The 144,179-nt window shown below is 47.2% G+C and overlaps 6 protein-coding genes and 1 long non-coding RNA gene across 11 annotated transcripts; 5 read left to right on the top strand and 2 right to left on the bottom strand.

The window, feature by feature from the left end:
• The first annotated feature begins 42,820 nt into the window (after positions 1 to 42,820).
• LOC125955451 (uncharacterized) lies at positions 42,821 to 45,512 on the top strand. Its single transcript, XM_049686586.1, has 3 exons — positions 42,821 to 45,084; positions 45,172 to 45,304; positions 45,381 to 45,512. Exons 1-3 carry the CDS (start codon positions 42,821 to 42,823, stop codon positions 45,510 to 45,512), a joined length of 2,529 nt encoding a protein of 842 aa, XP_049542543.1.
• Positions 45,513 to 45,670: 158 nt separating this feature from the next.
• LOC125956186 (uncharacterized) lies at positions 45,671 to 47,368 on the top strand. The gene is made up of 2 exons (XM_049687805.1): positions 45,671 to 45,822; positions 46,949 to 47,368. Exons 1-2 carry the CDS (start codon positions 45,688 to 45,690, stop codon positions 47,231 to 47,233), a joined length of 420 nt encoding a protein of 139 aa, XP_049543762.1. The 5' UTR covers positions 45,671 to 45,687; the 3' UTR covers positions 47,234 to 47,368.
• A 5,754-nt stretch (positions 47,369 to 53,122) lies between these two features.
• Positions 53,123 to 53,971, top strand: LOC125955453 (uncharacterized). Its single transcript, XM_049686587.1, has one exon. It carries the CDS (start codon positions 53,123 to 53,125, stop codon positions 53,897 to 53,899), a length of 777 nt encoding a protein of 258 aa, XP_049542544.1. The 3' UTR covers positions 53,900 to 53,971.
• Positions 53,972 to 58,959: 4,988 nt separating this feature from the next.
• Positions 58,960 to 119,368, bottom strand: LOC125956176 (uncharacterized). Of its 3 annotated transcripts, none has more exons than XM_049687792.1 (5): positions 118,760 to 119,368; positions 118,545 to 118,690; positions 118,417 to 118,467; positions 118,272 to 118,352; positions 58,960 to 59,904 (listed from the first exon to the last, which is right to left on the bottom strand). In XM_049687792.1, the coding sequence occupies exon 5, from the start codon at positions 59,679 to 59,681 to the stop codon at positions 58,974 to 58,976; it is 708 nt and encodes a 235-aa protein (XP_049543749.1). In that variant the 5' UTR covers positions 59,682 to 59,904; positions 118,272 to 118,352; positions 118,417 to 118,467; positions 118,545 to 118,690; positions 118,760 to 119,368; the 3' UTR covers positions 58,960 to 58,973. The 3 variants fall into 3 exon arrangements, with proteins under 3 accessions (XP_049543749.1, XP_049543751.1, XP_049543750.1); XM_049687794.1 differs by having other exon boundaries at positions 118,545 to 118,693; XM_049687793.1 differs by having other exon boundaries at positions 118,545 to 118,708.
• Positions 106,881 to 110,666, top strand: LOC125955454 (uncharacterized). Its single transcript, XM_049686588.1, has 4 exons — positions 106,881 to 107,291; positions 108,344 to 108,809; positions 109,942 to 110,285; positions 110,356 to 110,666. Exons 1-4 carry the CDS (start codon positions 106,881 to 106,883, stop codon positions 110,365 to 110,367), a joined length of 1,233 nt encoding a protein of 410 aa, XP_049542545.1. The 3' UTR covers positions 110,368 to 110,666.
• Positions 119,369 to 131,454: 12,086 nt separating the features above from the next.
• LOC125956192 (uncharacterized) lies at positions 131,455 to 132,636 on the top strand. Of its 3 annotated transcripts, none has more exons than XR_007469147.1 (4): positions 131,455 to 132,071; positions 132,123 to 132,286; positions 132,364 to 132,414; positions 132,482 to 132,636. It is a non-coding gene; the product is annotated as an uncharacterized LOC125956192 (long non-coding RNA). The 3 variants fall into 3 exon arrangements; XR_007469148.1 differs by having other exon boundaries at positions 132,138 to 132,286; XR_007469146.1 differs by having other exon boundaries at positions 132,141 to 132,286.
• A 5,810-nt stretch (positions 132,637 to 138,446) lies between these two features.
• On the bottom strand, positions 138,447 to 143,941 carry LOC125955455 (uncharacterized). Its single transcript, XM_049686590.1, has 2 exons — positions 143,134 to 143,941; positions 138,447 to 139,615 (listed from the first exon to the last, which is right to left on the bottom strand). Exons 1-2 carry the CDS (start codon positions 143,939 to 143,941, stop codon positions 138,447 to 138,449), a joined length of 1,977 nt encoding a protein of 658 aa, XP_049542547.1.
• Positions 143,942 to 144,179: the final 238 nt, after the last annotated feature.

The raw sequence follows: 144,179 nt of genomic DNA on the forward strand, positions 1-144,179 counted from the left end.
AATTCATCTTCCTGTACGAGACGCCACCAGTACCACTACCAAATGCTGTGAGTGAATTTCGACGTTTAATCGACATCGTTGACGAAACTGTGGCCAATTGGGGTCCATTGCATGACGATATCAATTATATTGAGATCATCTGTACATAAGTGCAGTGTAGCTCTTGAAAGCGATCGCTAAATTGAAGGCATAAGTTACAATTATTTGTGCGTGTGTATGTTAGCGTCGTCTTGGCATTTAATGTAACATTGAACTGTCATGAAATGTAACAAATAAAAAAAAACCAAGATACCTTCTGGCGGAACATCGCTGGCATGCTCTCCCTTTTCACCGCCAACCCGGGGGTCCACCAGTACACAGGTGCTATCGGGACATACTCTTTACTGCTTCGCCAGGGGCCACAGCGAATGCAGAGCCCCGAGCCCCTGAGCAATCCTCTCCTTTACAGGATACCCTACCCATTTATGGACCTCTTATTGAAGGACTGGATGATCTGAAGCCCCAACTCGGGAGTAAGTAAATCGAGGGAGAAAAAGAAGTGTGTCAGAAATGACAAAAGCGTAGGAGTAGCGTTACGCGAGTGAACGTTACGAGAGCGGTAGCGTTACGAATAGGGATATAAAAAGCCGCGCGATGCGCCTAGCACCAGTCAGCCAAGAACCAAGAACGAGGACTAAATTTGAAGCCTAACCCTTCCTAACCATTCCTAACTCTCGCTCATAACACACTGTGCTTGTTATCTAAAATAGAGAATATAGTGAAGAAGCTATCGAATTGCCCTTTCTCTTTCTTTTTTGGTGACTCCTCGTTGCGAATGCAACAAAGTGATCTGTGTTCAAAGTGCGAAGTGCCCCGTTACCGTTAAGTAATGTTTGTTTACTTGTTATTTCGGCAATGTGCCGAGAATGTTCAATTAACGGCGTTAAGTTACACCTAGGTTCAGATCACCAGGAGGGTCCGGTCGAGATTTGGAAATTCATCTTCCTGTACGAGACGCCACCAGTACCACTACCAAATGCTGTGAGTGAATTTCGACGTTTAATCGGCATCGTTGACGAAACTGTGGCCAATTGGGGTCCATTGCATGACGATATCAATTATATTGAGATCATCTGTACATAAGTGCAGTGTAGCTCTTGAAAGCGATCGCTAAATTGAAGGCGTAAGTTACAATTATTTGTGCGTGTGTATGTTAGCGCCGTCTTGGAATTTAATGTAACATTGAACTGTCATGAAATGTAAGAAATTAAAAAAAACCAAGATACTTTCTGGCGGAACATCGCTGGCATGCTCTCCCTTTTCACCGCCAACCCGGGGGTCCACCAGTACACAGGTGCTATCGGGACATACTCTTTACTGCTTCGCCAGGGGCCACAGCGAATGCAGAGCCCCGAGCCCCTGAGGAATCCTCTCCTTTACAGGATACCCTACCCATTTATGGACCTCTTATTGAAGGACTGGATGATCTGAAGCCCCAACTCGGAAGTAAGTAAATCGAGGGAGAAAAAGAAGTGTGTCAGAAATGACAAAAGCGTAGGAGTAGCGTTACGCGAGTGAACGTTACGAGAGCGGTAGCGTTACGAATAGGGATATAAAAAGGCGCGCGATGCGCCTAGCACCAGTCAGCCAAGAACCAAGAACGAGGACTAAATTTGAAGCCTAACCCTTCCCAACCATTCCTAACTCTCGCTCATAACACACTGTGCTTGTTATCTAAAATAGAGAATATAGTGAAGAAGCTATCGAATTGCCCTTTCTCTTTCTTTTTTGGTGACTCCTCGTTGCGAATGCAACAAAGTGATCTGTGTTCAAAGTGCGAAGTGCCCCGTTACCGTTAAGTAATGTTTGTTTACTTGTTATTTCAGCAATGTGCCGAGAATGTTCAATTAACGGCGTTAAGTTACACCTAGGTTCAGATCACCAGGAGGGTCCGGTCGAGATTTGGAAATTCATCTTCCTGTACGAGACGCCACCAGTACCACTACCAAATGCTGTGAGTGAATTTCGACGTTTAATCGGCATCGTTGACGAAACTGTGGCCAATTGGGGTCCATTGCATGACGATATCAATTATATTGAGATCATCTGTACATAAGTGCAGTGTAGCTCTTGAAAGCGATCGCCAAATTGAAGGCGTAAGTTACAATTATTTGTGCGTGTGTATGTTAGCGTCGTCTTGGCATTTAATGAAACATTGAACTGTCATGAAATGTAACAAATAAAAAAAACCAAGATACTTTCTGGCGGAACATCGCTGGCATGCTCTCCCTTTTCACCGCCAACCCGGGGGTCCACCAGTACACAGGTGCTATCGGGACATACTCTTTACTGCTTCGCCAGGGGCCACAGCGAATGCAGAGCCCCGAGCCCCTGAGGAATCCTCTCCTTTACAGGATACCCTACCCATTTATGGACCTCTTATTGAAGGACTGGATGATCTGAAGCCCCAACTCGGAAGTAAGTAAATCGAGGGAGAAAAAGAAGTGTGTCAGAAATGACAAAAGCGTAGGAGTAGCGTTACGCGAGTGAACGTTACGAGAGCGGTAGCGTTACGAATAGGGATATAAAAAGGCGCGCGATGCGCCTAGCACCAGTCAGCCAAGAACCAAGAACGAGGACTAAATTTGAAGCCTAACCCTTCCTAACCATTCCTAACTCTCGCTCATAACAAACTGTGCTTGTTATCTAAAATAGAGAATATAGTGAAGAAGCTATCGAATTGCCCTTTCTCTTTCTTTTTTGGTGACTCCTCGTTGCGAATGCAACAAAGTGATCTGTGTTCAAAGTGCGAAGTGCCCCATTACCGTTAAGTAATGTTTGTTTACTTGTTATTTCGGCAATGTGCCGAGAATGTTCAATTAACGGCGTTAAGTTACACCTAGGTTCAGATCACCAGGAGGGTCCGGTCGAGATTTGGAAATTCATCTTCCTGTACGAGACGCCACCAGTACCACTACCAAATGCTGTGAGTGAATTTCGACGTTTAATCGGCATCGTTGACGAAACTGTGGCCAATTGGGGTCCATTGCATGACGATATCAATTATATTGAGATCATCTGTACATAAGTGCAGTGTAGCTCTTGAAAGCGATCGCTAAATTGAAGGCGTAAGTTACAATTATTTGTGCGTGTGTATGTTAGCGTCGTCTTGGCATTTAATGTAACATTGAACTGTCATGAAATGTAACAAATAAAAAAAAAACCAAGATACCTTCTGGCGGAACATCGCTGGCATGCTCTCCCTTTTCACCGCCAACCCGGGGGTCCACCAGTACACAGGTGCTATCGGGACATACTCTTTACTGCTTCGCCAGGGGCCACGCGTTACGCGAGTGAACGTTACGAGAGCGGTAGCGTTACGAATAGGGATATAAAAAGGCGCGCGATGCGCCTAGCACCAGTCAGCCAAGAACCAAGAACGAGGACTAAATTTGAAGCCTAACCCTTCCTAACCATTCCAAACTCTCGCTCATAACACACTGTGCTTGTTATCTAAAATAGAGAATATAGTGAAGAAGCTATCGAATTGCCCTTTCTCTTTCTTTTTTGGTGACTCCTCGTTGCGAATGCAACAAAGTGATCTGTGTTCAAAGTGCGAAGTGCCCCGTTACCGTTAAGTAATGTTTGTTTACTTGTTATTTCAGCAATGTGCCGAGAATGTTCAATTAACGGCGTTAAGTTACACCTAGGTTCAGATCACCAGGAGGGTCCGGTCGAGATTTGGAAATTCATCTTCCTGTACGAGACGCCACCAGTACCACTACCAAATGCTGTGAGTGAATTTCGACGTTTAATCGACATCGTTGACGAAACTGTGGCCAATTGGGGTCCATTGCATGACGATATCAATTATATTGAGATCATCTGTACATAAGTGCAGTGTAGCTCTTGAAAGCGATCGCTAAATTGAAGGCGTAAGTTACAATTATTTGTGCGTGTGTATGTTAGCGTCGTCTTGGCATTTAATGAAACATTGAACTGTCATGAAATGTAACAAATAAAAAAAAACCAAGATACTTTCTGGCGGAACATCGCTGGCATGCTCTCCCTTTTCACCGCCAACCCGGGGGTCCACCAGTACACAGGTGCTATCGGGACATACTCTTTACTGCTTCGCCAGGGGCCACAGCGAATGCAGAGCCCCGAGCCCCTGAGGAATCCTCTCCTTTACAGGATACCCTACCCATTTATGGACCTCTTATTGAAGGACTGGATGATCTGAAGCCCCAACTCGGAAGTAAGTAAATCGAGGGAGAATAAGAAGTGTGTCAGAAATGACAAAAGCGTAGGAGTAGCGTTACGCGAGTGAACGTTACGAGAGCGGTAGCGTTACGAATAGGGATATAAAAAGGCGCGCGATGCGCCTAGCACCAGTCAGCCAAGAACCAAGAACGAGGACTAAATTTGAAGCCTAACCCTTCCCAACCATTCCTAACTCTCGCTCATAACACACTGTGCTTGTTATCTAAAATAGAGAATATAGTGAAGAAGCTATCGAATTGCCCTTTCTCTTTCTTTTTTGGTGACTCCTCGTTGCGAATGCAACAAAGTGATCTGTGTTCAAAGTGCGAAGTGCCCCGTTACCGTTAAGTAATGTTTGTTTACTTGTTATTTCAGCAATGTGCCGAGAATGTTCAATTAACGGCGTTAAGTTACACCTAGGTTCAGATCACCAGGAGGGTCCGGTCGAGATTTGGAAATTCATCTTCCTGTACGAGACGCCACCAGTACCACTACCAAATGCTGTGAGTGAATTTCGACGTTTAATCGACATCGTTGACGAAACTGTGGCCAATTGGGGTCCATTGCATGACGATATCAATTATATTGAGATCATCTGTACATAAGTGCAGTGTAGCTCTTGAAAGCGATCGCTAAATTGAAGGCGTAAGTTACAATTATTTGTGCGTGTGTATGTTAGCGTCGTCTTGGCATTTAATGTAACATTGAACTGTCATGAAATGTAACAAATAAAAAAAAAAACCAAGATACCTTCTGGCGGAACATCGCTGGCATGCTCTCCCTTTTCACCGCCAACCCGGGGGTCCACCAGTACACAGGTGCTATCGGGACATACTCTTTACTGCTTCGCCAGGGGCCACGCGTTACGCGAGTGAACGTTACGAGAGCGGTAGCGTTACGAATAGGGATATAAAAAGGCGCGCGATGCGCCTAGCACCAGTCAGCCAAGAACCAAGAACGAGGACTAAATTTGAAGCCTAACCCTTCCTAACCATTCCAAACTCTCGCTCATAACACACTGTGCTTGTTATCTAAAATAGAGAATATAGTGAAGAAGCTATCGAATTGCCCTTTCTCTTTCTTTTTTGGTGACTCCTCGTTGCGAATGCAACAAAGTGATCTGTGTTCAAAGTGCGAAGTGCCCCGTTACCGTTAAGTAATGTTTGTTTACTTGTTATTTCAGCAATGTGCCGAGAATGTTCAATTAACGGCGTTAAGTTACACCTAGGTTCAGATCACCAGGAGGGTCCGGTCGAGATTTGGAAATTCATCTTCCTGTACGAGACGCCACCAGTACCACTACCAAATGCTGTGAGTGAATTTCGACGTTTAATCGGCATCGTTGACGAAACTGTGGCCAATTGGGGTCCATTGCATGACGATATCAATTATATTGAGATCATCTGTACATAATTGCAGTGTAGCTCTTGAAAGCGATCGCCAAATTGAAGGCGTAAGTTACAATTATTTGTGCGTGTGTATGTTAGCGTCGTCTTGGCATGTAATGTAACATTGAACTGTCATGAAATGTAACAAATAAAAAAAAAACCAAGATACCTTCTGGCGGAACATCGCTGGCATGCTCTCCCTTTTCACCGCCAACCCGGGGGTCCACCAGTACACAGGTGCTATCGGGACATACTCTTTACTGCTTCGCCAGGGGCCACAGCGAATGCAGAGCCCCGAGCCCCTGAGGAATCCTCTCCTTTACAGGATACCCTACCCATTTATGGACCTCTTATTGAAGGACTGGATGATCTGAAGCCCCAACTCGGAAGTAAGTAAATCGAGGGAGAATAAGAAGTGTGTCAGAAATGACAAAAGCGTAGGAGTAGCGTTACGCGAGTGAACGTTACGAGAGCGGTAGCGTTACGAATAGGGATATAAAAAGGCGCGCGATGCGCCTAGCACCAGTCAGCCAAGAACCAAGAACGAGGACTAAATTTGAAGCCTAACCCTTCCCAACCATTCCTAACTCTCGCTCATAACACACTGTGCTTGTTATCTAAAATAGAGAATATAGTGAAGAAGCTATCGAATTGCCCTTTCTCTTTCTTTTTTGGTGACTCCTCGTTGCGAATGCAACAAAGTGATCTGTGTTCAAAGTGCGAAGTGCCCCGTTACCGTTAAGTAATGTTTGTTTACTTGTTATTTCAGCAATGTGCCGAGAATGTTCAATTAACGGCGTTAAGTTACACCTAGGTTCAGATCACCAGGAGGGTCCGGTCGAGATTTGGAAATTCATCTTCCTGTACGAGACGCCACCAGTACCACTACCAAATGCTGTGAGTGAATTTCGACGTTTAATCGACATCGTTGACGAAACTGTGGCCAATTGGGGTCCATTGCATGACGATATCAATTATATTGAGATCATCTGTACATAAGTGCAGTGTAGCTCTTGAAAGCGATCGCTAAATTGAAGGCGTAAGTTACAATTATTTGTGCGTGTGTATGTTAGCGTCGTCTTGGCATTTAATGTAACATTGAACTGTCATGAAATGTAACAAATAAAAAAAAAAACCAAGATACCTTCTGGCGGAACATCGCTGGCATGCTCTCCCTTTTCACCGCCAACCCGGGGGTCCACCAGTACACAGGTGCTATCGGGACATACTCTTTACTGCTTCGCCAGGGGCCACGCGTTACGCGAGTGAACGTTACGAGAGCGGTAGCGTTACGAATAGGGATATAAAAAGGCGCGCGATGCGCCTAGCACCAGTCAGCCAAGAACCAAGAACGAGGACTAAATTTGAAGCCTAACCCTTCCTAACCATTCCAAACTCTCGCTCATAACACACTGTGCTTGTTATCTAAAATAGAGAATATAGTGAAGAAGCTATCGAATTGCCCTTTCTCTTTCTTTTTTGGTGACTCCTCGTTGCGAATGCAACAAAGTGATCTGTGTTCAAAGTGCGAAGTGCCCCGTTACCGTTAAGTAATGTTTGTTTACTTGTTATTTCAGCAATGTGCCGAGAATGTTCAATTAACGGCGTTAAGTTACACCTAGGTTCAGATCACCAGGAGGGTCCGGTCGAGATTTGGAAATTCATCTTCCTGTACGAGACGCCACCAGTACCACTACCAAATGCTGTGAGTGAATTTCGACGTTTAATCGGCATCGTTGACGAAACTGTGGCCAATTGGGGTCCATTGCATGACGATATCAATTATATTGAGATCATCTGTACATAAGTGCAGTGTAGCTCTTGAAAGCGATCGCTAAATTGAAGGCGTAAGTTACAATTATTTGTGCGTGTGTATGTTAGCGCCGTCTTGGAATTTAATGTAACATTGAACTGTCATGAAATGTAAGAAATTAAAAAAAACCAAGATACTTTCTGGCGGAACATCGCTGGCATGCTCTCCCTTTTCACCGCCAACCCGGGGGTCCACCAGTACACAAGTGCTATCGGGACATACTCTTTACTGCTTCGCCAGGGGCCACAGCGAATGCAGAGCCCCGAGCCCCTGAGGAATCCTCTCCTTTACAGGATACCCTACCCATTTATGGACCTCTTATTGAAGGACTGGATGATCTGAAGCCCCAACTCGGAAGTAAGTAAATCGAGGGAGAAAAAGAAGTGTGTCAGAAATGACAAAAGCGTAGGAGTAGCGTTACGCGAGTGAACGTTACGAGAGCGGTAGCGTTACGAATAGGGATATAAAAAGGCGCGCGATGCGCCTAGCACCAGTCAGCCAAGAACCAAGAACGAGGACTAAATTTGAAGCCTAACCCTTCCCAACCATTCCTAACTCTCGCTCATAACACACTGTGCTTGTTATCTAAAATAGAGAATATAGTGAAGAAGCTATCGAATTGCCCTTTCTCTTTCTTTTTTGGTGACTCCTCGTTGCGAATGCAACAAAGTGATCTGTGTTCAAAGTGCGAAGTGCCCCGTTACCGTTAAGTAATGTTTGTTTACTTGTTATTTCAGCAATGTGCCGAGAATGTTCAATTAACGGCGTTAAGTTACACCTAGGTTCAGATCACCAGGAGGGTCCGGTCGAGATTTGGAAATTCATCTTCCTGTACGAGACGCCACCAGTACCACTACCAAATGCTGTGAGTGAATTTCGACGTTTAATCGACATCGTTGACGAAACTGTGGCCAATTGGGGTCCATTGCATGACGATATCAATTATATTGAGATCATCTGTACATAAGTGCAGTGTAGCTCTTGAAAGCGATCGCTAAATTGAAGGCGTAAGTTACAATTATTTGTGCGTGTGTATGTTAGCGTCGTCTTGGCATTTAATGTAACATTGAACTGTCATGAAATGTAACAAATAAAAAAAAAAAACCAAGATACCTTCTGGCGGAACATCGCTGGCATGCTCTCCCTTTTCACCGCCAACCCGGGGGTCCACCAGTACACAGGTGCTATCGGGACATACTCTTTACTGCTTCGCCAGGGGCCACGCGTTACGCGAGTGAACGTTACGAGAGCGGTAGCGTTACGAATAGGGATATAAAAAGGCGCGCGATGCGCCTAGCACCAGTCAGCCAAGAACCAAGAACGAGGACTAAATTTGAAGCCTAACCCTTCCTAACCATTCCAAACTCTCGCTCATAACACACTGTGCTTGTTATCTAAAATAGAGAATATAGTGAAGAAGCTATCGAATTGCCCTTTCTCTTTCTTTTTTGGTGACTCCTCGTTGCGAATGCAACAAAGTGATCTGTGTTCAAAGTGCGAAGTGCCCCGTTACCGTTAAGTAATGTTTGTTTACTTGTTATTTCAGCAATGTGCCGAGAATGTTCAATTAACGGCGTTAAGTTACACCTAGGTTCAGATCACCAGGAGGGTCCGGTCGAGATTTGGAAATTCATCTTCCTGTACGAGACGCCACCAGTACCACTACCAAATGCTGTGAGTGAATTTCGACGTTTAATCGACATCGTTGACGAAACTGTGGCCAATTGGGGTCCATTGCATGACGATATCAATTATATTGAGATCATCTGTACATAAGTGCAGTGTAGCTCTTGAAAGCGATCGCTAAATTGAAGGCGTAAGTTACAATTATTTGTGCGTGTGTATGTTAGCGTCGTCTTGGCATGTAATGTAACATTGAACTGTCATGAAATGTAACAAATAAAAAAAAAACCAAGATACCTTCTGGCGGAACATCGCTGGCATGCTCTCCCTTTTCACCGCCAACCCGGGGGTCCACCAGTACACAGGTGCTATCGGGACATACTCTTTACTGCTTCGCCAGGGGCCACAGCGAATGCAGAGCCCCGAGCCCCTGAGCAATCCTCTCCTTTACAGGATACCCTACCCATTTATGGACCTCTTATTGAAGGACTGGATGATCTGAAGCCCCAACTCGGAAGTAAGTAAATCGAGGGAGAATAAGAAGTGTGTCAGAAATGACAAAAGCGTAGGAGTAGCGTTACGCGAGTGAACGTTACGAGAGCGGTAGCGTTACGAATAGGGATATAAAAAGGCGCGCGATGCGCCTAGCACCAGTCAGCCAAGAACCAAGAACGAGGACTAAATTTGAAGCCTAACCCTTCCCAACCATTCCTAACTCTCGCTCATAACACACTGTGCTTGTTATCTAAAATAGAGAATATAGTGAAGAAGCTATCGAATTGCCCTTTCTCTTTCTTTTTTGGTGACTCCTCGTTGCGAATGCAACAAAGTGATCTGTGTTCAAAGTGCGAAGTGCCCCGTTACCGTTAAGTAATGTTTGTTTACTTGTTATTTCAGCAATGTGCCGAGAATGTTCAATTAACGGCGTTAAGTTACACCTAGGTTCAGATCACCAGGAGGGTCCGGTCGAGATTTGGAAATTCATCTTCCTGTACGAGACGCCACCAGTACCACTACCAAATGCTGTGAGTGAATTTCGACGTTTAATCGGCATCGTTGACGAAACTGTGGCCAATTGGGGTCCATTGCATGACGATATCAATTATATTGAGATCATCTGTACATAATTGCAGTGTAGCTCTTGAAAGCGATCGCCAAATTGAAGGCGTAAGTTACAATTATTTGTGCGTGTGTATGTTAGCGTCGTCTTGGCATTTAATGTAACATTGAACTGTCATGAAATGTAACAAATAAAAAAAACCAAGATACTTTCTGGCGGAACATCGCTGGCATGCTCTCCCTTTTCACCGCCAACCCGGGGGTCCACCAGTACACAGGTGCTATCGGGACATACTCTTTACTGCTTCGCCAGGGGCCACAGCGAATGCAGAGCCCCGAGCCCCTGAGGAATCCTCTCCTTTACAGGATACCCTACCCATTTATGGACCTCTTATTGAAGGACTGGATGATCTGAAGCCCCAACTCGGAAGTAAGTAAATCGAGGGAGAAAAAGAAGTGTGTCAGAAATGACAAAAGCGTAGGAGTAGCGTTACGCGAGTGAACGTTACGAGAGCGGTAGCGTTACGAATAGGGATATAAAAAGGCGCGCGATGCGCCTAGCACCAGTCAGCCAAGAACCAAGAACGAGGACTAAATTTGAAGCCTAACCCTTCCCAACCATTCCTAACTCTCGCTCATAACACACTGTGCTTGTTATCTAAAATAGAGAATATAGTGAAGAAGCTATCGAATTGCCCTTTCTCTTTCTTTTTTGGTGACTCCTCGTTGCGAATGCAACAAAGTGATCTGTGTTCAAAGTGCGAAGTGCCCCGTTACCGTTAAGTAATGTTTGTTTACTTGTTATTTCAGCAATGTGCCGAGAATGTTCAATTAACGGCATTGAGTTACACCTAGGTTCAGATCACCAGGAGGGTCCGGTCGAGATTTGGAAATTCATCTTCCTGTACGAGACGCCACCAGTACCACTACCAAATGCTGTGAGTGAATTTCGACGTTTAATCGGCATCGTTGACGAAACTGTGGCCAATTGGGGTCCATTGCATGACGATATCAATTATATTGAGATCATCTGTACATAAGTGCAGTGTAGCTCTTGAAAGCGATCGCTAAATTGAAGGCGTAAGTTACAATTATTTGTGCGTGTGTATGTTAGCGTCGTCTTGGCATTTAATGTAACATTGAACTGTCATGAAATGTAACAAATAAAAAAAAAACCAAGATACCTTCTGGCGGAACATCGCTGGCATGCTCTCCCTTTTCACCGCCAACCCGGGGGTCCACCAGTACACAGGTGCTATCGGGACATACTCTTTACTGCTTCGCCAGGGGCCACAGCGAATGCAGAGCCCCGAGCCCCTGAGCAATCCTCTCCTTTACAGGATACCCTACCCATTTATGGACCTCTTATTGAAGGACTGGATGATCTGAAGCCCCAACTCGGAAGTAAGTAAATCGAGGGAGAAAAAGAAGTGTGTCAGAAATGACAAAAGCGTAGGAGTAGCGTTACGCGAGTGAACGTTACGAGAGCGGTAGCGTTACGAATAGGGATATAAAAAGGCGCGCGATGCGCCTAGCACCAGTCAGCCAAGAACCAAGAACGAGGACTAAATTTGAAGCCTAACCCTTCCTAACCATTCCTAACTCTCGCTCATAACACACTGTGCTTGTTATCTAAAATAGAGAATATAGTGAAGAAGCTATCGAATTGCCCTTTCTCTTTCTTTTTTGGTGACTCCTCGTTGCGAATGCAACAAAGTGATCTGTGTTCAAAGTGCGAAGTGACCCGTTACCGTTAAGTAATGTTTGTTTACTTGTTATTTCAGCAATGTGCCGAGAATGTTCAATTAACGGCATTGAGTTACACCTAGGTTCAGATCACCAGGAGGGTCCGGTCGAGATTTGGAAATTCATCTTCCTGTACGAGACGCCACCAGTACCACTACCAAATGCTGTGAGTGAATTTCGACGTTTAATCGGCATCGTTGACGAAACTGTGGCCAATTGGGGTCCATTGCATGACGATATCAATTATATTGAGATCATCTGTACATAAGTGCAGTGTAGCTCTTGAAAGCGATCGCTAAATTGAAGGCGTAAGTTACAATTATTTGTGCGTGTGTATGTTAGCGTCGTCTTGGCATTTAATGTAACATTGAACTGTCATGAAATGTAACAAATAAAAAAAAAACCAAGATACCTTCTGGCGGAACATCGCTGGCATGCTCTCCCTTTTCACCGCCAACCCGGGGGTCCACCAGTACACAGGTGCTATCGGGACATACTCTTTACTGCTTCGCCAGGGGCCACAGCGAATGCAGAGCCCCGAGCCCCTGAGCAATCCTCTCCTTTACAGGATACCCTACCCATTTATGGACCTCTTATTGAAGGACTGGATGATCTGAAGCCCCAACTCGGAAGTAAGTAAATCGAGGGAGAAAAAGAAGTGTGTCAGAAATGACAAAAGCGTAGGAGTAGCGTTACGCGAGTGAACGTTACGAGAGCGGTAGCGTTACGAATAGGGATATAAAAAGGCGCGCGATGCGCCTAGCACCAGTCAGCCAAGAACCAAGAACGAGGACTAAATTTGAAGCCTAACCCTTCCTAACCATTCCTAACTCTCGCTCATAACACACTGTGCTTGTTATCTAAAATAGAGAATATAGTGAAGAAGCTATCGAATTGCCCTTTCTCTTTCTTTTTTTGTGACTCCTCGTTGCGAATGCAACAAAGTGATCTGTGTTCAAAGTGCGAAGTGACCCGTTACCGTTAAGTAATGTTTGTTTACTTGTTATTTCAGCAATGTGCCGAGAATGTTCAATTAACGGCATTGAGTTACACCTAGGTTCTGATCACCAGGAGGGTCCGGTCGAGATTTGGAAATTCATCTTCCTGTACGAGACGCCACCAGTACCACTACCAAATGCTGTGAGTGAATTTCGACGTTTAATCGGCATCGTTGACGAAACTGTGGCCAATTGGGGTCCATTGCATGACGATATCAATTATATTGAGATCATCTGTACATAATTGCAGTGTAGCTCTTGAAAGCGATCGCTAAATTGAAGGCGTAAGTTACAATTATTTGTGCGTGTGTATGTTAGCGCCGTCTTGGCATTTAATGTAACATTGAACTGTGATGAAATGTAACAAATAAAAAAAGACCAAGATACTTTCTGGCGGAACATCGCTGGCATGCTCTCCCTTTTCACCGCCAACCCGGGGGTCCACCAGTACACAGGTGCTATCGGGACATACTCTTTACTGCTTCGCCAGGGGCCACAGCGAATGCAGAGCCCCGAGCCCCTGAGCAATCCTCTCCTTTACAGGATACCCTACCCATTTATGGACCTCTTATTGAAGGACTGGATGATCTGAAGCCCCAACTCGGAAGTAAGTAAATCGAGGGAGAAAAAGAAGTGTGTCAGAAATGACAAAAGCGTAGGAGTAGCGTTACGCGAGTGAACGTTACGAGAGCGGTAGCGTTACGAATAGGGATATAAAAAGGCGCGCGATGCGCCTAGCACCAGTCAGCCAAGAACCAAGAACGAGGACTAAATTTGAAGCCTAACCCTTCCTAACCATTCCTAACTCTCGCTCATAACACACTGTGCTTGTTATCTAAAATAGAGAATATAGTGAAGAAGCTATCGAATTGCCCTTTCTCTTTCTTTTTTGGTGACTCCTCGTTGCGAATGCAACAAAGTGATCTGTGTTCAAAGTGCGAAGTGACCCGTTACCGTTAAGTAATGTTTGTTTACTTGTTATTTCAGCAATGTGCCGAGAATGTTCAATTAACGGCATTGAGTTACACCTAGGTTCTGATCACCAGGAGGGTCCGGTCGAGATTTGGAAATTCATCTTCCTGTACGAGACGCCACCAGTACCACTACCAAATGCTGTGAGTGAATTTCGACGTTTAATCGACATCGTTGACGAAACTGTGGCCAATTGGGGTCCATTGCATGACGATATCAATTATATTGAGATCATCTGTACATAAGTGCAGTGTAGCTCTTGAAAGCGATCGCTAAATTGAAGGCGTAAGTTACAATTATTTGTGCGTGTGTATGTTAGCGTCGTCTTGGCATTTAATGTAACATTGAACTGTCATGAAATGTAACAAATAAAAAAAAACCAAGATACCTTCTGGCGGAACATCGCTGGCATGCTCTCCCTTTTCACCGCCAACCCGGGGGTCCACCAGTACACAGGTGCTATCGGGACATACTCTTTACTGCTTCGCCAGGGGCCACAGCGAATGCAGAGCCCCGAGCCCCTGAGCAATCCTCTCCTTTACAGGATACCCTACCCATTTATGGACCTCTTATTGAAGGACTGGATGATCTGAAGCCCCAACTCGGAAGTAAGTAAATCGAGGGAGAAAAAGAAGTGTGTCAGAAATGACAAAAGCGTAGGAGTAGCGTTACGCGAGTGAACGTTACGAGAGCGGTAGCGTTACGAATAGGGATATAAAAAGGCGCGCGATGCGCCTAGCACCAGTCAGCCAAGAACCAAGAACGAGGACTAAATTTGAAGCCTAACCCTTCCTAACCATTCCTAACTCTCGCTCATAACACACTGTGCTTGTTATCTAAAATAGAGAATATAGTGAAGAAGCTATCGAATTGCCCTTTCTCTTTCTTTTTTGGTGACTCCTCGTTGCGAATGCAACAAAGTGATCTGTGTTCAAAGTGCGAAGTGACCCGTTACCGTTAAGTAATGTTTGTTTACTTGTTATTTCAGCAATGTGCCGAGAATGTTCAATTAACGGCATTGAGTTACACCTAGGTTCTGATCACCAGGAGGGTCCGGTCGAGATTTGGAAATTCATCTTCCTGTACGAGACGCCACCAGTACCACTACCAAATGCTGTGAGTGAATTTCGACGTTTAATCGGCATCGTTGACGAAACTGTGGCCAATTGGGGTCCATTGCATGACGATATCAATTATATTGAGATCATCTGTACATAATTGCAGTGTAGCTCTTGAAAGCGATCGCTAAATTGAAGGCGTAAGTTACAATTATTTGTGCGTGTGTATGTTAGCGCCGTCTTGGCATTTAATGTAACATTGAACTGTGATGAAATGTAACAAATAAAAAAAGACCAAGATACTTTCTGGCGGAACATCGCTGGCATGCTCTCCCTTTTCACCGCCAACCCGGGGGTCCACCAGTACACAGGTGCTATCGGGACATACTCTTTACTGCTTCGCCAGGGGCCACAGCGAATGCAGAGCCCCGAGCCCCTGAGCAATCCTCTCCTTTACAGGATACCCTACCCATTTATGGACCTCTTATTGAAGGACTGGATGATCTGAAGCCCCAACTCGGAAGTAAGTAAATCGAGGGAGAAAAAGAAGTGTGTCAGAAATGACAAAAGCGTAGGAGTAGCGTTACGCGAGTGAACGTTACGAGAGCGGTAGCGTTACGAATAGGGATATAAAAAGGCGCGCGATGCGCCTAGCACCAGTCAGCCAAGAACCAAGAACGAGGACTAAATTTGAAGCCTAACCCTTCCTAACCATTCCTAACTCTCGCTCATAACACACTGTGCTTGTTATCTAAAATAGAGAATATAGTGAAGAAGCTATCGAATTGCCCTTTCTCTTTCTTTTTTGGTGACTCCTCGTTGCGAATGCAACAAAGTGATCTGTGTTCAAAGTGCGAAGTGACCCGTTACCGTTAAGTAATGTTTGTTTACTTGTTATTTCAGCAATGTGCCGAGAATGTTCAATTAACGGCATTGAGTTACACCTAGGTTCTGATCACCAGGAGGGTCCGGTCGAGATTTGGAAATTCATCTTCCTGTACGAGACGCCACCAGTACCACTACCAAATGCTGTGAGTGAATTTCGACGTTTAATCGACATCGTTGACGAAACTGTGGCCAATTGGGGTCCATTGCATGACGATATCAATTATATTGAGATCATCTGTACATAAGTGCAGTGTAGCTCTTGAAAGCGATCGCTAAATTGAAGGCGTAAGTTACAATTATTTGTGCGTGTGTATGTTAGCGTCGTCTTGGCATTTAATGTAACATTGAACTGTCATGAAATGTAACAAATAAAAAAAAACCAAGATACCTTCTGGCGGAACATCGCTGGCATGCTCTCCCTTTTCACCGCCAACCCGGGGGTCCACCAGTACACAGGTGCTATCGGGACATACTCTTTACTGCTTCGCCAGGGGCCACGCGTTACGCGAGTGAACGTTACGAGAGCGGTAGCGTTACGAATAGGGATATAAAAAGGCGCGCGATGCGCCTAGCACCAGTCAGCCAAGAACCAAGAACGAGGACTAAATTTGAAGCCTAACCCTTCCTAACCATTCCAAACTCTCGCTCATAACACACTGTGCTTGTTATCTAAAATAGAGAATATAGTGAAGAAGCTATCGAATTGCCCTTTCTCTTTCTTTTTTGGTGACTCCTCGTTGCGAATGCAACGAAGTGATCTGTGTTCAAAGTGCGAAGTGCCCCGTTACCGTTAAGTAATGTTTGTTTACTTGTTATTTCAGCAATGTGCCGAGAATGTTCAATTAACGGCGTTAAGTTACACCTAGGTTCAGATCACCAGGAGGGTCCGGTCGAGATTTGGAAATTCATCTTCCTGTACGAGACGCCACCAGTACCACTACCAAATGCTGTGAGTGAATTTCGACGTTTAATCGGCATCGTTGACGAAACTGTGGCCAATTGGGGTCCATTGCATGACGATATCAATTATATTGAGATCATCTGTACATAATTGCAGTGTAGCTCTTGAAAGCGATCGCCAAATTGAAGGCGTAAGTTACAATTATTTGTGCGTGTGTATGTTAGCGTCGTCTTGGCATTTAATGTAACATTGAACTGTCATGAAATGTAACAAATAAAAAAAACCAAGATACTTTCTGGCGGAACATCGCTGGCATGCTCTCCCTTTTCACCGCCAACCCGGGGGTCCACCAGTACACAGGTGCTATCGGGACATACTCTTTACTGCTTCGCCAGGGGCCACAGCGAATGCAGAGCCCCGAGCCCCTGAGGAATCCTCTCCTTTACAGGATACCCTACCCATTTATGGACCTCTTATTGAAGGACTGGATGATCTGAAGCCCCAACTCGGAAGTAAGTAAATCGAGGGAGAAAAAGAAGTGTGTCAGAAATGACAAAAGCGTAGGAGTAGCGTTACGCGAGTGAACGTTACGAGAGCGGTAGCGTTACGAATAGGGATATAAAAAGGCGCGCGATGCGCCTAGCACCAGTCAGCCAAGAACCAAGAACGAGGACTAAATTTGAAGCCTAACCCTTCCCAACCATTCCTAACTCTCGCTCATAACACACTGTGCTTGTTATCTAAAATAGAGAATATAGTGAAGAAGCTATCGAATTGCCCTTTCTCTTTCTTTTTTGGTGACTCCTCGTTGCGAATGCAACAAAGTGATCTGTGTTCAAAGTGCGAAGTGCCCCGTTACCGTTAAGTAATGTTTGTTTACTTGTTATTTCAGCAATGTGCCGAGAATGTTCAATTAACGGCATTGAGTTACACCTAGGTTCAGATCACCAGGAGGGTCCGGTCGAGATTTGGAAATTCATCTTCCTGTACGAGACGCCACCAGTACCACTACCAAATGCTGTGAGTGAATTTCGACGTTTAATCGGCATCGTTGACGAAACTGTGGCCAATTGGGGTCCATTGCATGACGATATCAATTATATTGAGATCATCTGTACATAAGTGCAGTGTAGCTCTTGAAAGCGATCGCTAAATTGAAGGCGTAAGTTACAATTATTTGTGCGTGTGTATGTTAGCGTCGTCTTGGCATTTAATGTAACATTGAACTGTCATGAAATGTAACAAATAAAAAAAAAACCAAGATACCTTCTGGCGGAACATCGCTGGCATGCTCTCCCTTTTCACCGCCAACCCGGGGGTCCACCAGTACACAGGTGCTATCGGGACATACTCTTTACTGCTTCGCCAGGGGCCACAGCGAATGCAGAGCCCCGAGCCCCTGAGCAATCCTCTCCTTTACAGGATACCCTACCCATTTATGGACCTCTTATTGAAGGACTGGATGATCTGAAGCCCCAACTCGGAAGTAAGTAAATCGAGGGAGAAAAAGAAGTGTGTCAGAAATGACAAAAGCGTAGGAGTAGCGTTACGCGAGTGAACGTTACGAGAGCGGTAGCGTTACGAATAGGGATATAAAAAGGCGCGCGATGCGCCTAGCACCAGTCAGCCAAGAACCAAGAACGAGGACTAAATTTGAAGCCTAACCCTTCCTAACCATTCCTAACTCTCGCTCATAACACACTGTGCTTGTTATCTAAAATAGAGAATATAGTGAAGAAGCTATCGAATTGCCCTTTCTCTTTCTTTTTTGGTGACTCCTCGTTGCGAATGCAACAAAGTGATCTGTGTTCAAAGTGCGAAGTGACCCGTTACCGTTAAGTAATGTTTGTTTACTTGTTATTTCAGCAATGTGCCGAGAATGTTCAATTAACGGCATTGAGTTACACCTAGGTTCTGATCACCAGGAGGGTCCGGTCGAGATTTGGAAATTCATCTTCCTGTACGAGACGCCACCAGTACCACTACCAAATGCTGTGAGTGAATTTCGACGTTTAATCGACATCGTTGACGAAACTGTGGCCAATTGGGGTCCATTGCATGACGATATCAATTATATTGAGATCATCTGTACATAAGTGCAGTGTAGCTCTTGAAAGCGATCGCTAAATTGAAGGCGTAAGTTACAATTATTTGTGCGTGTGTATGTTAGCGTCGTCTTGGCATTTAATGTAACATTGAACTGTCATGAAATGTAACAAATAAAAAAAAAACCAAGATACCTTCTGGCGGAACATCGCTGGCATGCTCTCCCTTTTCACCGCCAACCCGGGGGTCCACCAGTACACAGGTGCTATCGGGACATACTCTTTACTGCTTCGCCAGGGGCCACGCGTTACGCGAGTGAACGTTACGAGAGCGGTAGCGTTACGAATAGGGATATAAAAAGGCGCGCGATGCGCCTAGCACCAGTCAGCCAAGAACCAAGAACGAGGACTAAATTTGAAGCCTAACCCTTCCTAACCATTCCAAACTCTCGCTCATAACACACTGTGCTTGTTATCTAAAATAGAGAATATAGTGAAGAAGCTATCGAATTGCCCTTTCTCTTTCTTTTTTGGTGACTCCTCGTTGCGAATGCAACGAAGTGATCTGTGTTCAAAGTGCGAAGTGCCCCGTTACCGTTAAGTAATGTTTGTTTACTTGTTATTTCAGCAATGTGCCGAGAATGTTCAATTAACGGCGTTAAGTTACACCTAGGTTCAGATCACCAGGAGGGTCCGGTCGAGATTTGGAAATTCATCTTCCTGTACGAGACGCCACCAGTACCACTACCAAATGCTGTGAGTGAATTTCGACGTTTAATCGGCATCGTTGACGAAACTGTGGCCAATTGGGGTCCATTGCATGACGATATCAATTATATTGAGATCATCTGTACATAATTGCAGTGTAGCTCTTGAAAGCGATCGCCAAATTGAAGGCGTAAGTTACAATTATTTGTGCGTGTGTATGTTAGCGTCGTCTTGGCATTTAATGTAACATTGAACTGTCATGAAATGTAACAAATAAAAAAAACCAAGATACTTTCTGGCGGAACATCGCTGGCATGCTCTCCCTTTTCACCGCCAACCCGGGGGTCCACCAGTACACAGGTGCTATCGGGACATACTCTTTACTGCTTCGCCAGGGGCCACAGCGAATGCAGAGCCCCGAGCCCCTGAGGAATCCTCTCCTTTACAGGATACCCTACCCATTTATGGACCTCTTATTGAAGGACTGGATGATCTGAAGCCCCAACTCGGAAGTAAGTAAATCGAGGGAGAAAAAGAAGTGTGTCAGAAATGACAAAAGCGTAGGAGTAGCGTTACGCGAGTGAACGTTACGAGAGCGGTAGCGTTACGAATAGGGATATAAAAAGGCGCGCGATGCGCCTAGCACCAGTCAGCCAAGAACCAAGAACGAGGACTAAATTTGAAGCCTAACCCTTCCCAACCATTCCTAACTCTCGCTCATAACACACTGTGCTTGTTATCTAAAATAGAGAATATAGTGAAGAAGCTATCGAATTGCCCTTTCTCTTTCTTTTTTGGTGACTCCTCGTTGCGAATGCAACAAAGTGATCTGTGTTCAAAGTGCGAAGTGCCCCGTTACCGTTAAGTAATGTTTGTTTACTTGTTATTTCAGCAATGTGCCGAGAATGTTCAATTAACGGCATTGAGTTACACCTAGGTTCAGATCACCAGGAGGGTCCGGTCGAGATTTGGAAATTCATCTTCCTGTACGAAACGCCACCAGTACCACTACCAAATGCTGTGAGTGAATTTCGACGTTTAATCGGCATCGTTGACGAAACTGTGGCCAATTGGGGTCCATTGCATGACGATATCAATTATATTGAGATCATCTGTACATAAGTGCAGTGTAGCTCTTGAAAGCGATCGCTAAATTGAAGGCGTAAGTTACAATTATTTGTGCGTGTGTATGTTAGCGTCGTCTTGGCATTTAATGTAACATTGAACTGTCATGAAATGTAACAAATAAAAAAAAAACCAAGATACCTTCTGGCGGAACATCGCTGGCATGCTCTCCCTTTTCACCGCCAACCCGGGGGTCCACCAGTACACAGGTGCTATCGGGACATACTCTTTACTGCTTCGCCAGGGGCCACAGCGAATGCAGAGCCCCGAGCCCCTGAGCAATCCTCTCCTTTACAGGATACCCTACCCATTTATGGACCTCTTATTGAAGGACTGGATGATCTGAAGCCCCAACTCGGAAGTAAGTAAATCGAGGGAGAAAAAGAAGTGTGTCAGAAATGACAAAAGCGTAGGAGTAGCGTTACGCGAGTGAACGTTACGAGAGCGGTAGCGTTACGAATAGGGATATAAAAAGGCGCGCGATGCGCCTAGCACCAGTCAGCCAAGAACCAAGAACGAGGACTAAATTTGAAGCCTAACCCTTCCTAACCATTCCTAACTCTCGCTCATAACACACTGTGCTTGTTATCTAAAATAGAGAATATAGTGAAGAAGCTATCGAATTGCCCTTTCTCTTTCTTTTTTGGTGACTCCTCGTTGCGAATGCAACAAAGTGATCTGTGTTCAAAGTGCGAAGTGACCCGTTACCGTTAAGTAATGTTTGTTTACTTGTTATTTCAGCAATGTGCCGAGAATGTTCAATTAACGGCATTGAGTTACACCTAGGTTCTGATCACCAGGAGGGTCCGGTCGAGATTTGGAAATTCATCTTCCTGTACGAGACGCCACCAGTACCACTACCAAATGCTGTGAGTGAATTTCGACGTTTAATCGGCATCGTTGACGAAACTGTGGCCAATTGGGGTCCATTGCATGACGATATCAATTATATTGAGATCATCTGTACATAATTGCAGTGTAGCTCTTGAAAGCGATCGCTAAATTGAAGGCGTAAGTTACAATTATTTGTGCGTGTGTATGTTAGCGCCGTCTTGGCATTTAATGTAACATTGAACTGTGATGAAATGTAGCAAATAAAAAAAGACCAAGATACTTTCTGGCGGAACATCGCTGGCATGCTCTCCCTTTTCACCGCCAACCCGGGGGTCCACCAGTACACAGGTGCTATCGGGACATACTCTTTACTGCTTCGCCAGGGGCCACAGCGAATGCAGAGCCCCGAGCCCCTGAGCAATCCTCTCCTTTACAGGATACCCTACCCATTTATGGACCTCTTATTGAAGGACTGGATGATCTGAAGCCCCAACTCGGAAGTAAGTAAATCGAGGGAGAAAAAGAAGTGTGTCAGAAATGACAAAAGCGTAGGAGTAGCGTTACGCGAGTGAACGTTACGAGAGCGGTAGCGTTACGAATAGGGATATAAAAAGGCGCGCGATGCGCCTAGCACCAGTCAGCCAAGAACCAAGAACGAGGACTAAATTTGAAGCCTAACCCTTCCTAACCATTCCTAACTCTCGCTCATAACACACTGTGCTTGTTATCTAAAATAGAGAATATAGTGAAGAAGCTATCGAATTGCCCTTTCTCTTTCTTTTTTGGTGACTCCTCGTTGCGAATGCAACAAAGTGATCTGTGTTCAAAGTGCGAAGTGACCCGTTACCGTTAAGTAATGTTTGTTTACTTGTTATTTCAGCAATGTGCCGAGAATGTTCAATTAACGGCATTGAGTTACACCTAGGTTCTGATCACCAGGAGGGTCCGGTCGAGATTTGGAAATTCATCTTCCTGTACGAGACGCCACCAGTACCACTACCAAATGCTGTGAGTGAATTTCGACGTTTAATCGGCATCGTTGACGAAACTGTGGCCAATTGGGGTCCATTGCATGACGATATCAATTATATTGAGATCATCTGTACATAATTGCAGTGTAGCTCTTGAAAGCGATCGCTAAATTGAAGGCGTAAGTTACAATTATTTGTGCGTGTGTATGTTAGCGCCGTCTTGGCATTTAATGTAACATTGAACTGTGATGAAATGTAACAAATAAAAAAAGACCAAGATACTTTCTGGCGGAACATCGCTGGCATGCTCTCCCTTTTCACCGCCAACCCGGGGGTCCACCAGTACACAGGTGCTATCGGGACATACTCTTTACTGCTTCGCCAGGGGCCACAGCGAATGCAGAGCCCCGAGCCCCTGAGCAATCCTCTCCTTTACAGGATACCCTACCCATTTATGGACCTCTTATTGAAGGACTGGATGATCTGAAGCCCCAACTCGGAAGTAAGTAAATCGAGGGAGAAAAAGAAGTGTGTCAGAAATGACAAAAGCGTAGGAGTAGCGTTACGCGAGTGAACGTTACGAGAGCGGTAGCGTTACGAATAGGGATATAAAAAGGCGCGCGATGCGCCTAGCACCAGTCAGCCAAAAACCAAGAACGAGGACTAAATTTGAAGCCTAACCCTTCCTAACCATTCCTAACTCTCGCTCATAACACACTGTGCTTGTTATCTAAAATAGAGAATATAGTGAAGAAGCTATCGAATTGCCCTTTCTCTTTCTTTTTTGGTGACTCCTCGTTGCGAATGCAACATTCTTCAAATTTAGTCAGCGGACTCACCGTCCGCAACATTCTTCAAATTTAGTTCGCGGACTCATCGTCCGCAACATTCTTCAAATTTAGTTCAGTACAGTGCCTGTAGTCGCACAAGACTTTATTTCGAACTTATTTAGTGCCTGTAGTCGCACAAAGTTCACAAAGTTTTACTGGAACTAAGTTAGTGCCTGTAGCTGCACAAAAGTTAACAGTGCCTGTAGTGCACAAACCCCAGAAATCGCGATCGTTTAACGTCGGCGCGTACAGCCGCGAAGTGTCCGTTTCCTCCCCGAAAGTGTTCGTTTGTCGCGTTATCGCGAGTGCCATCGATCCTCCACCAAGGTGACGCTAAGAGATCGAGCCACGCTGCAGCCGCGACACGATAGAGGACGAAGGAAGAGGATCAGCGGGAGAGCAACAGCCGTCGACGAGCGCATCAACATAATCCAGCACGGACACAGCGTCCGAAATGCACGACTTCAGCCGTGCGTTAGTGAACCCCCCGAATCGGCCCGTCGGAGCGTACTATACCGGCCAAGCCCAGGATTCGTTAGAAGGGGAGTGGTTCGCGATCGAGAGGGCCAAACTCGACCTCGAACGTCGAGATTTGGCACTCCGCTTCAAGGAGTTCGAGTTTTGAACGAGGGAAGGACGGAAGGTGTCCTTCACGGAGCACGTTGACCCGACGACGGGGCCAACGCTCCCGCGCTCCAGCGCAAACCGCCATGATGACGCGGCGAGGGAATCAGAATGGCGGGCAACGATGGCACCAAGGGGGAACGCCCCGGTAACTGAACCGAGGCATCCATCTTCTACGACCACCTTGGTTAACCATAACCTGGCCGGAGTAAGCCAGGTTAACCAACAACCGCCATCGAAGAAGACATGGGTCACCACCCATACGAGCAGCGTTAAGAACGCAGCCAGTTGCGCAGCATGCAACGAAGGTTGCGCAAAATTGACAGAATGTCAATGTTTCTGCGGAATGAGCGCAGCAGGACGGCACGATATTGTAAAGAAGGCTGAACTGTGCGAAAATTACCTCTGCCTGCACAGAGGTTTTTGTCATCTCAAAGGGTGTGAGATGGCAAGCTGCACCGGGGGGCATCACCCACTGCTGCATGAGTTCTACACCATACATCACGGGTGCACGGGCTCACCGGCGGAGCAACGCGAAGATAACGGAACCACCTTCACAGCACAACACAAGAACACGCACACGGACACCGACACTGGACGCACTGACCAAGAGGCAAGGGTTTCGTTGCCACAAGGACACTGCTATACGCACTCCACTACAACGGCTGACGGCGCGTTACTGCGGTATGCACCAGTAACTCTGTTCGGCAAACACCACTCCGTACAGACCGTTGCCCTGCTGGACGAAGGATCGACATCCACATTCATCGATAACGACCTGGTTGACGAGTTGGGATTGAAGGGAACGCCACGCCCGATTTGCTTGAACTGGACGGGTGACACCACACGAGAAGAGGCGGATTCAGTAGAGTTTAATTGTGTGTTGGTTGGAGCGGCTGATTCGTCCGACTCGCATAGGCTCAGCAACGTTCATACGGTGAGCAAACTGTCGTTACCAGCACAAACGATGAGTATAGCAGAGATGGGTCGGCGCTTTCAACACCAACGTGGCATTCCGACGATATCATACCGCGACGCCCATCCTCGGTTGTTGATCGGCGATGATCATTGCCACCTATTTAAGCCTCTAAAATACAAAGAAGGGAAAATAGGTGAACCAGTTGCAGTAAAGTCCCGGTTAGGTTGGACAGTATAGGGGTCACTCGGAGGACTGCCTCCGTCCGCAAGTAGCCACGTCTACGGCATAAGCGTGTCCTCAGCCGGCGACGATGAGATGAACCGGAATTTACAAGGCTACTTTAGCCTCGAATCGTTGGGAAGAATAAGCACCGTGCAGCCGTTGCTGTCAAAGAAAGTAAAGAGAGCGACCGAACTTCAGAATAGCAACGCCGATCGCTGGGCTGAGCAATTTCCGAAAGCAGCGCAGTGTATCAAACACGAGCATTACGTAGACGACATGCTCGCCAGCGTAGAAACAGAAGATGAAGCCGTCATGTTAGCAGAGGATGTGCGTCACGTCCACGCTCAAGCAGGGTTCGAAATCCGAAATTGGCTTTCAAATTCGGACTATGTTTTGGAGAAGTTAACGGCTAGCCAAGAGAAGGAAAATAGTGCGATTAACTTGTGTTCCGACATGACAACAGAAAAGGTACCAACTAAGCGTGAAGTGTTACGCACGCTTATGAAGATGTACGACCCGCTGGGACTGATTGGCCACTTCCTGATGGGCCTGAAAATAGTACTGCAGAATGCGTGGCTGCCCGGATGACAATGGGACGATGCTCTAGACAGCGATGTGGTAAAAAGATGGTACGAGTGGGTAAATGCCTCGCCCTCACCAAAAGAAGTGAGCATACCAAGATGCTACCAGCGCATCTGACCGCCGAATAGTGCTGTTCAACTCCACGTCTTTCGTGATGCGGGCGCAGGTGGAATGGCAGCAGAGGCATACTTCAGGATCGAGAGCAAGGATACCATCGAGTGTGCGTTAATCGGGCCCAAAACCAAGGTCGCGCCGTTGAAACCAACAGCAGTGCCACGACTCGAACTACAAGCAGCGTTGATTGGTGCTCGATTTGCGCAGCATATTGCCGACACCCACCGCATGAAAGCCGCGCAGCGAGTGCTTTGGACGTTAAGCAGGATGGAGCTGCCACGGGTGCCGAAGAAAGAAGTGCTATCAACTCAAGGCCGTTCACCTACCTGCCGCTGGATGATGAAGACAGCGTTCCCATAACCCCGAACCATATTCTCCCAAGAAAACACCACGCGACTGATCTACTGATAAAATCGCAAAGATCGAAGTAGGGCCACGCGGTATTACCGCGTATTACTGGTATTACCGATAGTGATTGCACAAAGACAAGTAGATGACCGCGTAATAGAAAGCGCAGGATAGGCAGGCAACACCGCGTGAGCACGCGGGTTGCGTTGACAGGTAGTAAACAAACCAGAAAACGCGTAACTACGGTAGCTCCTACGCAAGTAGATCGTGAGTAGCTCACTGGGAGGTGGAGTGTCAGAAATGACAAAAGCGTAGGAGTAGCGTTACGCGAGTGAACGTTACGAGAGCGGTAGCGTTACTAATAGGGATATAAAAAGGCGCGCGATGCGCCTAGCACCAGTCAGCCAAGAACCAAGAACGAGGACTAAATTTGAAGCCTAACCCTTCCTAACCATTCCTAACTCTCGCTCATAACACACTGTGCTTGTTATCTAAAATAGAGAATATAGTGAAGAAGCTATCGAATTGCCCTTTCCTCTTTCTTTTTTGGTGACTCCTCGTTGCGAATGCAACAAAGTGATCTGTGTTCAAAGTGCGAAGTGCCCCGTTACCGTTAAGTAATGTTTGTTTACTTGTTATTTCAGCAATGTGCCGAGAATGTTCAATTAACGGCGTTAAGTTACACCTAGGTTCAGATCACCAGGAGGGTCCGGTCGAGATTTGGAAATTCATCTTTCTGTACGAGACGCCACCAGTACCACTACCAAATGCTCTGAGTGAATTTCGACGTTTAATCGGCATCCTTGACGAAACTGTGGCCAATTGGGGTCCATTGCATGACGATATCAATTATATTGAGATCATCTGTACATAAGTGCAGTGTAGCTCTTGAAAGCGATCGCTAAATTGAAGGCGTAAGTTACAATTATTTGTGCGTGTGTATGTTAGCGTCGTCTTGGCATTTAATGTAACATTGAACTGTGATGAAATGTAACAAATAAAAAAAGACCAAGATACTTTCTGGCGGAACATCGCTGGCATGCTCTCCCTTTTCACCGCCAACCCGGGGGTCCACCAGTACACAGGTGCTATCGGGACATACTCTTTACTGCTTCGCCAGGGGCCACAGCGAATTGATATTGATAACAGTGCTGACAACCTACAAAAAATACAAAATTAAAGATATCCATTTACGCGGGCAATTTGGACACCGTGTCACCTTACTTTTTGGACACAGTAGTATTTCTAATTTTTAACACAACGTCCTATCGCTACAGTTTCAATTCGATTCGCCTAATCGCTTTGCCAAAACTTTTGCCAGCCGCACGGACGGCTTGTTGGAAATTTGTTCAAATCGTTTTTTTTAAACGTATTAAAACCATATGCTTCGTAGGAACCAGCTTCCCTAGCATGTAACCCCCTTACTTAGAAATCGAGTGGATTTAAATCTGATGACGATACGTGCCATTCCGATGAGCTTTCGAAGCATGGCAAATTTTGCGCTTGAACGCACGTCTGAACCGTCAATGCCTTATGGGGGGGGCTTTGGTTATTTTGGGTTAAAACAAGGCTCATTTTTGACGATTTTTAGTGAAGAAACTATCCAACTTTATGTTTGCAAAATAACGCCATATTCAACTACCACTTTTCAAGAATATTTGGTTCCATTTTGGGGAAGATTTGATCAAAACTACGTACATGGCATCCAATCTAGAAAGGCAAGTTTGTAAAAATGTACTTTTTACGGTGCCCATCGTAGCCACGTGACGGGTCATCATAAATTCACAAATCAATATTCTTTTGTTAGATTATAAGTTTATCCAAGTAGCCCCGTCGAGTTTTTATAAAATTTCCTATTTTTCGATTTTTGGCAGATTTTTGAAGTTGAAAAAGTGATGCTTTTTTCGATATTGCCTCAAAAAACGATACTTTACATAATTAAAAAATTATTTTAAAAAAAGTACTAGGAATTTTTATAACAACTCAACGGGGCTACCTGGCAAATAGTGTGCAGATTAAGTGTTCAAAATTCCAAATCGATCGGTCTAGTAGTTTTCATGCTACGATGGGCACCGATGAAACAATACATTCAACCACGGGAAAAACACCCAAGGAAATTCTTTTTGGAAAATCAAACCATCCCATACCTATAGAACAGATTGACGAAATCAGACATAATACGTATGATGAAATCCTTGTTCGTCTTAAAGAAAAACAAGAAAAACCATTAAACATTCACAACAAAAATAGACAGGAACCCCCAGAATTAGAAACAGGACAGGAGATCTTCGTTAAAGATAAGATATTTGTTGCCAAAACACGATTTGGTACTTCACCACCGGTGACAGTCGAGGGAAGTGAACGCCCTCTAGCGGGATCAGGAGAGAAGGCGCGCGATTGCGCGCGATCGCGAGCGCGCGAATAGTCAGGAAAGTAAAGCGGAAGAAAGAACACATAATTTTCAGCTCTCTCTGATAGAATCACTGGTGAAAAGTGAATGAGAAAATAAAGTGCTAGAAAAAGCTTTTAAAATTTACTTTCCTCGCTAACAATATTCAAGAGCAAGCACAAACCAATCTTTAAAAAACACATTGTTCAAAAGAAAGAAAGAAGTCACAGTAAGGAATGAAAAAATCAAAAACTGCATTCAACAAACATAAAAAATGTAAACAAGAAGAAATAATGTAAGCGTTCCTCTATTTCTATCTTCCCCAGAATACCCCTTATCCTTGGATCCCTTCAAATCCACAACCTCGACAAAAATCCAATTGCTATTACCTCCCACGGGAACGGAAGAATTATAGAAGGATACACTAAAATCGTACACCATATAGATTTAACTAAGTTAGAATTAAGCATTAACTATTTAGAAGAGATCACAATCTCGAAGAATGTATCAAATATCCTACTGGAATATAAATTTAAAACAGTCAGAGACAATTTAGATCAGATAGTACCTAATAGGGTCAAAAGATGGGACGCCTTTGGCAGAGGGTGGAAATGGCTATCAGGTTCCCCGGACGCCGATGACCTAAGAGCAATTAACAAAACAATCAATGAGGTCATAAATAATAACAACCTTCAAAGAAATATTAATGAGCAGCTGCAGGCCACATTAAATAACCTTTCAAATTATTCAATGGAAAAATCGGTAAACGACGCGCAAAATTTCAAAGACATATCTAACGACTTAGAATCGTTCAAAATCTTGTTCAACTTAGGGATCCTAAGTGATGAAATTGAAACACTTAGAGACGCAATAGCGTTATCAAAATTAAACATCATCAACAGTAAGTTGCTCAACTCAATAGAAGCAGAAGAAATAGCACAATTATTAGAAAATCAGGGAATTAATCAAAAATTCAAAAACGAGGCACTACACTTTGCAACAACATCAGTTGTCTCTAACGGAGAAATTATCCTGTATAGAATAGGAATCCCAAACTTCAGCGAAGAAATCTTCAAACAACTGCGGATAGAACCTATAATCAACCAAGGCGAGCGAATCAAAATCCCTGGAAAAAAATATTTCAAAAGCAAAACTACTCTACATCTGCTAAATGCTGAATGCCCAAAACTGTCAAACTGGACAATCTGCAAATTAGACGAAATCAAAAATATATCTTCCGACGAGTGCATACACAATGTGATAAGAGGAATGAATAGCCAGTGCAATTATGAAACCATAGAAAACCATACACCCGTCGCAGAAATGGGAACAGCAACTATTCTACTGAACGACGTAAACGGCATGCTGGAAACGACCTGCGGAGCAGCCGACAGAATGTTAGAAAGCTCATATCTAATAACATACGAGAATTGTTCCATTTCTTTTGACACGTATACCTACAAGAATACCATTTTAAAGGTAATAGAAAAACCTTTTTTCACTCCGTCAACCGACCTAAACATTACAAAAATCGAAATACAAAAACCCTTCAGAGTCAACAATGTAAATCGCACCAATATTAGGAGATTGCAGCATCTGCAAACCACCCAATCTCAAATTGCTTGGCCTTTATGGAGCGGACTCTCCTTCACCTCGTGCTGTGTCATCATTCTAATTGTTTACACCATTTCAAAAACAAGGCAGAACAATCACATCATCCAGATCGGAACAGTCGCAAAAGAGAAGAAGACCCAAACGAATCAACCAGCTTATCACCAGCAGTGTTAAGCAAAAGCAACGGAACTCGACGAAAAGAGGATTCGTATCTACACCATCCGCCGACGCTGGCTGACACTTTGGCTCGACCCAGAAGGCTCGACGTCTGAAAGGGGGAGTAGTTACCGCCAACCGAATGTTTACCGCCGACCGAATGTTTATCGCCAACACCGAATGTTTATCGCAAACAGATAGCGATCCACTCGCTGCACATCTCACCATCCTGATTGTTTACGACCCGCATCCGCTGAACTTTGCTGATCGCTGCACATCGCTGAACGATGGACATCGCTGACGACCGCCAACGGATATCATCATCGATCGCGTACGTTCAGTCTTGTTCCAGCTTCTAGAGAATAAAGTTCAATTTTTTTAAAAAGGTCATTCGGACCGAAAATTGATAATTTCGATAAACGACTGCCTCCAGAGCACGGCGAAAGCGTTCGTCGTGGCAGAGATGGCGGAGATCGAAGTAAACAACATCGATCCCGAGTGCACCAAGGAGGAGATCATGGCATCACTCCAGGACAATCTGGACTCCCAGGTGGAAATGTCCGCAACGACAAGAAAAAGCTTGGACAACAGCTTGCGAGTACGGATCAAGATGCCGGCAAGGGCAGCAACCAAGCTGATCGGGAAGAAGATATTCTTCGGAGTGACCAATTGCCAGGTCAAGATGGCGAAACCGGTTCCACTGGAGCAACAGCGTTGCTTCAAGTGTTTGGAACGGGGTCACTATGCCCGGAATTGCAAGGGGCCGGGATCGCACCAACCACTGCAAGAAATGCGGCGAAATGGGGCACCGGATGAAGAACTGCGACAAGGCAGCCAAATGCCTGACGTGCGAAGGCAATCACCGCACAGGAGCAGCGAAATGCCCGGGGGCCTGCAAGACAAACCTCTGAATGTCTCGCAACTAAACACCAACCGGTGTAAAGACGCCCTTGGACCTCCTTGCTCAAAGGGTCCGGGAGAGTGATGTGGATGCGGCCTTGATCACAGCGCATTACTAGGCGTGGTATCGAAACAACAGATCCAGCCAAGGGCGATGGATTGAGGGCCCATCAAAAAAAAGCCGCCATCTATGCTTGCGGGAACTATCCCTTCCAGATAATCCGCAGCAAGGATTATGTAGGCCTCGTGGTAGCTGACATACGTGGCGTGACGTTTGCCAGCTGCTATGCTCCACCGAAGTGCGGCATGGATCACTACCGCGGTCTGCTAGATACGCTCTTGAAGGCGATCAGGGGTAGACCAAAAATAGTGGTCGGAGGGGACTTTAATGCGTGGGCGGAGGACTTGGGAAGTAGGGTCACAAACGCCAGGGGTCTAGAACTTCTAGCGGCAATGGACCTGGCAGGACTCACCCTGCTAAACCGCGGAACCAGCCCGACGTACTTGGGCAGATGCGATCAACGAACATCGATCGTTGACGTGACGTTCGCATCTCCCAACGTAGCGGGCCCAGGCGACTGGCGTGTGGATCCAGAAAACAGGCTCTGATCATGCTGCCTTATACTACACTGTAGGAAGACCACCACTGCAGGGAGGATCACAGAATCGGGAAAAGAGGGCTAGACGAAGTAAGCCAACGGGCTGGGTGTCAGACGGCAGTTTGAGGCCGAAACGTTCGAACTGGCACTGGATGCGCTAAGATTCGGCTAAGTAAACCAGGATGCGACATCAGTAATGGATGGATTGTCGAAAGCCTGTAGCGAGATCATGGCACCATCCAGACCAGGCGGGCGAAAGTGCAAGAAAGCATACTGGTGGACGGACGAAATAAGAGAGCTCCGCAAAACCTGCACCAAGCCGCGTAGGAAGCTACACAGCACAAAGAACGCCGAGCGTAGGATCGAAAGATTGTCGGAGTATCGATTAGCGCGAAAGGCACTTAGGGCGGTGGTGGGTCACGAACGCGCACTGCACGAGCACCACCGCAACTACAACCCTGGTGACGACCGTGTAGTCGCGGTGGTCTCCTGGTCAACCGTCAGGTGTCATTTCGGACACACGGTTGATCCGGATATGCCCAGGTGAGCGCGCTACGAACCAGTAAAGTATGAAGAGGCTCATGGATAGTCTAGAAAGAGAGGCACTGGAAGCAGTCAAGAGCAGACTGATCCTTCCGGAATCAGTGCCCGAGGTGATGCAAGACCTAAAACATCTATTCGGTCGACCGGGACCAAACGATGTCAACATGGAAATGGACAAGATATATGACAATTCCCTCATCCCGGTTATTCATGTGTCGGAATCAAGGGGACAACTAGATGTAGCAGAAGTCTTTTTGGTTATGATTCCATCTCCAGGAGGTCAAAACGATATCGTCTGCTCTATGTAGGGCACAATATCAGAAATACAGAAAAAGACATCCCCTAGATAGTCCTTATCCCGAATGTCACTGGATGGGAGAGAATTTAGTTGAGAGTGACTCTTTGTCTATAATGTTAAACACCGTACAGTACGGAGTACAATGCAAGTTACGGTAAATCCCACACCGCCGGACAGCGAAGTCAGCAATACCTGCAGCGAGCGACAGCAACTCGTCACCCGACACCGTCTGCGTCGGCCGCCGTATGCGTTCGCCACCGTCTGCGTTCGCCACCGTCTGCGTTCGCCACCGCCCGCGTTCCGATGAACTGCTGCATCAACAACTGTGACTGTGTAACATATTGTATTTGATAGAATAAAGTAGTGTGTAATTGACCTCCGACGCAAACTGTCGCAACCAAAAACCCATAACTGGCGCCCGAATAGTCCCCTTATCTTAGAAAGAGTAAGTGTATTAAGCGGTTTTTAACCTCCTTTCAATTATTTTAGGAACTCGTTTATCGGTTCTAACACCGTCCGGTAGCAAATAACGGATTTGCATAAACGAGCGTGGTGAAGAAACCCACTCTACAAGAAGGAAGACAGAACCAAAGGCCGAGGCTAGGATTGAAAGAAGCTGCAACGTGCAATGCGTTTATCAACGTTCATCCTGTAAGTTACACACTCACACCTAGTCAATAAGTTGAAAGAAACAATTCGTAAAGTGCAAAGTAACAAACGTAAAAAAAAGTGCTTACTAACAAACCTAAAAAAGTGCAAACGTAATAAGTGCAACAAGTGCAACTAACAAACGTAACAAGTGACAAGTGAAATTCGGCGAATTTTTTTGTCTCTTAATTAAAAAAAATGGCAAACCAACTCATTGACATGGAAAATCCACCTCTTTAGTTCGTTGGGACTAACGACGATGTTAGTTATTGTGATAGTGATTTTTGGTGTGCCACGTTATGTTCTACCAGCAAGAGGAGTTCAGATCAACGTAAAGCGTGAATCGGACAAACAACTCATTAGTCCGCTAAACAGTCAGCAGCCAAGAGCTATTGCAACATCCACCGACGATAATGCAATAGTATTCCAGCCAAAACATCTTTGAGGACAAAGACTCCAAGGGGGGAGGAGTTACGGTAAATCCCGCACTGCCGGACAGCGAAGTCAGCAACACCTGCAGCGAGCGACAGCAACTCGTCACCCGACACCGTCTGCGTCCGCCGCCGTATGCGTTCGCCACCGTCTGCGTTCGCCACCGCCCGCGTTCCGATGAACTGCTGCATCAGCAACTGTGACTGTGTAACATATTGTATTTGATAGAATAAAGTAGTGTGTAATTGGCCTCCGACGCAAACTGTCGCAACCAAAAACCCATAACTTGCATTTACAAGTAAATTCTCTGATCATTTACTTGCAGATGGAGAATGCAAACAGGCCCCCTGTATCACCAATCATATATTAGCATATTGGTTTAATACTAGTGGTCCTGGAAACTTTTGTCACAAAGACGCCAAAGCTGCTATTTATTTCATCACCAATAATCTGGATTAGCTAAATTATGCTGTGGAAGTTGCCTCCTTGGACTTGTAGGCTAGAACTTTCCGGGGATCTTGCAAGGTGACAAATTGTAACCCTACAGGGATTCTTCTTCATACCCATAGATGGGTTGCATCGGATGCTGTTGCTATTAAGTATATTTCTAGCCTGCATAAGATTCATGAGTGCTATGAGGCTAACGAGACCTGGACAGTGGCTAACCCACGGTCTGTAGCAACTCATGTACATGCAGAATATCAATATGATTTACAATATGAGAAATGTACCAAAGTGCATGAGTGCTTTTGAGACTGATTAGTGCAATTCCGTCAAAATTGGCTGTTGATTGTTAAGCAAATGTGGAGTGATTAAGTTGATACCACAGTAGCTGAGTTTCGTGGTGCCAATGTTTAAGGAAAGACGGTGGAAGTTTCCACTAGTCGCGGCAAGATGAAAACGATTTTTTTTCTCTGAACGACACCGATAACGCTATCGGCTATGTGTAGTGGTAACTTCTCCTTGGTTATGACTCCATTTCAAGGAAGTCGAAGCAACCACCGATTATAGTAGACAGCTCTGCACTGGGAGACGTGCACAGAAAAATAATAATTGCTGGAGTAGTGGATTACACCACCAAATTAACTAAAAATGGAATTGCGGTATTCACAAATACCAAAAAGGACTATGAAGCGGTGATGGATAAGTTAGCATCACTAAAAACGAACTTCCTTACTTTCCAACCGGAAGATGAAAAGATAACAAAAGTCGCACTACAAACAGGGGCTATGCAAAAGCATTTCGGCCGACCTTGAAGAGGAACTCAATTCGTTGAGCTCAAATCGTTCCCCAAAGGGTCAATCAATTTACAAACACTGCGGGGAAAAAAATCCTCCTACACTGTAGAGTAGTAGAACAAAGGTCCTAGACATTATCAAAGTGTATTACGCCAAGAGATCAACGAGCTATACCAAATGATGAAATCCAAAACCAAATGGACTAAGTACGCGTGCCAGATGCAGCTCGTAGCGGTCACAATGCGAATCCCGAAGAGAGCGGTCACGAAAAAGACAAAAGTCGAGGCAACGTCAATATGCAACATACTGGTACCACTATCGGTTTGGCGAAGACGCCGAGAAGTGTGTCAAACCATGCGATTATAAAGAGAAAGAAAAAAAACTAGATTGCTCTCGGATCGCGACGGACACCCCGCGAGCGACACACAACTTTACAGCCTCTGGACCGCACGCCTGCCCCAGCGCACCCAACAGCTGCTAGTCGCAAACCAGAGACCAGAGAATGAGAAGCTGGCGATAGCATTTAGCGGTCCTGGAGTCGCAGCGATGGCGTTCCATCAACGCGATGAACGCCAAGGCAATCGATAGCACGCAACCTACGGCACACCAGCCGGAACCGAGAACAGACCTTGCACCAGAGATTGCAGAAATGCGAGGGGAAATTCGTACATGTAAACAAACCCTTTCGAACTGTGCGTGGCGTCCTGTTGAAATTGTTATTCAAACTTGTTGTTTAAAACAAAGTAAATTGTGTGGAAATTTTGTATGGTGTCTTGCATTTGGACTTCGAAATGAATACGGATGATGCACTGCTGCAATGGACAGAGTCTTGGAGCGACTTCATTCGGTTGTATTTGCTGCAACTAAGGCGGCAAAGACGTCGTCTATGGATGCAGCCGATGCTTCGTGAAAGAAACGAAAATGCAAGCGCCCTTCTACGCAGGGTACTGGGAGAGGAATTCGACCAGACAGTAGTAAACTTCATGCGGCTGTCTAGGGACGACTTCCAGTACATCCTTACATGCATTTCGCCGAAAATCCGAATGCAGGATACGCAAATGAGGCTAGCGATAACACCGAAGGATACATTAATTATCACTCTCCGCTTTCTCGCAGCTGGTCAAGATTATAAGTCCCTCGAGTATTCCTATCGGGTGAGTAAGCATTTTGGATTATTATTGAATGGAATAATGTGACACATTTTATGTTTAAGGTTTCCGCGCAGTGTATATCGCTCTTCATCCCTGTGGTATCCGATGAAATAGTGAAAATAAAGGTTCAGTTTTTTAAAACCTTCTTAAAGAGCTTAAAATTGCAACATATACCTTCAAAATATCTTGAATAAAAGTCAGTCAGTAAGTCGAGTTACTTTACATCGTAACGCTGTCCTTTCTGGGGCTTTCAGGTTCATGGTGCTGGTTGAAAGGAAACGTTTAGGATCTTTCTAGCAAGCTTTCTACGGATGTCGATCAATGCGCAACGCGCCATCCCCGCTCCGTGACCGCTCGCACGAGAGTCCCTCTGACTGACAGGGACTGATCCTGGATGAGAAGATGACCAGGCTAGGCTGGTGGACTTTGAGGTATTCGGAACAGTTGAAGTTACAGCTATACCGAAGCCAGACAAATGGACAGCCCGGAGCCACACGGACTGTCCCCGATCCGCAGAGTATATACTCCCAAGTCGGTCTTCATCCGCATCACTGCAAATCATGCTCGGTCGTACGTAGCCATGTATAAGGTGACATGATGGAGTCAAGACGGATTGGCGAGAAAACAATACTCATACAACTGAAAGAGGGGGTAAATGGTGCAGCCATTTTTGATGCTGTCAAAAAAGGAGTCGAAGGGATAGTGACAGCCAGATTCATCACGATTTTCCTCCGCTGTTTCGAGACGGACGCGACACCACAAGAAGTTAAACAAGCCCTAGAGGACGAACACCATCAACAGGTAGACCTGGAATCGATCGCTTTGGTATATCGGAGAGATGGATTCCTTGAATGGTTACGTACAGCTGCGAAAGGCCAAAGCAGGGCAGTTGGTGGGTAAAATATTAAAGGTTGGTCTGCGAGAGACCCAATCCGAAGGCCAAGGCGGGGTGTTACATCTGTAATAAAACTGGTCACCTGGCCCGCGACTGCCAGAACGAACCAACCAAAGAGCCGCAGAATGCGTCTGTAGCGGCCGCTCCAACGAAGCTGCCTCTACTCCTTGTCGCCGTGGGGACGTGCCTTAAGCGCTCGCGCGCACCAAAACATCGCGCGCAGTGGGGACCCACCTCAAACGCTTGAGGACTCCCATGCGCTCTCTTCTAATCGAACAGCCGAGGCAGGCAGACGTCTTAACGACCCTCAGCGCGACGAGTGCGTTGACTAATCACAGTGTCTAAATCGATACCATTAACATCCGCTTCTGACGAAGCTGTATTGAATCTCCAGTGTTCAAACGATCAAATACGGCACAAATAAAAAAACACTGAACACCGCAATAGAGCCCGTGTCAAAGTTAAATAGTGGAGGTATCCGAAAAACTCCACAAGTGCTATGGAGGAGGACAGAAGCTGTAGCGGCAGCGAAATGGTAATGAGTGAGGACGAGGGAGAGGACCTAAACACCACCGTGGTGGCTATGTCCCCAGCGGTCGTGCTAACACCTGTTGACGAAGCGGCAAAGATCATTGCCCGTCTTCAGGAGGAACGGGAGCTACGAAAGCAGAACATGGAGCTGCTGGCGGCGCAGAAAGAGCTGAACTAGAAAGTTGCCGAGCTGGTGCAGCAGATTACCAAACTGACGGAACAATGTACGCATCAGAAGCAGCCAGAGTCGAAGAAGCTGCAGCCGACGCAGCACAAGCAGGCGCAGAATAAGCAGGCGCAGCAACAGCAGCTGCAGCAGCGGCAGACCCATCAGCAGCAACCCCAGAAGCAGTAGCAACCGCAAACGCAGCAACAGCAGTTGCAGCAGTCGCAGCAGATGCAGCAGTCGCAGCAGTTGCAGCAGTTGCAGCAGTCGCAGCAGTTGCAGCAGCCGCAACCAACACCTATCTCAACAGCAGCAGTTTGAGCCACGCATGCAGCAACTGTTCATGCAGTTCATGCATATGGCTACAGCCTGGGGCCTGGCGCCGGAGCTCCCGGAACAATAGAAACAGCAGACGCAGCACCCACAGCAGCAGACGCAGCCCCCACAGCAGTAGACCCTTGCTCAGATCGTGGGAAACGGCAGCTCGGTAGGATCTCCAAAGTGGCGTCAAAAGACCGACCCCCAAGAGGCGGGCTGGTTCGTCGTTCCAACAGCCGAGGAGGTCAAGGCGCGCTCCGCTGCCAAGAAGCAGCAGCGTCAGCAAGGCTACCAGGAGCCGATGCCGCACCATTGTAGAGAAGGCCGTCAACGAGTTCCTCGGGACGAAGGAGGTGCCGATGACCGTCAGCATGAGCACGCTGAGGAATGAACAGAAGGTGGCGGTAGTGCGACTGCCGACGAGATATGCCCACCAGCTGAATGGCAAGAGAGTGCCAATAGAGGGCGCAGTGAATACCTTCGAACTGCTTACGTCATCGCTGCAGCCGCGCTGCTACCGCTGCCACCTCTTCGGACACCGCGAGGATGGCTGCACTGTACCGAAAGAAAAGACCCGCCGCGACTGCTGCTGGAAATGCGGCCAGCAAGGACACATAGCCAATGAGTGTACCAGCAAGCCAGTCTGCCTTGTTTGCAGTGGAGAGCATCCAACGGGCTCTCGAGCGTGTATAGGAGTTAGTGGTGCCTCCTCTTCAAAGTAATTCAGCAGAACCCAAATCACAGTGAGGTGGCACAGGATCTCCTGATCCAGGTCGCCGGGCAGGAGACGATCCAAGTGGTTCTGGTGTCCGACCCATGGAGGATCCCGCAGACAGCAGTATGGACGTCCGCCATCGGGCAGTCTGCAGCGATTTACGCCTGCGGTACACAGCCCATCCAGCGAGTGAGGTGCCGGGACAGCGGAGTGATAATAGCGGACATCGGTGGCGTCACATACACAAGTTGCTACGCTCCCCCTCGCTGGAATTTTCATCAGTTTCAGTGCATGCTCAACCGCCTGGAATTCACGCTGCGAGGTCGTCCCAAGGTTGTGGTGGGGGGTGGCTTCAACGCGTGGCACACAGCCTGGGGGAGCACGCGTAACAACAGGAGGGGCACTGCGCTAATGGAGACGATGGAGGGTAGCGGACTTTACTGTGCCAACGTGGGTAATACCCCGACCTTCATGGGTAATCACGCTGGCGCGACCTCCATCGTCAACGTCACCTTCTCGACGCAGAGCATGGTATGGGATTGGCATGTGGCGGACTGCCGCACATGGTCCGACCATGCCCGGCGAACGATCACCAACGGTGAACGCAACGTGTTCAGGAAATAGTTTGTAAAAACAAGTTCAATTCCATTTAGAGCCCCGTGACTCTTCTGGCGATGGATAGCAGGACTCGAAAAAGGTAGAAATCTATTTTTGTAATTTCATGGCCTACTAGATGGAAAAAATGTAATCTTTGCTAAATTGACTATGTATCGCCAACGGTAAACGCCAACGTTTTCACGGCAGCAATTCCTTACACCGGGGACAAGCAGTGCATCTTCGGTTGCTACGGCAACCAGCGTACCAGGCGGTGCGGCGTGAATTAGAGGAGCTCTCTTCAGTTGATCTGCCGTTGTCACGGCAACCGTACGGTCGTTGTCACGGCTAACACGCCTGCCTAGCTACAGGCTGACGCTCGGTGGGACAGAGGTGTCTACGAGTGTTGTGATCCGGCGTAGTAGGCAGTGCGGCATCGTCAGCGAGTTCTCAGTTCCATTAAAGCGACAGAGTGGGCCGTCGTCTCGTCAATAGGTGACGAATATCCCAACCCCAACACAACGGGAGCTGCCTTCAGGCGCTGGTGCGTCGAGCAGTTCGATCCACAGGCGTACAAGCTGGCCCTGGATGCTTGTGGACTGAATGACGCAAAAACGGTCGCGGACGTCACCAGCCGGCTGACGGAGGCATGCGACGAGATAATGCGGAGAGCATCAACCACTCCCGGAATACAACACGAGCGTTCAGTCTACTGGTGGACCGACGAGATTGCGGAGCTGCGAGCTGCCTGTTTCTGCGCACAAAGAACAGCGCACAAGCCGGCGGCCCCCAGAGCCTGGGTGGTCACATGAAGCGTCAAACACTTCTCGGAAATCCTTACCTTCGATATGTGTTCTTTTTGATAGATCAGTTGCATTGATAGTGTGTGCTCATCGTGAGTGTGGTTACTCCTATCCGTCCCCCGAAGCGGTTCTAGTGCCAGATTGAACAGCCAGATTCTAGTGCCAGAATGAACAGTCTACGATACATTGTTTATTGCAGCAAAGCGGGAGCCATACAAAGGAAATCTTTAGAAGACTGGTCAAGTGCAACGTGGATCGCATCGGGACATATCATCACTAGAGCAGCCTCAATTCGATTGTTACACTACTCATCGTACGGTATACACAAAACTCTTGCATCAGAATCTTGCGCTCACGTTGGCGATTGCCAGAGGAATAATAATAGCAGAACGTATCACAAACGATTCATAAATTTAATTTAATTGAAGTTTCAATTACAAGTGGTATCGATATCGAAGTCGCAAAGTAACACCCGAGCTGATCGGACGTGTTTTGTGTTGTCTCAGCCAGCGTGAGTGTGTTTCTACATTGTTTTGGCTAGCGCGGCTTTGTTGTTGTTTTGACTAGCGCGAAAGCCGTGGTGATCGAGCATTCCACCATTCTCCGGTGTCCGGTGTAACCGAATTCGGTGTAAGCGACCGCGTAACCTCCCAAGCAACCTGTTCGCGCAGATTGTTTAATAACGATTTTATGTTGAAATTTGAAATATCATTCAGTGTTGCCGGTGGTCACTGGTCGTTTTCGCCAAGCGTGGCGGGAACTCGGATTGGCAACGCGGCTAGATAGAAGAGTCAGTTCACTCTAGAAAAGCGAAGCGGAAACAACGCGGAAAATAGAGTGTGCTCAAGAAGGTTGTAAAACAAAAAAAAAGGGAACACAACGTAGGACAAATAAAAACCCCCCTTATGTTTCGTGCAAACATAATTTGGTGCCGTGACCAGGATATTACGGTAGTGCGATAATCGTCGTGTTCGGTCCGATCAGAAAAGTTCGTGTCAGAGACAACCGCGTGCGGGAGTTCGTGGGTGAACCCGATCGGTAAATGTGCTGAGGGTCTCGTGTGATTCTCAGGCATTATTCTCGTGACAACTATTGAACATTGGACAACAGCGGTGGTCGAGCTACGTGTTGAGGGTTGAGCCGTAACCCCAACCACTTTTTCGTTTTGCGTGAGTGTGTGTTTAGCACAAGGAACAGCCGTATAACGTGAAAGGATTCTGCAAATGCGGTTTGCAGTTTCTTAGATTCCAAGCGGCGCGAAGCTGAGTGTTCACGTGAAACTCAGCCGGTTTGGAATCGCATCGTGTTGCGGCCTGAAGAATACCGTGCGCGGAGTGCTTTGAGAGCAAATTTCGGCCGGTTAAAATCATAGTTGTTTGATCGTCGTGTTCGAGCCGATCAAGAACTTTCGTGCAAAGGAAAACCGCGTGTTGAGAGTTGAAACGCAATCGCAACAAGACTTACGTTTGTGTGTGTGTTTTATTTCGTCACAACCCGAAGCCGGTAGCGCTGCGTATTAGGCGTTACCAAGACTCGTGCTGCGTGCCGGGTGTTTTGTCTGCGGATCGATTCCGGGAAGCACCGCTGCGCGTCAGTGAAAACGGACCGTGCTCCGTACAAAAGAGAAAGAGAGCTGTTGCATCAGCTCGAGGAACATTCCGGAAAAAGTGCTGCACCGCGAGTGCGTGTTGTGGTTTCGGGCTGTTTCTTTCGGTTGCGTGTGTGTGTTGCTATTGAACAATGCCTCCAAAGAAGCAGAAGGCAAAGCGTGAGCGGGGGTTGCGCGACGATGAGGGTTTTCATACGCCCGGTCGCTCCCCTATTGTAACGCGAGAAGCCGCCAGGGCCAAGCCGAAATTGGCCGACGCGCCAAGCGAGAAGTCGTCGCCTAGCAGCGTCTTCTCGGAAGCAGTGGCAGACGACGGAGCCGCGGAGCACATGATTAGTTCCGGGAAGTCAGTGAAGGCAGTTTCACAGCGAACCACGTCATCCATGCGCGAGACAAAGCGCGCCCTGTTGCTGAAGCGCCTTGCGGACGAGAAGCAAGCAGCCAAGGAGGTCATTGACGCGCAATTGCAAGCGAAGATACAAGCCATCGAGCTTGATAAGCATTTCGCGGAAGAGCAAATCCGTATTGAGGCTGATCTTCTGGAGGAAGAAAGTGTTGCCAGTCAAGCCGCAAGTGTGGCGTCGGCGAAATCAAATCGACTACGTAATTGGATTGCGAACACCGATAATGCATTCCAAGCTGAAACCAGGCCGGTCGCGCAAGCAGAAGAATCGCCAAATAATTGGGACCTTCGGCGGGACCAGGTGGCGGCCAGAAGGGCTCTGGCCAAGGAACTGCCGGCCTTCACAGGAAAGCCGGAAGAATGGCCGGCCTTCTACGCAAGCTACAGATATTCGACTCAACTGTGCGGTTACAGACCGGAGGAGAATCTGCTAAGACTGCAGCGATGCCTCAAGGGTGCTGCCCTGGAAGCGGTCCAGGGCCGACTCATATTGCCCGAGTCGGTGCCGCAAGTAATAGAAACGCTGAGGAAAAGATTCGGACGGCCAGAATGGTTGATCCAGGCCCTCATTGAAAAGGTGCAGCAAGCTCCCACACCAAAGCCGGACAAACTTGGGACGATCATCAAGTTTGGTAACGCAATACAGGGACTATGCGATCACATTAGGGCAGCGGATTTGCCGGAGCATCTTCAAAATCCCTGTCTTATGCAGTCCCTCGTCGCCAAGTTACCACCGGAATATCGTATGAGGTGGGCGGCGTTCCGCCGTGGGAAAACCGGTTCCAGCTTGGAGTTGTTCGCCTAATACATGGGCGAAATAGTGGATGATGCTAGCTGTGTGGAACCCTACGAGGCCAAGGAGGATAATGCCCTACATCGAGATGCGAGGGGGCTAAGGGCAAACAAATCGGCGCAATCCAGCTTCAAAAGCTTCGCGGCCATGACGAAGCCGGGGCCCAGATGCGCCATGTGCAAAGAGGAGCATTGGATTCAGCAATGCCCTAAATTCCTGTCCCAGCAACCGGAACAAAGGCGTCGAACCATCATGACGCTGAAACATTGCCTCAACTGCTTGCGTGCAGGGCACATGTGTGCCAAATGCCCGTGGAAATATGGCTGCAAGCAGTGCAAGCAACGCCATAATTCACTGTTGCACACCGGCAGCCGTGCAGCGGAGCCCAATTCTGCAGTGATCATCAACAACGACGAAACGACGACGAGCGTCGAGCCGCCATCAGAGTTGTCAGTTATCAGCGCGATGGCGGTTAATGCGGGCAGTGTGGTGCTCCAAACGGCCATAGTGAACATCATCGATGCGTTCGGGGTGGCGCATCCGGTTCGTGCTTTGTTGGACAGTGCTTCCCAACCCGATTTGATAACAGAACAGCTGGCAAAACGCCTTCAGCTACCTATGGCAAAGGCAAATATTGCGTTGGAAGGCGCCGGACAGCACATCAGCCCGGCAAAGGGCACGGTTTTCACAGAGTTGAAATCACGCCACGAGGAATTTTCGCTGAAAGTTCAATTCTTAGTGATGGGCAAACTAGTATCAAAGCTACCTTCTTGGGATTTGAAGCTCCCAAAGGTGTCATTGCCACCCAATACCAGGCTAGCTGATCCCTGGTTTAACAAGTCGCAACCGATCGACATTATATTAGGTGCGCGGCACTATCCTCAGTTCTTCAGTAACCAGAAAATGGCGCCGCATCCACACTACCCAGTGCTCTTAAATAGTGTCTTTGGCTGGGTAGCCACCGGTCCAGTTGGAGCCGAATCTGCAAGTTCATCGGTCCGAGTAGACAGTGACATTAATCCGCCGTGCATGGTATCACTTGAAGCAGCAGTCGAGAAATTCTGGGAAATGGAATCAGTGGAAATTAGGACAAATTATACGCCAGAGGAGCAATACTGCGAGGAGCTTTTCAAATCCTCAACACGTCGTGACGAGGAAGGGCGTTATATCTTGAAGCTGCCGCGCAAGCCAGGCAGCGACGCTATGATTGGTAACAGTAAAAAGACTGCATTACGTCGGTTTGAGCTATTGGAAAAACGACTGGATCGAAATGCAGAGTTAAAATGTGATTACAATCAATTCATGCACGAGTACTTGGACATGGGACACATGCACCTATTATCCCCAGAAGAAGAGAGCAAGCCATTATGTTCGTACTATTTACCACATCATCCGGTGTTCAAACAAGATAGCACTACAACCAAGGTTAGAGTGGTCTTCGATGCATCAGCTAAGACTGCTAAGGGTTATTCCCTGAACGAAGCCCTTTGCATTGGACCTGTCGTCCAGAAGGACCTATTAGATATCGTCATGAGGTTCCGTACCTATAAGGTCGCACTAATCGGTGACATTGCGAAAATGTATCGCCAAATATTATTGGATGAGTCGGATCGGTCGCTAGTTCGAATAATGTTTAGATTCAATCAAGAGGTACCGATCCAAACGTATCAACTCAACACGGTCACGTACGGCCTCGCACCATCATCTTTCCTCGCTACAAGGACGTTGCTGCAGTTAGTGGAGGATGAGGGATCGGAGTACCCAGAGGCTGGGGCCTCGGTACGCGATAATTTCTACGTGGATGACTTCATTGGTGGTGCTGACAATGAAGAAGATGCAATCCATTTGCGACAATCATTGACAGAGCTGCTCGCGAAAGGCAAATTTGAAATTCGTAAGTGGGCTTCGAACCAGCCAGAAGTTCTTGAAGGATTGAGAGTGGAAGAGGTGGCTACACGAGCTACAGTAAGCGTTGGTCACAGTGACACAATTAAGGCGTTAGGCATATGTTGGATGCCAACAACAGATGAATTATATTTCAAGGTGGCTGCAGTAAATCACATCGACACTCCCACTAAACAGAGTGTGCTATCGAGCATAGCAAAACTGTTCGATCCCCTGGGCCTGTTGGGTCCAATTGTTGTGAAGGCCAAGATTCTCATGCAGCAGCTGTGGCTGGCGAAGGGAGATTGGGACGATCCTATTCCGAATGAGCTGGCTCAACAGTGGAACCAATTTCATTGTGAGTTGCCGTTGCTTGAGTCAATAAGGTTCCCCAGGTACTGCTTACAGCCACTCTCCGAAATCCAGCTTCATCTATTTTGCGATGCTTCGGAAACCGCATATGGTGCTTGCATTTATGCAAGGTGCACCGAGGAGAGTGGACGCATCACGACAACGCTACTTGCCTCAAAGTCCCGCGTCGCACCCCTCAAGCGAGTGAGCCTGTCTCGCTTAGAGCTCTGCGCGGCTCTGCTCGGGTCACAGCTTTACAACCGAGTAAAAACGGCCACGTGCATATCATCAACCAAGCCAATATTGTGGAGCGACTCCACAGTAACGCTCCATTGGCTAGCATCGCCGCCTAATAAGTGGAAGACTTATGTGGCAAATCGTGTTGCGGAGATACAAGGACTCACTCGTGATTGCTCCTGGAGGCATGTTCCCGGAGCAGACAACCCTGCAGATTTGGTATCCAGGGGATTAACGGTTTCAGAGTTTATAAATGCACGCGCTTGGACAAGGGGTCCCGCCTGGCTGGCAATGGCTGAAGAAAGCTGGCCAAAAAATGTGCCAGAAACCTCCGCAGAGGCGGAAATTGAAATGAAAGTGTGTACTGTAGCAGTGCAAACAACAAGCAGGGTGAATCCCTGGTTTGAGCGATGGTCTACCTTCAACCGTTTAGTTCGAGTGATCGCTCATTGTGTCTTGTTCATCCGCAAGGCAAGGCAGCGAGCAGGGGATCGTGCTGCTGCCAACAAGAACCAACATCCCAAGAAGCAGAATGCAACCATCAGGTGCAGCCATCAGAGGCAACCATGTAGATTGCAAATCGCCGCAGAGCTACTAACTATCGCCAGAAACGTTGTAGTGCGTTTGGCTCAACAAGATGGGTTTGCAACTGAAGTCAAACTGTTAAGTGGGGGTCAGATGCTCCCGAAATCTTCGGCGCTGCGGCTCTTGAATCCATTCCTCGACGAAGATGGCTTAATCCGTGTGGGCGGTCGGCTGGAATTATCGCGTCTGCCGTATCAATCGAAACATCCGGCTGTTCTTCCTAAACATCATCCCCTCGCCCGTCTCATCGCAGAGCATGAGCATCGTCGCCAGATGCATGCTGGAGGGCGGTTGTTGTTGTCTCATCTGCGGCTAACATACTGGCCATTGGATGGAAGAAACCTGGTGAAGCGGGTGGTGAGGAACTGCTTCCGATGCAATCGAGCGCATCCTGTTCCTGCTCAGCAACAAATCGGCCAGATACCTGCATCTCGTGTTACTCCCAGCCGTCCATTTGCAATCACCGGTGTGGACTACGCTGGACCGCTGTATATGAAACCTGCCCACCGGAAAGCAGCCAGCGTTAAATGCTACCTTTGTGTGTTCGTTTGTTTTTCCACAAAGGCGGTGCATTTGGAATTGGTAAGTGATCTTACTACATCGGGATTTTTAACCGCTTTGCGTCGTTTCATCTCTCGTCGAGGTATGCCTGCCCATATCCATTCTGATAATGGAACCAACTTCGTGGGTGCCCGGATCGCTCTAAAGGAACTGTTCGTGATGCTCAACAATAGTGAGGATCAGGGCATCATCTCAACTGCATGTGCGGATCAAGGGATCACATGGCATTTGGTGCCACCGAAGGCGCCTCATTTCGGCGGCCTTTGGGAAGCGGCGGTGAAGACCGCCAAGAAACATCTATATCGTCAGCTGGGTGGTGCGCGTCTAACGTTCGAAGGATACTGTACCGTCCTGTGCCAGATTGAAGCCGTCATGAACTTCCGCCCACTGCTGCCCATGTCTAGCGATCCAAATGACCTGGCAGCACTAACACCAGCGCACTTCCTGATTGGATCTTCGTTGATGGCTCTCCCGGAGCCGGATTACTCGGGGATCAGTCCTTCTTCGCTGGGCGGCCTACAGCAGATGCAACTGAGGGTACAGCAGTTCTGGAAGCACTGGAAGAGCGAATATCTACAGGAGCTGCAGAAGGATACGGTGCGCGCGTCCCGTAACAATGGAATTCGCCTTGGACGTATGGCGATCCTGATCGATGAGATGCTGCCTGTTACGCGTTGGCCTCTGGCTCGTATTACTAAGATCCATCCAGGGAAGGATGGGATTCCGCGGGTAGTGAGTGTTCGTACCGCACATGGCGATATGACGCGCCCTATAACCAAAATATGTTTACTTCCTGACTCGCAGGAATAATGCTAAGATAATAGGAGTAGGGTTGGAAGTGGTATGACTATGAATTATTGACATTCTGTCAAGGGTGGGAGGATGTTCGCGCAGATTGTTTAATAACGATTTTATGTTGAAATTTGAAATATCATTCAGTGTTGCCGGTGGTCACTGGTCGTTTTCGCCAAGCGTGGCGGGAACTCGGATTGGCAACGCGGCTAGATAGAAGAGTCAGTTCACTCTAGAAAAGCGAAGCGGAAACAACGCGGAAAATAGAGTGTGCTCAAGAAGGTTGTAAAACAAAAAAAAAAGGGAACACAACGTAGGACAAATAAAAACACCACTTATGTTTCGTGCAAACACAACCATAGGTAGCCTTCAGTTCTCATGAGGAGAACAATAAATCCCCCTGAAGGCTCCAACAGTTCTGCTGCTGACAACAATCAGAACACCAAATCCCCTCAAAGGCTCAAACAGTTCTCCTATGAGAACACGAAATCCCCTTGAAGGCTCAAACAGTTCTCCTATGAGAACACCAAATCCCCTCGAAGGCTCAAACAGTTCTCCTATGAGAACACTAAATCCCCTTGAAGGCTCAAACAGTTCTTTTATGAGAACACCAAATCTTTTGTCCAACACCAAATCGTGTGAAATATAATTTCTGAATTTGGATTTGAAACATAAACACGCGACCGATCGGTTTGACGTTTCAATTTCACGAAAATTCCTGAAACAACAACAACGTCGGTTGCATCTTCGCTTGTTAAAACAAGTGAAAAAACGTTTAGATTAGTGAAAAAATGTAGTGTAAAATAAGTGAAACAGTAGTGTACCATCGTAGTAAGCTGAGGTAAGTGTAGTTCACCGAAAATACGTGTTTGTTTTTTGTCCGCCGCAGCATCCGCAGCATCGTGATCGTGACGCAGTTACTGATATTATGAAGGAACACCGGATGATAAGAAAGGCTATGGGAGAGGTAAGTACGCCGGTACCGGATCGTATCAATCCACGGTGACACTAACACGGATTCTCCCTTCCCCACAGGATGCCCATAATTCCATATTAAACTTTGACGAGAATGTGTCGTGTCGTGCATCATCATCAGGCGCAATAGCAGCATTCGGTACATCATGTGCAGTAGACACAGCAGCCGGTGCAAGTACTTCATCCGATGATACGTGGAGTGCTAGTTACCGGTACGCAGAATGGTGGAGGTGAAGGATGCGAACCTTTCCTTTCGACCTTTCGAACAAAGATGCTCCGTTGCCAGCCGGTACGTGAATGGTGCCGGTGGTGTGCCGAAGGAAATCGCCGGTCGTGAGTGGAGTGCGGAGACGATAGAGGACATCAATGCGACTACAGCGGTGCTTGCCCTGAAGCATCGACCGAAAATTGTCATCGAAAACTCCTTCCGTAATGAGTAAGTGGCGCCGGCGCCGAGGAAGTGCGAACAGGGTTTTTACATACAAATGATAACAATGATCTCTACCCCGTAATGAATGATAACATGGCCACAGCGAGGTTCATCAGGGAGATGAGCTCGCTCTACCTCGAGCTCCTGGAAATGGATGCCACGCCACAGGACGTCGTGCAGGCCCTGGCAAACGACCATGCGATTATGGTGGGCACTGAGGATGTGAATCTGGTTCGTCGCGATAACGGCTGGCAGATGGGATTCATCCGGCTACCGACGGGTATAGCGTTGCGCGTAACCGATAAAATCCTTACTGTTGGTCGCGCAAGGGTCACAATGGTACCTGCGCGGAAGAGGCCAGCACCAAAAGGACATCATTGCTATACATGCAAAAAGGAGGGTCACCTGGCTCGGAATTGCCAGGCGGGCGGGGGCAGATCGCTCCTAGAAGCAGCCCCACCTCCGTCCGGTGGAAAAGTAATGAACCACAGTCACGAGGAGCCACGATCGAGCAGCTCAGCTCTAGTGACGAAAGTGCCACACCACCATCCTCTTCCCAGACGTAATGCAGCAAGCACGGGAAGTACCCGCTAAATTGAGAGTGCTGCAGATCAATTTAGCGAGGAGTGTGACCGCTCAAGATATCTTGATGAAGGTTGCAAAGGATGAGGGAGCAGACGTGGTTTTAGCATGCGAAATTTACCGGAAACCACCTAACAACGGCAACTGGGTGGTTGACAAAGCTGACAAGGTAGCAGTTATCGCCACAGGAACACGTCCCATCCAAAAGCAGTGGATCACGGATAATGGTGGAATGGTGACAGCGACGATTGGCGGCATCACATTCATCAGCTGCTACATTACCCCATCGTCTACTGTGACGGCTTTTGATCAGTTCCTCGACAAGGTGGAAGTCGAGGTTAGAGCGCACCCCCACGTCGTGCTGGCTGGTGATTTCAACGCCTGGCATGAAAGGTGGGTAGCTCACGCACAAAAGCAAAGGGGGAGAGCCTGTTGTCGCTGGTGGATGAACTCGGGTTGGTGGTGTTGAATCGTGGCAATACACCCACCTTCCTCGGGAACGGTGTGGCTGGACCGAGTATAGTGGATGTCTCCTTTGCAAGCCCCTCCATCGCTTGCGGTGACACGTGACAGACGGTCACGAAGTATTCTTACAGCGATCATCGTTACTTGCTGTTCTCCGTTACCCGGCCGGATGACCCGCAGCGACTTCATGCTCGCCAACATCAGGCAGACCTACACCCCCACCATCGACAACAGGGTCAGCGGATTGCTGGTAGGCGCTGGAAGCAGCGACAGTTCAACTCCGAAGCACTCGGACTTGCTCTCAGATCTTCGCGCTTCTCAGAGACAGCAACAGCATCTCCTGAGCACCTAGTCAGTGGACTGGCTAAAGCTTGCGATGAAATCATGGAACGGTAAAAAAACAGAGGTCCTTCAAGGAGTCCCCAAGTCTACTGGTGGACGCCAGAGATTGGCCAATTGTACGAGGAGTGTGATACCGTACATAATAGTGTCTCTAGCCTCACGGACCCGACTGAGAAGGCAAGCGCCAACGACCGACTTATTCAGCTTCGCAAAGACCTGACGAAAGCGATCAAGTCCGCCAAGAACGACCAATTTAAGCAGCTGATCCAGGAGGTCGAGGATAACGTATATGGTGAAGGATACCGGATAGTGATGGCTCGCCTGCGGGGCAGCCGCATCCCCCCCCCCCCCCCCCCCAGAACGTGACAGAGCAGAGCTGGAGCGCATTGTCAACGATCTGTTCCCGAATCATCCACCGTTCCAATGGCCGGCGGTAGCAACCACTGGACAAGATACAGACCACTCTAGGATCTCTTCGGTATCGGAGGAGGAGCTGATATTCATTGCCAATAACTTGGCCGCCCACAAAGCGCCGGGGCTGGATGGTATTAGCAATGCAGCCCTCAAGGTAGCAATCAAGGGACATCCGGAGGTTTTCCAGCAAGTGTACCAGGAGTGTTTCGAGTCCGGGGGTCTTTCCAACACCGTGGAAGACCCAGCGATTAGTGCTGCTGCCGAAACCAGGAAAGCCGCCTGGTGAGTCGTCATCACTCCGTCCTCTCGGGATGCTAGATGGGGCGGGTAAAGTGTTGGAAAGACTCATTCTTAACCGCCTCAATGAACATCTGGAGGATTCGGACACTCCACGATTGTCACCGAATCAATACGGATTTCGTCGTGGCAGGTCAACGACTCAGGCCATACAGAGGGTAGTTGAGACCTGCAAGTCGGTGCGTGCCAGATATAGTGAAAATCGATGCATCCTGTTAGTTTCTCTCGATGTCAAAAATGCATTTAATAATGCAAGCTGGTACGAGATCGCGGCGGCTCTCCAGCGGATGCAGACACCGGCAGAGATCCAGAGACTATTGGCCAGTTGGTTTTCTGAACGTCGACTGATCTATGACACCGAGGACGGTCCGATGTCCAGACCACTAACGGCTGGAGTCCCCCAAGGGTCCATCTTGGGCCCTACATTGTGGAACGTTATGTACAATAGTGTTCTGGAAATCGAATTACCGGAAGGAGTGGAAACGATTGCATATGCCGATGATGTGCTGCTGATGGTGCCGCATAAGAATCCAGAAGAAGCATCGAAACTATTAGAGGAAAAGGAAAGTCCGACTTGACTCAAGCCAAGTTCACATTCGAACAAGCTTGGGCCACACACCTGCCACTACACGGTAAACAGAGCGATCTCTTTCGCCGACCGAACCCGCGACGAGCGGACATACGTTACGACTCATGCGTGGACACGACACGTCCCGCATTTAAAACTGTAGTTACACTACCAATAAAAGATCCTCTGAGCAAACACAAGGTGTATCCGTTCGATATAGTTCAAAACGTGGAGGCAGAGCCTCACATTACCCATACCCACCCGAAAAGGCATTACCCCATTACTATACCCATCCACAACACGACGCGCCACCACCAACAGTTAACATCCTTAAACGCTATCGCTGAAACGCGATTATCACATCTAAAGCTGCTTTCACATCGAGCGCGTTTTTAAAAACGCCAAAGTTGGCGTTTTTTGACGCAAAAGCTTAAACTCCCTGGTTACACTGAGGCGTTGCGCATTATGCATCAAATAAAAGCTAAGCCACGTGAAACTAGCTTGAATCAAAAGTCGGTTTATAAAATATCTTGCAAAACCAAAAGTTTGCCTTTGAAGCCGGCTTAAATTGAAATTTAGCTTGAACGATTTCCTAGAAATTTAAAAAAAATCGTTTCTTGATGTTTACGTCCGAGAGATCAATCAAGCAGCCAAAAAAATATCGGGAAATTTTGGTTTCTGGCAAAATGAGCGATTCGGAGTTAAGTGATTCAGAAGTGGAAGCGATTGTTTTATTTGCGGCATGTGCTGAAAATGCTTCCAGAAAGCGAAAACGATTGTGGGTGCATCCCATAAATCGTCGTAGAGAAGAATTGGGAGAATTTCATCATTTGTTTCAGGAGCTACTATCAGGACCAGGTTGCGAGGAACGATTTTTTCGTTATTTACGGATGTCTCGAGCATCATTCGAGGAACTCCACGAATTGATACATGATGAAATTGCCGGCTGCCAAACAAACTTTAGACGAAGCATAACACCGAGGGAAAGATTAGTAGTTTGTCTCAGGTTGGTTTTGATAGTATTCATTTTATTGATTGCGTTCCAGCTGGCGCTGTTCTGCTTGATGGAACAGATCCAGCAAATCTGTTTTCAGATCCCGCTGGATATCACCATCCAAAGCCTTGAACGTTACCGCCAAGTACCGGAACAGATGATCAGTAGCGTCTTTCTTATCTCTAGATTGCAGATACTGAATCAATCTGTTGCAATCCCATTCTTGATTGCTCTCAGAAGCTACGTTTCTTGATCGTCTAGGGCCTGTGCGTGATGTTGAGGGAGTCTCTGTTGTTTGTGGTCCTGTTGTTTCTGAATCTGTTGTTTGTGGTCCTGCTGTTGCTGGAGCTGATGGTTGTGGTCCTGCTGTTGCTGGAACTGATGGTTGTGGTGCTGTCCGTACTATTGTTGCGGACGAACTCTCCGCTGTTTCAGTTGGCGACGCATATTGAACCAGGGGGGGCGGTGTTGGTGGTGCTCTGTTAGAACATGATGGCCTCTGCTTGATGGTATCATCCAAGAACCGCAGCTGTTGCTGCCACACCATTTGCTTTCCGGTACTTGCGGCTTGCCCGGTAGAACCTTTCTGCTCCTTTTTTTTTTCGCAAATAATGGTCGCGTACCGCTTTCCATTTTATTTTGGCGTATTCAGCTGAAGGCAATAAAAAATTGATTCAATTAACTCATTTGGATCATTGTTCTTCTTTTCTTTGTAGGTTTTTGGCAACGGGCGCATCGTACAGCGACCTTGCACTAGCTTTTCGAATGGGCATTTCAACAGTGTCTTACATTGTCCCCCAAGTGTGCTCAGCATTGTGGAAAGTATTGCAACCTATTCATATGCCAGCACCATCGCTTGCAACTTGGCGATCAAGTGAGAATGGGTTCTCCACTCGCTGGGGATTCCCAAATTGTGTCGGTGCAATAGACGGCAAACACGTGCGCATACAATGCCCACCAAACACCGGGTCCAGTTATATTTCTTATAAAGGTTTTTTTTCTGTTGTTTTGCTTGCTGTGGAGGACCCCAACTATAAATTCTTAATAGTTGACATCGGAAATTATGGGCGCCACAGCGACAGCGGCATATTCAAGGAATCCAACTTTTATCAAAGGTATATAAGCACAAACTTATTACCTCCTCCTAAGCCATTGCCGGGCAAAGCTGACGACATGCCACATGTATTGGTTGGCGATGAAGGTTTTGCTCTTCAGCCATACATGATGCGCCCATATCCGAAAGCAAATTCAGTAAACGATGCCAAAAAAACTAAATTCAACACCCAGCTAAGCCGGGCACGGCGCATCGTTGAAAATGCTTTCGGCATCCTATCAAGAAAGTGGCGCATCTTTCTGCGCGCCATCGAGTGCAACCCACAAAATGTGGACATAATCGTCCAAGCTGCGTGCTGTTTGCACAATTTCCTTTTAAATAAAGGAAATAGTGAGCAACACCTTTACGAAAGTTCCGTCGAGGATGAAACAATACCAAATGCAGAGAGTGCCTTGGCGCCGATGAATGCCACAAATCAGCGTTCAAGTATTGCTGCCCAAGAAATACGCAATCTGTTTTCGGATTACTTTTCCGAAAGAGACGGACAAGTACCTGAGCAGTGAAAGGATCTCAATAAACATTTGCATTTGCATAAAATTCATAACAAAGCCAACACTTCACTTTCAATGCTACTTTGCCCCATGCTTACGTTCCACTTCCAGTGCAGATGCTACAGCATTCCATGCCCGTTGCTTTTTTGTATAGTTTTTGTAATCCGCGTCGCGAACATCGTAGATTTCTGGATGTCCCTGCACTTCACCAATTAATTTTTCCACAAACGAATTCATTCTACCACGTCTCGGGTTAGCGTCTTGAGTCGATTTGTTTACACATGAAACAGCTGTTACCGGCTGTCAGTTGAAAAAAACGCAGCAATTCTGTAGATTTTCACAGATTCAAAAAAAAACGCCAACTTTTAAGCTCTTCAAAAGCTAAAAAAAATAGCTTTCGGTGCGTTCCGTGAACACTTCCATATATTTTGATGTGATACAACGGTGTTTTCTGCTGCGTCTATTAGTGGCGTTTAAACGCGCTCGATGTGAAAGCAGCTTAAAAGTTCAAAATCAGTTAAGCGCAACTAAAACATCAGTCGCCTATGGCATTACAAAGAGTAGACACTAAGTGGAAAAGGACTGTCCTGAACCCTTAATTTTAAGTCAAGTAAAGTAACATTAACTATCGCAACATCATTGTAAAAATATATATGCAGAAATTGCTGAAACCAACTCAGCTCTTCTCGCATTAATGAAATAAACTAATACTACTACTACGTGATGTTGTGTGTGCCACCTACCGACAGGCTGCCACATTGGCTGGGTTGCTTAACGACGAATCTGAGTGGGAGCGAACACTTCAAGAAGCCGTGTCGTTCCAGATGCCATCGCAGCTGCGCCAATTGTTTGCGCTTATCCTGTCGGAGGGTAAGCCAAGCAACACGGGATTCCCGTCATTATGTACACCTACAGGCAGTGTCCTCGGCAACCGACATCGTCCTTACCCGATATCGTTTATCTGTGAGAAATACATAGAGATTCTATGTATCCTCCCTCTCCGTTCCATTCCATTTCACTACCTTTCCAATCATCCTAAACACTTATAAAAACTATTCTAGAGAAATAAATCGCCACTTCACGTTTTGACTGTCAAGGAACCTGTTTGTCTTCGATTATTCACTCTATGCTAGAACGTTTAAATCCCACCTACAACCCGAAAAGTTAACTAGCGCTACACTGAGGATGAGTCGGAGCAGAATCGTCTGTTGCGTGCAGCCGAGCACTTCTGGGCATTGAAGGCGATTGATCAGTATCTGCGAGGGACAATGCCCCCCAAGACATTGGGAATGTCTCTCAATATGCCACAGCTTGCAGAGTTTGTGCATCTGCCGACCGAGTTCCTGCAGTCCGATCGAGCGGTCGTTGCGTTGCGAACACCTTGTTGGGACCCTCACAAGAAGAACGAATAAACCTTCACAAGAAGAAAATCTGTTTAACCCTGCAGAATTTGCAGAAACTATTAAGGAATCTTTTATAAATTTAAAAAAATGTACCTCCGAACAGGACCAAAAATGGTTGTGTTTGAAATTGGTAGCCCTTTTTGTTTACCGTAATGACTTCTGAAAAACATAAAAGTATTGCATGCTGGAATGGAAACGGCATTCTAAATTTTAAAAAATCAGAAACTATCCTATTTCTTAGGGTTTTGAAAACATAGACTGTATGGCGTTTACCGACACATTTCTTAAACCGGAACAAACGTTTTCGATCCCACAGTATGTGTTGTGTGCGTGAGCCCCAGTACCGGGAGCTGCATGGGCCGCTCGCTTTGATCGATCGCTCGATTAAAGGAGATGCGGCAGGAGCGGGTGCTGGGAGAACGCGGGATGTTCGCCCGAGGATGTTCGGGCGATCGTGGACATCCTCTTTGCTGCCCGACCGTCGACCGGACCGGTCACACTTTTTATACGTAACATATAGATTACAGCAGTTAAGTACGTAACATATAGATTACATAGTGGTGCAGAACGAACGCGTACTGCACGAATAGGTGGGCCCCACCGCAACTACAACCCTGGTGACGACCTTGTAGTCGCGGTGGTCTCCTGGGCAAGGATCAACCGTCAGGTGTCATTTTCGGGCACACGGTTGATCCGGATATGCGCAGGCTGAAAAGGGCCCAGGTGAGTGCTGAGAGCGTGGGTGGCTTGGCACTCACCATACGATAAGGCTTATCTCACCGCGTTAGCGGGGAATCGGCCTCTTTCTTCGTTGAACCTTGAGGTAAGCAGATCGATAACGTTAACAAAATCTCGACGCCTCATTCCCAAGTCTTCGTAACAAAACATACAGTTACGGACATAGTCGCTTCACGGCAGCAGCTTTAACGATCACCACCAACAACGACCAAGAAGATCGTCTAGACGCTACACAGCAGTTTCGCATCCGACGATCTTCAGACGAATCGAAGTCACGGACATAGTCGCTTCACGGTAGCAGTTCCAACGATCGCCACCAACAACGACCAAGAAGACCGTCTAGACGCCACACAGCAGTTTTGCATCCGACGATCTTCAGACGAATCCAGCCTAGACGCGATGCACCAGATTCGCGTCCGATGAATCATCCTGGGTGACGCGAAACCAGCCACACTTATGATCGAGTGACGGAAGCATCGCAGACGTAACCCGATCATGCTGAATTTCCGAATTCCCACGGATAAGAATTAGATCATCGGATAGGACGATGACGTCAAGGTTAGGGAAAGTATAAATAGAGTCAGGGACCAACTCAGCTCAGCTCAGTTCTTCGCCACCGCTCAAACAGTGAACATCTCTGTAAACATATAGTAGTTTTAATAAATTCCTTTTTTTAAAACAAACCCGTAAGCACAAACAACATAAGTGAAGATCGAATTGACAGACCATAGTCCGATTAATGCAGTGCCAAGAAGGCTGCCAAGATTAATGCAGTGCCAAGAAGGGATGTTGTGAAGCGACAGATAAATGAGTGGATGGACAACGGCATCATTCGTCCGTCACGAAGCAAGTTCGCTAGCCCGATTGTTGTGGTTCCCAAGGATGATGGATCGCGGCGAGCTTGTGTCGACTATCGCGAAGTCAATAAGTTCAAGCAATCATTAGAAAAGAAGGATATCAATCCGCGAACGGCAAGATGGCTAGTCAGCTTGGCCGAGTTTGAATACGAAATTGAGCATCGTTCGGCGGATAGAATGCGTCATATCGATGCGCTAGCCCGTCCTTCGATAAGGCGAATAACCAATGATTTAGGTGTTAGGGTGAGGGAAGCACAAAGCAACGATGAACAGATGTGCACGATTATCAAGGAAATCGAGGAAGGAAAAATTGTGGATGATTTCATGATAGAAGGAGGAATATTGTATAAGGGTTGTGGCGGCTTCACCAAATCCAAACAGATTTTAAAGTCAAGCCGGTTCGAGCCCCTTGACACGTCAGAACGCGTCTGACGTTTCTAGGTTGTTCTATCGTGTTCTTCGAAGCAGCTAGACGTGTACCAAAAAGCTCCGTAGCGCTACCAACGCGAAGTAGACGCTGCACGGAAATAAACGCTAAAAAACCCAACTCTCTGTGTCACCCGATCAAATATAAAAAAGTGGAAACGTTATCCGAACATCGATATCCACAGGGTCATGCACCGAAGCGTTGGGAGGGGAACGGGAAAACGCGGAGCGTCGCGGTCAGGATAGGCAACCGAGTGTATGATAGGTCAGTTACGCGACTTGCAGTGTTAGATGTTCGCGCGGGAACCAGCGAAAAGCTAAAAGAGACAGGGATTACAACAAAGCCAAATGGGGAGCCGACTCACCAGACAGTTTGAAACAGGAAGACAAGTTGGAAAGGAGTTGAAAGAAGAGAATTAGACTGTGGTTAGGTTGAGTGTTGAGAGTGATACACCATGCGGCAGTTGCAGTTGACGAGGCAGTTGACGAGGCAGTGGACAGCGATGAAAAGGGAGGGAGTGCTGTCTGCAGATAGTGGGTGCCTACACCACTGTCAACTGAAGCTACAGGTGCAGGGTCGAAGGATCCAAACAGGATCGAATTGAAGGTTGGGTGATTGTACCTGATTTAATTTGATTATTTGGAGGGAGACTTTGAGCGAGGAGATTGAGAGACGCCTTAAGGTCGTGTAGTGGTGCGGAAACAAGTATGCCCAAAGGGTGACGAGTAGGGATCGGCGATAGATATAGTGAGAGTTAACACTACCGTTGTTACGCGGTGGCCTACCTCCAGGCGAGTGATAAGATAATAACGAGATAATAATCGGATAAGAGATAACATTATAGTGACTGCGTTATGGGAAGTGTGTTCCCGGGGAGAGAAAGGATATCGTCCGGCCGAGTATAAAAGGGGGCAGGAACGATTAATAAAGTAGGATTTGAAGAAAGAACGCGCTCTCTGACTAATCCTTGCGAAGCTTATAGCCTCCCGAACGAGAGGAGGAACTAGAGCCTAGCCAACGATCCGAACAGTTCCCGTATTTCCCGAACGGAAGCCCTGGCACGCTCGATAGGCCCCCGAAAGAGAGGGGCAACTAAGAGTCGGCTGCCAATAATAGATCCTCCCGTTACTCGGTGCGTGGCCAGGCTGTCGTTCCTTCGCGGACAGCCTCATCGGAGCGCGTTACCGGCCGAGTAACAACCGTCGACCAATAAATTAAGAATTAAGTCGATCGATCAAACGTAGTTAAGGCTGTCACCGGTGGCAGAAGTACGGGGGGAAGTGTTATCGATGGCAACGAGCCAGGTTCACCAGCGGCGACAGCTACGACACCAATGAGCCTAGCCCCCTAGCGGAGGTAAATGCAGTGGTTTATTTGCTTGTGGTCTACTAGGAGGTCTAAACACCAGGGGATGTCGACGACCAGCGCCGACGGATTGCGCCAGAAAGGAGAAGCGCGAAAAATGGCAGTGTGGTTGGAAATGTGATAACGTACAAATGTTTGAATAACGGATTTGAATAAAAAAAATTCTTTGAATTATCCTACTAAAGCATGACTGAGAAATCACACTCCTCAACACTCAATATTTTGTTTTTTAATGCATAATATGATTCTTATAATTAAGCTCCGAGCTTAACAAGAATGTGATTGCCTGTGGTCCATCAGAACAACCGACGCCAGAGCACGAACATAACGGTGGCGAAGAAGAACATCACGCCGAAAACGGTGATCGCGAAATCGGTTGCGTCCCTTCGGGCGTACTTCTCCAGCAGCATCTTGGAATTGCTTATCGAGCCGGACGTGTTGTGGAGCTCGTTTTGTGTCGATTTCACTACGAAACTGCTGTTCATGAGAGATTCCAGGTTGGCGGCCGACCGTTGCGTGGTGTCGTGCAGCTGCTGCGTAATCGAAAGCATCCGCTCCGTGACGTTCTCTTGCTGCAGCCGCTGCGTGGCGGAACGTATCAGCATCGTGGCGCGGTGGCCTTTGCCCGAGCGCTGCCGCATCTCGCTCGCATTCGGGCTCACCTGGAACAGCTCCTTCTTGTTCGCCTTCTCGATCTCGAGCATCGTGCTAATGTTTGCTTTCCGGAACTGCTGCAGTGTGTCGGCATAATGCTTCCGCTGGCCTTCCACCTCATTGTATAGCGCTTCATCGCCTAGATCCTGTGCCATTATACCTAGGCGCTCGATACCCCTCCGCAAGTTGCCCAGCTTCTCCCGCCCCGCCTCATTCAGCACATTCAGCTCCTCCAACGAACCGCGGAACGCTAACGTTTCCTGTATGATGGCTTTGACTTGTAGGGTATTGTCCGCGAGCTCCTGCCGGATGGAGGCGATCGTGTAGACGGGCCGGTTGAACGACGACATGGCTGGCAGAGCACACCCAGGCAGACAGGCAGGCACGGTGCAGCGACACACACACAATCAGTATTGAATGATCAGTTAGACACGAAGTCTAGTCTCTTAACAATAACCTCCTAGAATACACACGGCTGCACTCTTGGGTATAAAATATCCACGGCAAGTCATGTAGAACAAGATATTCTTGCGACTTTTACAACACACGAATTAAACCAGCGTACAGCGGTTCCTGAAATGAAACCGAAACAACGAAGAAGACACAGCTGTTTTGGAATTTTGTTGGTGAAATATTATTGGTGCTTCGGTGCGTCTGCCGGGAAGCAGAAATATTTTCGGCAGTGCTTGCCGACAGTGTAAGTGAGCATTTACAGTCAAGATGGCAGCAAAGGCGCCGACCCGCAGGCAGGTAGAGCCAGCTGCGGGAAGAGGACGAAAGGCTGCTTTTAAGCGGGAAGTGGAGCCGGAGGCTCCGAAGGATTTGGCCCCTAAGGAAGGGGAGACGGAGCCAGGGAACAGCCTCGAAAAGGATCCTGAAAGGTGCAGGACGAGGAATGCCAGTGTCGCGTCATCCAGGTACTCTTCTCGCGGGCGTCGTGAGTTGGAAAAGCTGGAGGAGGAAAGAACGATCTTCGAGGCGTACCTCGAGCGCAAGTACGCGCTACTCGCCGCTGAGGACGAGCGGAAGGAACACGGTGATAGAAGTGAGCACAGTCTGGGATTCAGCATATCGAGCCGAACCACGGGCTGGGTGAAGGAGGCTCGAGAGAGAGCAACATCCGGCAAGAATGCGACGAGAAGGACGGTGACAGCTACTGGGCGAGAAGAGCTTCCCCTATCTGGTGGAGTGCTGCCAATGACCTCGACCGTGTGTGAAGGAGGGTTCCCCAGGATGCACCAGCAGACTGGGTGGAACTCCCTGTTCCTGCCTCCCTGGCCGTCGATAACCTGGAGCTCACGGACGCGCAGGTCAGGGCGCGCAAGGCGGTACCCAAGGTTCTATCGACCTTTAAGGGGCCGGCCTAGGAGTGGCCGATGTTCCTGTCCATGTACCAGCACACAACGCGAACTTGGGGTTTCACTAAGGAGGAGAATATCATCCGGCTGCAGTGCAGTGTGCGAGGAAAAGTGCGGAATACCGTGCGGGTTCTTCTGATGCACCCGAGTAACGTCAACCGCCTAGTAGTGACGCTGCAGACGAGCTTCGGGCAGCCGGAGGTCATCATCCACATGATGATGCAGAGAATTGGGGCCTTTCCGCTGGTACACGCGGATGACGGAGAGTCCCTCATGGACTTCGCCGCTAGCGTACGTAACCTCTGTGCAACGGTCAAGGCGTGCGACTTACATGAGTATAAGTATAACCTCACGCTGCTGCACCAACTGACCAGCAAGCTCCCTTCGAACGTGAAGCTGAGATGGGCAGAAAAGAGAACAGACCTGAGACACGCCGCCTGTTCACCGTGGCAAGCATAGGCTTACAGTGAGCGAGCCCACCAGCAAGAGAGGCGACCAGAGCAAGAGCATGCGGTAAAGGGAAATGTCCCGACACCATCGATCCGCCCTACGCAGTCATGGCTGCATCGCCACGAGGAGGACAAGCAGGTGTGTCAGATCTGCCAGTCGCGTTGAGTTGCTCATCTCCGGAGTGTGTCGGGCCCCTCCGTGCTCCATCAGTAACTGCAGCGGGAAGCACCCGTGATGTTGCATCGGGATTGAGGCGTGACAAGCGAGGAACCGGCGAGCTGTCAATCACATCATCGCGAGGACCCTGGCAGTAACGGGACAACGGACTCGGCAAATTCAGATGTTCGTCGAGTAGTGCGAAGCCAATGACCACACAGGACAATTCCGGAGAAGTACTGCAACAAAACTGGACAACCTCACAGATACTGGCCAACATGTTCTGGAAGCAACTGGAGGAGAGTACAGAAAGGAACCACAAATTGGTTTTAAATGAAATGCGGTTGCTAAAGCCGGCACTCACAGCAGCAGCTAACATCACACCGAATGGATCGGATTTGGTGCCAGTTAACAGCATTGAAAAATTGCAGCAGCTCGAGAAATATCGTAGCAATCCGAACAATTTGGTCAATATGGTGCAGGTGATAACGTCAGGATTTGGTAAGGGACGTTATTCACAAAAAGGAAGGACGATGGCTCTTCGGGTAGTGGACCAAATTTTCGATCGGGCCTTCTTGACCACATGCTCGTGGGCGGGCCAATATCGTCAGGGGGTGAGAAAGCATCGATTCCGGGAGTTCATAAATGTTAAATACTTATTATTCCAAGTAATATCTTTTGGTGACGTTACGTTTTCTATGCAAGACATAGAAAAGTTTCTTATTTTCATACTTACACATTCAAATCTCAGAAACAAAAACCCAGTAAAGAAAACGTCCGCCAGAAGTAAAAGGATAAGCTAGGTTTAAGGTTTGAACTGTAGCAGATAGGTTTAGCTAGCTGTAAGGTACGGATTGAGATAGCTGCGTGATCGTGTAGCTGTGATCTTTGAACTGTTTATAGGATTAACTAGTTGTAAGGTATGAATTGAATCGGCTGCCTGATCGTCTAGCTGTGATGTTTGAACTCTTTATAGGCTTAACTAGTTGCAGTGGATGCACCAATAAAGATGTCCGGGGCGAGCAACTGGCGCCTTTAGTCCGGCTCCTGGAGCTGGTGGTCCTCAACACTGGACGAACCCCCATGTACAGAGAACAAGTGCTCGGAAGTGCTCGAGTGCCGAAGTGTTCCTACGTTGTTTCGTCCCTATCAGTAGATCCGCCAGCATCCGGAAGCGGTATCCACTCTAAAAGCATAAATAACAGCATCAGACTCGACGACAACATTTCGATTTTCACAGCAGAAGCAATAAGAATACTGCTTGCAGCCGAAAAAGGTGGAAATGAACCAACGGTCATTTTCACCGACTTCGCCAATGTGCTGCAAGCAGTAGAAAACAGGGAAACAAAACATCTGTTAAGAAAGTATTGGTACATTCACTACCGACGACCCACAACAGATCGGCGAGTTACCTAAGATAACGCTCGGGCACGAACGTAGGTAACTCGCACCGATCTGGGACTAATGCAAGCCTCAGCGGCGATAGTACGAGTCAGTGCGCGACTAGCGTTTAAGCTCGGCAGAAATAAACCAGAGAACTCAAACAAGGCGCGACTACTCCGTTCCGGCGCCCGTGAAAGGACGCGCCACCACCAACAGTTAACATCCTTAAACGCTATCGCTGAAACGCGAATATCACATCTAAATCACGGTGTTGTGAGCTGCTACACGATAACGAACAATGCCTATCGATACGTGAATCGGTGCTTTCGTAACTACGCGGAACGATGGCGGACGTAAAGCAGTCTCTTTAGATAAGTGCGAAGTGGCCTCCAAAGAAAGAAGAAGCGAAGGCCACGCTATCAGTGCCGACTACAAGTGCCATAAAAAGAACGGTGTCCTCTCGGAACGGAGAAGGAGTGGAGAGAGCAAGGCACAGATAGCAGCGGCCGTATCGCCATCGACCGCGCTCTCTCTGGCGTCGTCAAGCTCATCAAAGCGGCGCGCGCAGCTTGCTATACTGGAGAAGCAGCGTCAGCTCGATGTCGCCACAGAGAGGGAGAGCGCTGCACGGGCAGATCGCGAGTACCTTCTACGCCGCATGGAGCTACTCGACGGCGAAGATACGTTAAGTCGAGCAAGCAGCAGCTCCCGTGTAAGCAACCATCGGAAAGGGAAAATGGCCGACGCGAAGCTGCAAACGACGCGCGACTGGGCGCACAACAACCATCAAACGGCCAAAGCCGAGCAGCTTGAACCACGTCAAGTAGCGGCCAGGCACATATGGCAAAAAAAGCTGCCTAAATTCGACGGCAAGCCGGAGGATTGGCCGCTCTTCAGCGCGAGGTTCCGCGAAGGGACAGAAGTGTGCGGCTTCTCCAATGCGGAGAATCTCATCCGACTGGCCGACGCGCTGGAGGGAGCAGCACGATCAGCAGTGATAACGAAGCTAGCCGGGAAATCGATTCCTCGATGCCCCCACCTCTCACACGGTGCACGATGCGCGTGGCAGCGACCGCCACAGGTAGTCAGTTAGACAAATCGAGGAGAACGTTGAGCTGCGAATCCACAGACGCATTGAGGGCCTCGATCATCGCCGCTACAACGGACCAACCACTGATGAAATTGGTGGCATTTACGTCTGTTCTGCGTTCGACCCGGTCGAACCACTTGCGGTAGAAGATATTGTAATTATAATCGACCACACATTACCGCGCGCCGAGTGGCCAAAAGGACGCGTGATCGAAGTGAAAAGGGATGGGGATGGACAAATACGGAGTGCAAAGGTAAAAACCGCGTAGATGTAGATGTACCGCTTAAAAAGAAGCGCAGGACAGTTAAGCAACACCGCGTGCGCACGCGGGTTGCGTTGACAGGTAAAAGAGAACTTAGTAAACAAACCTGATAGCAGGCGTAACATACAGTAGCTCCTACGCAAGGAGATCGTGGAGTATAACTACCTCACTGGGAGGTGGACTGTCAAGATTGGCAAGCGTAGGAGTTACGCGAGAAGCGTTACGTTACGGGAGAAGATACGTTACGCCAGAAGAAGATAAAAAAAGGCGCGCGATGCGCCTAGCGAGTGAATCGAGTAAGAATTCTTTCTGCGAAAAGAGACTAAATTTGTAGCGCGCTCTCAAGAATAAAAGCGGACCCCCGCTCAAAAGCTAACAGATTTTCTCTGACTCCTAGGTTGCAATTAGCAACAAATTCTTTACAATCTGTAGACAGGATTGAATCTGCAGCTGAGTGTAAAGCCACGGTTAAGAAAAGGCGAAAGAAGAAGTGAAGTAAAGTGTGCGAGTTGAGGATACAGACTGGATTGTGTGGGCGATGATGAGCCCGCAACACGCGAAGATAGTGTAGATAGAAAGCAGCGACGAAGCTGTACCGGGTAGCCCACGTAACGATACGAAAAGTACCCAAAATGAGTAAAGTCGAAGAACTGACTAAACTACAGCAACAATTGGCTGTCAGTCTCAAATCGGAAGCCACGGGAGACAGACGTGTTTCTTCTCCAGTGCGAATAGAGGAAATCAACGTGTAAATCTAAAAAAGGGACGTCTCTATTCATCGATCCCCACGATGGGGAAAGGCAGAGTAGCAAAGCCGAGGAAGGAGAGTACGAGTTTGGCTCAGGTCTTAATCAGCCCTGCTGGAATAACAGCATTGAAGGCGGGCACTAGCAACCGGTTCGAAATTCTGGCCGACGATAACATCCAAGATGTGGCAAACTGCAGCGGCAACCACAGTGCCGGGTCGATTCAGTGCCCGATGAGACCAAAGCCCGCCGCTAAGTGGGACAAGCCACGTTTCGAGCGATACGGTAGCTACTCGCACAAACCAAGAGATTTCCCCTCACTACCACAGTCATTTAAAGAAACTGCAAATCTTCCAGAACAAACTATTAAAAATCATAATTAACGTTCCTCCCTGGTTTAGAACAACGGAATTGCACAACAGGACAAACATAGAATATCTAGATTCTCATTTGGTTAAAATTGCAGACAGTTTCTATAAAAAATGTCAGAATAGTCCAATCCGTATGATTAGGGAAATACATCCATTACCAAGCTCAATGTAGAATGTTTACAGTCAAACCATTTTCGCTTGTTTCTAGATGTAAGAATTTAGTCATGTAAGTTAAAGTATTGTTATTAATATTAATATTATTATTATTACTTTTTGTCGTGGGTTTTTACGCTTTTTTTCCCCACAAATCATGATACCAAACAACATTCTACATTGTACGCTACGTCGCCAAGCAGTAAAAGAGATTCACATCATTCAACGAGGAAAGTCAAGAACGAACCCGTTATAATAATTTAAGCTATTGCCGTCGTGCCTTGCACATTCATATACCATTGTGGGGTTCGCGCCGAACCCCACAAACTACAACACTGGAGCTACGACCCTGAACTGAGCGCACGGCGCGCGCTCAGTGGTCCTGTCAGTGGCGTGGCTTCCCCCTATAAAAGGCGCCGAAAGCGCCGGAGTCGACCCTTTTTCTGTTCCTGCTTCCACCGGCCGGCGGACCAAAGTGGTGACATCCCGACGTGATCTGAACACGCGTCTCAAAAATTCCCTACGTGTCGGCCACCATCGCGCAGTGAAAAAATCCGACGCGCATCCACCATCGCGGAGAAAAAATCTATACGCCATCGCGGTAAAAAAAACTTTAGCCGCGTGTCCGCCATCGTAGTAAAAATTTTATCCACCATCGCAGTGAAACATTTTCATCCAGGTGCTCCCCACCGCTACGAACAAATTTTATCCACGCGTTTCCATCGAAACGAAACAATCTTGTCCCCACGCCGGACGAGTCGTCGTCCAGCCTCCGTGGAGATAGGTCGAGTTCGGATCCCGATCTAACAAGCGACGAATATTACCAAAAGTGATAGCAAACGAAACGCTCGTCCTCCAAGTATGGGGGCTCGCAGCAAACCAAAGCCTCGCAGAGGACGAGGCGTAACAATCCCGTTAGACGAGTACCAGCGACTCGTGAAAAGTGATACAAAAGCCAGTGGAGACATCACATCACAAAACCCATTCGATCTCCTTAGTGACGAGGAATCGATGGAGGTCATCAGCCCCGCACCTGCAACGGCCGGTGTGCCTAGTTCCCGAACGGCCAATCGGGCCGAAGCGACGGCAAAATCGTCGCACATCCCGCCGTTTGTGGTGACAGGTACGACAGTCGCCGCTTTACACAAAGTCATAGTGCAAGCGGGGGTAGTTAACTACACCACAAATAACACCAGAAAAGGCATCATCGTATCGGTGGTCAACGTAGCCGACTACAGGGCCCTTCGTGGCAAATTCAGAGAAAGCAATGTGGCGTTCTACACACATCAACTGCCAGAAGACCGAACCACCAAAATTGTCCTATTTGGGCTGCCTGAGATGGAGCCAAAAGACATCGAAGAAGCGCTACGCGAAAAGAATATCGTACCATCGGCCATTAAAACAATGAATATCCGTAACAAAAAGTACGAGGAGCAGGCAATGTACCTGCTACACTTCTCAGCAGGTACAATTAGCCTAGCCGAACTGCGTAATGTGCGCGCAGTAAACCACCACCGGGTTTACTTTGAATATTACAACTCAAAGAAAAATCCAATGCAGTGCCGTAACTGCCAAAAATACGGGCATGGCAGCGCAAATTGCTACCGGCAATCGGTGTGTGTAAAGTGCGCTGACACTCACAAATCCCAGGAATGCCCACTTACACAGGCATCACTAAATCCGGACAAGAAGCTCTCTCCCAATAAGTTAAAATGCGCGAACTGCGGAGAACACCACACGGCCAATTATTCCGGCTGCAAGGCTCGACCTACACCAAAGACTCCAGCACAACCGCGGCCAAAGCCCTTCACCTATAATAGCCAGCGATTCCCTGCACTACACCAACACCAGTTTCCAGAGCAAACGCAAAGACCGATGCAACCGGACTTTGCAAATCTATTCAAAGATCACAGGAGAGTTCCTCCGCAGTGTGATATGTTCAACGACCAAGAAATAGGGCAGATCATCGAAGATGTTTTCGCCGGCATGAGAGCAGTCAGTTCTAAGAAAGATCTCATCACCTTGGTGATAAAGATAACAGCAAAATACTGCTTTAATAATGTATAAACCAACAAATCTTAGATGCCTTACATGGAATGCAGACGGCATTCTCGATAAGAAAGAGGAATTTTTCCAATTTTTAGTTAAAAATCGAATTGTTGCCACGATAAACGAAACCTTCCTTAAACCAAACATGAGATTATCTCATCCAAAATATAATATTTATAGACTTGATAGGCTAGATAGGATAAAAGGCGGGGTAGCTGTAGTAATAGGTAAGCATGTAAAGCACCAGGAAGTTAGATCGCGAAACTTAAAGTGTATCGAGGCCATTGGAATATCTATAGAGACGTGCGTCGGTCGTATTGAAGTCTTTGCTTGCTATAATCCCGGGGCTAACACAGACTGCATGGGATTCAAAGAGGACATCCGCAAACTTTGTAGTAACGGTAGTATGTTTATTAACTGTGGCGATTTCAATGCTCGTCATAAAATGTGGAAATGCCAAAAGGCAATTCGGATGGGTATAGCCCTCTTTGATGAAGCACAAAGAGGAAGCTTTACAATCAATCATCCCACGGACCCTACATATATTCCATCGGACACAAATCGCTCTCCATCAATCCTAGATTTTGTTTGTACAAACATCCCGCAAAAACTCTCAGAGCTACTTGCTATTAACCAATTCTCGTCTGACCACCTGCCTGTGATTTTTAAAGTCAAATTAGAAAAGGTGTGTCGAAATAGTATATGCATCCCAGACTATAGACGTGCAGATTGGAACCTGTTCAGGGATTTAGTCAATAGCAACATGGACCTATCTTGTTTAAACCTTTCGCACGTCATCAGTACAATACAAATTGATGATATGGTCAAGACACTCTCCGACACTATTAAGTGCGCCCACGATCGCAGCATTCCCAGCTCGCCCACGGATCAATACAATCTAATTTTGCCCGAAGAGGTCGAGGAGTTGATAAAACATAGAAATTCCGTACGTAGGCTTTGGCAAAGAACCAGATTCAACAAGACTCTCAAAATCCTAGTAACACAGCTAAACAATGATATCAAAGCCGTAATAGGCAAACTAAGGAATAATGCATGGGTGAAAAATCTACAGTCAATGAACAGTCCAGGTGATAAGAGGCGCCTTTGGAGATTCGCCAAAATCATTAGGGGAGGAAATAGTAACATTCCCCCTTTGATAGTGGATAGTATATCCCTAACCACCGGTAAAGATAAATGCAAAGCGTTAAAAGCTCATTTCCAAGCAGCCAATCAAATCACTCACTCCTCAGATAGTCCACTAAAGCCTGCTGTAGATCGCACGGTCAAGGATTTCCTTTTCGCAAACCCCTCCCCATCTTTCACACCAGGCGATCTGATTCGTCCCGTTGTCATTAAAAATTTAATTTCAAATCTTAAAAACAAACTATCTACCGGTCCGGACGGGTTAAATGCCCGTACCCTTAAACAACTTCCTCCAAAAGCTCTCGTATATCTAACATTCATTTTCAATAGCTTCATAAAACTAGCGTACTTCCCTGTGGAATGGAAAAGAGCAAAGGTTATTTCAAATCCATAAGCCTCAGACAACGCCAAGTGATCCCAAAAACTACCGTCCTATCAGTCTTCTAAATAATATCGGTAAAATTTTCGAGAAAGTTTTAGCGGCTTGCATTAAAAGGCACATTAGAAACCAAAATATCATCCCGGAGTATCAATTCGGCTTCCAAGAAGGCCTAGCAACCTCTCACCAAGCGATTAGGCTCATTAAAAAAATCAAAGCTCAGCGCAACAAAAAACTAGCAACTGGGCTAGTCTTGTTGGATCTGGAAAAAGCATTCGATACGGTATGGCACAATGGCTGTCACAAATAAGTGACGCCAGCAATCACAAATAGAGGGCGCTGCCGGCGGATGAAGTGACACTCGGTCCGGGCTGTGTTCGGTGAACTAAGCACACCTGGATCGAATGTTCACCCAGGGGGTCAAAGTCCGCGAACGGGCAACGGCCGCACGATCATCCGCCGGCAGAAGGATTGCAGCGAGTAGAGAAGAAACGAGTAGTACAGAAGAAACGCGCGAAGAAAAAACTAATCGTTACCTTCGGAGATTTGTGCGATTTGAGGAAGATTGAATTTGAAAAGTTTTGAATAAAGTTGCACATTTGCAACACTTAGGGTTGAAAAGACTGTATGGCGTTTACCGACACATTTCTAAAACCGGAACAAACGTTTTCGATCCCACAGTATGTAATATATAGATTACATAGAATAACGCAAGCAAAAGGAGGAGTACTATTATTGATAAGGAAGGGCATTAATCACAAGTTAGAAAGTGCCCCAAGCTTAACAGTTATAGAATTAATAGGAGTTAGAATTTTTACTGAAAAACAAACTCCTACATATTAATTACGGCGTACCATCCAGGTGGTAAGATTGTTATAGACCTTGTTGGGAATTTTCAAATGGGTGGTGGGTTTTAAATTAAGTTTTGGATATATTATTGTAAACGGAATGTAAAATGGACGAATTGGAACAAAAAGGATAACGGTGACAGGCAATAAACGACAAAACAAATTCTAACCGCCGCGGAGACGACTTGCTTATTCAAACCCGCGATCTGTTCTCGATCACCGCATTCATCAATTATTAACATTTTGGTCCTTCGAACCGGATACGGAAACCGATCGGGAAAAACCCTGCAACCAAGGGTTCTCGCGAGTTCGTGGATCTGGGACTCTGCTATCAAGAGTTTAATCGGTTACGCACTTTCGGTAGTTTGGTGCAAGTGGCGTCGGGTCGTCGACCGTGTTTTTCGCGCGGAAGTTGTTATCGTACTATGGTTATCGTAGTAAATCAATCATGGACAAACGCTGCTCGACTCAGGTTCGATGACAAACTTCATGTCATCAACACTGGCTCGACGGCTGATCACACTGAGACACCAGGTAGATATTGCGGTAGCAGGCATTGGGAGGGCCTCTCAGCGAGTGAAGACTGCGGTCGTAGCGACGATCCGATCCATGATTCAGTCGTACTCATCTTTCTTATGGAATTCCTGATACTGGAAGCACCCGCTGCAGACGTTCCGTTCCTACCACCCCAATCGACGTGTCGGGGTGGCGCCTACCAAAAGTCCCACTGGCCGATCCATCGTTCAACGTTTCCGGCACCATTGATATCATCATTTGGTGGCGATTCGTACTGGGAACTTCACTCCGGCCGCAAACGATCCTTAGGCAAGGACAGACAATGGTTAATCGAAACGCCTTTCGGTTCAAAAGAGATACAAGTAACTCAACTGGGCAAAGGTATGGAAGAATATCCATAATAGAGGCCTCACATCAGAACAGCGTGCGGCGCTCTACATGTTGGCCAACGGAAAAGTCAATCATGGAGAAAGGAGTCAAGCACGACTACAAATGTTCGGGTTGTCTTCGACGCGTCGTGCAAGACGACGTCAGGATTTCCGTTGAATGATGTGCTCCTAGTTGGACCGGTAATTCAACAGGACCTCTATTCCATTATGCTACGTTTTTGGTCGCGACCGGTAGCACTCGTGGCCGATGTTGAGATGTATCGGCAAGTCCTACATGAAGCCAACGATCGACGACTTCTTCGGATTCGGTACCGGAAGGACCCGTCAGAACCCATCAGCACCTACGAGCTACAAACCGCTTCAGCTCCATTTATGGCCACAAGGAAATTGAAACAAATCGCCTTGAATCACAATGAGTCGTACCCGCGTGGAACCACACCGGTGATGACTGATTTTTACGTGGATGATCTGATGACGGGAACAGAGGGGGGGGGGGGGGGGGGGGGTCGCCGACGCAATCGAGCTACGGAACGACATCACATCGATGCTACACGCGGCAGGGTTCACCCTCAAGAAATGGGCTTCAAACGTTCCGGAGGTGCTGGCGGGAGTTCCACAGGAGGACTTGGCCATACAGTCGGCGCAGTCGAGTGGGAGGCCACGGACACTGTCTCCACGTTAGGGCTCATGTGGGAGCCTGGCAGTAACCAGCTACGATTCCGGATCGAAAGTTCTAACCGCCGAAACCAGACGGTAATCAAGATTTCGCTTTATTACACATTTGGTATGGCGGTGTTCTTAGCAGGCGTATATTATGGGTGCCAGAAGCCAAAGCGGGTCCAGACATATTTGGATCATTTTACCACGGAGTACCAGACATTGATCGATGAAGGATTATCCATCAATGCACATATGCTGACGATAAAGCATCGTGCCTTTATCTGCGATACGCCAGTTCGAGCTTTTTGAAAAGGTAAGTGTAGAATGTAAAGTCTTTAGAATAAGGTTCTTCGTTTAAGAAATAATAATGCGTGTTATTTTTTTCATTTCGTTGTAGGAGTTTTAAGTTACAATTCCACTTATGGTTGCATCAAATGCACGGCAACTAAGAAAAAGGACAAGACCACTGGCGTGACGACATATTAGCTGGAGGAAGTCCCACTGAGAACTGATGCTGAGTTAAGGGCGCTTACCATCTATGGAAATCATCACCGATTAGAGAAAGTTGCGGTGGCAGACTTAAGATAGATGTTGCCAAAACACGAGTTGGTACTTCACCACCGGTGATAGTCGAGGGTAGTGAACGCCCTCTAGCGGGAATCAGAAGAGAACGCGCGGGATTGCGCGCGATCGCGAGCGCACCAGAACAGTGAGGAAAGTAGATCGGAAGGAAAAAGACATAATTTTCAGCTCTCTCATAAAAACCCTGCTGAACACTGGTGAAGAGTGAATAAGAGAATAAAGTGTTCGAGGAAGCTTTTTTTTAAAAATTACTTTCCTCGCTAACAATAGATTTTATAAATAGTTTCATAACTAGTGATTTATTGTACCTGTTTCATCATGGTATTATGTGTTATTTTTTAACATATTATGTTAAAGGTAAAAGGAGTACAGTAAAGTTGCTAGAGAACGTTAAGTTGCCTTGCGAAATGAACCGACAAATTCGTCCCCTTATTTCAATGGCACAAGATGGCGGTAAATGGCCACTAAAACATTTAGCAAATAGAATAGCAGAAGACGCCCTATAAAGCTCCCACAGCTGTTTTATATCCCCAATTACAAAATAGTAGTCCTATAAATAAATCCTACTTTAATAGAATAAATCTAGCTAGTAATTTCTCGTTAAAAGCAAAGGTGGGAACTGATAAATGGTTCCTAAGTTCTCAAAAAAAAGTTGTTGCTATGCACTTTGCAACCGAAGGCACTATAGTACACGGTTGCAAACTGTAGATTTGAATGTGTATAAAGTTGATAAGTTGCATGAGTTTAGTAGCCTTAAAACATATAGCAATTCCTTCAGGTGATGGGTTTGTATACTTTCCTATCGTTTCTACTTTAGGTTGGCTTGGTTGAGACAAAACATTAAAAATAGTTGATACAGAAGCATGATTCATAACTTTAATCTTTTTTATTACTTTTTAGAAGTAACATAAATTGGTTGGCTAATGGTCAGGTAATAAATGGCTTGCTGTTGTCAAGTGTGTTATTAACACACTTGACTTAATTGCAGCAATTTATTACTATTACAATTCCTACCCTACCTCCTCGTGGAGCAAGCTTGTTCTGACTTTCAGAGCAGGGTTGTAAAATTGCACGCACCAATTCATGTTGTGAACATGTCTCATTTACTATGCTCTGTTATTTATGTACTATGCTTAATATTTTTCAGTGCATTTGTCATTCGCTTAGAGCGAAATTAGAAAGGCTAGATCATCGCTAGATCTAACTGCTCGAAACCACCAGCTAAGCAGAGGAATGTTCGTGCCTTTGGTTAGCTTTTCACTATACTTAAACCAATAACGTTCAATTGTTTTCGCTATACTATTTTAGGTCTTCGATTGAACAACTTCTATCTTGGTAGCGTTGACTTGGTTCTGCTGACTGGCTCGTACCCTTAATATGGTTTTATTATTCGCCAAAGATATATATCTTGTGGTTTGGTGGTGTGAGTTCCATCGCGAAAGGGCACGCAAAATCTGTGATAAGCTGTCTACCGCGAAAGACTCAAGTCAGAGTGCGCCGCTAGCAGTGAAATTAGGCCATCACTCTGGTGAATGCCTGTTTCACGTAGCGGCAGTGAAGTGCCAGTGCTTTATGTTTCATAAAAGTGCGGCAAGAAGATAAATTTGCCCGCTCAAGCTACCGACGCTAAGCGGACTGGTAGTTTAGTAGTGTGAGTAATAGTGAGCAACACTAGTGATAGCCGCTATCAATCGTCACGTCGCGAACTGCCTGGGGTCGAACTAGCTGCTGCCTAGCGCAGCTGGACAATGGACAGAAATAGAGAGCCGAACATCGCCGCCTGAGGATGTCGATTGCTTGCGGCGATCGAGGCGAATTGCGGCCAATGAGGTATATTACAACGAGGACTCGGAGGACGAGAACCCGGAAGGTACTGCCGGAAAGTACCGTTATAGCCGGAGCATGAGTGATGTCGAGGAACTGGATTCGTTGGAGAAAACTGCAGGCGATGATGCAACCAAAATTATATACGCAGAAGAAACAAGAAAACAATTCACAATGCTTAATGGTACCGGAAGGGAGATTGAATGTAAGATATTGTCGACATGTTTTTTAACAGACGATTATTCACTTATTTTTCTTGGCCGGGAAGGATGCATACGGAAAAACGGAAAAAAAATCGCGATTAAAAACTACAAACACGTTATTAATCTATTTTGTGAATGCGTTAGATATTATGACGCAACGTTTACTATCATGGATGCGGAAATTTTTTTTTTAAGAAAATTCTTAAGGATGCGGAGAAGCGTGCAAAAAGCCATGATTGAGTGTGTGGGCATGGGTATGTAGTACGTAAGGTTAATGTATTATGTTAATGAAAATGAAATAGTACGTTAATTCAAACGTTAAACAGAAAGATTATTGAAATATGAAATGGGGTATGTAGTGTGTAAGGTTATGTATTATGTTAATGAAATGCCTGCGTGGTCCGGTTCGGCAGCATATCTTCAGATGAAACGTGCCAATCATTCTGGCCGATGAACGAGGGGCTGGCAAAAGTCAAATCGACGATCGAGGGCCTCGCCGCGCCGCTTCCTAAGTAGGTTAGAGTGTTGCCCCTGTTCATCAGGACCAGACCGAAATCCTGCATGGTTACCAACAGTTCGGTTCGAAACGATCATGGCCATACCAACGTCGCTCAAGACGGACCTGGGAAGCATGGCCGCCCAGGTCAATTACCTCAAGAAGGAGATTGAAGCGAGTAAGAAGGCCAATGCGGAACTGCAGCTTCGGATCGATGCCTTGATAGCTGGGCAGAAAACAGCACCGAAACGCCAGGAACGAGAGAATCCTACGCAGTAAGGCCCCAATCTTCAGCAGCGACTCGAGCGGACGGCAATGGGGGCACCGCGTTCCTTTGCAGACGTTATTAAGGAACCAGGAGACGGTGATGGCCGGCACACCGTCACAAGGCAACGTCGCGACGCAAAAGCTAGGCGAGCAGCAACCACGCCTCGACGTCTGCCGCAAGCTACAAGGAGAAACAGCGATGGGTGTGAAAATGATGCACCGCGGCAAAGCAGGCTAGGGGACGTGCTGCTAAAGATGCCACGCTTAGCGGACAGCGAGCAGGTGGCTGGAGCAGTACGACAATGCCTGGGAAAGAGACCGTAGTGCAGCAACTGTTGGAGGTAGCAGTGCATAACACCGACCCAGTGGCAGAGGCTGACGATATTAAGGCGGCAATCCTGAATGCACTAGGCGCAGCAGCAAGAACAAATATGGTGACAGTGGCCATGAGGCGCATGCTGGATCAGCAACAGCGGGCCAGTGTGAGGCTACCGGCCAAACAAGCCCACAGCATATGTGGGAAGACGGTGTCAATACTAAGGACAACAAGCCTAGTGCAACCATCAGACCCGCCTCCAACAGAACGCAAACGTTGTCGCCGCTGCCTAGAAATGGGACACGAAGCCAGAGTGTACTGCGTGCGCTGCGCTCAGCTAGGACACCAATCCAGGAGCTGCACAGAAACGCCGAAATACCTCAAGTGCAATGGCCCACACCCCGCAGGCGCCAGAGCGTGCGATGTCGTCTCCTCTTCATAGAGCTACAGATGAACGGCAATGGATGCAACGCAGCCGCAATCCGAGTAGTCGCAGCACAGGCTTTGCTTTTTTTTGTCCCGGACAATACGATCCGTATCGATTCCTCCTCCCTGCCACAACGCCCTACGCGGCAGGAGCCAGTAAAAATCAACCGAGGCGAGACGGTTCTGGGACAGATCGCCATCCGCATACAACTATGCCCGCAGACAAGCGTGATATTAGTTCAACTGTCAACACTGGGACAAGCACAGGTGACGGTGGACAACAAGTTCCATCCGTATCAAATCGCTATGGAGAACGGGGCAATCGAAGTAAAGCTATTAGAACTATCGCCCAAAACACCCGACGAGGCTATAACAACCGCGATGGGCCAATATCCAGAGTACCGAGAACTTGAACCGGTGTTTGACTTTTCCTGCCTCCTCCCGAAATTCCTTTCCTGTCGCCTCCCGCCTCGGAAGACTACACGATGGAAAGGACAGAATCAGTGGCAGGTAAGAGACGAACAAATGAAGATTCGGCCGAAGAGAGTGATGCCGCCGCCACGACAAACCAAGACAAATACAAAGAGGCAAAAACCGTAAGCGTGTCGACCACAATAAACATCAATACAGTACAGTGCATCAATACAGTGCTGGTAGGACTACCAAACTATGCTGCACTGTACACATTCATATGAAAAATCAACGATATTGAAGAACGGAGCATATATTACAAACTAGCATTCGAAAAAAAATACAGCATTGTAGACCTCTCCGCCGTACTGATCGGTCTCTCTGATCGTGAAAACCAAACAGACCACACGTGTATTTTTTGTCTTCTGTATTATGACCTTGTTGTATTACATCTTATGTCTTATGTCCGAAGTGAAAGTTGCCGTCTCGTAAAATCGACGAAAGATCGTGGGTTTTTACATCTCAGAAGTGGGATCCGATAAAGTACGCTCTGAAAGTGTGATCCAAAAGTGTGATACGAAAAGTGCAAGTCACCTCAGCCTGAACCATGCCGACCATGACCAAGGACGAGATGTTGTGTGTGTTGGCTGATAGCCAGGTGAACGTTCCGGAGACAGCCACAATTTCCCAAATTCGCTCACTCTATGATTGCCTGCTTATCTCGGCCGATCGACAGCCAAAAAGTAGCCCCGCGCCGTCTTAGGAGAATGTCTCAGGAGAATGCGGCACGTGCCCAGTGCAAAGATGGCGTCGCAGAGTGCCACACAAAGGAAGGGAACACCATGGAAGCTGAAGTGAGTGTCCTAACAAGTCGACTGGAATTCCTAGAATTATGCGCCCGGGTGGCCAATTTGGAGGACCGCCCACATTATCGCCGGCCAAAATTCGAGGAATTCATTGAAAAATTTACCGGCGATGGCCCAGCAGACCGCGTTGAGGTGTGGCTCGACCAGTTGGAACACGCTTTTCGCCCGTAAGGCATGAGCGATGCGGAAAAAATGCACACGACCCGTAAACTGCTCGGTGGGACTGCAGCCTTACTTGCTAAAAATGCTGCAGCTGAGAATTATAACGACCTCAAAGGAGAACTTCTCACCACTTTTAAGAAATCGTGGTCGGTTGAAGGTATTTGGATCGTGCTTCAAGTGCCATCGAATGGGGCACACTTATCGCCTCTTACCACTTACCTGCCCCAATCCTGCTGTCACCGCCGTCACCGCCGCTGCCGTTTGCGATGCTGCTGTCCCGGACGCTGCCGTTCATGACGTTGCACTTCATGAGGTGCAACAGGTGAGCCTAATGTTAAAAGATAATGCTAAGCTCATAGATTCCATTAAGATAAGCGCTCTCCTCGATACAGGAAGCCCGATAAGCTTTATTAGCGATCATCTCGTGCCCTAGGAAGCTCTGAAAGATGCCGAAAGAATTAGCTACAGAGGACTCGGTGGAGCGCTGCTAAGCTCTCGGGGACGAATTAATTGCGAACTTGAATTATGTGGCCGCAAACAGGACCATTGCTTCTTTATATTGTCTCAAGTTGTCATGTCCCGGCCAATTGTTATTGGTCGTGACCTCCTACAGAAATTCCAAATACAATTGTAATTCGCCAATGAATTGAAACCACCGGAATCTCAGCATAGTGTTTTTGAGGAAATATGTGCCATTAATGATGTTGACACCGAGGAAGAGTTCTTCTCGGTAGGTAACGAGTTATCCGACACAGAAAAATCAAACATTCTGGCCATCATCAAGGAAAGTTACCTTGATTTTCCCGTCGATCGAATTGTTCCTTCTGAACACCGTATGAAGATAGTCGTCTCCCACGAGTCGCCACTATATTGTAAACCACGTAGATTATCGTACGGCGAGAGGAACAAAGTTAAAGACATTGTGAAAGAACTACTAGAACGTAAGGTGATACAGTCAAGCAGCTCCCCTTATGCGTCTCCTGGGCAGTGCGGGGCTCCCATCCAGGATGCCCTGGCGGCTCAAGACATGATACTTCTGAAGGCCCCAGTAACGCATCGGCAGCGGCATCAGGGAGTAGAAGACCGGCGCCAGAGTGCTTCTGCGCTTCGGACACCTTCATCGTTGGCATTCACTAATGACCTTTTCTCATACACCTTATACACAGGTCAAGCGACATACGCTAATGCCACGACCCTGCGAAACCAACAATGATGGGACAGGAAGTCATGTATACGACTTACTCAGCCACCGTTGTAACCGACGTTTGGTCGGTATTGAAGACCCACTACCACTATTCATGATGGAACACCGCTACCTGCCAAGTCCCCAAACCAGCGATCCCCTACGGCAGGACTATAACTAGACTTAAAGAAATAGGGTTAACCACCAAGCACCCCCGGTATAAGGGTACCGACAGGAGGAAATGCCTGTCCATCTACTCTCTACCCATTTCCCATCCTAATAAATACGGCCCCGCCCGTAATATATCAATTAAAAATAAAAAAACAAACCTCGAAATCGAATGTATCTAAGGGCTCTATTTTGTTACTCCCAACGAGTCGTTCCTCACTCGAAACGCAAAGTTCTGTACCGCAGAGATCGAGCTCGAATCCAACGATGCTCGTTGCCATCGAGAACCCTAAGGTGCTCGAACGTGCTGTCAAAGTGGTCGAGTTTGTTTTGATTTGGATTTTGTTTTGCTGGCTCAACGTAGGATTTTGTAAGTAAATTTGATTATTTTACAAATAACAGTGCACTATAATACTGCATTTGCTTACTTTTTAGAACAATGCAGTCTCTAAAGAAGACGACGAACCATTATCAGTTCGATCGCTTGGTTGAACTGATGAAAGAGAATTTGGATTTAGCGCAAGGATTCGGCGGATACGGCAGCAGCAAGGGTTCGATGAAGGACCGTTGGGCCGAAATAGGAGTACAACTGAATGCCCTAGGACCACCGACACGCACCGGGCCTGAGTGGCAAAAAGTAAGTACTTCGTCGTTCGAGTTTTTCAGTGATTTCATTCACGCCTCGGAACATGTATTCTCATCATATTTATTAAACCCTTGCCTAATCGTAAAGGTTTGGATCGACACGAAAGGGCGAGTGAAGAAGATATTGGCGAGCAACAAAAGGGAGATGCAGGCTACTGGTAGCGGAGCAAACCAAACAAAGGAGTTGACTCCGTTACAACAAGAAATAGACCGGCTGCTGCACATATCAGATACCATCGCACCAAATGGAGCTTGCTTCGGGTGTAACGAAATTAGCCCAGCAGTCTCATCACACACCCAGAATAGTTCACAACAGCCCAGTCATCACAACACCATTGTGCCGTCGTCCAGTAGTCCAACACCTGTGGGCCCGTTGTCCAGTCGTCCAACAACACCTATAGAGCAGTGGTTCAGTCGTCCAACAACACATATAGAGCAGTGGTCCAGTCGTCCAACACCTGTACAGCCGTCGTCCAGTCGGCCAACACCTGTGCACCCGTTGTCCAGTCGTTCAACACTTGTAAAACCGTCGTCCAGTCGGCCAACACCTGTGCACCCGTTGTCCAGTCGTTCAACACTTGTAAAACCGTCGTCCAGTCGGCCAACACCTGTGCACCCGTTGTGCAGTCGGCCAACACCTGTGCAATCTATGGTAACTGATAGTGACTCTAGTCTTCCTCCAAGCAGTCTCGGGTACCATACTGACCAGGCCCAAGAACATGCCAGCGGAACAGGGCGTGTACAAAGGCAACGGCGACGCCGAAGGACACTGGACCATGAAAGAAATGAGATGCTTCAGCAGCATACCGAAATGATGCAGCAGCCAATGGTGCATTTTGCTACGGTTGCTGATAACTTAGCTAAGCTAGTTGAGGCTACAAATCAACTCACTTTAGTTGCTAGTCATGTTTTAAGAGGTCAAGAGAGGTCGCTTAGATTTATGCGTTGATCAGCTTTTTTGTCTTCTCTTCCTACGTTCCTTATTTATCACCGTGAACTGTGAATTTTAAAACGTAAATTTACTTACTAAGGAGGGAGGATCAATGGTGGAAAACTGAGGAACTCAGATCTTTGAGCATCTTCCCTTCAAGCATCAAGGAGCTAACGATAAAGCACAAGCGTTACGACGATCAGATTACATTGTTGCTACATTTCCCCAAGGGGTCCATAAACTTACAAACACTGAGGGAAACAAAATTCCTCCTGCACTGCCGCGTATTTTGGAGTTACTACTCTAAAAACAGCAGCCCTATGCAGTGTAAAAACTGCCAAAAATACGGCCATGGAGCAAACAATTGCCACTCCATACAGAAATGCGTTAAATGCGCAGAGCCACATCCATCCAAGGATTGTCCCCTTAACGACAGCCCAGCAAGAATAGAGGGCATTATCCCAGCGAGACTGCTGAAATGCGCAAACTGCAATGGTAACCATCCTGCTACTTTTAGTAAATGCCCTGCTCGTCCCACACAGGGTCCAAAACCACAAACCAAAAAACAACCAAATAAAAAACCTCCTCCTTCAGTGGATCTCAGCTCTTTCCCACTGCTACCTAACGTAAGCAGCAATTCCCACCAGAACATCCACGATTGGAGCAAGAATTACGCACCGACACAAACACAACAACAGCAAAGCAGCCCTGATAAGGAGGGGCTCTTCGATCAAGAAGAGATCGTACAAATAGTACAAGAAACTTTTACCTGCCTCAAAAAGTGCAGGACCAAAGAAGACCAAATAATGGTCATCTTTAGAATCATTCAAAAATACTGTCAATAATGAATACTCCATTTGCCTTTAAGATATCACACTGGAACTGCATCGGCATTTCTAAACAAAAGACCGAGGTAGAACACTACCTTAACACACACCAGATAGATGTGCTCGCTGTGTGCGAGACCTTTCTGAAGACGGGTACTAAATTTTCAATTCCCGGCTACCACGTACACAGGAACGACAGAGGCTCTCATAATAAAAAAAGGCATAAAGTACAAGTTATCCAAAGACTTCCACCTACAAACAATAGAAGCAATAGGCATTTCGGTCAGCACTAACAGAGGCCAAATTGAAATAATTTCTGCCAACCCCCAGGAGGCAACAAAGATAGATTAGCTTTCATAAAAGATATAACAAAACTGACAAAAATTAAACAGGATTACTTCATCTGAGGCGACTTTAATGCTCGCCACAAGATGTGGCACTGTAAAACCGCCAACTGGGCTGGGAAAGCCCTCTTTGATTTAAATCAAAAAGGAACCTTTCTAATACAGCATCCAAACAGCCCAACGTACAATCCCACCTCCGCCAAGTTCTCCCCGTCTATAATAGACTTCACTCTAACCAACAGCCACCTAGCAACTACACCCCCGATCACCAGCACAGAGCTCTCCTCCGACCACTCACCAGTCATATTCCAAATTAAACTCACAGAACCAATAGAAACCAACAAAACCAAAATTTTCGACTACAGTGTGGACTGGACTGGAAACTGGAAACTGTTCAGAAATAACATAAATAGTGAAATAGAGTTGAAAAACATTCACCACAGTTCAATAGCTAGCCCCGAACAAATAGATGAACTAATTAATAATATCTCTGCCACAATTCAAAAAGCGCACACAAATGCAGTTCCACAAATTACCCCCGGTCAGTACAACAAAATTCCAGAACAAATAAGCCAGCTCATAAAAATAAATAATGTGTTCCGCCGAATCAGCCAACGACATCAAAGGAACCAATTAGCAAAACAAATAGTCACGTTCCTCCAAGACAAAATCCGCCAAGAATCGAATACCCTAAGAAACGACAACTGGAACAAAACATTAAACACGATCGGAAATTCCACCAACAATAACAAAATGTGGAAACTCGTCAAACTGCTAAAAAATCAACCAAACCAAGTGCCACCCTTAAACATAGACAATAAAACTGTGCTCGCTCCTGCAGAAAAATGCGAAGCTTTCCGCCAAGTTTTCGAAAAAGTACACCTGAACACATTCAGTGCCACTAGCACAATGGATGGCAAAGTTAAAAAATAGCCCAAAACGTACTTAACAGTCAGCTCACCACAACGTTGCTCCCGGAAGAACTCGTAAAGCCTAAGGAAATTAAAAAAAACTATCAAAACCCTTAAAGCAAAGAAATCCATGGGCTTGGATAACATAAAAAACAGAATGCTGAAAAATCTCCCTAACAAAGCATTGATTTTTAACAGTCACATTTTCAATTATTGCCTCCAAGCCGGACACTTCCACGCCACATGGAAGGAAACAAAAGTGATAGTAATTCCAAAACCTGGCAAGGACCACACAAATCCAACAAATTACCGACCAATTAGCTTACTCAGTTGCTTAGGAAAAGTTTTTGAGAAAACCATAGCCAATCGAATCTCTGAACACTCCACAGCCAACAACATAATCCAGAAGTCTCAATTCGGTTTTCAAAAATCATTGTCTACAGTACACCAGCTCCAAAGACTCCAAAACAACGTAGTCAAAACCAAGAATAAAAAAAATCCAGAGGCCTAATAACTCTTGATGCCGAAAAGGCATTCCATTCAGTTTGGCACGATGGGCTCATATACAAACTGTATGAACACAAAGTTCCAAAGTACCAAACTAAACTCGTTTCCTCATTCATAAAAGACAGGCTAAACTCAATACATATAAACAATAGTAAATCCAAAATCTACATCCCAGCAGCAGGAGTCCCCCAAAGGAAGCACCCTCTCCCCAATCCTATTCAACATATTTATCGCCGATATTCCTAAGAATCTCAAAGGCACCCAATACCTATTCGCCGATGACATAGCCTTGAGCTACTCCAGTAAAAACCCCGGTCCGATCATTAGAAACCTCAACAACAGCATTGATAGATGCTATGTTGCTTACTGCAATAAATGGAAAATGACCATAAACGCTGAAAAGTCGGAAGCAATATTTTTCACTAGGAACACGAGCGAACGTCACCTCCCAAACAAGCACCTCTAAGTTAAAAACGTTGAAATACCTTGGAACAAATCAGTAAAGTACTTAGGAGTTCATTTAGACTGCAGACTCACATTTCGCACACATATCAACAACACAACGATCAAATGCGAAAAATATCTAAAAATCCTATACAGTTTCTTAAACAGAAAATCGAAGCTAAATTTTAAAAACAAGATTTTGTTGTACAAATCAATTATCCGCCCCATTCTTACCTACGCGTCACCCATATGGTGCACCTGCGCAAAAACACACAAAAACAAACTGCAAATAGTCCAAAACAAATTTCTAAAAATCATACTAAATCTTCCCCCATGGCACAGCACAAACGATGTCCACAACAAAGCCAAAATGAACCGTCTCATAGTACACGCCACCCAAATTAACAGACGGTACTGGTCTGGGTGCGCCAGAAACTTCGTACTGGCTGGCTAAACGCCTAAATAGTTTAGATAAGTAAATTATAGGATATAGGTACAGGATTGGGTACGGTCTAATATAAGTTTAGGATAAGTTTAACAAAAAATAAGCCTACAGGTTTTGGAATTTTTCCTGTATTAAAGTTAAAAAATCAGAAAAAATCTAAAACATCAATCGCCTATGGCACTAAAAAGAGTGTAGCGACCATAGCTACACGAGAACTATTCACATCAGCACGCGCCTTAAGCGCTGCTCGACTTTTCCACGCGCACCGTGGAACCATACATTAAGCGCTACTTGAGAACGCTCTCTTCCGTTTCAACCTCCACGAAGCGCGGACGTTCTTTTGCATACCAAAAAGTGTTTTAATAAAAGTCAATTCAGTTCACAACTTCCGATCTCAAAATAATAAATGTGTTGGAGTAGAGTAGCATACCCCACAAATTGGTGACCCCGACGTGATCGGGAAGTGAACAAGTGACGCCGAACACCGGCTCTTCAGAAAACACGCAACCACGCCGGTGCAGTTTGATCGGCCAGTGACAGTGCAAATCGTTCCGCCGAACACCGGCGCAGAAAGTGGACCGACAAGGACACAGGAATCAGCAGGAATCGCTACGGCGACGCGCGCCGGCCATTCCTGATATTTCCTGTCCTTCAAAGACTCCGTGCTACCACCAGCTTCCAGTGAAACCGAAGAGCAGCATTAAACAGTTCCAAGAACGCATCGACGCCACGCTCGCGTGCAGGAAAAAACACGTTACAACCAGTTCGCGGAAATCGGCACGCCATCCGTGCAGAAAATCTCTCTCCGCGATCGTGAACAAGCGCGCAAAAAACTCTCTTCGTGCTTCGTAACGAAGTGCACGCGCACTCTTCCACTCGCGAACACGTGTTCTTGAGGAGAGACCGCCATTTTTTTTTCACGTTCCGAGAACGGCGACCGTCAGTGAAAACTGCGTAGCGCGATCGTCGAATGATCGCCTAGGTGTGAGTGAGAGCAACCCGTGACGTCACAGTGCCGCCGGTTTATCGCGCACGAACATAAGCCGTTCACCGTGCGGAGCGAGCGAAACACCGTGGTGAGGAACGTCTCTCACACGAGAAAACAAAGACAAAGACACGCGACCGGCACGCAAGACGCCATTTTGTGTGAAAACCACGTGTATCAAGTGAGTGCGAAGAAAACGAACAGCGAAAGTAAGACAACATGATCCATACCCCGGCGAAGAACGCACCAGAGACGACCGCTGCCGAAATGCCGAGCACTCCACCTGCCGCAACGCGAAGCAACATCTTGCTACAGGCTCCACTCCCACCAGTCGACGACATGATCGCGTCCTACAGTTCTGTCGACGCGGTGGGCGCGCCGAGAATCCCACCGCCGGTGATGGATGTGCAGAATCTGGACGGGTTCTTCATGAGCCTGGAGTTCTGGTTCGCGGCGAGCGGTATCACGGCACAAATGGACGTCAGGCGTTACAACTTCCTGATGGCGCAGGTGCCACCGAAGACGCTGGTGGAGCTAAAGGAGCGCTTCAGCAGTGTCCCCACGACCGCTCGGTACCAGTTTGCAAAAGAGGTCCTTACGGCCCATTTCAGCGAAAGCCAGCAGCGGCGAATGCAACGCGTACTGGCGGAAATGGTGCTAGGCGACCAAAAGCCGTCGCAACTGTACAACGCGATGCGCCGGGAAGCACAACAGTCGGTCAGCGAGGAGCTGTTGTTAGATCTGTGGGCTGCGCGACTTCCCGTTGGCCTCCAACACACTGTGATTGCCAATCGTGGCAGCCTGGCAGAGAAACTGGCCGTGGCGGATGCCGTCTTCGAAGCTACACGCCTGCGACCCGTCTCAGCGGTCGCAACAACGCCCTCACCCCCGCCGACGTCAGGCGCTTTCGTCGAGGCTGCCTCAACGGAAAAAGGCACAGTGGAGATGCTGCGACAGCTAATGGAGGAGATGCGTGTGTTCAAGAAGGATCTGGCGGAGTTACAGACGGCCAATCGCCGGCGAGGACGGAGCCGTCCAAGAAGCGAATCTCGTGGACGCTCCCAAGGACGTGGAAGTCCACGCAACGGTCCTCCGGTTCAGCAGAACTCGGAACTCTGCTGGTATCACAGTCGTTTCGGCGATAACGCCACACGCTGTCGCGATCCGTGTAAGAAGGCCGGCAGTCCTCTAACACGCTAGGAACGCCAGTCGAGGCAGGGAGCTCGAGTGATCGCACACACTCGCTCCAACGCCGCACCTCGTCTGTGCATCCGAGATGTCGACTCAGGAACCTCCTTCCTGATCGATAGCGGCGCCGAACTTTCACTTTACCCACGCAGCAAGCGGGTTAAGTGTCTAACACCTACCGATACCATTCTCATCGCCGCGAATGGTACCAGGATCACAGCATATGGAGAAGTAACCCTTGAAATCAACTTGGGGCTTCGACGATCCTTCGTGTGGACGTTCGTGGTTGCAGACGTTGCCACCGCGATAATAGGCGCCGACTTCCTAGTGCACTACGATCTCTTGGTAGATCTCCGAAGGAAGCAACTACTGGACAGGACGACTTCGCTACAAACGATAGGGACAATACGAGAAGCCGAGGTCAGTTGCGTCAGGGCATACTCACGTGAAGACCCCTACGCTAACATTTTGACCGACTTCCCGTCCCTCACCTCGACCACACCACCCGAAGCGACGTATAAGTCATCGACCGAGCATCATATCATCACGACCGGACAGCCGACCCACGCTCGTCCACGACGGTTGCCGCCCGCCAAACTAAAGGCGGCCAGGAACGAGTTCCGGCTAATGCAGCGACTCGGTATATGCCGCCCGTCAAGCTCCAACTGGGCGAGCCCGCTGCATATGGTGCTGAAGTCTGACGGCAGCTGGAGGCCCTGCGGCGACTATCGCAGCCTCAACGCCCAGACTGTCCCGGATCGGTACCCAGTACCGTATTTGCAGGACTTTACGTCTATGCTTCACGGGGCCGCTGTTTTCTCCAAAATCGATTTGAAGAAAGCATACCATCAAGTGCCGATTAGCCCTTCAGACGTCCCAAAAACGGCCATCACGACGCCTTTCGGCCTATTTGAGTTCACTAAGATGACATTTGGACTACGAAACGCCGCTCAAACGTTTCAAAGGCTGATCGATGAAGTACTACAAGGGTTGGAGTACGTTTTCGTATATATCGACGACATAATTGTCGCCTCGAAGACTACCGAAGAACACCAAATACATCTACGAACGGTGTTCCAACGACTTCAGGAGCATCACTTGCAGATCAACGCGTCCAAAACGGAACTTGGCCGCGAAGAACTCCAATTCCTCGGACATCTCGTCGACAAACACGGCATACGACCCTTGCCGGACCGAGTCGAAGCCATCCGTAACTGTCCGATACCAACGACGGTGAAGCAGCTTAAAAGTTTTCTGGCATCGTTAAACTTTTATCGTCGTTTTATACCGCACGCCCTGGACGCACAGGCGCCCCTGTTGGCGTTGATCCCAGGGAATAAGCGAAACGATAGAACGCCAGTGAGTTGGACGACGGAGGCACGCACCGCATTCGACGCATGCAAAGAGCAGCTCGCCAACGCTACCTTGCTTGCACACCCGCGACAAGACGCTGAATTGTCGTTGTGGGTGGACGCCTCAGATCTCGCAGCAGGTGCGGCCCTTCACCAAGTGGTCGACGGGCATCTCGAACCCTTAGGATTTTTCGCAAAGAAATTCGACCAAGCTCAACGGAAGTATAGCACGTACGATCGTGAGCTAACTGCTATATTTCTGGCAGTACGACACTTTAAACATTGGTTAGAAGGGAGGTCTCATCACATATATACGGACCATAAACCCATAACCTTTGCTTTCAACCAAAATCTCGATAAAGCATCTCCACGTCAGCGACGCCAGCTGGATTTCATCAGCCAATACACGACGGAGATAAGGCACGTGTCCGGCGAGGATAATGTAGTAGCAGACTTGTTGTCCCGCATTGAATCGGTGGAAGGTGCCCAGCAGATAGACTACGAAGCACTGGCGGAAGACCAGCAACACGACGACGAGCTCCAGTCTATCCTGCAAGGGAAGGTCACAACGAGTCTACAGCTTAAGAAATGCGTTCTCCCCGGCACCAACACTTTGGTTTACTGCGATGACCAAATGCAACGTATGCGCCCCTACATAACGAAAGCCTTTCGGGAACGCTTCCTGAAGGCTATCCACGGCATGCAGCACCCCGGAACACGCGCCACGGCCAAGGCGATGACCGACCGATTCGTTTGGCCTGGAATTCGACAGGATAGTGTCCGGTTTGCCCGAAGCTGCATCGACTGCCAACGATCGAAGGTCAGTCGACACATCAAAGCGCCCTTGGAGAATTACCCCACGACGTACGGTCGATTCGCCCACATCAATATTGATCTGGTGGGCCCCCTACCACCAAGCAACGGTAATCGTTACCTACTTACCATCATCGACCGGGTATCCAGATGGCCCGAAGCCATCCCTCTACAAGAAATGACCGCGCCTACGGTGGCGCGAGCTTTGATTGAACGCTGGATCGCACAACACGGGATACCTCAGCGAATCACGACAGACAGAGGACGCCAATTTGAATCTCATCTCTTCGACGAGCTGATGCGCCTCTTAGGTATCCGCCACCTCCGAACAACCGCTTACCATCCTCAATCGAATGGTATCATCGAACGGTGGCATCGTACATTGAAGGCCGCAATTATGTGCCACAACGACGTACGGTGGTCCGAGCGTCTTCCCCTTATCATGCTAGGGATGCGTACCGCTGTGAAAGAAGATCTACAAGCGTCTCCAGCAGAGTTGGTATACGGCACCACTCTAAGAATCCCGGCTGATTTTGTGTGCGAACCTTCATCGACGACCAGCACACCATCAGAGCCAGAGCTACTAGTCAACCTCAGGAACGCCATGAAGGAGGTACGAAACACCAACACAGCCTGGCGGGATAAGAAGAAGGTCTTCGTTCATCAGGAGTTGGCAAAGGCAACGCACGTCTTTGTCAGGAACGACACGGTCCGACCGGCACTCGCGACGCCGTACGACGGACCCTACCTGGTGAAGAAGCGTTCCGACAAGCATTACTCGCTGGTAGTTAACGGTAAGATCGTTCGGGTATCGATCGATCGCCTCAAACCGTGCTACATGGCGGATCAGCAAACGAACGACGAACGAGCGAGCAGTGGTCCTCAAACAACGACGTCGACGACGGGACCAGAACCAACCTCGCAGCACCAGGGAAATCGCCAGCAGAGATCATCGTCTCCTTGCAGCACCGCTCCTGAACTTCAAGCGCCACCGGTAACAACACGCTCCGGTCGCCGCGTTCGATTTCCGAAGCACCTCAGTGAATAGGACATACTTCTCGCAACAGATATCGCCACGAACCCCGTGTGTGAAGAGTCGCCCCTTGCACCTCCGTTCCGCACCGTCTTCGCGGCTAAAAGGGGGGTACTGTAGCGACCATAGCTACACGAGAACTATTCACATCAGCACGCGCCTTAAGCGCTGCTCGACTTTTCCACGCGCACCGTGGAACCATACATTAAGCGCTACTTGAGAACGCTCTCTTCCGTTTCAACCTCCACGAAGCGCGGACGTTCTTTTGCATACCAAAAAGTGTTTTAATAAAAGTCAATTCAGTTCACAACTTCCGATCTCAAAATAATAAATGTGTTGGAGTAGAGTAGCATACCCCACAAGAGCAAATACAAAGTGGAAAAGGACTGTCCTGAACCCTTAATTTTAAGCTAAGTTAAACTACTTTAACTATTGTAACATCGTAACATCTACAGTATCATCTACCAATATTTGTGAATAAAGCTTCAATATAATAATAATAATAATAATAATTGGAATGAATGCAAATAGTGCAGCACTGCAATGGACAGAGGCGTGGTGCGACTTCATGCGGTTGCATTTGCTGCAACTAAGGCGGCAAAAACGTCGTCTCTGGATGCGGCCGATGCTTCGCGAAAGGGACGAAAACGCAAGCGCCCTTCTGCGCAAGATAATGGAAGAGGAATTCGACCAGACAGTAGTCAGATTTATAAGACTGTCTAGGGACGATTTCCAGTACTTGCTTACTTGCATTTCACAAAAAATCCGAAAGAAAGATACGCAAATGAGACTTGCAATAACACCGAGGGATAAACTTATTATCACCCTTCGTTTTCTAGCGAGTGGTGAAGATTATACGAGTCTTGATTTAGCATATCGAGTGAGTAAATGTTTTGGATCATTATTGAATGGAACATTTTACACATTTATTCACAGTGACACATTTTATATTTAAGGTTTCCGCGCAGTGTATGCAAGCGTCGGTATTCCTGGATATAAAAGGGACATTTGACTCAGTGTTAATAAACAAACTGTGTCAAAAATTGCAAAATGCTGGCTTAGGCCCAAAACTAAACAACTTTTTGTACAACCTTTTGGAAAAGTAATGTGTTTCGAAGCGGGGTCCCGTAGTGAAACTCGAACTAGTTTCTACGCACTCCCGCAAGGATCCTGTCTGAGTTCCCTTTTATATAACTTTTATATAACTTTTATGACAATGACATTGACACTTGCCTGGCGACCTCGTGCACCATACGGCAATTGGCAGATGACGGCGTAATCTCGGTAGCTAGCAAAAACATTGCCGATCTGCAAAGTCCTTTGCAAACCACTCTGGACAATCTTTCAAAGTGGGCAAGGCATCTAGGAATTGAGTTCGCTCCTGAGAAGTCGCAAGTGGTAATCTTCCCCTTTTTCAACAAAACCGAGAACAACATCCAGAGGGGAGTGTACGATTCCAAAATCGGCCTCCTTCTGTACGGTAGAAAAATCTCCATTGCAAATGACTTCAAGTACCTAGGTATGTGGTTTAATAGTAGGGGAAAAAACAGATCAACCACCTGCTCTTGAAATGCTCCAAGAGACTCTGCGGAGAATAACGGGCTTCGGGCTGCGGAGAATCCGCGACGAACCCGCTAGTTCTGTCTAACCTGAGAGCGATTGCGAACAGCATAGGGAATTCTAAACTCATTTCCCTATCCCTGAGTCCTACAGTGGATTTTTGACATTAGATGCCTCGTTGAGGGAGGAAATCAGGAAGATACCAGATGATTTTCGCACAGCGTTTATACCTGGGTTCTTCCAACAAAAGTATGGCCAGATCTTCCCCCCTTCAACTGCTTCTACACCGGCGGTCGCTCTTCGGGTGCCTCGTGCGGATGATGTCCAGGCTTCGGTCTAATAATTTCGCGCTTAGCACGCACCTCCATAGTATCAGTCTGGCCGACACAAAGGTCTGCGACTGTGGCGAAGGATTCCACGTTTTGGGTCACCTTCTGTGGTCCTGTGGCATGGATTTTGAGCCGGCAAGACCCGCATTTGTGGAGGCCTTCACGACGGCTGGTGGGCAGTGCGGGGCTCCCATCCAGGATGCCCTGGCGGCTCAAGACATGGTACTTCTGAAGGCCCCAGTAACGCATCGGCAGCGGCATCAGGGAGTAGAAGACCGGCGCCAGAGTGACTCTGCGCTTCGGACACCTTCATCGTTGGCATTCACTAATGACCTTTTCTCATACACCATATACACAGGTCAAGCGACATACGCTAATGCCACGACCCTGCGAAACCAACAATGATGGGACAGGAAGTCATGTATACGACTTACTCAGCCACCGCTGTAACCGACGTTTGGTCGGTATTGAAGACCCACTACCACTATTCGTGATGGAACACCGCTACCTGCCAAGTCCCCAAACCAGCGATCCCCTACGGCAGGACTATAACTAGACTTAAAGAAATAGGGTTAACCACCAAGCACCCCCGGTATAAGGGTGCCTTGTCCATCTACTCTCTACCCATTTCCCATCCTAATAAATACGCTCGAAATCGAATGTATCTAACACTCACCCCTTTCATCAGAAATAAAGTGTAACATTCTTTTTTTAAACCCCAACCACGGAGCAACTTCCATGATCGCAGTCGTGCGGGCGCTTCGCAATACAAGTGTTTTTTTCCGGTGTACCACCAAACCGAATGAATACAACATCCACCGATCAGCGTGTGATTTGTGCTAAGAAACAATTCGCAACCTACCCCTCTTCCACACGTTTAGTGAAAACAGCAGGTACTCGATACGAAGTGAACAGAAAGAGTCCGAACTGTGACTTCTTTTTGTACGGAACAGACTCACCAACGAAGTGAACAAAAAGGTGTCCTAACCGTGACATCTTTTTGTACGGAACAGACTCACCAACGAAGTGAACAAAAAGGTATCCTAACCGTGACATCTTTTTGTACGGAACAGACTCACCAATGAAGACTCATCATCGTATGCCGAAGTTCTCCCCTTACGAAAAGGTAAAAAGCAGAAAATTTGATAAGAAAATGACGAGCGAGAACCAAACAGTCGATTTCCAAGCGTTCTATGAGAAGGTTCTAAACCTTGAACACCAGGTGGAAATACTGCAAACGGAAAACTCGACACTGAGAATGCAAAACATTGCTCCAGTGCAACCTGGTACTGATATCTCAATTCCGTATTCCCGACCCTATCAAAGCCATTCATAGCTTTGATTGAAACAAGAGGCAATTAAACTCATGGCTTACAACAGCCGCAAATACTTTAAACCTCTTTAGAAACAGAGTCACGCAGGAAGCGATGACAGTTTATGAACAAATAATAATAAACAAAATTGAGGGCAAAGCTAGAGACACCATTTGTGCTAATGGGAGTCCGACGAAGTTAGAGCAGGTAGCGGAGATCCTTAAAGCAGTTTACGGTGATAAATCCGACCTAGCGACTTATCAATCGCAACTGTGGTCGACCAAAATGGTGGACTCAATTCATGTCCACTATAGGAAGATCAAGGAAATACTCCAAAATATGAAAACCTTGTGCAGACAAAACGAGATGGCTGTACGAAATTGGGAAGGCATAAACTGGTATATAGACAATGAATCCTTGGCAGCTTTTATAAACGGGTTATGTTGCCAAAACACGATTTGGTACTTCACCACCGGTGACAGTCGAGGGAAGTGAACGCCCTCTAGCGGGATCAGGAGAGAAGGCGGGCGATTGCGCGCGATCGCGAGCGCGCGAATAGTCAGGAAAGTAAAGCGGAAGAAAGAACACATAATTTTCAGCTCTCTCTGATAGAATCACTGGTGAAAAGTGAATGAGAAAATAAAGTGCTAGAAAAAGCTTTTAAAATTTACTTTCCTCGCTAACACTGAAAATTATTGGTGCTTATTGAAATTTGTGAAAAAGTGGAATCTGCGAATTATGAAGCCCCAACGAAATGCGACATCGATCACCAGGGAGACGCCAACGGGCGATGGTGAGAGCCCGGCAGCGATGGCGGCCCAACGCGCCTCCGACGCCGCCGGTGCATCGACCCTAGCAACAGGGTCAGCTAAGGGCACGAAGGATCGGCGTCGGGCTCCAGTGAGTCGTACGGGGAAGGAGTCGACGGCGACGCCCCGGACGGTCGGTCCCCCCAAGAGGGAGGTTCGAAAGGGAAAGGCGCCAGCATCGCTGCCCCAGACGACTGGGGCTCTCGAGGAGCGGCACCAGGGAGCAATGGCCCCCACCACGGGGTCAACGACGTTCGCACCGGACGAACGGGAGGTCCAATCGAGTGAAACGATAGTGGACGCCCCATCCATATTGCGCACATTATGCGACATGAACAGGAAAATGATGGATGAGTTGAAGGAGGACATGAAGGGAGAAATTAAGCGTCTGTTTGATGAGGCATCGTGTGCGAATTCGGTGAAGAACTCGCTGCTTAGCAGCAGCAAACACCGCAGCAAGAACGGTAGCGAATACCACATAAGCTGCGTGAGTTCGAACAGGACGAGTGAGTGGGCAGCCGAAGTGAACCGCTCACACCATAGGCGCGATAGTGAGAAGTGTGATGAATACCGCGAAGTGCGTCGAGCGACCTAGCATCGATCGGAAGAGGAACTATGCCGTGAGCAGGACAGAGAGTGGCGCAGTGAGCTACATCTGGGACCCCGCTCGTGCGCTCGGAGTGTGAGGCTGGGTCACCATGACAACGGGCCAGCAAGTGAATTACGCGAGTGCGAACGGCCCCGGGGCCCGATCGGGATCAGTGCTGTGAGTGATCAACACTGCCATCTTGGAACTCGGCACGAAGCGAGTTACAGTCGGAGATACGAACCCAGCCGGCCGCTGCAATCGAGTCGGACATGCCGCATGAATGAGCAGCCACGGATGTGTTCTACTAGTGTGGGGCAACCGGATGCCTACACACAACACGGAAGCAGATACCCGAGCCGAGCGTATAACTGGAGCCAGGACAATGGGGACGAGTTTCACCTGAGCAAGTCGCAGGCAGCAGCGAGGAAAGGGTCACAGAAAGAGTTGCCAGCGTTCAAAGGAGACCCTGAAGATTGGCCTCGATACATCACGTTATACCGCCAGACAACGCGAATGTGCGGTTATACCGATGAGGAGAACACTGTGCGACTCCAGGCCAGTCTACGCGGGAAGGCGTTGGAGGCGGTCAAGTGTCTCTTAATGCACCCCTGCAACCTAAACAAGGCAATCGAGACCCTCGAAACGAGATACGGACAACCAGAAGCCATCATCTACGCGATGACAGCAAAGCTAAACGATGTACCTGGCGCAGATGAGAGAACGCTGGAATCGATCCTAGACTTGGGTACCAGCGTGAGTAACCTGTGCGCCACCGCGGCAGCGTGCGGACTAAAGGGTCAACTGTACTACCTCACGCTCATAGGACAACTGGAGCGGAAGCTTGCTCCGGGTCTACTCATCAAATGGGCAGAGTACAAGCTTGACTGTCCGCCACCCGTTAGCGTCATGGACTTCAGTAAATGGCTGTCTCGGTTGGCTAAAGTGCTGTGTTTGGTAAAGCCGTCTCTACAAAACCGCGAGAAGGCCGACAAGGATGGGCAGGCGACCAACAGGACGCGCCCAGCACAAGCATGGGCTTTGACACACGAAGAAGCCGAGAACGCCAGCCGTTGTTCCGTCGAGGCATGCCCGAAAAGGCATCACACCCTGCTGCACCGCGATCCCACCCCTCAATCCGAATCGGTGGATGTACTAACCCATAAAGCGCTGCAAGGGTACGGCGGCCTACGGTTAGCACCAGTGGTACTAATGGGGGAGGAAGGCGTTCCGGTCAACACATTCGCCCTGCTTGACGAAGGGTCGCAGCTCACGCTGATGGACCAAGACCTGGCGAACGAGCTAAAACTGCAAGGACCGAAGAGGCCTTTATGCCTCCACTGGACAGGAGGAGCACGTCGGACGGAGGATCGATCGCAGATGGTAAAAGTGAGAGTAGCCGGTCGCATGCCAGGAGCGAACAGCTACGAGCTGGCAGGAGTGAGGACGGTGAGCAACCTAGGGGTAGCCGGACAGACTTTAGATGTAAAGGCCCTGAAGGAGAAACACCCACACCTTCGGGATGTCCCGGCTGAATCTTACACGGACGCACGGCCACGACTACTCATCGGGTCCGCGCACATTCAACTGGGCCTTCCTCTGAGATGTAGAGAAGGTAAGTTAGGCGAACCCGTGGGCTTGAAGACACGCCTAGGCTGGACGATCTGCCACGGGACAGGACCTGAACATCTAGCATACGTGATGCATGTGAAAGCCTCCAACGGTGACACTCAGGCGGGTAGTGACATCCACGAACCTGCGATAGAAGACCTCGAAATGGAGCCTATCAGCATCACGAAGCCGCATCCATCACCGGCCAGCGTCCAGCAACCATTTGACGGCATCGGCCCGTGGTGCCTAATAGCAGTACTCCTCATCCAGCTAAAGGTGCTACTGCAACGAGGTGGAGAATACCATCAACTCACGCCCGTTAACGCATGTGCCAGTAGATGACTGCTGTCCAAAGGGGATAGTGGACAGAGTTTTTAATAGCCAGGACGGGAAAATAAGAAGGGTACACGTAAGGACAGCCACAGGGAAAACCTACGAGCGGCCGGTCTCGAAGATCGCGGTGCTAGACGTCCGGACACCCCAGGACCAGTAGATAACCTAAAAAGGATAGAGTTAGAATGCGGTTGTCTGAGAGAGAGAACGTACGGATATCCAGAAGGACCAGACGAGGTTGAGTGAAGGCGTACATGAGGTTGAGGACGAACTATTGACGTGGATAGGAGAAATATCACAAGGTGCACAACGCACGCTCGCCATATACTGTACACGATTCAATCATTGTTCGCGCAGATTGTTTAATAACGATTTTATGTTGAAATTTGAAATATCATTCAGTGTTGCCGGTGGTCACTGGTCGTTTTCGCCAAGCGTGGCGGGAACTCGGATTGGCAACGCGGCTAGATAGAAGAGTCAGTTCACTCTAGAAAAGCGAAGCGGAAACAACGCGGAAAATAGAGTGTGCTCAAGAAGGTTGTAAAACGAAAAAGAAAAGGGAACACAACGTAGGACAAATAAAAACCCCCCTTATGTTTCGTGCAAACATAATTTGGTGCCGTGACCAGGATATTACGGTAGTGCGATAATCGTCGTGTTCGGTCCGATCAGAAAAGTTCGTGTCAGAGACAACCGCGTGCGGGAGTTCGTGGGTGAACCCGATCGGTAAATGTGCTGAGGGTCTCGTGTGATTCTCAGGCATTATTCTCGTGACAACTATTGAACATTGGACAACAGCGGTGGTCGAGCTACGTGTTGAGGGTTGAGCCGTAACCCCAACCACTTTTTCGTTTTGCGTGAGTGTGTGTTTAGCACAAGTAACAGCCGTATAACGTGAAAGGATTCTGCAAATGCGGTTTGCAGTTTCTTAGATTCCAAGCGGCGCGAAGCTGAGTGTTCACGTGAAACTCAGCCGGTTTGGAATCGCATCGTGTTGCGGCCTGAAGAATACCGTGCGCGGGGTGCTTTGAGAGCAAATTTCGGCCGGTTAAAATCATAGTTGTTTGATCGTCGTGTTCGAGCCGATCAAGAACTTTCGTGCAAAGGAAAACCGCGTGTTGAGAGTTGAAACGCAATCGCAACAAGACTTACGTTTGTGTGTGTGTTTTATTTCGTCACAACCCGTAGCCGGTAGCGCTGCGTATTAGGCGTTACCAAGACTCGTGCTGCGTGCCGGGTGTTTTGTCTGCGGATCGATTCCGGGAAGCACCGCTGCGCGTCAGTGAAAACGGACCGTGCTCCGTACAAAAGAGAAAGAGAGCTGTTGCATCAGCTCGAGGAACATTCCGGAAAAAGTGCTGCACCGCGAGTGCGTGTTGTGGTTTCGGGCTGTTTCTTTCGGTTGCGTGTGTGTGTTGCTATTGAACAATGCCTCCAAAGAAGCAGAAGGCAAAGCGTGAGCGGGGGTTGCGCGACGATGAGGGTTTTCATACGCCCGGTCGCTCCCCTATTGTAACGCGAGAAGCCGCCAGGGCCAAGCCGAAATTGGCCGACGCGCCAAGCGAGAAGTCGTCGCCTAGCAGCGTCTTCTCGGAAGCAGTGGCAGACGACGGAGCCGCGGAGCACATGATTAGTTCCGGGAAGTCAGTGAAGGCAGGTTCACAGCGAACCACGTCATCCATGCGCGAGACAAAGCGCGCCCTGTTGCTGAAGCGCCTTGCGGACGAGAAGCAAGCAGCCAAGGAGGTCATTGACGCGCAATTGCAAGCGAAGATACAAGCCATCGAGCTTGATAAGCATTTCGCGGAAGAGCAATTCCGTATTGAGGCTGATCTTCTGGAGGAAGAAAGTGTTGCCAGTCAAGCCGCAAGTGTGGCGTCGGCGAAATCAAATCGACTACGTAATTGGATTGCGAACACCGATAATGCATTCCAAGCTGAAACCAGGCCGGTCGCGCAAGCAGAAGAATCGCCAAATAATTGGGACCTTCGGCGGGACCAGGTGGCGGCCAGAAGGGCTCTGGCCAAGGAACTGCCGGCCTTCACAGGAAAGCCGGAAGAATGGCCGGCCTTCTACGCAAGCTACAGATATTCGACTCAACTGTGCGGTTACAGACCGGAGGAGAATCTGCTAAGACTGCAGCGATGCCTCAAGGGTGCTGCCCTGGAAGCGGTCCAGGGCCGACTCATATTGCCCGAGTCGGTGCCGCAAGTAATAGAAACGCTGAGGAAAAGATTCGGACGGCCAGAATGGTTGATCCAGGCCCTCATTGAAAAGGTGCAGCAAGCTCCCACACCAAAGCCGGACAAACTTGGGACGATCATCAAGTTTGGTAACGCAATACAGGGACTATGCGATCACATTAGGGCAGCGGATTTGCCGGAGCATCTTCAAAATCCCTGTCTTATGCAGTCCCTCGTCGCCAAGTTACCACCGGAATATCGTATGAGGTGGGCGGCGTTCCGCCGTGGGAAAACCGGTTCCAGCTTGGAGTTGTTCGCCGAATACATGGGCGAAATAGTGGATGATGCTAGCTGTGTGGAACCCTACGAGGCCAAGGAGGATAATGCCCTACATCGAGATGCGAGGGGGCTAAGGGCAAACAAATCGGCGCAATCCAGCTTCAAAAGCTTCGCGGCCATGGCGAAGCCGGGGCCCAGATGCGCCATGTGCAAAGAGGAGCATTGGATTCAGCAATGCCCTAAATTCCTGTCCCAGCAGCCGGAACAAAGGCGTCGAACCATCATGACGCTGAAACGTTGCCTCAACTGCTTGCGTGCAGGGCACATGTGTGCCAAATGCCCGTGGAAATATGGCTGCAAGCAGTGCAAGCAACGCCATAATTCACTGTTGCACACCGGCAGCCGTGCAGCGGAGCCCAATTCTGCAGTGATCATCAACAACGACGAAACGACGACGAGCGTCGAGCCGCCATCAGAGTTGTCAGTTATCAGCGCGATGGCGGTTAATGCGGGCAGTGTGGTGCTCCAAACGGCCATAGTGAACATCATCGATGCGTTCGGGGTGGCGCATCCGGTTCGTGCTTTGTTGGACAGTGCTTCCCAACCCGATTTGATAACAGAACAGCTGGCAAAACGCCTTCAGCTACCTATGGCAAAGGCAAATATTGCGTTGGAAGGCGCCGGACAGCACATCAGCCCGGCAAAGGGCACGGTTTTCACAGAGTTGAAATCACGCCACGAGGAATTTTCGCTGAAAGTTCAATTCTTAGTGATGGGCAAACTAGTATCAAAGCTACCTTCTTGGGATTTGAAGCTCCCAAAGGTGTCATTGCCACCCAATACCAGGCTAGCTGATCCCTGGTTTAACAAGTCGCAACCGATCGACATTATATTAGGTGCGCGGCACTATCCTCAGTTCTTCAGTAACCAGAAAATGGCGCCGCATCCACACTACCCAGTGCTCTTAAATAGTGTCTTTGGCTGGGTAGCCACCGGTCCAGTTGGAGCCGAATCTGCAAGTTCATCGGTCCGAGTAGACAGTGACATTAATCCGCCGTGCATGGTATCACTTGAAGCAGCAGTCGAGAAATTCTGGGAAATGGAATCAGTGGAAATTAGGACAAATTATACGCCAGAGGAGCAATACTGCGAGGAACTTTTCAAATCCTCAACACGTCGTGACGAGGAAGGGCGTTATATCGTGAAGCTGCCGCGCAAGCCAGGCAGCGACGCTATGATTGGTAACAGTAAAAAGACTGCATTACGTCGGTTTGAGCTATTGGAAAAACGACTGGATCGAAATGCAGAGTTAAAATGTGATTACCATCAATTCATGCACGAGTACTTGGACATGGGACACATGCACCTATTATCCCCAGAAGAAGAGAGCAAGCCATTATGTTCGTACTATTTACCACATCATCCGGTGTTCAAACAAGATAGCACTACAACCAAGGTTAGAGTGGTCTTCGATGCATCAGCTAAGACTGCTAAGGGTTATTCCCTGAACGAAGCCCTTTGCATTGGACCTGTCGTCCAGAAGGACCTATTAGATATCGTCATGAGGTTCCGTACCTATAAGGTCGCACTAATCGGTGACATTGCGAAAATGTATCGCCAAATATTATTGGATGAGTCGGATCGGTCGCTAGTTCGAATAATGTTTAGATTCAATCAAGAGGTACCGATCCAAACGTATCAACTCAACACGGTCACGTACGGCCTCGCACCATCATCTTTCCTCGCTACAAGGACGTTGCTGCAGTTAGTGGAGGATGAGGGATCGGAGTACCCAGAGGCTGGGGCCTCGGTACGCGACAATTTCTACATGGATGACTTCATTGGTGGTGCTGACAATGAAGAAGATGCAATCCATTTGCGACAATCATTGACAGAGCTGCTCGCGAAAGGCAAATTTGAAATTCGTAAGTGGGCTTCGAACCAGCCAGAAGTTCTTGAAGGATTGAGAGTGGAAGAGGTGGCTACACGAGCTACAGTAAGCGTTGGTCACAGTGACACAATTAAGGCGCTAGGCATATGTTGGATGCCAACAACAGATGAATTATATTTCAAGGTGGCTGCAGTAAATCACATCGACACTCCCACTAAACGGAGTGTGCTATCGAGCATAGCAAAACTGTTCGATCCCCTGGGCCTGTTGGGTCCAATTGTTGTGAAGGCCAAGATTCTCATGCAGCAGCTGTGGCTGGCGAAGGGAGATTGGGACGATCCTATTCCGAATGAGCTGGCTCAACAGTGGAACCAATTTCATTGTGAGTTGCCGTTGCTTGAGTCAATAAGGTTTCCCAGGTACTGCTTACAGCCACTCTCCGAAATCCAGCTTCATCTATTTTGCGATGCTTCGGAAACCGCATATGGTGCTTGCGTTTATGCAAGGTGCACCGAGGAGAGTGGACGCATCACGACAACGCTACTTGCCTCAAAGTCCCGCGTCGCACCCCTCAAGCGAGTGAGCCTGCCTCGCTTAGAGCTCTGCGCGGCTCTGCTCGGGTCACAGCTTTACAACCGAGTAAAAACGGCCACGTGCATATCATCAACCAAGCCAATATTGTGGAGCGACTCCACAGTAACCCTCCATTGGCTAGCATCGCCGCCTAATAAGTGGAAGACTTATGTGGCAAATCGTGTTGCGGAGATACAAGGACTCACTCGTGATTGCTCCTGGAGGCATGTTCCCGGAGCAGACAACCCTGCAGATTTGGTATCCAGGGGATTAACGGTTTCAGAGTTTATAAATGCACGCGCTTGGACAAGGGGTCCCGCCTGGCTGGCAATGACTGAAGAAAGCTGGCCAAAAAATGTGCCAGAAACCTCCGCAGAGGCGGAAATTGAAATGAAAGTGTGTACTGTAGCAGTACAAACAACAAGCAGGGTGAATCCCTGGTTTGAGCGATGGTCTACCTTCAACTGTTTAGTTCGAGTGATCGCTCATTGTGTCTTGTTCATCCGCAAGGCAAGGCAGCGAGCAGGGGATCGTGCTGCTGCCAACAAGAACCAACATCCCAAGAAGCAGAATGCAACCATCAGGTGCAGCCATCAGAGGCAACCATGTAGATTGCAAATCGCCGCAGAGCTACTAACTATCGCCAGAAACGTTGTAGTGCGTTTGGCTCAACAAGATGGGTTTGCAACTGAAGTCAAACTGTTAAGTGGGGGTCAGATGCTCCCGAAATCTTCGGCGCTGCGGCGCTTGAATCCATTCCTCGACGAAGATGGCTTAATCCGTGTGGGCGGTCGGCTGGAATTATCGCGTCTGCCGTATCAATCGAAACATCCGGCTGTTCTTCCTAAACATCATCCCCTCGCCCGTCTCATCGCAGAGCATGAGCATCGTCGCCAGATGCATGCTGGAGGGCGGTTGTTGTTGTCTCATCTGCGGCTAACATACTGGCCATTGGATGGAAGAAACCTGGTGAAGCGGGTGGTGAGGAACTGCTTCCGATGCAATCGAGCGCATCCTGTTCCTGCTCAGCAACAAATCGGCCAGATACCTGCATCTCGTGTTACTCCCAGCCGTCCATTTGCAATCACCGGTGTGGACTACGCTGGACCGCTGTATATGAAACCTGCCCACCGGAAAGCAGCCAGCGTTAAATGCTACCTTTGTGTGTTCGTTTGTTTTTCCACAAAGGCGGTGCATTTGGAATTGGTAAGTGATCTTACTACATCGGGATTTTTAACCGCTTTGCGTCGTTTCATCTCTCGTCGAGGTATGCCTGCCCATATCCATTCTGATAATGGAACCAACTTCGTGGGTGCCCGGAGCGCTCTAAAGGAATTGTTCGTGATGCTCAACAATAGTGAGGATCAGGGCATCATCTCAACTGTATGTGCGGATCAAGGGATCACATGGCATTTGGTGCCACCGAAGGCGCCTCATTTCGGCGGCCTTTGGGAAGCGGCGGTGAAGACCGCCAAGAAACATCTATATCGTCAGCTGGGTGGTGCGCGTCTAACGTTCGAAGGATACTGTACCGTCCTGTGCCAGATTGAAGCCGTCATGAACTCCCGCCCACTGCTGCCCATGTCTAGCGATCCAAATGACCTGGCAGCACTAACACCAGCGCACTTCCTGATTGGATCTTCGTTGCTGGCTCTCCCGGAGCCGGATTACTCGGGGATCAGTCCTTCTTCGCTGGGCGGCCTACAGCAGATGCAACTGAGGGTACAGCAGTTCTGGAAGCACTGGAAGAGCGAATATCTACAGGAGCTGCAGAAGGATACGGTGCGCGCGTCCCGTAACAATGGAATTCGCCTTGGACGTATGGCGATCCTGATCGATGAGATGCTGCCTGTTACGCGTTGGCCTCTGGCTCGTATTACTAAGATCCATCCAGGGAAGGATGGGATTCCGCGGGTAGTGAGTGTTCGTACCGCACGTGGCGATATGACGCGCCCTATAACCAAAATATGTTTACTTCCTGACTCGCAGGAATAATGCTAAGATAATAGGAGTAGGGTTGGAAGTGGTATGACTATGAATTATTGACATTCTGTCAAGGGTGGGAGGATGTTCGCGCAGATTGTTTAATAACGATTTTATGTTGAAATTTGAAATATCATTCAGTGTTGCCGGTGGTCACTGGTCGTTTTCGCCAAGCGTGGCGGGAACTCGGATTGGCAACGCGGCTAGATAGAAGAGTCAGTTCACTCTAGAAAAGCGAAGCGGAAACAATGCGGAAAATAGAGTGTGCTCAAGAAGGTTGTAAAACGAAAAAGAAAAGGGAACACAACGTAGGACAAATAAAAACCCCCCTTATGTTTCGTGCAAACAATCATCTTTACCGCGTCATCACAATCACAATTTACCAATAGTTTTGGAAAATTTATTAATAGTTTATCACAATCACAATTAACCGCGTCGCGTAAAACGTTTCCACGTGGTAACGATCACGGGAAAACAGATAGGGACTTAGAAAGAGAATGGGAGCAGATCGAGTAAGAAGGAAGAAGTACACACAGAGCTGTCACCGGTGGCAGAAGTACGGGGGGAGTGTTGCCAAAACACGATTTGGTACTTCACCACCGGTGACAGTCGAGGGAAGTGAACGCCCTCTAGCGGGATCAGGAGAGAAGGCGCGCGATTTCGCGCGATTGCGCGCGATCGCGAGCGCGCCAGGAGTCAGGAAAGTAAAGCGGAAGAAAGAACACATAATTTTCAGCTCTCTCTGATAGAATCACTGGTGAAAAGTGAACGAGAAAATAAAGTGCTAGAAAAAGCTTTTAAAAATTACTTTCCTCGCTAACTTAGGTTAAATAAACAATATTTTGGTTACGCCCCAAATCAGCCAAACCAGTGGAATTGGAAAGTGGATATACGCTTTCCTGTGCAAGTTTCAGAACGCAGAAACTACCAAGCAACGTACCAACGCAGAATTTGCAAAACCAAATAATAATCAACTTCCAAAACACAACGTGCCTCCACATGAGCAACAGGGACAAAACCCGTGAATTAACAAAAAAAAAACCATGAAGACCGTAATTGCTCATCAGGCTACAAGTTTTACCATAATCATCGTTGTGGTGAAACTAGCTGGACGAAACTTTAAAGTTGAAAGAGCTTGAAAGTTGAAGGGCCAAAATATGACACAACGTAGGCAAACGTCACACGGAGGACGCGTTCCTAATTCTTGCGAACATTTTGGATGATGACGACAAGGGTAGGGATAGTATAAATAGAGTCAGGGATCAGACCAAACAGCTCAGTTCTTCACGACCACTCAAACAGTGAACACATCTCAATGAACATCTGATAGTTTAATAAAATCCTTTTTTTAAGCAAACCCGTGAGGTCAGACAACATAAGTGGCGCAGTCGCATAGACCCTTTCTACGCAAGGAAACAGTTCAAGTGGAGCAATCATCACTTAATGACAAGTGCAATATTTGGATCTCAACCCGTACTGCCAGTTACACGTACTTTTGCCACCGAGCTTAGTGAGATTGAGCGGTAGCATTGGTCGTAAGGTACAAGATTAATCGAGAATTCAAAGGAGGGCCGCAACACGCAGGAGATTTGTGACGTCCTCATCCAACGAAACTGCATTCAAGCGGTTGGCTTCAGCCATTTAAGATTGGAAAAAGAATAACAACAGGTACAGTAAAGGTGTGTGGCGGCAACAAGCGAAACGATCGGACGTAAGTTACGTGGACAGAGGAGACGCGCGCCGCGCGTTCCACGAGTGCAAGCAAAAACTCGCCGACGCCTGCCTTGCTGGCACACCCCCGACAAGACGTCGAACTATCCCTTTGGGTACACCCAACGGTAGATCTCAAAAAAGTGGCGTTTTCCAAGTTCGAAAATGTGATTTCCTTCTTAAGACAAATGGCAGACAATGGTTTAGATGAGAAGGATGTTATACAGTTTATAATCAGGAAGATAGACAACGCAATTTCTCGACAGAAAAAAATTTAAAAGGGGTTAGAAAAAGTGTACCTAAGCTGTACAAAAATCTTAGAGTAGCATAGCATGCTAGGGTTAAGAAGTAATGTGATGGAGCAAAGGCTGTATAGTTTAAAATTCCTTTTGTTAGCATTTTTTTTTTTTGTAAAATCCATGAATAGAACTAACGCGCTACGAATAAACACTGTTCTTTCTACTAGTGTAGAAAGTAGAAAGTAACGAATATTTATGCAATACATGAGCTGATCAATTTTATCATGAATTTATTTATTTAGCACCCCGGAACACGTGCAACGGCCAAAGCAAGATGTTGAACGTGGAGGAAGTATCCCGTGGGTTCGTAGGACCCAGTACCAGCTGAAGCTTCATGCCGCCCTCTACGCAGCGTTCGAGAAAGCCTTCCGACGAAGTTCTACGCAACGCTCTCATCGAGGTGGAGAGTTGATGATACTCTCGACCCCTTACGCACGTGGCTGTAGATGCGCAGATGTTTCGCAGGCGCTCAGTCCACACCATTTCCTGCTTGGAACCTCAGTCGGAAGGAAGCTTTTCGACTTTTTAGCGGATGACGAAGACGTCCTCTTACACAACTGGCGCACGTCGCAGTACGTAGCTGAGGGTTTTTGGCATCGGTGGGTCCGGGAATATTTACCGGTGATCAATTGCAGAGCAAAGCAAAGTGGCGAGAAGAAGAAGCCAGTTCGGTGAAGATAGGAGACATCGTACTGTTAGCGGACGAAAACCCGTGAGAGTAGGGACGGACGAGTACGATCGGCAACCGTAAGAACGGCGCGTGGGGAATACACGACCGCCCTGTCGCAAAAGTAGCAGTGTTGAACGTAAAAAAGATGTGATAAATTAAATCGACAGGATAAAGCTAAATGCAGTAAGCAAACGTTATTTTAGGCTTCTGCTTCTACTGCTCGTGTAAATGTTAATAGTAAAAATAAGTGAATAAAAAAGAAAAAGAAGAAATAAGTGAATAAAAGAAATCCCAAACTCGCTACCTTCAACTCCAGTGAAAAATATCTAATACACACCTCCACGAAAGTGTGGTGAGTGCGAGTGAAGTGAAGGAAGCAAACGTTCGGTTAGGGGCTCCGCCTTAAAAACCAAGTTACAAGCGTCCGGGAAGGAAATCAGAGACATCCTCAAGGGTGCAAAATACGGAGAGTGGGATCGGATCATTGGGTGAAGCGATTTTCTTTTCCACTTTCCACTTTTTAAATATTTTTTTATACTTTTTCAGCAAAACACCGGCAAAGGTGGTAAGAATTCTTAAAAAAAATATGGTGGTAGACGTATGTTCGAAGGACGCTACCACCACATAAATGTGAAACTAACAAAGCATTGATTTTTATCAGCCACATTTTCAATTATTGCCTCCAAGCCGGACACTTCCACGCCACATGGAAGGAAACAAAAGTGATAGTAATTCCAAAACCTGGCAAGGACCACACAAATCCAACAAATTATCGACCAATTAGCTTACTCAGTTGCTTAGGGAAAGTTTTTGAGAAAACCATAGCCAATCGAATCTCTGAATACTCCACAGCCAACAACATAATCCAGAAGTCTCAATTCGGTTTTCAAAAATCATTGTCTACAGTACACCAGCTCCAAAGACTCGAAAACATCGTAGTCAAAGCCATGAATAAAAAAAAATCCAGAGGCCTAATAACCCTTGATGCCGAAAAGGCATTCGATTCAGTTTGGCACGATGGGCTCATATACAAACTGTATGAACACAAATTTCCAAAGTACCAAACTAAAATCGTTTCCTCATTCATGAAAGACAGGCTAAACTCAATACATATAAACAATAGTAAATCCAAAATCTACATCCCAGCAGCAGGAGTCCCCCAAAGGAAGCACCCTCTCCCCAATCCTATTCAACATATTTATCGCCGATATTCCTAAGAATCTCAAAGGCACCCAATACCTATTCGCCGATGACATAGCCTTGAGCTACTCCAGTAAAAACCCCGGTCCGATCATTAGAAACCTCAACAACAGCATTGATAGATGCTATGTTGCTTACTGCAATAAATGGAAAATGACCATAAACGCTGAAAAGTCGGAAGCAATATTTTTCACTAGGAACACGAGCGAACGTCACCTCCCAAACAAGCACCTCAAAGTTAAAAACGTTGAAATACCTTGGAACAAATCAGTAAAGTACTTAGGAGTTCATTTAGACTGTAGACTCACATTTCGCACACATATCAACACAACGATCAAATGCGAAAAATATCTAAAAATCCTGTACAGTTTCTTAAACAGAAAATCGAAGCTAAATTCTAAAAACAAGATTTTATTGTACAAATCAATTATCCGCCCCATTCTTACCTACGCGTCACCCATATGTTGGGTGTGTTGGCTGATAGGTGAACGTTCCGGAGACAGCCACAATTTCCCAAATTCGCTCACTCTATGATTGCCTGCTTATCTCGGCCGATCGACAGCCAAAAAGTAGCCCCGCGCCGTCTCAGGAGAGTGTGTGTGTGGACCCTGCGGCACGTGCCCAGTGCAAAGATGGCGTCGCAGAGTGCCACACAAAGGAAGGGAACACCATGGAAGCTGAAATGAGTGTCCTAATAAATCGACTGGAATTCCTAGAATTACGCGCCCGGGTGGCCAATTTGGAGGACCGCCCACATTATCGCCGGCCAAAATTCGAGGAATTCATTGAAAAATTTACCGGCGATGGCCCAGCAGACCGCGTTGAGGTGTGGCTCGAACACTGTCACAGTGTTGCCAAACTTCACCTGCCAATAACAGCTGTCTTCTGTTTACAAACAAACAAGTGGTTTTCTTTTCCAAATCCCGCAAAACAACAAAATGGATCAAAAATCGCACAAAGAAAGCGAGAAACAATTTATAAAAGAATTTATTCAGCTGTATAGAGAGTGCCCCGAGGTGTGGAAAGTGAAAAGCGATGGATATAAAGATCGTAACAAGAGAGACCAGGCATACCTGAAGCTGGTTAACAAAATGAAAGAGTTTGATCCGTGTGCCGATAAAAACACCGTATCGACAAAATTAAACTCGCTGCGCTCGACCTACCGTCGCGAACTAAAAAAAGTTCGGGACAGTATGCGTTCCGGCATCGGTTCAGACGAAGTATATGTACCAAGCTTATGGTACTACAACGATTTAGATTTCTTGCAAGAACAAGAAAATCAAGCACCAGGAGTAACCACACTGGAAGACTACCGGGAGGAGAACCAGGAAGAAGAGGTGTTTAGTGAGGTATGTAACTCTATACAATAATTTATTGTTTAACACGTAGTTTTTTTTCTCGTAGACACCAATTTATTGGACCATGTACCAAAAATTAATTTAGTTAATCAAGTGAACAAAAAGAGTCTTTGTTCATATTATGTTGTTTTGCCAAGCGACAGCACCTTGCTCGCTAGTAAAATAGCGTAAGAAGTTGAGCCTTACTTCTTTTGCCGGTACAGGCGTGTTTCGGCCAGGTAGCGTTTCTAATTGAAGCAATTGGGATTGCTCATCGGAACGCCAGTCAGCATTTGAGATTTCTCCTGTTGTTATGTCCTCAAAATCGTAACCTCTATGGTTGTAGATTGCACCTTTTTTCTTCCGTAAAAAGTTATGCAAGTGTGTGCACGTAAGAACTATTTCTATTGCTTTTTCTGGGCATAAGTTGATTTCGCTCTGAAGGATTCTAAACCGACTGGCTAATATTCCGAACGCATTTTCTACTATACGACGGGCACGACTAAGTCGATAATTAAATATTGCCTGCTCTCTGGATAGATTCTTTCGGCAAAAAGGCTTCATTAAATTATTACTTAGCGGAAATGCGTCATCTCCCACTAAAACGTACGGCTGCGTAATGTCGGTTCCGGTTAAATTGTCTGGCTCTGGAATATGTAGCCGCTTGTTCATAAGACGGCGGTAAAATTCTGTGTTTGAAAACACTCCTCCGTCTGAAACCCTTCCGTTGGTTCCCACATCGACCATTAAGAATTCGTAGTTTGCGTTTACGATTGCCATCAGGACAATACTAAACGAATTCTTATAGTTTCGATAAAATGAACCGGTTCCAGGTGGTTTGTTAATGGTTACATGTTTCCCGTCTATGGCCCCGATACAGTGGGGAAAATTCCATTTTTTTTCGAATTGTTCAGCAACAACCTTCCATTCATTCTGATTTGCAGGAACCTGTAATGATTTAAATTATTAAAATCATAAATTAAGATTTTTTTAGTTTCGATTTAATTACATGTATAGAAAAATACGCTATACACTACATAATTTTCCCCCTAATTTTGTTTTAGATCGATGAACCATCCAGGAGCTCGCTACCGCTGTCGCTACCCGCCTCTAGCCGTAAACGACCAGCTAAAAAAGGCGGTATCGAAGAAATTCAAGAGAAACAAACGAAGTTCATGGAATTGGCATACGAGCGTCCTAAATCTCCTACTGCCCCCACTGATGTCCAAATCACGGCTAATGCATGGGCGGTTGATCTGGCCAAGATGCAGCCAGATCATCAAGCGATCGCAAAGGCATGCATTCAAGAGATACTGAGTGAGGGATTGATGGGCGGTTTAAGCCGCAAATGCATGACACTCAATTGCCAGCCTCAAGTAGTTCATCATCCTATCCCTTACATTCACCCTTCCTACAATTACATGCCACATCAGGTTCAATTTCCAAATGTCCCAACAATAGTTCCATCACCAGCTTCCTCTATCACTTCTCAATCTTCAAACACCATGTTAAACACACCATCAAATTCATGTTCGCCAGTGCCGAGCAATTTTTCAGCCTATGAATAAACAATAGCTGAGTCGAAAACGAACGTGTTTGATTGTTATTTTTTGTGTAGTGGTATAGCGTATAATACCATATAAACAGTTTTATCATATCCACAATATCTTTATATAGATACCTTTATCAATCCTTTCAAAACGATGGTGATAGCCTCACACGTTTCAATTACTATTCTGCCGAGTGTTTGGGGTGCGATGGCTGTCGTAAATTTGAGATCTTCAAAGGTACCTCCGGTGACTAAATACCTTATTGTCGCTAATAAACGTTGCTCGGACGGAATGGCTTCTCTCATCAGCGTATTTTTCTTTGTTATGAGAGGAGCGACCATCGTTAGAAGCTCCTCAAATGTTGTTGGGTCCATTCTCAGATAGTTTTTATAGTCCGATGGTGCGCTTTGCTTCAGCTCCTCCACTAGGCGCCCATGACTATATTGGCTTCTTTTCTGCAGCCAAATCTTCGTCCACTCTCGGTGTTTGCGCTTTTTTATTACCTTTGGTGGCGCCTGATTTGATCCTAAAACCAAAATCATCAAGGCAAGACACTCTTTTTGCGACATTTAGAATCACCAAAACAAGAACAACTAAATACTTTTAGTGCATATGCACTTTCATCCCGGAATTAAGCGAATGGTCAGGTACTGTTTATAACCCTCGAATTGAATGCGCCTTGAAATTGAAGTTGACTTGAAGCTTGGATTTATCCTAACGTTAGTTGAGCAACCGCGAACGTGGGAGGAGCTCCGTGCTTGACGACATGCATGAATGTGGATGCCGGGCTTAAGGCATGAGCGATGCGGAAAAAATGCACACGACCCGTAAACTGCTCGGTGGGACTGCAGCCTTACTTGCTAAAAATGCTGCAGCTGAGAATTATAACGACCTCAAAGGAGAACTTCTCACCACTTTTAAGAAATCGTGGTCGGTTGAAGGTATTTATCGTCGGCTGCGAGCTCGTCGTCTATCTCGGGACGAGACTATCACCAAATATTTCCTGGACATGTTGGAAATCAACGCGAACACTATCGTCGAGAAAGAGTTAATCCCTATTGTGTTAGATGGGATCGGTGACCCCATGAACACCGCTGCTATTCGCTTCACAGCTCGTACTATGGACGACCTGAAAAAGTTTTTGAAGAGCTACGAAGAGATGCGTCCGGTTATTGCGCGCCCAACAGCGAAGCCGGCGCCGATCCCCGATCACAGCAAGATTCGAACGAACGAGGAACAACCCCGCTGCTATAACTGTTCCAAGATGGGACACTACAAGAGCGCCTGTCCTATGCCTCCTCGCCCGAATGGATCGTGCTTCAAGTGCCATCGAATGGGGCACACTTATCGCACCTGCCCCAATCCTGCTGTCACCGCCGTCACCGCCGCTGCCGTTTGCGATGCTGCTGTCCCGGACGCTGCCGTTCATGACGTTGCACTTCATGAGGTGCAACAGGTGAGCCTAATGTTAAAAGATTATGCTAAGCTCATAGATTCCATTAAGATAAGCGCTCTCCTCGATACAGGAAGCCCGATAAGCTTTATTAGCGATCATCTCGTGCCCAAGGAAGCTCTGAAAGATGCCGAAAGAATTAACTACAGAGGACTCGGTGGAGCGCTGCTAAGCTCTCGGGGACGAATTAATTGCGAACTTGATTTATGTGGCCGCAAACAGGACCATTGCTTCTTTATATTGTCTCAAGTTGTCATGTCCCGGCCAATTGTTATTGGTCGTGACCTCCTACAGAAATTCCAAATACAATTGCAATTCGCCAATGAATTGAAACCACCGGAATCTCAGCATAGTGTTTTTGAGGAAATATGTGCCATTAATGATATTGACACCGAGGAAGACTTCTTCTCGGTAGGTAACGAGTTATCCGACGCAGAAAAATCAAACATTCTGGCTATCATTAAGGAAAATTACCTTGATTTTCCCGTCGATCGAATTGTTCCTTCTGAACACCGTATGAAGATAGTCGTCTCCCACGAGTCGCCACTATATTGTAAACCACGTAGATTATCGTACGGCGAGAGGAACAAAGTTAAAGACATTGTGAAAGAACTACTAGAACGTAAGGTGATACAGTCAAGCAGCTCCCCTTATGCGTCTCCTGGGCAGTGCGGGGCTCCCATCCAGGATGCCCTGGCGGCTCAAGACATGATACTTCTGAAGGCCCCAGTAACGCATCGGCAGCGGCATCAGGGAGTAGAAGACCGGCGCCAGAGTGCTTCTGCGCTTCGGACACCTTCATCGTTGGCATTCACTAATGACCTTTTCTCATACACCTTATACACAGGTCAAGCGACATACGCTAATGCCACGACCCTGCGAAACCAACAATGATGGGACAGGAAGTCATGTATACGACTTACTCAGCCACCGCTGTAACCGACGTTTGGTCGGTATTGAAGACCCACTACCACTATTCGTGATGGAACACCACTACCTGCCAAGTCCCCAAACTAGCGATCCCCTACGGCAGGACTATAACTAGACTTAAAGAAATAGGGTTAACCACCAAGCACCCCCGGTATAAGGGTACCGACAGGAGGAAATGCCTGTCCATATACTCTTTACCCATTTCCCATCCTAATAAATACGGCCCAGCCCGTAATATAGTTACGGACATAGTCGCTTCACGGCAGCAGCTTTAACGATCACCACCAACAACGACCAAGAAGACCGTCTAGACGCTACACAGCAGTTTCGCATCCGACGATCTTCAGACGAATCGAAGTCACGGACATAGTCGCTTCACGGTAGCAGTTCCAACGATCGCCACCAACAACGACCAAGAAGACCGTCTAGACGCCACACAGCAGTTTTGCATCCGACGATCTTCAGACGAATCCAGCCTAGACGCGATGTACCAGATTCGCGTCCGATGAATCATCCTGGGTGACGCGAAACCAGCCACACTTATGATCGAGTGACGGAAGCATCGCAGACGTAACCCGATCATGCTGACTTCCCGAATTCACGCGGATAAGAATTAGATCATCGGATAGGACGATGACGTCAAGGTTAGGGAAAGTATAAATAGAGTCAGGGACCAAATCAGCTCAGCTCAGTTCTTCGCCACCGCTCAAACAGTGAACATCTCTGTAAACATCTAGTAGTTTTAATAAATTCCTTTTTTTTTAAAATAAACCCGTAAGCACAAACAACATAAGTATATATCAATTCAAAATAAAAAAACAAACCTCGAAATCGAATGTATCTAACACTCACCCCTTTCATCAGAAAAAAAGTGTAACATTCTTTTTTTAAACCCCAACCACGGAGCAACTTCCATGATCGCAGTCGTGCGGGCGCTTCGCAATACAAGTGTTCTTTTCCGGTGTACCACCAAACCGAATGAATACAACATCCACCGATCAGCGTGTGATTTGTGCTAAGAAACAATTCGCAACCTACCCCTCTTCCACACGTTTAGTGAAAACAGCAGGTACTCGATACGAAGTGAACAGAATGGTGTCCTAACCGTGACGTCACAAGCCATTCATAGCTTTGATTGAAACAAGAGGCAATTAAACTCATGGCTTACAACAGCCTCAAATGCTTAAAACCTCTTTAGAAACAGAGTCACGCAGGAAGCGATGACAGTTTATGAACAAATAATAATAAACAAAATTGAGGGCAAAGCTAGAGACACCATTTGTGCTAATGGGAGTCCGACGAAGTAGGAGCAGGTAGCGGAGATCCTTAAAGCAGTTTACGGTGCTAAATCCGACCTAGCGACTTATCAATCGCAACTGTGGTCGACCAAAATGGAGGACTCAATTCATGTCCACTATAGGAAGATCAAGGAAATACTCCAAAATATGAAAACCTTGTGCAGACAACGAGATGGCTGTACGAAATTGGGAAGGCATAAACTGGTATATCGACAATGAAACCTTGGCAGCTTTTATAAACGAGTTAAATAAACAATATTTTAGTTACGCCCCAAATCAGCCAAACCATTGGAATCGGAAAGTGGAATACGCTTTCCTGTGCAAGTTTCAGAACGCAGAAACTACCAAGCAACGTACCAACGCAGAATTTGCAAAACCAAATAATAATCAACTTACAAAACACAACGTACCTCCACATGAGCAACAGGGACAAAATCCGTGAATTAACAAAAAACCATGAAGACCATAATTGCTCATCAGGCTACAAGTTTTACCATAATCATCATTGTGGTGAAACTAGCTGGACGAAACTTTAAAATTGAAAGAGCTTGAAAGTTGAAGGGCCAAAATATGACACAACGTAGGCAAACGTCACACGGAGGACGCGTTCCTAATTCTTGCGAACATTTTGGATGATGACGACAAGGGTAGGGATAGTATAAATAGAGTCAGGGATCAGACCAAACAGCTCAGTTCTTCACGACCACTCAAACAGTGAACACATCTCAATGAACATCTGATAGTTTAATAAAATCCTTTTTTTAAGCAAACCCGTGAGGTCAGACAACATAAGTGGCGCAGTCGCATAGACCCTTTCTACGCAAGGAAACAGTTTAAGTGGAACAATCATCACTTAATGACAAGTGCAATATTTGGATCTCAACCCGTACTGCCAGTTACACGTACTTTTGCCACCGAGCTTAGTGAGATTGAGCGGTAGCATTGGTCGTAAGGTATAAGATTAATCGAGAATTCAAAGGAGGGCCTCAACACGCAGGAGATTTGTGACGTCCTCATCCAACGAAACTGCATTCAAGCGGTTGGCTTCAGCCATTTAAGATTGGAAAAAGAATAACAGGTACAGTAAAGGTGTGTGGCGACAACAAGCGAAACGATCGGACGTAAGTTACGTGGACAGAGGAGACGCGCGCCGCGCGTTCCACGAGTGCAAGCAAAAACTCGCCGACGCCTGCCTTGCTGGCACACCCCCGACAAGACGTCGAACTATCCCTTTGGGTACACCCAACGGTAGATCTCGATAAAGTGGCGTTTTCCAAGTTCGAAAATGTGATTTCCTTCTTAAGACAAATGACAGACAATGGTTTAGATGAGAAGGATGTTATACAGTTTATAATCAGGAAGATAGACAACGCAATTTCTCGACAGAAAAAAATTTAAAAGGGGTTAGAAAAAGTGTACCTAAGCTGTACAAAAATCGTAGAGTAGCATAGCATGCTAGGGTTAAGAAGTAATGTGATGGAGCAAAGGCTGTATAGTTTAAAATTCCTTTTGTTAGCATTTTTTTTTTTTTTGTAAAATCCATGAATAGAACTAACGCGCTACGAATAAACACTGTTCTTTCTACTAGTGTGATGAAGTAACGAATATTTATGCAATACATGAGCTGATCAATTTTATCATGAATTTATTTATTTAGCACCCCGGAACACGTGCAACGGCCAAAGCAAGATGTTGAACGTGGAGGAAGTATCCCGTGGGTTCGTAGGACCCAGTACCAGCTAAAGCTTCATGCCGCCCTCTACGCAGCGTTCGAGAAAGCCTTCCGACGAAGTTCTACGCAACGCTCTCATCGAGGTGGAGAGTTGATGATACTCTCGACCCCTTACGCACGTGGCTGTAGATGCGCAGATGTTTCGCAGGCGCTCAGTCCACACCATTTCCTGCTTGGAACCTCAGTCGGAAGGAAGCTTTTCGACTATATAGCGGATGACGGAGACGTCCTCTTACACAACTGGCGCACGTCGCAGTACGTAGCTGAGGGATTTTGGCATCGGTGGGTCCGGGAATATTTACCGGTGATCAATTGCAGAGCAAAGTGGCGAGAAGAAGAAGCCAGTTCGGTGAAGATAGGAGACATCGTACTGTTAGCGGACGAAAACCCGTGAGAGTAAGGACGGACGAGTACGATCGGCAACCGTAGGAACGGCGCGTGGGGAATACACGACCGCTCTGTCGCAACAATAGCCGTGTTGAACGTAAAAAAGATGTGATAAATTAAATCGACAGGATAAAGGTAAATGCAGTAAGCAAACTTTATTTTAGGCTTCTGCTTCTACTGCTCGTGTAAATGTTAATAGTAAAAATAAGTGAATAAAAAAGAAAAAGAAGAAATAAGTGAATAAACAAGTCCCAAACTCGCTACCTTCAACTCCAGGAAAAATATCTAATACACACCTCCACGAAAGTGAGGTGAGTGCGAGTGAAGTGAAGGAAGCAAACGTTCGGTTAGGGGCTCCGCCTTAAAAACCAAGTTACAAGCGTCCGGGAAGGAAATCAGAGACATCCTCAAGGGTGCAAAATACGGAGAGTGGGATCGGATCATTGGGTGAAGCGATTTTCTTTTCCACTTTCCACTTTTTAAATATTTTTTTATACTTTTTCAGCAAAACACCGGCAAAGGTGGTAAGAATTCTTAAAAAAAAGTATGGTGGTAGACGTATGTTCGAAGGACGCTACCACCACATAAATGTGAAACTACTTAGGAGGAAAACTACTTAACAGCCCTGTGTTAACGGAATTGTCAGGGTTATCAATTCGTTATCTATGTCAGCGCTGACACGGATTACTATTGATTGCCCCTCAAAACAATTACTTCTTCTTCATTAGCGATGCTTTTTTTGGAAGCTATTTTTTTTCATTCGTCACGCGCATTGTTAGATATTAGGTGGTACCCCTCCACCGTTGCCATAGTGGCAACACAGAAAGCAGCGCCCTCTAGGGAAAGTAAACTAGAGAGGGAAAAGAGATCGATAAATGGAATAGAACTAGATTGGCAAATGGAATAGAAAGGGAATAAAGAGAATCGGAAGAACGATAGGGATTCGAGGGGAAACGGTCAGTCGAAAAGAGTCAAGCGAGAAAGGCAGTATTTTCTTTTGAGTATGCAGATATACCTTTACGAATAAAAGGAATACTTCAAAAATCTGCTGCGAATACTCGTTTCACTTATTTCGATTCATTACACGCATGATAACCCATTTCAATCGGGTTTTACTTATGCTACGTGCTTTTATCGGAAGAACAAACTGCTGGCTGAGCGCGAAGCGGGGCGTGTCGCCGAAGTGTTCGGCACACTAGCCCAACGATTGTGATGCCGAAGCGGCCCAGGCGTGCGGCCGCGTCGTCGGCTCGAAGCGGCTGATGAGAGCGAAGACCTAAAGTCCAGGCTAGCTTCTAATGAAGCCAGCCTGGTTGGTCGCTCTCCGAGAATTGGTGACATCTCTCGTCTCCGGCCTGCAAAGCGAGCGAGATGCGCTTCGAACAGAGCTGGCCGAGATCAAGCGTCAAGTGGCTACGAACGATCGGCCACTGACCCAGCAACGAGGGCGGCCGCAACCGATGCCGCGTACACGGCACACGACGAACGTGACCTTGGACGAAGCACATCGATGCAAAGCGGAACATGAGTCACTCGAGAAGATCACGCACACCGCCCGATGACCCTCAAGTCAAGCCAGCAGCAGGCAAAACATTTCGGGGCGTGTACGATGTGATCCGCACCATCGAGGAACTTAACGAAAACGCTTCTCGAAACGAAACGAAATGACACGTTGATGATAACAATGAAGCGGTCGGCGGATAAGCCCGCGACCTACGCCAACACCACACTTCGCTCATCGGGAAGGCCGCCGACATCTTGTCCCATGGCTGCTCTGCTCGTGAACTGATATCCGGCGATATGGTTGCATAAAATGGAAGAATGTTGGCCACCGCAAAGTATTGCGCCAAGTGTACCCACAAATGAAGAGGTTGAGCAAGAGCAAGCCATGCTCGCTACCCAAACTCGTGAGGCTCACGAGATGTTTACAAAATGTTCTTCGTATCATACTCTGCTCAATGTGATAGAATTCGCTCTTAGATACCTGCAGGTGAAGGAATTGGCGTCGGTCAAAATGAGTTTGTCCAAGCTGGTGCAGGCAGAAGCATTTCCCGAAGAGGTTAAAGCATTACGAAAAGGATTCCTGCCGGACAAGTCGAAGCTGCGACTACTCAGCCCATATCTTGATGCTCAAGGTGTAATCCCCACGTAGGTGGCCGGTTGTGCCTGTTCCCCGAGTCTTATGAAGTTAAGATGGCTCTTAATCGATTTATGTCCCAACGAAACAAACCAGAACACATTTACTCTAATAACGCCACGAATTTCATCGGAGCCAAGAATGAGCTTGTGGCCACCTCGACGTCACGGTTGAAATTCGAGAAATAATCGTTAAACGATTCAAGCGGCGTTGGATATTAAGCTGGCTTCGGACTAGCCTTCCTGTAACGATCGACCGGATCGGACGTGTTCCAGAACGATTCCGGATACCTCCTTGCTTTCGACTGCAAGTGTTATGTGATTAATAAAAAAAACCTCCGAAGCTGTGTCCAACTGATTAAAGTAAAAAGTGGGAATCGAAAGGAACGCGTTCAAATCTATTCGAGAAGACGAATTACAGCAGTTGCCCCAGAACAGGTTGAATTTCTATCAATGGATTCAAGCCCATACTCAACGGTTCTGGCACCAGTGGAGATACCAGTATCTGAAGAAGCTGCAGATACCGATAACGACGAAGCCCCAAGGGCAGCATTTGATGATTGGCGATGTGATCATCCTGAAGGACGAAAGCCTGCCTACTCCTGGGCCATTGGTCCGTATTGTGGACGTGCATCCCGGACTCTATGGTATCGTTCGAGTGTTTACATTAAAGACTGCTGACTAAATGTTGAAAATATTTCACGGTGGCCGGTATGTTAGGCTCCATAAGTTAGTTTTAATTTGAAGTTTAATTCTGACAAGACAAGACACAGAAATAGTTTTCACTCAAGAAGGGCGAGTCAGGGCGAGGCAGGGCGAGTAAGGTTACAGCACGCTTTTCTCGACTGAGGAACAGCGCGCGTTAACGGATACGCTCGTAAGTAATGGCTATGGAAAACCCGCAGGACGAACTGATCCGCCTACAGCTGGAACGGGTGCAGCTCAAGCAGGACACGACAGGAGATGCAGCCGCCCAGAAAAACGAAGAGCCACCAACCGCCTACTCCGTAAATCGGGTGGCGATAAAGATAGGTCCTTTATGGCAGAAATTCCTGAATTATGGTTCGCGCAGCTGGAGGCGCAGTTCGCGTAATGTGGCATAACGAAAAAGCTAACCAAATACTACCATGTGCTGGCAGCCATCGATTCGGAGGTGCTTGATTGCTACTCTGATATCGACGACCAGAGCGGTGCCGAAAATCTCCGAAACTATGCTGTCCCTCGTACATTTTGCGGAACAGGCAGACCAGCTGGCAGAGATTGTTCGGCCGCAGCACGTCAGCAGCAGGGGTAAAAATGGATAATAACTAAAAGACAAGTTTTGGAAATAAAACCCCAATAGCACACATAACACCAAGATCATCAACGTCACCCCAGAGTCTTGGTGGGACGTGAAAATTGAAAAGGCAAGGGAGAAAAACAAGGCCGCGGATACTGACTTATCTGCACCGGGTGCCTCGGTCTGCCTGAAATGAATGGTGTTACTTTTCTTAATTTAGCGCTTACTTTTGTTGAATAAAAGGCTTCTCAGTCTTGTTCGATGTAAGTAATTCGTTTTCCATTTTCGGGAATTCGCTGCGTCGAGCTCTGTTAAAAAAAAAACATATCGTGCTATAAAACCAATACTGAAATGTTTCATCGATCACAGTACCTCAATATGTAGATCACGCAGCATAAGTCTCATTTAGTATCGGTCAAAGGTCTGAAATTAAGGATCAAAATAAAAGGATAAATTAACTCAAAAGTACTTCACAAACGAATAACACCTGTACAACTTACCTCAAAATCACAACGATTTTAAGAAACACGTCATTTATGGCCAGATAAGCTGGTGCCTCAATTATGGCAAGATAATATGTTGCCTCATTTATGGCAAGATAAGCTGGTGCCTCATTTATGGCAAATGCTTTTCGAGCCAACCCTGGCTGCTAAAGAAAAAAAGGCTGGATAAACAACATAAACACAACCGTCACACTTTTATAATGCATCCGTACCTTGTGCCGGCAAAACACAATTCCGAAAACCGAACTGCTTCCTAGAGTTCGGTATGTATCATCCTGGCGATATTCTGCAGTCACGCAATATTCCTCAAACACATCCTCATATTACACCAAAGCACGACCCCGAGATCCGGGCCAAAGAAAAACAAAATAAACACACACAAGCAACTGGTGGTTTTGCTTCAAACCGATTCGTTCGCATAGCAAACACGAACGCACGCACGCACACAATAAATTAGATTTTATTGCAAAACCACCATTTTGTTGCTACGCAAGAATTCGCAAAGCATTAGGCACATATATTTTCCTCACAAACAAAACCAAAGGTTACTGGGTTTTATCTATTCCATGCTTGTCCGTTTCTTCTAGCAACACTTTTCCACAGCAACGAAATGAGCTGTCACCTATTGAAGCACACACACGCACACGCACAGAACCTCGTGGCTGGAGCAGTAGAAAACATGCATTCTACATGCAAAACAGCTGCGATTTCTCTGATTTCTGATTTTTGATCAGAGAAAAGTGCGACACAGTGATTACACTAATCACTGCACTAAAATGTACGGCATTAAAACAACGCCGAACCACATGCCCTCAGCGAGCCACGCGTAGCACAACCAACAGCCAGAACGAACACTTCACGACTGCATGAGCGAACATCACTATTCAACGCATTTGGCAATGTGGCGGTCCTTTTCTAACGTCGTCTATTGAGAGCAATCAACTCTGCAGAGAAACCTTATTCCAGCAAGCTAGAGAGAGAGAAATCAAACTATTGTCAAGCGTCGCGTCGAAATTGGCGCTATTTTTTAATGCCACGGCTATAATAACTAAAACTTGTGTTTTAGAAACATGTAAAAGATTTGCACGACCGCTTAAGGGGCCATCATGTTTCATGAGTTCGCCTGCTTCGGCGAGGATTCCCTAGCGAACGAGGAAGGCTTTTCGTTGGAAACAACGGTTGCAAATGCGGTCGTGCATTTGCATAGGTGCGGTTCACAGCCCTTGGAAACATTATTTAAAACCAACCGCGTAATTGGTCGAAAAACGACAAAAGATCTGCAAAGGATCGACAAAGGGACTCGCTTAAGCGCGTTGTATGGGCATTCTACAGGGAAATGCGATTAAAACAAATGAAATGCCAATTCGACATGAAAAAAACATCACAATAATCCTATTTGATGTTTCGCGAAAGAATGATAATGTTTGTTGGAAAGAAGGAGGTCTTCCATCAAGTTTTGTTATTTGCGTTTCGATGTTCATCGCACATAATGTTGCATTGTGAAACTAGATTCCTCATTTTGATCTTCCAATTAGCGATTCCAGATTTGACAATTGTCTTGTGTTCCTGTCTCTTGTTCCTCCGCTTCTTTGGGTTCGCAGTGTCCTTGGATGATTTTGAAAGACGAATAGTGGATGCCGATACGTAGCACTCGTTGCACCTAAAAATACGATGTATTATTTCTTATCTTTGGCTTAGTGAGATCTAATGCGACTTGTCTTGGTCTGAGCAACAATTGTACTTGTATGCAGTTTTCTTTAAAAACCAAAACGTGTACGATCATGTTCGTTCCATTCGTTGCTAAAACGGACCACGATTTCGTATTTTATCATTATTCTGAAATGATTGAAATAACAATTATTCCCTAGCGTGATTTATCACCTATTATGGCAACACAATGCACCCGATAATTACAACATTGTTTTAATCGCAGTTTCTATTATTCTATTACTATATATATTATGGCCAGAGTGATTTTCTTGAAAGAATTTGATTAGTTGAGCTCACCAGTAAACGACATGGATTATTTCATTTTTGCCGGTTTGTGTTTTTATGATTGATTTTTGTTTCCGCGCGTTGTCCAGCAACAAAGCAATTCTGCGAATACGGCTCATAAGGGCGTGCAGCGCACGGTAACGACGATTGTTCCCGGGTCGACGATTGACGAACGGGTAACAGCGCACCAAGCAGTGGCTGGACCAGCGGGCAGTGCACATGTGATCGGGGGTAGACGAACGTATTAGACAAATAACTGACCGGGTTATGGATGTATTAAACCCTGCAGTTGGGTTCGGACCATTTGGTCTAATTTCCATTCGTATTTTTGTTATATCTTCAAAACTAACAATCCAATGGGCTTGAAAATTTCAAAATGGTATTTTTTTCAGTAGATGACCATAAATTCGTAAAAAAATGAAAGGGGACGAGAAATAAAAAAAAACTTACGTTTGTCAATCATTCTGCTGATGAAACCAGCCTTGGAGTCGATGATCGTTCCTGCATGTATTCAAGGGCCAAATGAAGTGTAATTGTCGTAAAAATCGTGTCCGTTTACGAAACACATCATGTGGACCCCACGATGGATCGATTTCAGAAAATATAACGTATGCATTCAAAGCTGAATTGTCTATTATATTTGCGAACACCAAGGATAGCCATCGGTTTTTTTCTTCGTGAACTACAGCAGTCGATCATTTGGCCTACCGTATCTACACCACCTTATTATCAAAACATTTTTTTCCATCACCGTTGCATTATACTAATCATTATAATGCAATATCGATCTAACGTTTTGTTAATCAAATCTAACGTTTTGTCGAATTTTAATAGCTGACAATTTTAGGTTTTCTCTTTGGCCCCTTGGTAATTTTTGGTTGCGAATGCAGAGTGCTCAATAAATCATGCCTTGTTCTTCTGGCCTATTAATGATACCAATGTGGTGGTTCTATCAAATGAAATGTTGATGCGTACAACGATGATGTGTACAATTCTTTTCGAATTCGAGCAATTTCGGCAGAATGAAAGTTTTGTTCTTTCGAACAGTGCCGACGAGGTAATCTGGTTTCTTTTGGAATTTCCAGTAGCTGACTTCCCGAGATACGGCTGTATTTTCCAAATTATTCGACTGATAACCAAAACTTCAAACCGTATTTAGCCGGCTTAGAATTTATCGGTGCTCCAGTTTCAGCTATTGACATCATCAAAACGTAATGCACTTCCAATCTTTTGAAATCTGTCTTGCGATATAATAGAATGAAACAAAGGGCGAGCAAATTTAGCATCAAATAATCGCGCACATCTTCATTCTTTCCTCCGTATTGCGCAAAAAGAATATACACTTTGACCCAAATGGTCCAAAAATACACTTTGGACCAAATGGTCCACGAACCCGGTTAACGTAATTTTGTTTATCCCAACTGCAGGATTAATTGTTTATCAAACGACGGCTATCAAAATGACATACTGTAATATTCGTGGCATAATAATTTTTTTTAAATAAACTTTATTTCTTTACTTTGTTAGTGAGTGAGTATGGGAGGTTAGTGTGAAGAACCGAACGCCTTGAACCCCTAAACTCTCGGATTTGTTCTGATTCCGCGCGGCGTTGATGTTGTCGTTCATGAAGTTTCACGTTCGTCATCCATGAGTCATCGTCACTAGCTGCCGTTGTCTAGGAACATGCTCTGTCGTGTTCCAGCGAGTTGTCCTTGGATCGAAGATGCTGTATGGTGATCACTCCGGATGTTTATATTAACATCTGCGAAGATGGGGGGTTTAATTACCAAAATCACTCAGTTGTGACGATATTGTTCTGGTCGATTTTAGAACGTACTCTCCCTCGGTCAATTTGAATTTGTCAACAAGTTATGATTCTTGGTTGTTGATAGTAGCATATTTAAATTGTATGTGTATCGATTCGATGTATTGTATAAATCGGAATTGGTTCAATTCTCAGTACAGAGTATCTGTTATTTCTAGATTTTAGAATTTTTATCAGCGATTGTATCTGATGATTGTGATGAATTGCTATCGCTTCCAAGTATATATAAGCTTGATCGTATCTATTTATGTTAAACTGCGTCGAGATCATTAGAGTTGGGACCAGATGAACGGATGAAATCTTGGATTTCTTTTGCTTGTACTACTAAGAGGTACTTGTTTGCTTAAATTTAGACAAGGATCACTTAAAAACTATGTAGAAAATTTAATGAGGAAACAAAACATAAAAAAAAGAAAAGGAATGGGTAGGAAGGAAAAACGGAAAGATAAAGATGAGCGGGATCTTTGATTGTTACAGCTCAGACCTGGGAATTTGTGGCGAAGAGAGCGTTGTGGCGAAGAGGACGAATTGTTCAAATTCTTTGTTAACTGTGATTTGTTTGTAAACATTTGGATTTTTATACAAAAATTTGGTTGGTTATACGAGGCTAAATCAAATATAAACGAGACTTTTTGTCCTACGGTCACAAAAATGAAGATAGAACGTTCCCGATTTTAAAGTTTTTTGGGTGGTTTGTCAGGAGTAGGAAAAAAGCGATGTATCGCCTCATTGACTGGCTCAGTGTCCACAGTATCGATTTTGGACCAAGAAGTACTTTCGTCATTTCCGCAATATATTACTACCATGATCGAAAAATAACCGGAATTTATTTAAAAAAAAAGACATTTTTATCCTCAAAATCCTAGTTGTTCCCTTCAAAGCAGTCTCCGTCTGCTGCGATGCACTTGTGTCAGCGTTTGATCCACCCCTCCAAGCTTTTCTGGAAGTCGGTTTTTAGTCATTTATCATTAACCGCCATAGCGTTCAGACGTGTTTATCGGCACTCCCTGAGTTGCACCGCGTTTAGCATATTTGTTTCGTGATCTCCCGTTCTCAAGTTATTCGTGTCCCATCAGCTTTGTCGTGTCCTCAATGTTCTTCTGGTTTTGATCGTCAGTGACCAACCGGGAAGTCATATTTTCGGCGCGCGGTCGAACTCTCGACGCCGCGTCCCATCGTTCATCGACCCCGAGCCGATATTCCGCATTAGTGTTTGTTCTCGATCTCGTCGTTCACTATTAACACACTGCACACCCTGTAGTGTCTACTGTGGCTGCCTTTGTGCTACACCTACATTCTTCCGTTTGTTTTTGTTTTTGGTTTTTGTTTGGATCATGGCCGTCACTTGCAAGAGTTGCGATCACCCGGTGTCTGATTCGAACATGTTCCTGTGTGACGGGCAGTGTAAGGGGATGTTCCACTACGACTGCCTTGGTCTGTCTAGTGCCGCTTGCAAGGAACTCAAAAACAAGGACACCCTGCTTCGGTGGCTGTGCCAGGAATGTAACTAGCTAAGCAGGAGGGTTCACCAGGACCTAAAGAAAAAAGTCTTGCTTGAAGTCACCAGGCGCATCACTGAGGCTACTGAACTTAAGGCCTCCCTGCTGGATGATTTTGAACAGCGCGTCACCGCAGCGTTACTGGCCCACAGTTCGCGCAAGGGCGCCGTGGTCTCTGGCAGCTCAGCACTATCTGACAATTCAGCACTTGCTGGTTTCAGAGAGCCTCAGATTCCCTCAATCACTCCGCTACCGAACACTCACCTACCGTTGGGATGTATAGAGTGGCACTAATCAACGCTCCTAAACGCAGGCTACTGGACCGTTCTCCGCCAACCTGCCCCGCAAACAATACTCTAACTCATTGGACTGCCGCCGGTTGTTCCCCTGACCGCACGGTGCGTACGGTTGCACCGCGTGCACCGAGGTTCTGGCTGTACCTCTCACCAGATAACACCATAGGCCACTACGGATGAATTAACAAAAATGGTCAAAAAACGCTCAACTCGTCTGATGTGGTTGTTTATAACCGCACACCCCGCGACCGTGACCCGAAAGCACTGACTTACATCTCCTTTAAAGTTGGAATCAACTCTAAACTCCGTGACGGAGCACTCTCGCCGAGCACGTGGCCTGAGGGAATTATGTTCGGCGAGGTCGTGCCAAGAAACAACAGGATGCACCAAAATTTTTGGCGTCCTGCTTCGGCACCACCTACTCTACCGCTGAACATCATAGACAGCATAGAGGTCGTTTCTCAAACCCCAACAAGCCCTCCGATCGACACGACACTCACCAGCCTTACGCAAATAACGGATCAAAGCCAACCGAACCTCGACTAGGACTGTTCTCGACTGGCTCTGGATTATCTATTTACTACCAGAATGTACGAGGATTACGAACACGTATCGACACGCTCCGTCTCAATCTCACTGAACATGCCTAACACTTCATCTACACGGGCGCGAGAAAGCTGAAAATGAGATGAGAATGAAAAAGGCGAGAATATCAACTACCTTTCCTCAGCAGACTGGGATATGCTTTATGACGACAAGCTATCAGTTGATGGGGCAGTGCTTTTCTTCACCGATACGATCCTAAATCCTATCGATGCCGTGGTACCGCGCCATGCTCCAAGGGGCCACCCACCCTGGTCCAATAAACCGCTGAGAAAGATTAAGAGACGTAGGAACCGCGCTCGTGAACAGCTTTAGTGTCACTGCACACCTAACAACCGCTCTATTTCCACGCCCTATGCAAATCCCACCGCTCGCTGAATCGTCTCCTATACCGGAAGTATATTTTGAAAAGGCAACAGGATTTAACCCGGATCCCGCAATCGTTCTGGAATTTCGTCAACTCCAGACGACGTGAACGTCAAGACCCCCCCCCCCCCCCCCCCCCCGGCATCGAATATAAAAGTCACTTCTCATCCTCTGACCTGGCTAAAAGTGAAGCCTTCGCCGCGCGATTTCGCGATGTCTACACTCGCACTAATTTAGATAGCTTTGTAATCGAAGGGGCAACCTCTCACGCACCCAGCGACGTCTTATCGCTTGTGTCTGTAGAAGTCAACGATCATACGGTCAGCAGGATTTAGGGGTTACACTTAACCACAAACTGACATTTCACAGACACCACGAAGACATTATTAGCCGCGCCAACAGATCACTAAGACTGCTCATACGTATGACGCGTGAATTTGACGACCCAATGTGTGTTAAAACCCTGTATTATGCGTTAGTTAGGCCCATATTGGAGTAATGTTCGATTGTCTGGACCCCCTACCAGGACGAATGGATCGCGCGTATCGAGGCCATCCAAAGAAAGCTCACGCGTTACGCTATAAGAAAACTTCGCTGGGACGATCCCTCTAACCTACTTCAATACAACTGGCGCTGATTTCTTCTGGGTCTTGAACAATTGAACTTGTTGTCCGACGTCGGAACCACCAATGTTCTTTCATTGCTGGGCTTCTGACCGGTTCAATTGATGCGCCTGCTTTACTGCGGAAAGTATTTCTCTCGGTTCCTCGCATTACCTCTAGACACCACAACTACCTGGCAGTTCAACGTTGTAACCGTCATTTGTACGTTGTAACCGTACACGTCATTTGAGCCCATGGCGGCCATGTCCAGTTCATTTAATGCGGTTTATTCGCAGTTCGACTTCAACATTAACTTACCCACGTTCAAAGAGCGACTTCGTCACACTAGACTATCTTCACTAGCTGTTTAAGCGCCATAATTTACGTAAGACTTTCTTGTGACTTTGTAAATAAACCGTATTCATGTAGCCAGCTGTGGCCGATGAATTAATTGTACAAATATACAAATATACAAATACTAGCATGTCCCGCGTGCGTCGCTACGCGTAGAAGATTAGGTTTTACTAAAATGTTCTATTTCTTTGAGTTTCTACTTTGTGCGTTATAATTGTTGTTAATATTTGCCGATGATTGAACCTTAGTTACATGATCGCCAACCATGGTTTTGATCCTATTTTTGAATTTCGAGGATTGATCAGCTACTATTACTAAACTATCATTGGCAGTTGATACTCGGCTGGTACGCTTCCGTTTTGCCTGCGAAGGAATCGTAAGCATTCCGGTACACCGACTAATGGAGACTGTTTGTTTTGTATGTAATCCCGTCGCCTTTAATTCCTCCTCGCTTTTGAGGGACTATCGAGCTCAGGTTTATTGTCGTGGGTGCTAGGCCCTCGGAAAGGGGTCTCTTCGCTTTTGGGATATTATTGGTCTCGCAAAGAATTTGGCGAAAAAGGGGTTTTCTAATCCCCTTTATTCGCAAGTCTCCTGCCCTTTTACACCCCCCGTCTGCCGGGGTCCTTCTGGGGAACACATGTAATGACTCATTTCTCCAATAACTGAGTTGAGCTCCTAACGTTACCACCTGGAGTTTGGACTCCGCGCAACAGCACTTATGATAATGTTAATAGTTGGCCTTTCAGTATAAATTCGACATGAATGCCATTTTTTTTAGCTAATGATGTAGTTAATGCTTGCAAATAAACTATAGAATTCAACATGAATAGGAATGTTTCGTGTTTTCATCCATACGGCTGGATATCGGTATCTGACTCGACGATTGAAAATATCTGGATTTTTCATATTGCACTCCATTTATCATTGTTCTTTGGGGAAAGTGCGGATTTTTTTACCTCCTACTAAAAGTGCAATCGAGTATCGAGTATACATAATTTGTTGATCTTTGATGAAATTTCGAAATTTCGAATTGTGCATATTGCCCCAGTATGCTTAAACCGGTTTTAACTAAGCCTTCTAGGATAAAATTCTCATCAATTCAATTAATTCGCGCTGTCAACGCTCCCTGGCGCTCAGTATTGCAACTACTGTTCGGTGATTTAGTGGATTTTCAAAAAATCATTAAAAAATAACTGTTTGAGCTAGGGCTATGAAAATTTGAGAGTATTAGTTTTTTTGTATGAAAAATCTAAGAAAAATATCAAATCAAAGGTTAACAGAAAGTTACGGAAAATAATTTTTCTATTTTTTGAATAACTTAAGTAATGGGAATGAAATATAGTTTACATCCGATTCTGATACCTACAGAAGATACACACAAAGTTTGGTTCGAATCGGTTCAGCCGTTTCGGAGGAGTTTGGACACAAAAAAATGTGACACGAGATTTTTATATATATAGATACAAATTTGTTATAGCCATTAGTACATCCAGCGTACTTTGCTTTATGGCCTCAACTCACTCTCTCTCTCAAAACGAGTTTCTCGTAGTGGTTTTTTGAGTCGATCGAATATGAAGAAGTCACATCGTGCGATATCAGGTGGATTTGCCAGTTGTTGAATGGTATCGTCATGGAGAATCCACGAGTTGTTACCCCATAAAGCAGGTTTTTTTTATGGGGAACGGATCCGAATGATGTGTTGGCGGTCTCAGCTATCTTCCTTATCGTCAATTAGCAAATTTCGATTAACAATTGTCGGTTTTCATCACTGTTTTCATCAGTTTTCGATGTCAATGGCCTTCCAGGACGAGAATTGACCTCAACAGCCTCACGGCCACTTTGAAAGGGTGTTTTCTTCGCTCCTCTTCTCCTCGCCACAAATTCCCAGGTCTGAGCTGTAACAATCAAGGATCCCACTCATCTTTGTCTTTCCGTTTTTCCTTCCTACCCATTCCTTTTCTTTTTTTGTGTTTAGTTTCCTCATTAAATTTTCTACATAGTTTTTAAGTGATCCTTGTCTAAATTTAAGCAAACAAGTACCTCTTAGTAGTACAAGCAAAAGAAATCCAAGATTTCATCCGTTCATCTGGTCCCAACTCTAATGATCTCGACGCAGTTTAACATAAATAGATACGATCAAGCTTATATATACTTGGAAGCGATAGCAATTCATCACAATCATCAGATACAATCGCTGATAAAAATTCTAAAATCTAGAAATAACAGATACTCTGTACTGAGAATTGAACCAATTCCGATTTATACAATACATCGAATCGATACACATACAATTTAAATATGCTACTATCAACTACCAAGAATCGTAACTTGTTGACAAATTCAAATTGATCGAGGGACAATACGTTCTAAAATCGACCAGAACAATATCGTCACAACTGAGTGATTTGGGTAATTAAACCCCCCAACATCGCAGACGTTAATATAAACATCCGGAGTGATCACCATACACAGCATCTTCGACCCAAGGACCACTCGCTGGAACACGACAGAGCATGTTCCTAGACAACGGCAGCTAGTGACGATGACTCATGGATGACGAACGTGAAACTTCATGAACGACAACATCAACGCCGCGCGGAATCAGAACAAATCCGAGAGTTTAGGGGTTCAAGGCGTTCGGTTCTTCACACTAACCTCCCATACTCAGTCACTAACAAAGTAAAGAAATAAAGTTTATTTAAAAAAAATTATTATGCCACGAATATTACAGTATGTCATTTTGATACCCGTCGTTTGATAAACAATTAATCCTGCAGTTGGGATAAACAAAATTACGTTAACCGGGTTCGTGGACCATTTGGTCCAAAGTGTATTTTTGGACCATTTGGGTCAAAGTGTATATTCTTTTTGCGCAACACGGAGGAAAGAATGAAGATGTGCGCGATTATTTGATGCTAAATTTGCTCGCCCTTTGTTTCATTCTATTATATCGCAAGACAGATTTCAAAAGATTGGAAGTGCATTACGTTTTGATGATGTCAATAGCTGAAACTGGAGCACCGATAAATTCTAAGCCGGCTAAATACGGTTTGAAGTTTTGGTTATCAGTCGAATAATTTGGAAAATACAGCCGTATCTCGGGAAGTCAGCTACTGGAAATTCCAAAAGAAACCAGATTACCTCGTCGGCACTGTTCGAAAGAACAAAACTTTCATTCTGCCGAAATTGCTCGAATTCGAAAAGAATTGTACACATCATCGTTGTACGCATCAACATTTCATTTGATAGAACCACCACATTGGTATCATTAATAGGCCAGAAGAACAAGGCATGATTTATTGAGCACTATGCATTCGCAACCAAAAATTACCAAGGGGCCAAAGAGAAAACCTAAAATTGTCAGCTATTAAAATTCGACAAAACGTTAGATTTGATTAACAAAACGTTAGATCGATATTGCATTATAATGATTAGTATAATGCAACGGTGATGGAAAAAAATGTTTTGATAATAAGGTGGTGTAGATACGGTAGGCCAAATGATCGACTGCTGTAGTTCACGAAGAAAAAAACCGATGGCTATCCTTGGTGTTCGCAAATATAATAGACAATTCAGCTTTGAATGCATACGTTATATTTTCTGAAATCGATCCATCGTGGGGTCCACATGATGTGTTTCGTAAACGGACACGATTTTTACGACAATTACACTTCATTTGGCCCTTGAATACATGCAGGAACGATCATCGACTCCAAGGCTGGTTTCATCAGCAGAATGATTGACAAACGTAAGTTTTTTTTTATTTCTCGTCCCCTTTCATTTTTTTACGAATTTATGGTCATCTACTGAAAAAAATACCATTTTGAAATTTTCAAGCCCATTGGATTGTTAGTTTTGAAGATATAACAAAAATACGAATGGAAATTAGACCAAATGGTCCGAACCCAACTGCAGGGTTTAATACATCCATAACCCGGTCAGTTATTTGTCTAATACGTTCGTCTACCCCCGACCACATGTGCACTGCCCGCTGGTCCAGCCACTGCTTGGTGCGCTGTTACCCGTTCGTCAATCGTCGACCCGGGAACAATCGTCGTTACCGTGCGCTGCACGCCCTTATGAGCCGTATTCGCAGAATTGCTTTGTTGCTGGACAACGCGCGGAAACAAAAATCAATCATAAAAACACAAACCGGCAAAAATGAAATAATCCATGTCGTTTACTGGTGAGCTCAACTAATCAAATTCTTTCAAGAAAATCACTCTGGCCATAATATATATAGTAATAGAATAATAGAAACTGCGATTAAAACAATGTTGTAATTATCGGGTGCATTGTGTTGCCATAATAGGTGATAAATCACGCTAGGGAATAATTGTTATTTCAATCATTTCAGAATAATGATAAAATACGAAATCGTGGTCCGTTTTAGCAACGAATGGAACGAACATGATCGTACACGTTTTGGTTTTTAAAGAAAACTGCATACAAGTACAATTGTTGCTCAGACCACGACAAGTCGCATTAGATCTCACTAAGCCAAAGATAAGAAATAATACATCGTATTTTTAGGTGCAACGAGTGCTACGTATCGGCATCCACTATTCGTCTTTCAAAATCATCCATGGACACTGCGAACCCAAAGAAGCGGAGGAACAAGAGACAGGAACACAAGACAATTGTCAAATCTGGAATCGCTAATTGGAAGATCAAAATGAGGAATCTAGTTTCACAATGCAACATTATGTGCGATGAACATCGAAACGCAAATAACAAAACTTGATGGAAGACCTCCTTCTTTCCAACAAACATTATCATTCTTTCGCGAAACATCAAATAGGATTATTGTGATGTTTTTTTCATGTCGAATTGGCATTTCATTTGTTTTAATCGCATTTCCCTGTAGAATGCCCATACAACGCGCTTAAGCGAGTCCCTTTGTCGATCCTTTGCAGATCTTTTGTCGTTTTTCGACCAATTACGCGGTTGGTTTTAAATAATGTTTCCAAGGGCTGTGAACCGCACCTATGCAAATGCACGACCGCATTTGCAACCGTTGTTTCCAACGAAAAGCCTTGCTCGTTCGCTAGGGAATCCTCGCCGAAGCAAGCGAACTCATGAAACATGATGGCCCCTTAAGCGGTCGTGCAAATCTTTTACATGTTTCTAAAACACAAGTTTTAGTTATTATAGCCGTGGCATTAAAAAATAGCGCCAATTTCGACGCGACGCTTGACAATAGTTTGATTTCTCTCTCTCTAGCTTGCTGGAATAAGGTTTCTCTGCAGAGTTGATTGCTCTCAATAGACGACGTTAGAAAAGGACCGCCACATTGCCAAATGCGTTGAATAGTGATGTTCGCTCATGCAGTCGTGAAGTGTTCGTTCTGGCTGTTGGTTGTGCTACGCGTGGCTCGCTGAGGGCATGTGGTTCGGCGTTGTTTCAATGCCGTACATTTTAGTGCAGTGATTAGTGTAATCACTGTGTCGCACTTTTCTCTGATCAAAAATCAGAAATCAGAGAAATCGCCGCTGGTTTGCATGTAGAATGCATGTTTTCTACTGCTCCAGCCACGAGGTTCTGTGCGTGTGCGTGTGTGTGCTTCAATAGGTGACAGCTCATTTCGTTGCTGTGGAAAAGTGTTGCTAGAAGAAACGGACAAGCATGGAATAGATAAAACCCAGTAACCTTTGGTTTTGTTTGTGAGGAAAATATATGTGCCTAATGCTTTGCGAATTCTTGCGTAGCAACAAAATGGTGGTTTTGCAATAAAATCTAATTTATTGTGTGCGTGCGTGCGTTCGTGTTTGCTATGCGAACGAATCGGTTTGAAGCAAAACCACCAGTTGCTTGTGTGTGTTTATTTTGTTTTTCTTTGGCCCGGATCTCGGGGTCGTGCTTTGGTGTAATATGAGGATGTGTTTGAGGAATATTGCGTGACTGCAGAATATCGCCAGGATGATACATACCGAACTCTAGGAAGCAGTTCGGTTTTCGGAATTGTGTTTTGCCGGCACAAGGTACGGATGCATTATAAAAGTGTGACAGTTGTGTTTATGTTGTTTATCCAGCCTTTTTTTCTTTAGCAGCCAGGGTTGGCTCGAAAAGCATTTGCCATAAATGAGGCACCAGCTTATCTTGCCATAAATGAGGCAACATATTATCTTGCCATAATTGAGGCACCAGCTTATCTGGCCATAAATGACGTGTTTCTTAAAATCGATGTGATTTTGAGGTAAGTTGTACAGGTGTTATTCGTTTGTGAAGTACTTTTGAGTTAATTTATCCTTTTATTTTGATCCTTAATTTCAGACCTTTGACCGATACTAAATGAGACTTATGCTGCGTGATCTACATATTAAGGTACTGTGATCGATGAAACATTTCAGCATTGCTTTTATAGCACGATATATGGTTTTTTTTTCAACAGAGCTCGACGCAGCGATTGCCTGAAAATGGAAAACGAATAACTTACATCGAACAAGACTGTGAAACCTCCATTCAACAAAAGTAAGCCCTAAATTAAGAAAAGCTATATCTGGAAGTGCATTTGCCAGAAAAATGACCTTCACCTAGACAATTATGGCGCAGTTTGACGGTTTGTTGCCTGCGCTGTGATGGCGTCATTTGGCAGTAATTGCCGCATTACAGTAGAGAAGATGCTTGCCTTGGTACAGCGGGCACCGGGTATGGGGCTCTGGAAAGCGATGTGAAGCTATTAAAGCGGTCCGGCTTTCGCTCTACCCGATCCGGACACTTCTCTGCTAAACGCCGTCCAACGCATACGATATTCTGCCGGCAGCTTTGCAATGAATTGCTATACAAGGCAAGGATTTTGGGGACTGATTCGGGCAGTATCAGGCTTCCCTGTATAACTTCTAGTGCTGCGCCTTTAAGGCAACGTTGTAACCTTAGAAGGCTCTCCTCTGGCCTATATCCACAAAGTAGCTGTAAATTGCGTGAAACGCTGGCCATTCCTCCGGGTTTCCCCGAGAACGTCGACAATTTCTTATTCTACTAGTTCTTCTGGCTGCCATTTGTTCGTTGGTTATTGCTTTTATTGCTTTTAGCCATCGTTCAACACGTCTGTTCACGCTTGAACCTGTATGTAAAAATCCTTTTAAAGGTTAAAGCAATTTTTAATGTTTTCTACTGTTTTAAAATATTTTATTTCAGTCTACATTTCTTTGTTTATCAATAACAAACAAAATTATTCGATGTGTCCGTCTGATTTCCCATTTATTTTCTCCAGGTGGCTACAAAATCGATAACACACGTTGTGGCAACATGGGTCTCTGACACAGAAGCCCAGGCTATGATGATAGACGCTTTCAGCGATTCAACCGAACGGTGGTGTGATGATTCACAGGCCTTAGCCTTAGCCCATATTGAATAATGCAACGGATTTAAATCAGGACTGCTTGGAGGTCAAATATCTTTCGACCAAAAATGCATGATTTCCTTCAATTTAATGTTTGAGTCCGGTTAGATGTATGGCAGGGGTCAGCGCCATCTCGCTGAAACACAACATTTTGTGGTGCTTCGAAGTTTGCTTTAACCCATGGTAAAACGTGTTTCTTCAAAATATCAACTTATATTTTATGTTCTCTGGAACATGCTTAGTCTTCAGGGGCGATATGAAGCTATCTGTGCGGGAATTTGTCGCTGGATCGATCGTGAAATGTTTCTCATCAGAGAACACGATCGCCAGATTCTTCTTCTTCAGAACTGACAACAAACGCTTCGATCGCTCACGTCGAAGAACTTTTACCCTTTCAAATATTAAAAGGCGCTTCATTCTAGCTCTAGAAGTAGCTTTTAGGTCATATTTGACCAACCGTTGCATAGACGATGCAGATATGTTTGCCTCTTTGGCATGCTTTCGGATGGATCGCACTGGATTGCGTTTAACTTTAGCTCTCACCGACTGTAGATGTTGCATGCCCAAGGTTAGCTGGTGTATTTGGTCGGCCGTTGTAGAGTGGTGTTACTGCTCTGGTCGACAGTCGCAGAGTAAACTGGGCGTACGGGGTCGGGCTGAACTGGAGCGACGTAGGCTTCCGCAATGCCGGAAACTGTTCTCCATTTTTGCGACTCGACCACCGCGTCGACGATTTCTCGGACGTGGCACCTCGATGAACTATGATTATCTGCTGTAATCTGTGCTGTGCTGTGTGTTGGGAACTTGTGTGCCGTCCGGACATTGTGCTTTATCGCGAAATGGTATATCAAATGGGGTTTGCGTTGTTTTGCACGCCATCCACAATGCTAGCAGATGAGCGGATCGATGCGGTCCCGATGACAGAAAAGGTCCCTCCGGAAAGCGTGGTATGTCTCAAATGTTCTTGGCTGGCCGTTCATAGAGCAGGCAGCTATGAGGGTTTCTGGTCACCCAACACTAGCTCGGCGACGACGCGTTAAGGAGTCTCTTCTTTGCGATGTCGTATTGTCCTGCAGCGGGCACTTCGTTGAACCGGTCCAGTAGTTCGATGAGATTTTCCTCTTGCTACATTACACTTGTTAATTCATTTTTAATTCGTTTTAACTTCGAAAAAGAGCGTTCTCCACTACAGTTGGTTACCACCAATCTTAGTAACATTCGTAGAGCGATCTCTATATTGGGAAAAGTGTCTTCGATTCGGTTTTACTTTTAATATATGATAAATTTGTAATATAGTGATGGGTTCTTCAGTTATTAATTGATACCGTTTTAGATCTTCTGCCAAATGAAGATATTCTGCTTCTAATTCTAACTCATTTAGGTCTCACGTGATGCATTTCCGCAAGTTCTTTGCAACTTCTACTTAACTCAACTGGATTTAATACTTTTTAATGACAAAAGAATCCAAACATTTGGCTAATGGTTTTATATGAATCTAAGCGCTGTTTCAATTTTAAATTTATCTCTCCCTATCAGCTGGATTGATGGTGCACCGCCATCAAAAAAAAAAAAGTTTGGCGTGAACTTCTTTGGCTTCTGTTATTTCTTTGTGGCCTTCTTGCAAAGCGCACACTGCGGGCACTCTACACTATACATCTCCTCCAGCCCGAAGTTGCTCTTCAGCTCGTTGACTACCTCCTCCTCTGAGGCGCCATCGTACTGTCCCCGGCACTCCACAAGGCGTCGCTGGGTCAGCGCAGTTACCTTAGCCTTCCCGCCAACGAGAGTTTGCACAATGCCCTTATTGGACGCGCTCTTGGCTCCTTCGCGGAGCTGCAGCAGCATGCCACCGTTGCTGCATCATCTGCTCACCTCGCGGACACACTCGCCAAGCTCCATCGTGTCCTCCGCGGTGGTTTGCAGCTTGTATATTCCGGGGTGATTTTTCGTTGGAGTGCTTCGATTCTGTCCGTAAGTCGGCGACTGCTAGGTGACCACACAAACGCTACAGGTGTCCAGAACTGAGCGAACGACCGAGCAGTACACCGTCTTGATGCACATCGGGTCGTTGAAGTCTTTGATCACTCTGATGATGAGGCCTAGCTTTTTGTAGACTTTGCGATAAGGTATTCGCCATGAGCTATGAAGGTGAGATACGAGTCCATCCAAACTCCAAGATCCTTTACGGAATCGGCTCTTACCAGTGGCTTGTTATCAAGGCAGTACGCAAACTGAATCAGTTCTCTTCTGGTCATAACCTGGTGACCGAGGAACTGCAGTTCGCTTCTTCCCAGCTCCGTCTTGCTGGCGTTAACTTGCAGGTTGTGTTCCTGCAAACGCTCGAACAGGCGGCGGAGTTGTATGCGATGCTCCTCGTGGTCCTTTGAAGCGATAATGATGTACACGTAAACGAAGTCGAGCCCCATCAGCACCTCGTTGATCAGACGTTGGAATGTCTGCGCTCCGTTGCGCAATCCAAACGTCATGAATGGGAACTCGAATAACCCGAATGGCGTGGTAATAGCCGTTTTCGGGATGTCTTCCGGATTTATCGGGACCTGGTGGTACGCTTTCTTCAGGTCGACTTTCGCGAACACCTTTTTTCCGTTAAGGTTGCGTCCACGTTCAACGGCGACAGGATGGCACGGCGGTCCTTGAAGTAGCTTGCTTGTCGATAATGATCCGGGCGTTTCCAGCGATGTTAACTGGTCTAGCAGCCTTTTGCGTTTCAGATCCACCAGGAGGTCGTAGTGGACCAGGAAGTCGGCCCCTAAAATGGCTGTGTTGACGTCGGCGATGATAAATGTCCAAATGAATGCTCGGCGCAGGCCCAAGTTTATTTTCATGGTAATCTCGCCAAACATGGGTATCTGAGTGCCGTTAGCAGCCACGAGCGTTACCTCGGTCGGCTTGATGTTCTTTAGTCGGCGGTCGCGCAGCACGAGCGATAATTCGGCGCCGCTGTCGATCAGGAAGGATGTTCCGGAGCCGTAATCTCTTATGCACAGCCGAGGTGCGGCGTTGCAGCGAGTGTGTGCGACAACTCGAGCTCCCTGCCTCGACTGGCGTTCCTAACGTGACGATGTCGGGGTACTGCCGGGCTTCTTGCAAGGTCCGCGACAGCGGGTGGCGTCATCGCCGTAGCGATTGTGGTACCAGCAGAGTTCTGGGTCATGTGGTACCGGAGTGCCGTTGCGTTGACTCTCACGTTCTTCGGGATTCACTTCTTTGGCGGCTCCTGCCTCGTCGGCGATTGGCCGTCTGCAACTCAGTCAGGTCCCGCTTGAACACTCGCATTTCTTCCATGAGCTAGCGCAGCATCTCCACCGTGCTCTTCTCTGTCGTGCTAGCCTCGATGAAAGCCCCTGACATCGGCGGCGGCGAGGGTGTTGTTGCGACCGATGAGATGGGACGCAGGCTTGTTGCTTCAAACACGGCATCCGCCACTGCCAGCGTCTCAGTCAAACTTTTACGATTGGCAACTACGGTATGCTGGAGGCCAACGAGAACTCGCGCAGCCCACAGATCCAACAGCAGTTCCTCACTGACGGACTGTTGCGTTTCACGGCGCATCGCGTGGTACAGCTGCGACGGCTTTTGGTCGCCTAGTACCATTTCAGCGAGCACCCGTTGCATGCGGCGCTGCTGACTTTCGCTAAAATGTGCAATGAGGATCTCTTTCGCAAACTCGTAACGAGCGGTCGGCGGCACATTGCTGAATCGATCCTTCAGCTCCACTAGCGTCTTCGGTGGCACTTGCGACATCAAGAAGTTATAGCGCTTGAGATCCATTAGGGCAGCCCATCAGCTCGGTACCGACGCTTGTACCAACAACAAGCGGTGGGTTCAGTGAAGTCGCGTTAGTTAGCTGACGGTGCTCCGGCAATTTGCGCTCCTTGGCTGCATCAGCGTGGGAGAGATCGGTAGTAGTGCATCCATGCGGCGCGGCTGTACGGCGATCAACATCAGCGAGAGATGAGCGTGATAGCTCGATGAGGTGAGTGAAGCGTCGATCAAACTCAGCCAGAAAGTTGCTCCTCATCTGGTCCAACATGGGGCTCAGCTCACTCAGGACAACATTCTTCATCTTCGCTGCTCCGTCTCCCATCATGCTCACGCATTCGGGGCAAACCCATAGGAGCTGGGGATTGCGAAGCAACTTGATAACGTGCGAAACCGAAAACGTATTTTTGAACTATAGGCAGAGGACCTTTATTATAAAAACGTCTGTCCTTCTCGGAGGGCAGATCAGAAGAGGATTTTTGTAGTCGCCGCGTATTAGTCGTGTAAGTATTAGTATAAGTCGCGTCGCGTCGGCCGGCGAGCTGCTGCCGAGGCGCGTTTCGCCCGAGCGAGCAGTGCCGGATAGCTTTCGTTCGTCACCATTTTTTCCCCCCTTTGGGACGTAGACGCCCGTCCCAAACTGATGCCGATGGTGGTAGGTCTTCCTCCGTCTCCTTTGATTGCATCGTGCATGGTCGGCGGTTGCTATTTGGAAGGTGTCTTCCCTGGGGCTCCAAGATAATCCAAGCATTCGTATTGCCTGTCTATCGCCTATTTGTACTGGCGTTTCGAGATGCTCAGTGGGCACCTCTCGCAATACCTCAGGAACGTTGGATGCTCACTTTCGTAGTGGCATGCCTCTTCGAACCAGCGCTTGCTCGATGCCGGCGCATAATTGCCTTAGTTCGTATGCTGTCGCTGCGCCCAGTGACAGATTGTCCACGTAGAATGAGTGTTGTATAGCGTCGGCGACTTCCGGAGTTTCCGCACGTACTTCTTCTCCCGCTTCGTAGAGGGCCCTACAGGCTAGGTAGGATGAGGCAGCTTCGCCGTACGTAACCGTAGTGAGGCGATACACTTGCATTGACTGGTTGGGGTCTTCGCGCCATAGGATGCACTGCAGCCAGGTATGTTCCTCTGCGACCCACACCTGCCGGTACATTTTGGCTATATCCGCTGTAACCACCACCGTTTGGGTTCGAAATTCGAGCCAGAGACGTAGCAAATCTGGTTAGATTACCGGCCCGATGAGCTGCAGATCGTTCAAGGAAACGCCACTTGATGACTTGGCGCTGGCGTCGAAGACTACTCGTAGCTTAGTAGTGGTGGAATCTGGCTTCACCACGCAGGAGTGCGGGATAAAATACTGCACCTTGTGAACTTCTTCGCTCTTAACCGGCACCATGTGTCCCAGTGCTAGGTACTCTTTCATGAATTGACGATAGTCTGCGTATAGCTGGTCGTCCTTTACCAGCCGGCGCTCCAGTGATCGTAATCTCTTGGACGCGTTCGTAAATGAATCACCTAATTGTTCAGGCTCCCCCTGTAGGGGTATCCTTACTACGTACCGGCCGTCGGGTGCGATGCTGAGATTAGCCTTGAAGTGATCTTCTGCGTAATTTTCTGCTATCTCGTAGACAGGAGCCTCATATGACGCATCTTCGATTTTCCAAAAGCGCTCTATGCTCCCATCTATTCCCTGGTGAGAGAGGAGGCAATTTGGATTACGTGATTTGGTAGGCTGACCTTTCAGTAGTCCGCCGACCAGCCACCCAAATATTGATTCTTGTAATACTGGTCCGGAGGGTAGTTCGAGCCTTCCGGGTCGTAAGGCTAGGAAGAATACGCTGGCCACAAGTATCGCTTCGATCGTTCCCGCCTGATAGAACGTAGTATCGGCCAGCTTCATTTCGGTCGGCAGCTGGAACGTGTCCCTTTCGAAGCTTTTAGCTGGTGACGTCATCAGTGATGGCACCACATAAAATGTAGCTGTACATGCATATCCACCGTGCATGTCGTAAAGGGTAATCGAAGCTTTTCTTCGCACTGCTGTAGTGCCGTTAACACTGTGAAGCGAGATGCTCGCCTTCTCGCTCGGTATACGTAACCGGTACAATGCAGTTTCCGTGATGCAGTGCAGTTGACTCCCGGAGTCCATTATACAACGCACTGTGCGAGGTTTACCGTAGTTGTCCTGCACTACGATATTTGCCGTTGCCAGGAAGACGTATGATTTGGGCAATGAGCCTTCCACTAACGAAGTAAGCGCTAACGGTTCATGCATGACCGTGTGGTCGAGTGTTGGCGTAGATGCGTGCGTAGATGACGATTCGTGCGTAGATGATGATGCGTGCGTAGACGAAGCTGCGTCCGTACATGATGATGCGTACGTGGACGGAGCTGCATCCGTAGATGATGATGCGTGCGTGGACGGAGCTGCGTCCGTACATGATGATGCGTGCGTGGACGGAGCTGCATCCGTAGATGATGATGCGTGCGTAGACGAAGCTGCGTCCGTAGATGATGATGCGTGCGTGGACGGAGCTGCATCCGTAGATGATGATGCGTGCGTGGACGGAGCTGCATCCGTAGATGATGATGCGTGCGTGGACGGAGCTGCATCCGTAGATGATGATGCGTGCGTAGACGAAGCTGCGTCCGTAGATGATGATGAGTGCGTGGACGGAGCTGCATCCGTAGATGATGATGCGTGCGTGGACGGAGCTGCGTCCGTAGATGATGATGCGTGCGTAGACGGAGCTGCATCCGTAGATGATGATGCGTGCGTGGACGGAGCTGCATCCGTAGATGATGATGCGTGCGTAGACGAAGCTGCGTCCGTAGATGATGATGCGTGCGTGGACGGAGCTGCGTCCGTAGATGATGATGCGTGCGTGGACGGAGCTGCGTCCGTAGATGATGATGCGTGCGTAGACGGAGCTGCATCCGTAGATGATGATGCGTGCGTGGACGGAGCTGCGTCCGTACATGATGATGCGTGCGTGGACGGAGCTGCATCCGTAGATGATGATGCGTGCGTAGACGAAGCTGCGTCCGTAGATGATGATGCGTGCGTGGACGGAGCTGCATCCGTAGATGATGATGCGTGCGTAGACGGAGCTGCATCCGTAGATGATGATGCGTGCGTGGACGGAGCTGCGTCCGTAGATGATGATGCGTGCGTAGACGGAGCTGCATCCGTAGATGATGATGCGTGCGTGGACGGAGCTGCATCCGTAGATGATGATGCGTGCGTAGACGAAGCTGCGTCCGTAGATGATGATGCGTGCGTAGACGAAGCTGCGTCCGTAGATGATGATGAGTGCGTGGACGGAGCTGCATCCGTAGATGATGATGCGTGCGTGGACGGAGCTGCGTCCGTAGATGATGATGCGTGCGTAGACGGAGCTGCATCCGTAGATGATGATGCGTGCGTGGACGGAGCTGCATCCGTAGATGATGATGCGTGCGTAGACGAAGCTGCGTCCGTAGATGATGATGCGTGCGTGGACGGAGCTGCGTCCGTAGATGATGATGCGTGCGTGGACGGAGCTGCGTCCGTAGATGATGATGCGTGCGTAGACGGAGCTGCATCCGTAGATGATGATGCGTGCGTGGACGGAGCTGCGTCCGTACATGATGATGCGTGCGTGGACGGAGCTGCATCCGTAGATGATGATGCGTGCGTAGACGAAGCTGCGTCCGTAGATGATGATGCGTGCGTGGACGGAGCTGCATCCGTAGATGATGATGCGTGCGTAGACGAAGCTGCGTCCGTAGATGATGATGCGTGCGTGGACGGAGCTGCGTCCGTAGATGATGATGCGTGCGTGGACGGAGCTGCGTCCGTAGATGATGATGCGTGCGTAGACGGAGCTGCATCCGTAGATGATGATGCGTGCGTGGACGGAGCTGCGTCCGTACATGATGATGCGTGCGTGGACGGAGCTGCATCCGTAGATGATGATGCGTGCGTAGACGAAGCTGCGTCCGTAGATGATGATGCGTGCGTAGACGGAGCTGCATCCGTAGATGATGATGCGTGCGTGGACGGAGCTGCATCCGTAGATGATGATGCGTGCGTGGACGGAGCTGCATCCGTAGATGATGATGCGTGCGTAGACGAAGCTGCGTCCGTAGATGATGATGCGTGCGTGGACGGAGCTGCGTCCGTAGATGATGATGCGTGCGTAGACGGAGCTGCATCCGTAGATGATGATGCGTGCGTGGACGGAGCTGCGTCCGTACATGATGATGCGTGCGTGGACGGAGCTGCATCCGTAGATGATGATGCGTGCGTAGACGAAGCTGCGTCCGTAGATGATGATGCGTGCGTGGACGGAGCTGCATCCGTAGATGATGATGCGTGCGTAGACGGAGCTGCATCCGTAGATGATGATGCGTGCGTGGACGGAGCTGCATCCGTAGATGATGATGCGTGCGTAGACGAAGCTGCGTCCGTAGATGATGATGCGTGCGTGGACGGAGCTGCGTCCGTAGATGATGATGCGTGCGTGGACGGAGCTGCATCCGTAGATGATGATGCGTGCGTAGACGAAGCTGCGTCCGTAGATGATGATGCGTGCGTGGACGGAGCTGCATCCGTAGATGATGATGCGTGCGTGGACGGAGCTGCGTCCGTAGATGATGATGCGTGCGTAGACGGAGCTGCATCCGTAGATGATGATGCGTGCGTGGACGGAGCTGCATCCGTAGATGATGATGCGTGCGTAGACGAAGCTGCGTCCGTAGATGATGATGCGTGCGTGGACGGAGCTGCGTCCGTAGATGATGATGCGTGCGTGGACGGAGCTGCGTCCGTAGATGATGATGCGTGCGTAGACGGAGCTGCATCCGTAGATGATGATGCGTGCGTGTACGGAGCTGGGTCCGTACATGATGATGCGTGCGTGGACGGAGCTGCATCCGTAGATGATGATGCGTGCGTAGACGAAGCTGCGTCCGTAGATGATGATGCGTGCGTGGACGGAGCTGCATCCGTAGATGATGATGCGTGCGTAGACGGAGCTGCATCCGTAGATGATGATGCGTGCGTAGACGGAGCTGCATCCGTAGATGATGATGCGTGCGTAGACGAAGCTGCGTCCGTAGATGATGATGCGTGCGTAGACGAAGCTGCGTCCGTAGATGATGATGCGTGCGTGGACGGAGCTGCATCCGTAGATGATGATGCGTGCGTAGACGGAGCTGCATCCGTAGATGATGATGCGTGCGTGGACGGAGCTGCGTCCGTAGATGATGATGCGTGCGTGGACGGAGCTGCATCCGTAGATGATGATGCGTGCGTAGACGAAGCTGCGTCCGTAGATGATGATGCGTGCGTGGACGGAGCTGCGTCCGTAGATGATGATGCGTGCGTGGACGGAGCTGCGTCCGTAGATGATGATGCGTGCGTAGACGGAGCTGCATCCGTAGATGATGATGCGTGCGTGGACGGAGCTGCGTCCGTACATGATGATGCGTGCGTGGACGGAGCTGCATCCGTAGATGATGATGCGTGCGTAGACGAAGCTGCGTCCGTAGATGATGATGCGTGCGTAGACGAAGCTGCGTCCGTAGATGATGATGCGTGCGTGGACGGAGCTGCGTCCGTAGATGATGATGCGTGCGTAGACGGAGCTGCATCCGTAGATGATGATGCGTGCGTGGACGGAGCTGCATCCGTAGATGATGATGCGTGCGTAGACGAAGCTGCGTCCGTAGATGATGATGCGTGCGTGGACGGAGCTGCGTCCGTAGATGATGATGCGTGCGTGGACGGAGCTGCCAGTCATTCGTGGCGGCAGGCTTCTCCGCGTGCAGCATCGTATGATGCTTATCTCTACAAAGGGAGCACCTAGTGGGCCGCGTGCATCTCTGTGCGTCGTGGCCCCTGCTAAAACAATTGCTGCACTTGCCCAAACCGCTAATGTAGAGCAGTCGCTGCTCGTACGAACGCGTGCATAATTCCGGGCAGGTCTGGGCCACATGGCCATTTTTGTCGCAGGCGTAGCACATTATTGGCTTGGGTTCGTGGCTGGCCGAAGCATTAGGTGCAGTTGTTGCAAGCACCGTTCGGCGATTGGACGGTGGTATCCCTTGTGGTGCTGGAGTCCGTCGCCCAGTTGGATTTGGCGTGATTATTAGCTGGTTGGCTATAATTTCCAGTTCCCTACGTAGATCGGCCCACCGCGGGACCTCCGTCATATCGACCCGACGTACCAACCTTGCCGTGGTCGATTCGTCGAGTTTGCTCATGGCGAGGGATACCATGAGACCATCCGCTATCACAGCGTAGTCACTGGATGGTACTTCTGCTATCTGGCGCGCTGAGCAGCTGGCTGTCTCAAATCTATCTACCATGCTCATGATGCCTTGCGCTGACGGCTCCTTCATTTTGGGCAGTTCTAAAAGTGCATTGAACTGCCCCGCAATGGCCAATCTCTTCTTGTAGAATCTTTCCTCGAGCCGCCGCCAGGCCTCCGAGAATGGCAGTCTGGCATTCTCGAAGGATTCGGCATACTCTCTGGCCGGCTGGAATCTCTCGAAACACTTGGCAAGGAACGCGTACCGGTCGGCGTCCTCTACAATGTGTTGCACTCGCCTCTCGAAGCGCGTCTTGAACGCTGGCCAATCTGCGTTTTCCCCGGAGAAGCGCGGCAGGTCCAGGCGTGGCAGGTGGTCCGTCCTGCTTGGCAAGAGCAGCGAGGCATCCAGCATCGACATCGACGCCCTCGGGTGAGGCGCGTCCTGACTGGAGATGATCCTTTCTAGCGTCGCTCTCACCTAAACGTAAGCGGTCGTGAACGCGTCCCTGCGTGGATGATGGCCGGTCTCGCCTTCGATCTGCGCCAGGATAGCGTTGCCGTCACGGAACTGCAACTCGGCCACCTCCTTGCGGATGCTCGCCACTGTAACATCCATCTCCGGTCCATCGCTTAGCTCCGTACGTAAGCTAGCGAAC

This window comes from Anopheles darlingi, chromosome 3 (assembly GCF_943734745.1).
Source record: "Anopheles darlingi chromosome 3, idAnoDarlMG_H_01, whole genome shotgun sequence".
In the NCBI taxonomy this organism is placed as follows: domain Eukaryota; kingdom Metazoa; phylum Arthropoda; class Insecta; order Diptera; family Culicidae; genus Anopheles; species Anopheles darlingi.

Coding starts and splice junctions, on each gene's coding strand:
- LOC125955455 (XM_049686590.1), bottom strand. CDS start 143,941: ATGTCGATGCTGGATGCCTCGCTGCTCTTGCCAAGCAGGACGGACCAC. Junction 139,616..143,133: donor GCTCTACATTAGCGGTTTGG/GCAAGTGCAGCA, acceptor CTACGGATGCAG/CTCCGTCCACGTACGCATCA.
- LOC125955453 (XM_049686587.1), top strand. CDS start 53,123: ATGCCAGCACCATCGCTTGCAACTTGGCGATCAAGTGAGAATGGGTTC.
- LOC125955454 (XM_049686588.1), top strand. CDS start 106,881: ATGGATCAAAAATCGCACAAAGAAAGCGAGAAACAATTTATAAAAGAA. Junction 107,292..108,343: donor AAGAAGAGGTGTTTAGTGAG/GTATGTAACTCT, acceptor ATTTTGTTTTAG/ATCGATGAACCATCCAGGAG. Junction 108,810..109,941: donor AAACACACCATCAAATTCAT/GTTCGCCAGTGC, acceptor TTCGCTTCACAG/CTCGTACTATGGACGACCTG.
- LOC125956186 (XM_049687805.1), top strand. CDS start 45,688: ATGGTCTACCTTCAACCGTTTAGTTCGAGTGATCGCTCATTGTGTCTT. Junction 45,823..46,948: donor AAGCAGAATGCAACCATCAG/GTGCAGCCATCA, acceptor GGCCTACAGCAG/ATGCAACTGAGGGTACAGCA.
- LOC125956176 (XM_049687792.1), bottom strand. CDS start 59,681: ATGTCGTCGTTCAACCGGCCCGTCTACACGATCGCCTCCATCCGGCAG.
- LOC125955451 (XM_049686586.1), top strand. CDS start 42,821: ATGGGCGAAATAGTGGATGATGCTAGCTGTGTGGAACCCTACGAGGCC. Junction 45,085..45,171: donor GAGTCAATAAGGTTCCCCAG/GTACTGCTTACA, acceptor CATTTATGCAAG/GTGCACCGAGGAGAGTGGAC. Junction 45,305..45,380: donor GGTCACAGCTTTACAACCGA/GTAAAAACGGCC, acceptor TCCATTGGCTAG/CATCGCCGCCTAATAAGTGG.